Here is a 137,280-nt window from a genome sequence, read left to right on the forward strand (position 1 = left end):
CATTCATCTTTAAGATGGATATTTTACACTTTTTGGGCCGCATATGTCGGTCCAGCCCGCATGAAACAATTTTTCTTTAAAATTTTAGTGTTGTTTTTACTTAAATTTTCTTTTTACCATCATTTTGTTTTTCGTGGTTTTTTCCCCCTACAATGCTCAGGTGAGTCCAGCAGACACGACCACCATAGTTTGCTCATGCAGGGCCTGGATAGGGAGCTTGAGCCGAGTTCCTGAACTTCCACTTTTTCTTATAAAATTTATCTATTTTTTAATTGCAATCATTTTTTGGGGAAGGCCAATTCTATAATTTTGTAGGTACAAAATTAAATTTCACTAAACTATGCAACTCGGAGTCTCACACCATTGCACTCAAGGTCCACAGCGTATTAATGTCATTGTTTTTTGAAAGCCTTGGTTGAGTTGATGGGTATCATATATTAGGCATAGCTAGTAAATGACATTGGTTTTCTCGTCTTTCTTTTTGTCATGGGGGAAAATTTATTAAAATGCTTATAAGATATAAACTATTTATCATTTTACCTATTTGTAACTTTTTCAGCGCATGATCATGTATCTTTTGATGGTATTTTGAAGTAAAAATATATGACTAGGTTATTAAATACGTCTTCTCCTATGAGTATTTGAATAAATTTTTCTTCTCCTTTTTACTTTTAAAAAATATGACTATCTAGGATTAATTTGATAGAGGGTAGGGAAGGAGTGATGAGCTTGGGCATGGACTTAGGGTGGCCTTGTTTTGAATGAAATTATTTTTTAATACACTTCATCAACTATGTAAACATACACATTTTCATCTATTCGGACTCGTTGTCATATGTATTTTAGTGTATTTTTTTAAATAAATAAAAAAAAATAGGTAAAAATATTTATTAGTGGAAAACATTTATATAAGATTGCGCATTGTCCATTTTATTTGAATAATGTAGAATTAAAACCATTTCAAAGGACATATCATTTTTTAACATCGTCTTAAAAGAAGTATCCAATTAAAATAAACGGTGTAATGCATTACAACCTTATTTCTTCCTATAAAATTGCAGCCTTGCACAAACCACACCCAATATTAAATAACTCATCTCTTAGGTGCAAAAGCATTACAACCTTATGTCTTCCTATAAGATTGGAGCCTTGCACAAACCACACCCAATATTAAATAGCTCATCTCTTATGTGTAACCTTGAGGGTGTAGTTTGCATAAGATTGCAAACTGTTCGAGTTTTTGCATAAGGTTGTAACTTTAAACATTAAAAGGAAGGTGTACCCCCAAATTTTATCATAAGTCAATTTGGTGTAAAAAATTAATAGGACAACCTGAGAATCCATTTTCATCTCTAATTATGAAATTTTAGACTCCAAAAATAGTCCAAATCAAGTAGATCTACAAATACGGGAAAATCTTGAAAATGGACGGTCAAGATAATGTATTGCGAGATGCATTATTTTTTGGACTTGAACTTTTTTTTTTATATTCATATTCACACATCTCGACGTCAAGATGATCAATTGGAAGGATTTTCAACTTCAAAACAACCTTTTTACAATATATTTTTTAGATGCACCTTAATTCTACATTTTAAGATTGCATCCTTATATGCACTTTTTCCTTTAATAAATTTCTGTTATTTTTTACGGGCCTCTCTTTTGGTTGGATCCCAAACCCACTGTCATTTATATCCAACTAATTGGGAAATGGGGTTGCAGATGATTTGGTGAAGAAAGGGGTTACTCTGGACTCTTGTTAATTTCTTACGTTTTATTTCTCCATTTCGATGAATGAAATGTAAGTACTGTTCTCCAAACAAAAACAAAAACAAAAAAAAGAGACATTTATACTCTACTAATTGGGGATTACATTTTGGGACTAAAGAGTAAAGCCATGGCAATGATGCACTTTATGTGAATTGGAAGTTGGCAAAAAACGGATGAAACTGAATTTCCGATCACGAGGATGACTGTGAAAGCGGTATCCACTTGGGGGATTGGGACCATGCTATTGAAGTCCGTTATATCGGGCCATAAAAAGCACTGTCACGCTATCTTAAATGCTATTGTAACTTGAATAATTTGGCATTATCCTTTAAAAATAAGGATATAATATATATATATATTACCTTGTGACCTCAATTAAAAATGATTTTCAAAACGTTATGTTGTGTTACCCTGCCACCCTAAAAAGATATAACAAGCACCACAATGGCATCATATATCTCTAGTTAAATGATAATAAAAGTAGTGTTTGATTACTTTGGACGAGCTAACTTGGACTTGCCAGAGTAAACCGTACTTGCCACACTGGCAACCTTGAGTGTCTCTCTGAGTTAGGTATCTAACTCAGGGATCTTGAAACAAATTCAAAAGATTTATAAAAAGTAACAAAAAGATGAATTTATTTACAATATATTATTTTTATATTTTCTGTCATTTTGACAAAGATTGGAAAGTGTTTTTGGCCATGAATACTAATTAAAAAAATACACAAATAGACTATTTACTTTTATTATAAGGAGGTCCCAATCACTCTTGCCTTGTTAGATTTCAAATTAGATGGTTGAGTGTAATTGAATAGATTCAAAGTTCAAAAAACATTTCTCGAACTATGTACTACGTACCAACCCATCCAAATTGACATCTAATGGCTAGTAGCAAAGTGACCTCTTTGTGAAAAAACTAAAGGTCCCATACTTATTATTATATTTTCCCTTCTTTTTAGATTATCTACAAGTTGTGGTTTCAATAAGGTTGCAACCTTAAACAATCCAATTAAGGTACACCTCTAAAATTTATCTTAAATATAATTTTAATATAAAAATTTCTTAGGATGGTTTGAGAATCTATTTTTGTCCTTTAATTATAAAACTTTAAACTCTAAAAATAGTTAAATCAAGTAGATCTATAAACATATGAAAATCTTAAAAATGGATGGTCCAGATAATGTGTTACAAGATACACTATTTTTCGGACTCGAAATCTTTTTTTTTTTTTTCATATTTAAACATTTCGATGTCGAGATGATCAAAACAACCTTTTATGATAGATTTTCGAGGTGCACCTATAATTCTACATTTTAAGGTTGCAATTTTATATAAATTGTCGAGATGATCAATTAGAGGGTTTTCCAACATCAAAACAACCTTTTATGATGGTTTTTTGAGGTGCATCAATAATTCTTAAATTTAAGGTTGTAATTTTATATAATTCTACCTATAAGGTTACAACCTTAAACAATCCAATTTAGACGCACCTCTAAATTTTATTATAACATATAATTTTGTTGTAAAAAATTTCTAGGATTATCTTAAAACCTATTTCCATATCTAAGTAGAAAATTGTAAACTCCGAACATGGTTAAAATCAAGTAGAACTATAAACATATGAAAATCATGAATATGGACAGTCTAGATAATGTGATGCAAGTTGCACTACTTTTGGGACTAAAAATCTTTTTTTTTTAATATTCATACATCTCGATCTCGAGATGATCAATTAGAGGGTTTTTTAACATTAACACCACCTTTCCGATAGATTTATGAGGTGCATATGTGATTCTACATTTTAAGGTTGCAACCTTATATAAACTTTTCCCATTATAAAACTTTTAAACTCTAAAAATAGTTAAAATCAAGTAGATCTATAAACACATGAAAATCTTAAAAATGGATGGTCCGGATAATGTGTTGCAAGATACATTATTTCTCGGACTCGATTTTTTTTTAAAATTTTTTATTTTATTTTATATTCGAACATTTCGATGTCGAGATGATTAATTAGAGAGTTTTTCAACATCAAAACAACCTTTTACAATGGATTTTTAAGGTGCACTTATAATTCTACATTTTAAAGTTGCAATTTTATATAAACTGTTTCCATAGTCCTTATCACAAATTGATGTTCTCAAAATCCATATGTCACTTCTTTTTTAGTTTCATTTAGTTGTGCTTTGTTTAATTTTATTTCAATATATTATTTTTCAGTTTTTGTATTCTTTTAACACTTTTTGGCCAAAAGTTGACCCAACTTGGGCCAAGTACTCAGCTAGGGCCAGGGCCAAGCACTTAGCCCGAGTAATCGTTTCAACACCAAATAAAACTTTTAATTAAAAAGGACAAAACAAGGGTTTCTTTCTGAGAAAATAATACGAGTTTAGGGGTCATATAACTCCCACTTGGAAACTGATCAAGACGCCTCTGTATTTTCTCAATTTCTAAAATGTACGTTATTTAGGTAAAAAGGGTTTTTACTTCCTAACAATTAATGTTTCAACTCAACATGAAGGGGTCTTTCCATGATAGGGACTTAGGTGTTGAATTTATTGCTTTTTTTTAAAATAGTAATTGCTATTCCAATGTAATAAAACTCTCAACTTTAAAAATACACGAGAAACTCAACATAGAAAAAAAAAAAGTTAAGTGATAATGAGGCCCAAAGGCTTAAGCATCCCTTTCATTGCATTAGCCATTGCCTTTCTTTTCAAACTGTTCACAAACCACCTCCAAGGGAATAACTACCTAATTAGGAATAACTAATCTCCTCTGCTAACATAACTCCTAATTATAACTACCCATATACATTTAGAGAGAGAGTATATGGTTAATACTACTAACTCATAACTAACATGACTCCACTTTGAAAGAGATAGAGGGAGAGAGAACTACATGTGACCCACTTCTTTATTTTTTCCATCAATCTTCAACGCTCCCCATGATGCAAAATCTCTTTATTGTTGAATTTCCCATATAATATATTCAATAATATTGTTAAAATCTTGATTATCTTTCTTTAGTATTAGGATTGTGGCTTCATTGCTTTCATTGCGTTCATTCATTTGATAAGTATGTTCTTCACTTACAATCTTCGTACTTTTTTTCTTCAGCATATTCAATTTTAATTATCTCTTTCTTTTTGGTTGATTGTAATATGACAAAGTGGACTGCACTTTGTTTAGCTTCTCCTTTTGTATCCATAGAAAATACTGAAAATTCTTTTATTCTAATTTCTAACCCATAGACAATAATAGGATTACAATCAGGTCTCTCCTTGATAATTTTGTAAATAAATTGTTCAATCTTTTGCTTTTGGCGAAATTCATTTAGTTTGCTTTTAGAGTAGAATTTCTACAAAACTGTAACAATTAGTTGTTTTTTTTAAAAAAAAATATTTTTCTATGCCTTCATTTGGCTTCTCATGGCATGACACACTGGAACCACATTCCTTTTCTTTTTCAAAAATATTATTTTTATGCTTTCATTTGGCATTTTCACGGCTTTTCATGGCATGACATACTAAAATCATGATCCTTGTCTTTCTCAAAAAGTATTTTTTCTTTGCCCTCACCAGGCATGGATCACCCATTAGAACTACCCACGCCCTCACTTTATAAAACTTTCTTTTCATTTCTCTTTTTTTTTTGGAATTTCATTTTTGAAATCTTTTGCAAAACCAAATCAAGAATTCTCCCCTTTTACTTTCCTTTTTTTTTTTATATACTCTCCTTATTATTTTTGAAAAACAATGCATTCAAAACTGTTTTTTTCTTCCTTTTTCTCATTATTCCTTTCAAAAAATACCCATGACTTCCCAATTTTTTCTCCTTTTTTTTTAAAAATATTCCCAGGATAATTAAACCACCCGCTCTAGTACCAAATGTTGGTTTTTTTGAAAATACAAAGTTGTTATTTCAATATAATAAAACTTTCAACTTAAAATAAAAAAAAAAGAGGAACTCAATATAAAAAAAAATAAAGAGAAAAAAAATGAAAGTTAAGTGAGGATGCTCTGGCCCAAAGGCCTAAACGTTATTTTTCATTTTGCATAAGCTTGTGCTTATTTACAGGCTTTACAAACAGTTTACAAAGCACCCACTAGAGAATAACTACTCATTTAGAAATAACCACTCTTCATATAAAACTAACCATTAATAATAACTAGCTACCTACATTTAGAAAGAGAGAATTCTAAATAACTATTATCACTAGCCCTTAGCTAACATGATTTCACTTAGAGAGAGATAACTTCACATGATCCACTTCCTACTTTTTTACATCAATGTGAGAGAACACTAGATAACTATTACCACTACCCCTTAACTAACATGACTCGACTTAGAGAGAGATAACTTCACATGATCCACTTCCTAATTTTTTACATCAATCTTCAACAAAATTTAATAGCTATGGCCCTCCTAGAAAAGAGAGAAACGTCACTTGCACGGCACAAGTTACCGAATTTAATAGCAATGGCCGTCCTAGAAAGAGAGAGATGTTTCTTGTAGGGCACAAGTGAAGAGAGAGGGATTTGTTAATTGTATGGCTTAAGTTTTTTTTTATGAGAAAAAAGAAATGTTGTTTGTAAGGCATAAGTGTTTTGAGAGCAAAGAGATGGTACTTGTTTATTATTTATTAGAGTATGTTTATTTTTATTAATATACATCATTATGAATATATAATGAGCTATGTATCTGTATGGATGTATATCTTTTAGGTGTCTCTTGATTAGGATAAGATTAGTTAGTAGTTATCCATAATTGTTGGTATTTATCTTTAATGGTTACTGATCATATATTTATACGGGTCTTGCATATTCTTGATCAATCAATAAAGGGAGAGTTCTCTGCAGTATTATGAAATGCTTAAATATACAGAAATATAGTTTCTTAACAGTGCATATAGAGAGAAATGTATTTCTTACCAGTACATATAGAGAGAAATGTTTGAGCGAGAGAGAAAGAGAAAACCGAGAGATCTTTAGAAAAAGGTCATGTTGTTTCCGAAAGCATGGTTTTGAGACTTGTTGTCCTTTCATTGTTTTTCTTTTTAATTGAATAATAAATAATTTTTTCTTATTGGGAAATTGTGTTAATAAAAAAAGAAATATATATAATGAGATTATTTATTTTTGATAATTAGATTTTAAATTGAATGATTGAGAATGCGTCTTTATTTGAACACAAAATACAAAATAAAATCTCTCAAATGTTGTAACACACTTTTATCAATTAGATCGTACATCCAATACATCCAATAATTAAAACTTAATCTGACCTCCTTGTCTTATAGTACACAATCCCTAAAAAATTAACCTATACATAGAGAATGAAAGAGAAATCTTGCATGGAGCTAATCCTTCAAACTACACGTGGTTTATAGAGGAAGAAATAGATATTGAATTGGATTAAGGGTTACGTGACTAAAAGGTAAGACTTCTCTTCGGCATTCATGTCCTCTATGCTCAGGTGGCAACAACTCTTTAACTTTCCTAAGGTAGCGAAATTGTTTGTCTGGTAAGTAGTAACGGGCGCGAACAGTGTAACAACTGCTGTGATAGTAAATTCTCAGTGAAGATCGCGCAGGGTGATTCTATTAACATAATTCAATGGTTTAAGTGAATTTATGGACATTAATCACAGTGATTAGATGAGATTAAACTTGCTACGAGTGGTAAGAAAGTTGAATTTCATCATGTTTATAGAGAAGAATCGTAAGGCCTGTGCTTTAGCTAAGCTAATTCTCAGACAAGGTCACTTTGTGGTGAACTATTTTTTAGTGTTGGATAATTTATTAAATTAATAGAAATGCAATTTGACACTTTTCCCGTTTGATTTCTTTTCAAAATACCCACAAAAAAAAAATTAAATACTCACTTGGTCATATTTTTGAACCATAGCAAATGGGTAAAATGTCAAATACTCAAATCTCTAATGAGTATTTTTATAGTATAGTTTAACGAAACCAGTTGGCTTCTTTCCAGTATAAATCAAGTTTGCACCAGTAATGAAGGCCTTATGTGGACAAAAATATTACTTGAGAACAAAAAAACACTAAGCCTTTTTTCGGTCACAAAGAAAGCCGCACAAACAACATGTTTTCTCAGTTACCACATTTTCGCTCGTTTGGGAATGGGGAAAAGAGTGCAAATTCCGTATATCCACGCTTTTCTCTATTTTTGAAAAAAACTGCAGTGTATACCATAAGATATGTTGCTAATTTCTTAAGAAACAGCCCTCGTCCCTTTTTTATTTCTCTACCATCATGATCTCTCTGCCCTCCCAATCTTTCTTTGCCCTCCCTCTAGCTTTTTTCGGAACGCCTGTATGCTTAATCTATGCAAAGTAGGTGCTTTTTTCAACAATACAGGATGTCTTTCCGTAACCTTTTGAAGTATTTCCCATATAATTGATTCTTTTTCCCGAATTTTACTTTTAGCAATCTTTATGTTGGAAGCAACATGTTGTATGATTAGACCACGAATTACAAATGTCTGAAAGAGCTCTGTTGCTATTTCTCGAGGTAATCCACATCGATGTAATGAAAGCGAAGGGCCCACCACAATGACAGAATGACCCGAATAATTGACCGACCCGTTTACCAAGTATTACCACTCGGACCTTTATCTCAAGCTTCCAAATTTCTCAAAGATTCTCTAGGAAAACAGTTTCTCAGTTGCAAAAAAAACTAATTTTTTTTTAGAATTGGGAGGTGAGGGGTTTCCTTTCATGTGTAAAAAAAAAAAAATCCTAAATTTTTGGAGTTTATGGTGTCCCCCTTTTTGGAAACAACAAAAAGCCAAACTACGAGGGTTCATTTGGGGCCGCACATGCTATTTTGAAGGAATTTAAAAGGGGGTCGAGAAATTGGAAAAGACAGTTTGGTGATGATTTTTTTACGGTCCCTTCAGCTAGGTTCAACCTAGGGCAACCTATTGATTAAAGGACGATGGATCCTATATTGCGCTGTTTGCATGGCCCTATTCTCCGTGATAGTAATAACAATGCAGTAGAGTTGATGAGGAATTGTTGGTTTGCTTATTAGAGGTCAAGTTGGATAGATTGGGGTGAGTTACAAAGTTTCAAAATTATTTTTGAGAACTTTGTGTTTATTCAATGATGCTCTTGCAATCACCCATTTTAAAATTTAAGGGACAAGAATGATTGTGACCACCATGTATAAAAGGTAAATAGTCTCTTTGTAGACAATCACATCTTTTGTATATGGAGGTTACAATTATTCTTGTCTTTTACATTTTCAAAATGAGTGAATGTAAGAACGTCATTGAATAGACACAAAATGCCCAAAAACAATTCTAAGATTTTGTGACTCACTCCAAGCCATCCAACTTGCCATCCAATAAGTGAAATTGGTTGTGATCTCTATGTACAAAAAGTAAATGGCCTTTTTATAGACAATCCCATAAAAGATAAATAATCTATTTGTATATAATTATCATGTGAGCCTTATTCTAAAGGACACGGTTTCTATGCGGCCAGCCTGCATATTGTAGAAATACGAGCTTGGCAAAAAATATTTTTTTTAAGAATAATTTGATCTTGATTTGTAGAGAATATATAATCTTTAACATGGAGAACATGAATATGCACAAAATTTATTTTTTCAAAAATTAAAAATGATAATTATATTAAGGAACCATTCGAGCTGTTAGTTGCACTTGTTTTTAGATGGACCACCTATTTGCATTCATCTTTAAAATAAATGCTTTATACTTTTGGACTGCATATTGTACAAATGCGGTCAAGCCTGCATAAAACAATTTTCCTATTCTAAATATTTGGAGGTTTTAGTGGAGAATATATTTTCCTATTCTAGAGAATTACATAGTAGGAATGACGATGATCAGCCAATTGTGGTTCAAAATATCCTGCAATTTCCTGATTTTTCATGATTGTTTTTATCTCTTCTCATCAACACTTTTGTGCTCCAACTCAGGCTCGAGAATGAGGTTGGGTCATGGTGCTAGCACCACTTGTGCCCCAATTAAGATCTAGGCTTTCATTCTCACGCTCGTTATCCTCATTAAATTACCCAACAAAAAAAACTCAGGCTCTTGAAATTCCTACCCTACTTGGGTTCCACTTTTTTATGACTAGTGGTAAAAAAAAAAAAAAAAATTTATCAAAATACTCATAAGAGATGCATGATTTAGCTTTCAATATTTATCCAACTCATGATCATGAGCTTTTATGTGGGCACTTTGGCATTAAATCAGGTAATCTAAGGTAAACCTGCGGATGTTTACGTATATTCTGGAGTGGCTATTTACATAAGAAACCCTAATGGGGCTCCTTCGTAGCTATCAAGGCATCCAACATCCAAACGAGGCCCATATCATTGTGCAAGCTGGAAAAAGCATTTCTACTCTTCCCACAAACACTTAATTATGTTTGATCTTCCTTATTCGAGCGAGAGAGCATGGTTTCTTCTAGGCGGTGTTATCAAATCGCTTCATTTCGGCCGAAGAGGCCCAATTCTTCAGATTTGCGGCCTTTTCCAACGAAGCACATAATTATTTTTATTATTTTTTATTTTTCTAAATTTTTATTTTTTTAAAAAATTATTATTTTAATATATTTTATATAATATTACTTTATTTATTATGAAGTCTTCGTCCAAATTGTTTTATTTTTCTGACCAAATTGAAAAAGGCTCCGAACTTAACATAATGTTCTAGGCTTCGCTCCTACCATTGAAAACTTGACAAAAAAAAATTTGATGTTCTAAGCCAATGTATATAAGGTTTTAGAGTAAGGCGCAGATCTAAATAGTATCGAAAGATGATTTTCAGTAGTAAAAATATTTGTGATGGCCTTGAAACTTATTTGCTTCTCTAACTATAAAACTAAAGGAAAAACTTTATATAAGGTTGTATCGATCATCTCGACATTTAGATGTATGTATATGAAAAAAAAAGAAGTTTTTGAGTCCAAAAATAGTGCATCTAGCACAAAATTATCTAGACCGTCCATTTTCACGATTTTGCATGTTTATTGATCTACTTGATTTTAACCATTTTTAGACTTTAAAATTTTCTAATTAGATATGAAAATAGATTTGAAGATACTCCTAAGAACTTTTTACAACAAAATTACATGTTATAATAAAATTTGGAGGTGCACCTTAATTGGATTGTTTAAAGTTGCAAACTTATAGAAGCCACACCCAAAACTAAAAGCTTAAAAAATATTGTAGATTGAGCAGATCTATAAACACTTGAAAGTATTGAATTTTGACGGTCCAGATATGCATTACAAGATACAATATTTCCTAGACTTGAAATCCATATTTTTTCACGTTTATACATCTTGAGGTCGAGACAATCGATTTGAGGGTTTTTTTACAACAAAAACACCTCTATATATATATATATATATATAAACACATGGGTTTCATATGACCCAAGGATCTCAAAATTTAGCAATAGTTTATAGAATATATTACAAAGTCATGAACACTTTATGTCCCAATATTATGCAAATTGATCAAAAAGATCAAACTATTTTATTCCAAACAAACATAGAAAAATCAAATATGATTGTACCTAAAACCATAAAATAGTCAGATATTCGATTACCACAATCATGGGCATTACAAAATGCCAATCAACCTCAAGAGGTTCCTCAAAATCATATTCCCAATCAAATAATAGAACATCATGATGGTAATATTGAAATTAAATTTCAACAATTACAAATTCAAGATGATATAAATATAAACAGAAAAAGGAATATTAAAAATAAAATACCAAGCAGAAAATCTTATTCTGCTGACCCAAATGTTATAATACTACCACCTCCTACTCAGTCTTCTTCAATACCTAGTTCAGATCTACAATTTCAAGGAATAAGGAGAACAACCGATCATGTTATTATACCTACATACACTCCTGAATCTAATACTATAAATACTACTGAACCTAGTATAGAAGAATTACAAGACATTCAAATATTAACTTTACAAGTAGAAGAATACGACAATTCACATGATAAATACTCAGATGAATATATAGCAGCTTACTTAGCCACTAAATTAGAAAGAAAAGAGAAAAAAATTGATCACAATTATATTAAACAAGATTTTATGTCAAATGAAAATAGACATATCAGGCAATGGTATCTGACAAATGTACCATTACAGTTAAGAGAAAAATTACAAGCTAAATATAATCAATTCCTTAAAAAGGAAAGAGAAACAGAAGGATATTTTGTGTGGTTAATAAGTAATTATCAACATAAACTTCATATTCCTTCCTCATTTGATGAAATTCAAACAATAGAAGCAAAAACCTATATAAGCACTGATGGTACTACCACTGCTAGTACACATCCACCTGAAAAAAGTATTATACTTAAAACAAAAGTCCCTGTAAAGGATGAGCCTACTCAACCCCCATCCTTATATGATATAATAGCTACTCCTTATAAAATCTTACCTAAAGAACTTGGTAAGAAACAAGAATTAATACCTCATATTGTGAAACAAAATAATTATACCAATTTGTATATGCAATCTTTAGGAAAACAAGCAGAAAGGATAGAAAGACTTGTTTCCAAAGAACAACATTCTGCTACAACTATACCTAAATCAGTTTTGTTCAAACCACCTCCAGAATTGAATAAGAATAAATTTCATATTGGAGACAATAATAAATCCCTTATGGATCAATTGATATCAAAATTATCCCAACTAGATATCAAGGGAATTCCTTCTCCAACAATAACTATTCCTTCTTCACCTATTGTCAATATACCACCTGAATCCTCCGTTAAAGGTAAAACAAAAATACCTGAACATGAAACAATGATGCTTCAAGAGGAAGAACCAATCATAGAAGATACAATTCAAAATCAGGAAAAAGCATTTATGAATACTACTCCCATTATAGAAACCATAAATAGAATAGCCTATGGCAAATACTGGAAACCAGCAACAACCTTACCATATCATAAGAGACCTACACCTGTTGATATACAAATGGAAGAAGATGTCATACAACAGGTAGTTTCATACTCAGGCAGATCTATAGTCAATTGGCAAATAGATGGATTATCAGAATTAAAAATATTAGATGTCATGAGACATATGACTATGTATGCTTCTGCAAATAAAATGACAGGCAACCCAGATCAAGAAGTTGCAAGAGCAATAGTTAATGGATTTACTAGCTGGTTAAGAGGATGGTAGGATTTTTATGTAGATGATGAAACCAAACACCGAATCCTCAATAATACTAGGCAATGGACAGCCAGAAATGAACAAAACCAAAAAATATTATATACAGAAAGTGATGCTGTCAACACCCTAATATATACCATTACACTTCACTTTGTAGGCAGTACAGCTTTACTTGCAGCAAGATCGGAAGATCTGCTATCTAATTTACGATGTCCTACCTTATCACATTATAAATAGTATAAAGATGTATTTTTCTCAAGATTATTAATACGCGAAGATTGTCAGTTAGACCACTGGAAAGAACAGTTTATAGCTGGTCTACCATATTTATTCGCTGAAAAAGTCAAGGAAAGACTAAGGAAAAAACATAATGGAATAATTGTATATTCATCTTATACACTCGGAGAACTCTCTGCAGAAATATGTGCTGAAGGTTTAGCCTTATGCACAGATATGAAATTAAAAAGACAATTAGATAAACAAAAGATCACTAAGCGAAAAGAGCTTGGTGACTTCTGTGAACAATTCGGATATTACCTTGATAAAAACAATATGCCTGACAAGCTCTATAAGAAGAAGAAAAAATACAAAAAAGAAAAATATAAATCCAAAAATAAGGATAAAGACAAAAAGTACTATAAAAAATCTAAAAGAAAACTAATCAAAAAATTTTCTCCCAATACAAAGAAAAAGAGAAAATTACCAGTCTGTTATAAGTGTGGTAAAATAGGACATTACAAACATCAATGTAAATTTAAAAAGAAAATAGAATCATTAAATCTAGATGAATCAATAAAATCGAAATTATATAACATAATTGATTATGATTCTTCATCATCCACTTCTTCTGATTCTTATATTGATCAAATACAAGACGAGGATCTCATGTGGACAGATTCCTCTGATTCCACTGATGCTTCAGAAACACAATCATCCAGCTCAAAAGATGGTGATTGTAGTTGTCCAATACCAACACATAATGTTCACACACTTACCCAAGAAAATAATTTCATTTTAGATATTATTGATAAAATAGTTGATCCAGATGAAAAAAGATCTGTCATTACTCAATTCATTAATATTACAAAAAATAAAGCAAAATCAATTCCTCTGAATAAAACTCCTGATGAATATAACTTTGCTTCAATAATGAAAAGAGTAAGTGATCAACACACTTCTCAACAAAAAGAGCCAACCGTTTCAGATCTTAAACAAGAAATCAAAGAAATAAAAACTGAAATAGTTCAATTAAAAACTAGAATTAAATCATTAGAATTACAAAAAATGTCTCAACAAGAGTCAGACACAGATGAATAGATTTTGATGAATTAATAAAAGTTAATCCATCATCAAATATCCCTGAATCATCAGAAGCCAGAATAATACCTCTTCCTTCCGTAAATCTAATAGACAAAATAATAGTCCAAAAATGGTTTGTCTATGTTAAAATAATTGTTGCTCCAGATTGTAATTTTAAAACAACAGCTTTAATAGATTCCGGGGCTGATTTAAACTGTATTAATGAAGGACTAGTACCTTCAAAATATTTTGACAAAACTACTCAAATACTAAATACAGCCGATGGAAGTAGATAATTTATTAAATATAAATTATCAAATGCTTCTGTTTGTAACAATCACCAATGTATAGATACGCCATTCATAATGGTAAAAGAACTCAGCCAAGCAGTAATACTTGGAGTTCCATTTCTTACACTACTATATCCTTTAACTATAAATGAAACAGGAATATCTTCAGTTATCCAAAATATTCCAATACAATTTAATTTTATACATAAACCAAAATTGAAAGAACTTAATAGTGTCAAAAGTCAATTAAATGATAAAAAAAAATTTCTTTGTACCCTCAAACAGGAAATTAAATACAAAATTATTGAAGAACAACTACATATTACTTCAATACAACAAAAAATTCAATCATTACAACAACATATAGAAACTTCTATATGTAGTGAGCATCCTAATGCTTTTTGGGAAAGGAAAAAGCATAGTATAAGTTTACCTTATGAACCAGAATTTGATGAAAAACAAATCCCTACAAAAGCTAGACCAATACAAATGAACACCATTCTTATATATATATATATATATATATATATATATATATATATATATATATATATATATATATATATATATATATATATATATATATATATATAAGAAGATACTACAAAACGCCTATAAGCGAAAATAAACAGTGATTTCGCCTACCCTCATCATCATCCAAACTTCATCGTACAGTCACAGCTGTTCAGTAGTGTTTCTTTTTTCTTTTTTCTTTTACTAATCAAAATGATCTGAAATTTGGAACATAGATGCACCTAATAACAATATGAGAAAAATAATTCGTAAAATATAAACTAACCAAAATACCCCTATAAATTTTCGAAGGTATTTTGGTTAATTTGTAATTTACGAATTGTTTTTTTTCATATTTTTAGTAGGTGCGCCTTACTAAGATATATACACGCTTCAAATTTCAAGTAATTTGGATTTGTAGAAAAAAAAAAAATTTAAATACTACTTAGTAACTGTGATCATGCGATGAAGTTTGGATAGTGATGAGGGTAGACGAAATCACTGTTCATTTTCGCTTGTAGACGTTAAGAAGAGTTTTTCATATATATATATATATATATATATATATATATATATATATTCTTTCAAAATTCTTCAACTAAAGACAATGTATTATATTATGATTGATTATTGGGATGAAGAGAGTATGCGCAAAATTTAGAATCATACAAATGTCACAAACATAGTTTTCTAGAAGTGTGGTTCCATTACAGAAAAATTGCGGGCTGGAACACGTTTCTACAATATGCGGTCCAGAGGTATAAAGCGTCCATATTAAATATGGATGCAAATAGGTGGTCAATCTAAAAACAATTGTAACTAACTTAATATAATTACTATATTTTATTTTCAATTTTTTTTTTCATATTCATGACCTATTATATACTCTATAAAAATTAAGACGAAATCATATTTAAAAATATATTTATTACCAAACTCGCATTTCTATACGTGGGCCTAGCCGCATAAAAACCGGGTCCTTTAACCCATTCCATCTCAAAGGACGAGAAAATGAGACATTTTGGACCACATTTCTTAATTCTGATGGATTTTGACCAGCGCCTCTCACTCTCTCAAACATTCTCAAAGACAAACTTTATATGGACCTCTCTCACACACCTGCAAGATAATTTCAGTCATTTAAAAAACGCCAGGTCGGCGTGGAATCACTTGGTCCGATCTAGAAATTGGTCACCGCGTGCTGATTTTATCAATATAATAAAGAATAATCTTGGTCTTGAAAAGAACTGCCGATTTGCTAAAAAAAAAATGGCATTTTGCTATAGTAAAAATGCCGATTCACTGATCCAAACCCGTTTTTTACCAGTTCATTGTTTTTGCACAAGTTTTTTCAGCGGTTCACTATGTTTTCTGCACAACGAACCAAACTGCCAATTCACTGATCCGGACACTTTTCAAATTACTGATATCAATTGAAGTCTCTACTTTACCCAGAGAAATAGAAAAACTTTGCTACTGGATAGTTAAGGGGATATTAAAGGTGCTTTTGTCTCCTATGCGATTTTTCTGGTCTCCTTTAATTAAATAAAAGGAGAGGGAAAAGTTCGAGAAATCGTCAAAACTTGTTTTCCCCAAGAAATTAATTTATATTCAGAGTATACACAGAGGGAAACAATTAACACTGAATTTGCACAAAAATGGTTACATGAGAAACCCGAATTTAGGAAAATACAAATTGGTAGGGACTAGCATTGCTTCAAAAACCGGCAACAGGGACAGGTGCGCTTCCTCCAAAATAAGGTACACGACCCACTATATCAATTGGACTGTATTATGAACTGAACCTTGTCATCTCTCAAAATAACCCCGAATGGTTTATGTGACTAATTCACTACCATCAGCCTCGACCGGGATATTTCAGCAGTGACAGAATTAGGAGCATGCAGCAAAAGCTTCACCTGATAATCTCTCTCTCTCTCCAACTTGTCGTCTGTTAGTTTGGATTTCAGCCTTTCAGTGTCGAAAATGACTTCAAACTTGAAATACTATGTATGACCTTCAATAGCGCCAACTCTTCGGTAGAAAAGCACATATGCTGCTGATGACTTAATTTGGTCTTCAGTAATAGGTGTAACACGGCTGTCATCAAAGTCATACCATCCCTTTTCATCTGAATGCTGCAAAAATCCAACCACAATCACATTACAAGGGAAGCAAAACCACTTATTGACAAGTATATACTTTGAAAACAGAGTAATAAAAGAGGCTTTAAAGTTAGAAGTTTCTCTCTTCGCTGGGCATTCAGTACTCCGTTTTTCTAGCATAATGTTACAGGATAATCTGTAAACTTGATCTTCCATTGCTGAATGTAAATACTGATATGTAACTGAAATTCAATAAAGATAACTTACATGGACATATGCCGTATAGTGGCCTCCGCCCAAGCCTCCGTAGTGGTTACTAACTGCATATAACTCATAATGAGTGGATGACTGTAACTCTTTCCGAGCAATGTGGCTTGACAAGTCAAGGTCATGTATGGGGAAATCTACAAACATCTCCAGCTTGTTCTTGATGTAATGGCTATAAGAGAACCTCTTCAGATGCACAACTAGAATCTCGGGCAGCCTCCACAAGTCCAATTTCTTGCTCGCTTGTCTATGCTCCTTACAACCAGGGCAGTACCTTCAAAAGAAACAGTGTCAGAGCTTTCCTTTAATACTTATTTTAAGGATCATATAGGTGCCAAAGCACCTACTGAATGATCAAAATCATTCATGCCAAACTGCATGCCCAACCATGTGGGATCACAAGAACCCAAAGGAAGCTACTACAAGTAAGACGTTGAACGGTTAATTTTGAAAAATAAAGCAACAGAGATAATGTACTGACCACATATCTTCGGGCCCTAATGGCTCCTCCTTCAAGAAAGCTTCAAGGCATGCATTCAGAGAAATAGATTCTGCTTCAGGTCTCCTCATGAAGAATACAGGCTTGTACACCTCTCGCAATGTATTCAAAAGAGGGATATCATACAGTGCAGGTGCTTTCTCAGGCCAACACACAAGCACTCTCAGCCTTTGGCTGGAACTTGTGACCTGAACCGGTTTACTCTTGTCCAAAGCAACACGCTCTGGTCTACCCTCCTCATCTGTCAGATAAAATTCAAATTCAATATCACGATATGAATGATCATCCCATGTATTATCATTGCCAATCCCTTCATATGGTTTGGAGGAGCCATTAAAACTCTCTCTCAGAGTACTATTTTCTTCACATGCACCCTTCTCTGTGTCAGAACCTTGTGATGCCGAATCTCTTGATATAAGAAATGGGCTAAGTAATTTATGATATGCGTGGCAAATATGAGAAACATTGATGCCTTTAAGCCTAGCAACCAATGGAATACCAAACTTCCTCCCAGATGATATCCAGTGACTCCGGGAAAACCTGCATTCATGGTGACATTATTTCTCCTTTTTTTTCTTTTTTTTCTTTTTTTTTGGGAAATTGGGGGTGATATAATATATTTGCCACTTACCAAAGGCAACTAAATTTGCCTCTAGATTAGAGACATCAGACATGGAATGCATAAAAGCTACGAATAATAGAACAAAATTTTCAATGTACATAAAGAAATCATAAGAGAAGAAAAATGCAGTGCAACCAGTCTAATTCAATCTAAAGCAGATTTACTCTGATAGTGAAGCCATTTGTGTCCTGTTTCATGCAGTTCAATCGACTCTATATAAGTACCCCAGGTTAGCTAGGCTTCGCTTACAAACAGTATGGTTTCTATACTTTGTTCATTAAGGAAAATAAGGTTCATGAATATGTACTTATATCTTAAAACTGTAGTATATGTACTTAAAAACAGTAGTATATGTACTTGGCATTATTACAAACTTGAATAGAGTACGAGAATTGTGAGGCCCTGTAATTACATAATAACTAGCAAAAGCATGACATATGAAGGATGAACTGCATTGCTGATATTGACCCCAAGAAAAAAACGGGAGGTATAGCTAGCCAGTGAACAGCCAACCATCTCACTAGAAAAATCGGATAGGTTCTATCTATGGTTATTGGGACCTCCTAAAAGGATCTACTAAATTCATCAAGTCGTTCCAATGAATCGAAACGACCAGTTATTAATGAAATCCCTTGTCGGCTCTCTGTGAAATAGTTGTTCGGTCGAGGGCTTCCAAACACATCGTAAGCAAAGCCTCTCTAATGAATAACCAACCTGCAATGAATAGGGAAGGTCTAACAATGCTATGAATGACCCAGTATCAAATACTGATAATAATATCAGCCAAAGAACGTTCTCTTGTACTTCCAAACATGCTCAACTTCATATATTCTTGTACATTCAATAGGGATCGATTTCGTAAAAGATAGTGATCAGTAAGGGGCCGTTTGGGTACCTCTATTACATGAAAACAGATTACAAGAAAATATGAGATTTACATTGTTTGGGTACACTTTAATAATAAGGAAATGGAAATAGATTACCCGATATTTTCCAAAAAATCATGAAACCCATTATGCACAGGAAGGGCTAAAAAATCTATTACACGCCTGACAGGGAATCCATTGTGTGAACTTCCTCTAATACAAATAAAGCTCGCTTCCTCTTTCTCTCTCTACCCAACCCTAGTCTCTGTCTTCTCTCTCTATGCAACCCTTGTCTCCATCTTCTCTCTCTGCCCATGGCTCTCACGGCTCCCACCTTCTCCTCCTCGTTACCTGAAGGAGATGCAGAGCCGGAGCCCTCTCTCCTCGCCCTAGAAAAGCTCCTGGTCCATGGACCCACAAAGAGATGGTCCTTGATTCTCAACAACATGTTGCGGAGCTCTTTGCTCAGGCCTTGTATTCCATGAAGAAGTTTAGGAGGGATCCATCATCTGAGTCCTAGAGGGATCGTAAGGGTGAGCTCTTCTTTTGGGGAGTTTTGATGTAAGACCTTTTGGATATGGGTTTTGTTGGTTTAGGGTTTTTGATGGGGTTTAGAGACCTTTACTTGGGTTTTAATGAAGCTAAGTTTATGGGATTTAATGACGGATAGCTGCAGAGAAGCCATGGTCTTCTCCCTGAGACTGTTGCTTTAACGGATACTCCATACTCCAGCCTAGAAAACCCCCTCACCCTAGAAAACACCCTGGTCCATGGACCCACGAAGAAATCCTGATTATTCACAATTTGCAGGACAAATATTGTTGCTGGATTTGGTTAGTTGCAGTGCAAATATTGTTGCCATTGTCAAGCCATTTTTGGATGCTCGATCAAGTGTAGGTGATGCCAGTGCATAGGCTCAGAGGTGATTTCATTATGTCCAATGAAATTGGGCGATTGGTGAAGGTTGGGACTGTGATGCACAGGTTATTCTTCTTCGCCACTGTTCCAGAGAGAAGATTATGAAGATGGGTGCTGTAAAATTGAAATAGAGATAATGGGTTATGGTCAGAGAGGGGATTCTGATGATTGGCTCCTGGAAATTTTAGAGAGAGAAATTGGTTGGAAGAGAGAAAATTTGATGATGAGTGCCTATAAATTTGAGATTTTATGGTCCTGCGGAATTTAGACAGAGAAATTGGTTGGAAGAGAGAAATTGGTTGATGAGTGCCTGTAAATTTGAGAGTTTATGGTCGTGCAGATTTCAGAGAGAGAAATTAGTTGGAAGAGAGAAAATTTGATGATGAGTGCCTGTAAATTTGAGAGTTTATGGCCAGATAGAGAAGGAATAAACTTTTAAGATGTCAAAAAAACCACCTTACGCCGATAAAATTAAGACAGTATTTTTTTAGCCAAAATGGTGATAATGTATTTTCCAGATTTCTTCTAGACATAGCCAAACTGTAGCAATGTATTTCCCAAGTTGCATCTAGATACTGCCCAAATAGTGACAATCCATTTGCAAATAATATATTACGTTACTAATATATTACGCCAGTAATATATTTCCTAGACAATATATTTCTAGGTACCCAAACGACCCCTAAATGGAAAACTACTTATTTTTATCCTAGTAAGATCGTCAATATGGTACCGAGGGTGTATTTAGAGTACACCGAATCAGTATAGCTATCCCTCCTCTGACACAGCAATGCAGTTTCGATCAAAAAAGAAATGGTACATAATTCCTTTCTTACTTTTTTGAAAGATGTAAATATCTCGCTTTTGGATAGTTGACAATTATGATGCTTATTGGGTTAAAATACCCTGAGCTCGGATTTTGGTGATCTTAAGTTACCTCACAGGCCCCTTTAATCATAATCTTAGTAAATTAAAGCATGCTCAGAAGGAATTTTGGCCAAAATGCAATCAGCTGCAAACATATTGCAGCTACAAGGGAAGATGAGAAACAACTAGGGGATTTCATCATTCTCAAAAGAAAAGTACCCAAAAAATACAGGGTATGAATTACATGATGTGAAACTTTCGGTTAATTGGTTAACCCATGTTACAGCAACTTCCGAAACCAACTAATACCAATAGGTAAAGCTAGGCCACATGCATGCAACGTGAGGAATGGGGTATGCAGATGGCCTGGATCTGGTGAGCAGTGACCAATTACATTGTGCTATGAGAGAACAAGAGAAGAGCAATCGATCCCATTTGATGCGCAGGTTAGAACATTGAAAAAATGTTCACATGGTTACAGACAAAACACTGATTCTACTGCATGTTTAGCATTTGATTCCAATGACTATTTTCTATCACTAAGGTCACAGAATATCTGCTTCTATTTCTTGCGACTTGCGCTAAAGAATCTCACGTAACATCAAATTGGGAAACACTCATCTCGTTATTGTAACCTACGTATCCCTATGGGTGAGGAGTGTAGTTGGTATGTACAGAATTGCCACACCAGTTTCCTATCTTAGTTTCTCATGGAAAGTATTAAGACATCACAAAAAGGGTAGAACAAGAATGAAACCAGATTCCTTTTGCTCCCCAACTGAGTAAATGTTAAAATAACCCTTCACTTCAAAACTCCTAAATTTCTCATTCACTTTAAAATGGCTAAAGTTGTATTCTTCTCCATATTTTCCAACATCCTTTGATCTGAAAACTCTCTACAACTCAAGATTGTAACACTGGTTATGGTTAAGGAATCATTCAATGCACAGGGAGGACAATAAAATGCATTAACTTGTATGTTCATAATATCATTCCGAACTACTATACTACAGATTCTAAACTCCAAGCTAGACATGTAATTTGTCTCAAGTTTAGTGACTTTTCCTGGTGATAATAACATGTCTAGAAAAATATAACCTTAGAATATAATATAAGCATCATAAAATACAGTATGGCCATGATAATCTTACTCATCATCACGCTGATGCATGAACACCACCAATGGAAACTTTTCAAGATCTGTTGGTAGCCTGTAAGCAGCAAGCATGTCGGCATCTCTAATCAAGGAGATTGAATCAGAAGGATCCTCTAGAAAGCGAAGTATTTTATTCGAGAAAATCTGCAAGAACCCAAGGCTAATCAGGCATTCTAACAATAAAAGATGAAGTACTGATACAAAACATTCATGCTAAATGTAATTCCTGCAACATCAACTTTTAGTTCGACAATAACAAGACATCATATTATTAAACAGACTACAGCATACCTCAGCCACCAATAGGGTCTCGTCTCTCCTTAACGAACAAGCAATGCTCAAAGCCTGGATAAGATCCTTGCACTTTCCAAACTTAGGCACATTGATGGTATATTGCATTGGCAGAGTGCTGCCATCACAGCTAAACACTGTAATTGTCATTGCTCGCATTGTGGTAGAAGGTAGAGGTAGAGATAAGTACATAAATGGGTCAAAAGTGACTGAGACCTTGTTGCAATCAGGACATACCAATGTAGACTTGTATTGACCCTGCCATAAATTCCACAATCAACTATAAGTGAAACACAAATAAGATGAAGTAAGAAGCAAGGACTAAAAAAATGTCAACCCCAGTAAAAAAAGTCATAGATGTTGATTAATTCCCCATCCTCCACCCCATTGGATTGAATAATAAAATAGATCCTCCCACAGATCTTCTCACATTACAATTTGAAGAAGATTCAAAAGCCTACATAAAGCGCAAGATGCCATCCTTTTCTAGGATCTCCCCTCACATGAACACAAATGATCACTCAAAACTGCAAATCTAACAACTCCATCTGCTCAGTATAAAAGGCATTCCTCTCATCACCTTTTCTTGCACATAGCCCTAACTACCATAATCTATTTCCTCAACTCTGGACCCGACAGTAAGAATATCATACCCAAAAAATATGAACCCATTTCAAAGAAACTAGGATATCACACTAATCCTGTGACTTCTTGATTCACCAAAAATGTAATCAAAAGGAAATAAAAGAAGAAATGACTCAAATGAAAGAAAGCTAGAGACAGTACAAAAATGGAAATCAAAATCAGCCACGATCATATAAAAAAATGAAAATCAAAATCAGTCACGATCATATAAATATTGGGCCTTCTTGAATTGATTTACTGGGCAACAAGAGTTCCAGGATCCCTGTTACGTTGACATCCAAAGATTCCAAACTGTTTAATACAGTTGGAATAACTCTTGAGCTGGGTTTTGAAGCTTTGATCTGTATACCTTGCAAAGTATGATGAAGTTGCACCAAATTGCTATTCTCTCTGCACTTGATGATTCCTTAATTTCAACTTCTTACCAATAAGTTTTGATCAATGCTCTGTTCTTCCTGGATTCTGGAAAGGCTCTACAAACATCTTGCCAGAGAATCCTCTTAAAATGTTCATCTTCTTCAAATGAAGTTTATATTTTACAACCCTTTTATATGATTATTAGGATTGTTCAGAAAATATATGATTGATTTGGATGATGGAACATCTTTCACCATTCAAATCCCATACTCAATGATGCTAAGATCATACAAACGCCAATGATCGATGTTTATCCATTTGAATTCCAAAAGTTGAATTTCAAATTAAAAACCCCAGTCGCAAATTGGCCGTGTTCAAGCAGGCAAGATTTTGAAAACGAGCATTTTTCAAGTTGGATCACTCCGACATATAAGATTGGTCAACCCCAATACTTTTTGAATGATTGAGGCATCTCAAGAGCTTCAAGATCATGTACATAAACTAGAAGAAAAGTCGATCTTCATTTGCACTATCAAGCTCCTCAAAAAATTGGCCACATTCAGGTGGCATTCTAAAAATACAAGTGATTTTCGATCACAAATCATTGTCAAATATGAAGGTTTGGAGTCAAAATGCTTTGTCAAATAAATGGGGCATCCAATGTGCTTCAAATTAGTTCAAAAACCAGTGTTTATGAGTGCCTCAGATGTCTAGCATATTGATCTAAAATGTCAATACGAGTAGACATGATAAAATATTATTTTTTATGATGTGAAATATAGTTTCCCTTTTCCTAACCAACTGGATGGGTGGAGAAACAGTAGCTTGAAAGAGACAAGCTCAAACTGAGGTAAGATCGAGCACCCTCCCCCCCCCACCCCCAAAAGAAAAAAAATGAAAAAAAAAAATAATGTCCTCTTGCTTAGTTTTCTAATACTTGAATGTCTCCAATCCCCACATATATCAACGTGTGTAGACACGAGTCGTGGTAACACTGCTGAAAACCTCAGGGAAATCCCTGGGAATTGAGAAAAATGCCTCTCCCAAATTTGTTGGTCAGCATGCAACAATGTTCACATGTAGATTATTTATTTGAATCCTTGAGGGTTTGTTTTTGGTTTTTTGTTGGCAAATTAGTGACAATATATTAGCTAGTAGTAATTAAGTACAAAGGTCCTCAGGACAAGTGAGTGAAAGGCAGCCCACAAGCCGGGGTGCTCTTATACAAAAAATTCTACAGAATGAACAAAAAGTACTAAAAAAAATGAGTTGTTGGTCACACATCAGGTACTCAGCCACTCGTGCTAGAGACAGTATATGGAGAGGGAGACAGCGAAACAGCGAGAATAAGGCAGAAGAGCGATGCGATAAGGATGAAAGCAAGAGATATTAGGAGAGAGCAAGAGCGGGAGAGAAGTGAAAGCAAGAGGTATTCGGAGAGAATAAAAGGAAAGAAGTGATAGAGAGAGAGAAGGCAACCCCCATGCTTGGAGGTGCTTTGCACAAATTTACTATAAACCTATAATAAGATAAAGAGATGGGGCACCCGAATGATGGGTGTGTGTATTGAATCCTTGAGTTTATCAGTTTAAAATTGATTTAAAGAATGAAGAATCATCCTCTTGCCCTTCCATGGTTAACCCAAGTTCAAATACCAAGGACATCTTGGGCTTGTCCATCAGATGCTCCAAAACGATAAGCATGAATTTTCAAATATCATCAGGGTCAAGCATATCCGAGGCTTCTAATAGCTTGGATTTGTTCCCAAATAGTTAATATCTATCTAGAAAAGATTCTCCAACAATCTTGAATTTATCTAACCGGATTTGGTGCAAGATTCTCAGAGATCGAAAATTGGCTGTGGTCAAGAGTAGGCTGCAAAAAGCAGAGGTTTTCTTCTCGAAATCATTTAAAAAATGAGAATTTATTAGCCCAATCCTTTCCTAGGGCATTAAGGCACATTAAGAGCTTCCCATTCATGCAAGGATCCCAAAAAATAGCTCCAAAAATTGGGAGATATATTACCCTTAAAATTGGCCGTTGTCAGGCAGCACCTTCTAGCAGTAAAGAATGCACCATAACCCTTAAATAGAGTCCATATTGCATAAAATTTAGTTGGAACGGTCCTTAAAACAATCCTCTATCGACCTGCAAAATTTTGGCCCAAATCACGAGTCATAAGAAGGGTCAACAAAAGTTGGGCATGGTCAAAAATTAAGAGACTGCTTGTAGGTCTTCAGACATTTACCTACTAACCTGCAAAATTTCAACTCAAGATCAGACCATTAAGGTGGTTTGTTGACCACAACCTAGCATTCGATCTTTGTCAGAGTCAAGCTGCTTACTAAGACGAGGCAGATGTGGATATCATAAATTCGTCAAATGGTGTCTAAATTACATTAATTTTGGGGAGCAGTTTCTTGAGACATTCCACCACATCTCGACCAATTTCACACGAAAAGAATATCATAAATCCCAGCTTTTGGCCATTTCTAAAATTAATGGCAGTCAGGCGGCTCTTCCTGGCATTTGACTGGAGATCAATTTGACAGATGCCCTTAATGGTGTCCAAAGTTTCCGAGATGTTTCTCAGCATACTTAATAAATTTCAAGCTCAAACAGAGCTATAAAATGGCGATTTTGATTTTTCGCCACTGTCATGTGCTAGCCAACAATCAATATTCGTTCTCATAGCTGGGGAACTCTAAAATTTTGGTGCAATATGTTTTGGGACCTCCTCTAGCACAAGCACCAATTTTCAGATTGATCAGACTCAAGGAAGGTCACTTTCTAGAGTTGTTTATGTACGGGCTATAGTTTGGGCTATTTTGACCACAACTAATTGAATATCATACCAAATGATACTTCGAACAGTCTGAAATTTTGTAGACAGGCTATTGAAGTTTGGATATGTTCCTCTACCAAATTTGAGGGAAATGGAGACTATTAGGCTGCTCTTCTAAAATTGGCCATGGTCAGGCCTATAGTGGGCGTGTATTGACCGCAGCAAGACAAACCCAAGGTCCTCTATGACATTCACTCGAGTTGGACCTCGATTATATTAACCCTTAGACAGTATTTCCGTGACTCCTAGGCATAATGCACTAGAATGACAGAATTTTCAGAGATGACCACCCTGGTCTTCTATCCTGAAGATCTCTTTCATCTGGGTACATTGACCAATTCCAGGTCCTCAAACAGAAAACCAAGTGACATTCCTCTAACTACATCCACACTATCTCTCCTTCCACCACAGCCCACCATTTCCAGCAACAAATTGTAGCACCATGCATCTTAAAGCTCAAAACTTCAACCTTTCCTACTTAATAACCTGGAGCATGCATTTTCTCTTATTGTTTGCTCACACCCACCTTCCCATTCCCTCTATACACTTAACATATCGGGCAACAACCTGAACCAGAATTCCCATCATAGATATTGTCCAATTAAGAGACTATGCATATGGTGTACAATGGATGGCAAAGGCCATAGATTTTCTCTCAAAAGAAAGCAAGACCACATTGAAACAAATGAAAACCTGAAGCCCAAATCTTACTAACCAGGCAAAAAGTGAGAGTACAACATTTGTAACATTTTATTGGAGCCAAAATATCAAATTCTATTGCAATACATTATGCAAAGTTGAAGAGTGACGTGCACTTGTCATAGAACATATAAAAACATACCACCCAAGCACATTAGATAACTGATACAGGACTCACTTGGCATGCATCAACAATTATTGAGTCATTGCGGGCTAGGTGGTTATGCCAATACTCGTCAGCAACTTCCTCATCTGGTCGACCATCTGCATCCTTTGTTTCTATGTAAGGTTTGCTTTTCACACGATTTAGATCTTCATGGAGCCCATCCAACAGAAAAGCAAGGAGTTCCTAAAGAGGGAACACTCACAAATAAACAAATGCCTTACCAAAATAGCAAATAACAAAAATTCATAAGTTTACAAAGTAAGAAGAATTTTTTATTTTTGATGAAAGTAAGAAGAAATTTAAATTTTACTACAACTAATCCCAAAAATGAGCTTTTAACAAGGCTAATATCACTAACTTGCGAATCATGCTGGTTGTAGCCACTGAATTGCGGTGCAAAACGAGCAAGTTTTGACTTGAACTCTCGCGGTGCAACTGGAGTTCTCCCAGGAGCCCATAACTTCCTCACTAGCTGTCCAAATGCAAGAGCAAGCTCCCCCTGTTAAGAAAACAGGCAAAAGTGAGGAAACAGTAAAAATTAGAGATAGAACTTCAATACATTCCTACCAAGTAAAACAACAACTGCACCAGAACCAAAAAGTACGTGCAAAAGCATAATGCATCTTCATATCTACAAAAAGTGTTTCAATCAATGAAATGCTTTTTTTTTTTAGAATGGTCAATCAATGAAATGCTCCAAAATATAATGTCATAAATCCAAGACAACTTACGTCCATGCCCAATGGATTGTGCTGATTAATTTCATTGCTGTAATCTCCAAGGAAGTATTCAAAAAGCTTTGGTGTGTGCACCAAGCACTGAAGTGCACTGTTCATAAAGCAAGTGTTTCCCAGATTCTGCAGTCCTGTCAAACCCAAAGAACCCTCTCTTCCAGAGCTTCCACTGAATGTTAAATTCAAAGGGTTTGCAAGACCGAAATCCGTATCAATACTGGCTATGCTTCCATTGCCCATAAACATCCCACCTGTGAGAGAAAATCCCGATTTATACGGTTGAATTGCTAAATCATCTTTCTTTCCTTCACATTTACTTTTCACTAGCTCTGGAAGTCCATAAACCTGCAACTCCAGAAGCATCTGAATAGAAAGACCACAACAAGAACCATTAGAAGAACGGTTTCAGAAGCATATTGACAAAAGATCAGGAATCCTCAAAAACATAGTACTCCGTGCCTGCAGTTTAAATCTTTTAGTAGAGACAATAAGAAGATGCCAAAATTGTCACTCTAACAAATTTCAAAGAACAGTAAAGAAATCCAAGAACAAACTGGCAATAGGAACATGTGAACAAGCTTCAAGGGGCTGAAGAAACGGCTAAGGCACCTCCTATAAACTAAAAATACAAAAGAAAATCACTGGAAACTGGAAAATAAATTCAGATTCCAGCAGCTCCAAAGGGCACGTAATAGCAAGGATAAGCCACACTTAAAAGACATGGAAAGTACTCTAAGGGACTCAGGCAACCCACTAGGGAACCTCAGCTCTCTATAGGATTTTCTCAAGCCCATTCCTTTACAATTTTTGCAAATTGAACTTCTAAGCATGAGCCAAGTCGAACTCAAGCATGTCCAATGTCTGGGTCCTCAGTCTTCGCGGACTCTCAGAATTTGGTAGCTATCGAGAAATATGTAATTAATGTCAGACAGTGCGGAACGACCTCCTCCTATATTATGAGTTAGAAAGTGCTACTTATAGGCCACAGTCAAAATAATCAGCATTAGTTTAATTGATAGTTGATTACAGATAGACTAACATTGAATCTTTTGAACATCTTATTTTCATATGACTGGACCAATCACTAGCACGCCTTATTGAGGATAATGATGAGTGATATACCTAGGGTCATACTTTGTATGCCATGTTCAGTGATACAAGAAGGAAAGGTGGGAAATTAAACCCATTGTTTTTCCCCAACCTCAAAAAAGTAAAAACCAGCAATAATGGAGAAAAAACACGGCTGTAAAACACAAGAGAACTTTCTTCGTAAACTGAAATTCACTCAAATAAGATAAGCATCCCAAAATTTGACATCCAACTAAACCTATGAAACCCTAAAAGTAACTTGAGACCCAAGTAAACATTTAAGACTCTAAAATACCCCTAAAAAATTATAAAATTTCAAAAATACCCCTGCAAACCGTAACGCATGAATGCATAAACAGTACTTGTGACAATAAATAAAAAAACCCTAGAATCCCTAGAAAACTTAAAAACCCAAAAAATAAATCCTAAAACTGAAAATAAAATATACATATCTTGAAATTAAAGAAAAATTAAAAATTATACTAACTTTGTCTTGCATCATTCTCCCCTAGTTGGAGAATACTCATCCTCAAGTTTTAAAATGTGCTAAGATGAATTTAGCATCAAAATCGCCTTCTTCAACCTTCTTGGTCTGCTCAAATATTATTCGTAGTAAGAAGAAATCCCCAAGAAACGGATCCTAATAAGTATACTAAGGAATTGATATAAACGTACCAAATTTGACTATCCCTAAACGCATATTAAAAATTGTATAGGAAACTTCAAACTCAATTTTCCAGTCTTTGAGGCTTTCTTGACATCTATCTCATTAGGCTCTAAAACCATGGCCACAATTTGTTGTTTATTAGACCACACTTCTACAGTGCTATACTGATTCCAATACCCTAAATCTCTTTAATACTCCACCTCTTCAATATCCTTGAGATCATCATTTTTATCTTCGTCAAAGATTGGTTTAACCACGAAATCTTGATCATCATTGTAGTTTGGATCTCCTACAAGATCTTATTCTTCATCTACGTATGTATCGAAGATGGGTGGAAGATCCCAATCTACAACCTGCTGATTTTCGATACGAACTATGTCAAAATTAAGAATGCCCTACAAATTGAAAACCCTAGAGTGATGTTCCCCACGTCTAGGTCTTCTATCACTTTCTTCTTTCCTCAACTCTTTTCATGGAGTACGCTAATGAAAAGGGTGATACTTGACATTTTCTTGGGCGGAAAGATCATTGTCATGCCCATGAGTAATGCTCGCAAACTGTTGCGCTAGCTTCTAAACTTACTTTTTAATTTCATCAATTTCTTCATCTCGGAGATCACGAAGTGGGGCTATAAAATCCCCCTCCACAGTTCTTTCTCTCTACCCTGGGTTCGTCGAAATCACAAGTCCTAGATAGATAATCAATAAAAACTTGTTGAAAACAACAAGATCCATGTTGATTTGGTAAATTTTGGGCCAAAATCAGCAAACCTTAGACCTAACTGTAATTTCCCTGCTTCATTGTTAAAGAAAATTGTGCTCTGATACCAAATTGATACAGTAAGGAAAGTGGGAAATTAAATCCACCTTATTTCCCAAACCTTACAACTATAAACAAGGTGGAAAATTAAATCTACCTTGTTTCCCAAACCCCAAACAACTAAAAATTAGCAATAATAAAGAAAAAGCATGGCTGTAAAACAAGCCACAGAAGAACTTTCTTCTGTCATAAACTAAAATTCATTCCAATAACATAAGCATCCCAAAATTTGACATTCAACCTTTTTATAAACCTATGAAACCCTAAAATTAACTTGAGACCAACGTAAACATTTAAGACTCTAAAATAGTCCTAAACAATACTGAAATTCTTGAAATACCCCTGTTAATAGAAATATGTGAACAGTAGCCATGAATAATAACATGAACAGTACCTTGGAACATTAAATAAACTAAAACCTAAAACCCCTAGCCCGAAAAGCAAATCCTAAAACTAAAATCAGAATATACATCTTTTGAAATTAAGCAAAATTAACAATTATAACAATTTTGTCCTGCATCATTTTAGCTCCATAAAAAGATGATTATGCACGGAGCCTATTTTTATGACATATGAGTAAACATAGTTTTTAAACAATTGCCAAAACCATTCGATTCTACAACTCGGTCAAAGGTATTCAACCCCTTGCCGAGCAAAGTAACTTGGGCAAGTCTGGATTAACTTGTCGTAGTCCTGCTAGAGCTGGTAAAAAGGGACCAAGAAATGAAAAAACCAGCAAATGAGAAAACACAGGGAAAGAGCACAAAAAAAAAAATTCCAAAGAGACAAACAAAAAAGTATATAAAAAATGAAATAAAAAAAAAAAATGAAGTTATCAGATTGCCAAAATCAGAAAATATACAAAAAAAGGAAAAAAAGAACAAAAAAAATAAAAAAATGTAAAAGTATATAGGAAATGTTATAAATCAGTTATAATTGATTTCGTCAAAAATAAACCAATTCTATAATTTTCAATTAGAAAAGTAAAGACATAAACAAAATTTCAAGGCTGATCCCCAATATTCGAGCTGAATGCGAATTGAAGCCTCAAATACTTGTCAAAGCTTACTCACACAATCCCAATCGAACACGAGACTAGATCTGAATTACAGTCCTAATCTAGGAAAATTGAGCTCTTGAAAATCTTGATGAACAGTATATCCGAATTTGGAATCTCTTAAATCCTATTTTTTGTGTTGTTTTGTGAAAATTAAGCCAATGGTTGGATATGGAACACAACAATAGCCTTAGATATCAAATTTCATCAAAGAACAGCCATCCTAGGCAAAGAAAACGCAATTTTTTTGAAATCGGGAAAAAATATAGCAGAAATTTTTTATCACTCAAATCCGACAAATGTGATGGCTTTCTCTCAAATCTCTAACAGATAAATCAGGCAAAAACCTTGCTAAAGGCACAAAGTTGGCTCAAATCAGCTTTGTGCAGGCCCTCTAAAATGAGACATGTACAGGCCCTTGCAACTGCTGTGGACATAACTCAACTCTTCTACAAACATTTTCGTACTTCCCAAGAGCAAAATCTATATGGAATTAGGTTTCCGACAGGGTCTTCTTCAATATGGATGCACTTCGGCTGTCTCATGTCATCCTTTGCACCAAAACAGGAATTTCCCCTCCTCAATCAGGTTGACATCACACAGTGAAGTACCAATCTAACCAATGAACCCACAATGACTGTTTCATCGCCATGAGCTCAAAGAGAAGATCAGCCTCACCCAAAACACAAATTACTCCTTTTCACAGTAACAGAAAGAACCAGGTCTCCACTTTAGCACTCAAGCAAGTACTGCAGCAACTCACTCGAGTACTGCATAAACTCGAGCAAGTCGGCCCAAGTTTGCATGGTAGTAAGGCGCATATGTGTAATAGTTGCCCAATTACTATACAGGGTACATACATGTACTTGTTCCAGGCTTGGCAGGCTGCCAAGCCCAAGTACCTGACCTGAGTCCAAGTCAACTTGGGCAAGTTCTAAAAATCCATCTACCAATTACAACAGTGATTGAAGACTCAGGATCTGAACTTTCGACAAGCCTGAGTCCAGTTGAGTCAGGTTCGTCAAGTCAAGGGAAAGGTTTATATAAGGTTGCAACCTTATACTATAAAAGTAAGGTGCACCTCAAAAATCCAATAGAAAAGAGAGTTCCGAAGTTGGAAATCCTTTCAATTGATCATCTCGACCTGGGGATGTATGATACAAACAAAAAAAGAAAAATTCAAGTCCTAAAAATGGTTCATCTTGTAACAAGTTATCTGGAACGTCTATGTTGAAGATTTTGAAGTGTTCATAGATAATACTCATTTTACACTGCTTTAAGTATTTTAGATTTCATAAAAAGGGTTGAACATGGATTTTCAAACCATCATAAAGTTTCCGATAACTAAATCTTTCGGCAAGCTTTAATGCTGCGCCTTACCTGCATAGTAAAAGGTGGGCACTTTATACAAACCTCGCCCATAAGCTATGAAATATGGACGCATGTGTCCGAGGTCTGCCCACGAGTCAATACTTGGTGGACACAAACATGTGCGTCGAAATTTCTAGAAATGCATATGACACGTCTATGGAGTGTCTAATGGTGGGTCCCTTTTTCTTGACACGTTTCGGTTTTGGAATTTGGCATTTCTTTGTTTAGAAATGCCGTTTTTATATTGAGGTTGCTAGTGGTGCGATCATGTGATTTTGGATGAATACATTAGAACCCTATTCAATAGCTATGCAATAAAAAAAATTTATTAACTAATAGTTTTATTAGCTAATAGCTTTTCGTTTATTCTCACATTGTTATGACACCTTGCATTGGAGTGTTAAGAAATTTTTGACGAATAAAATTATGATTCACAAAGTAACATTTTTTGGACCATTAATTTAATTTAATTATTAGTTGATGCTTTACTATTGTTATGACATATGAATTATTGAATATGTAAATGAAACTGTGAACTACATATGAATTTCAATATATGTCTATGTAGACATGCACATATACATAGGCACCCAAATATTGTATAGACATATCGTGTCCAGATGTCTTTTTTTGGATTCACATTTTTGACACTTGCATCTATGTCACGAGTAAACACACGTCCCAATTTCTATGTAACATAGCCCATATATAAATAACCAAATTAAAATATGAAAAAATAAATCAATATAAAAAAAAGCTCTTCCCAAGTAATTCAATCTATTTTGTAACCAACGAACCTTTAACCTGAAAGCTCAATACTGAAGTTATGATTCAAATTCTTGTATAAAGTTTCATGCAACAACAACAACCAAATAAAAAAAAGGATGATGACAACGACGACAACCAAAATCTTTAATATTAAAATTGATATATTCAGAAAGAAAATAACAAACAAAAACAGCAGAACCAACAAAAGAAACAGCAATGTCAACAGAAGCAAATCAAAATGGTGCCATGTTTAGATTCTCAGTTCCATCAGAGGACCAAAAATGTGAAACATATTCCAGATAATAGAACATTGAGTACATAATGTTACAAATCATATATGCACAGCAATACTGCAAGTATGTAGTAATACAATCAGATGGGACTGTGAAAGGATGGCAGGAATGATGAGCCAGAAAATATAAGGTAGGCTCAAAGTCCCAAATGACTGCCACATCTCCAAGTTACCAGCTTGCAGTTTACTATGTTACTGTAGAAAACATCTATTACCAAAGAAAACATAAGGTCAGATTGGTGGTCACCTCTTGATCCATCTGTCGTGAAGAATGCTTAGGCACCTCATCTCCCTCACTATTGAAAAACATATCCGTCTGCCCAGAATAATCCCATATTCGCATCTGTTCCAGAACCAAGACATAGCATGAAACCAACGGCAAACTCTAAAGCACACAAGAAACAAGGAAGAAATTGAATTTAAGATGAAGAAACATACAGGTTCATCTTCAAAATTAAAAATCTTGGAGGCCGCCTTGTAATATACAGCATTATCCTGAGAGACATTTTTTTAAAGCATAGTTAAAAGAAATAAATCAGTTCGTTATTCAAAGAACCAACAGATAAGGATAGATTAGCCATATTACAAGCACGAAAAATATGAACGAGATCTCTATATCACATTTCAATTATAGAACTTTGATTCCTAATTTGTTCAATAAATATCACAAATGGATAAAATCAATATCATTAAACTAGGATAAACTCTCAATTCATACCAGGATATTTCTTTCCAAGAAGGAAAGAAGGTCCGCAAGAGTCTTAATTTGATAATTTATTCAAAAGTTACCCAGTAAAACAATTCCTTATATCAATACAGGTCAGAGTAACATCAGCCATGAGCCAAATCATCTTGATTTCCATTATTAAAACATATCAAAGAAGACCAAAACAAGCAGGATATAAGAAGGGCCAAAACATATGGACATCACATACTTCCAAGCCTTCGAAACCTTTATGTGTTTAGATATGAACCATTTAAAGTTCAGAGAAGCCAATAGGTGTATCACAAATGTTTGAATACTTCAAGAAGTGCAATTGAACCAATACAACTAAAGAATAAAATTATGCAATGTTCTATGTTGCCCTCGCCATGAGTATGTTGCACAATGACTGGAAATTGTGGCTGCCCACCTGTGTGCTGAAATTCATCCAAGTAAAGTTCAAATCTCTGCTGTGATGTTCCAATGGTTCCATCACATTAATAATTATAAATGCCAGTACCAATAACACAAATAACTGCTAAAAATCAAAGTTCTATGTTATGTAATCAGTGCTACCCCATGGTCCCACTTGTTAAAATTTTTATACCATAAACAAGGTAGGGTAAACTGGTTAATATTAAATATGATTTTATAGAATTTGGTTATGTATATTCTGAGAATTCTATGTATGAATAAAGTGTTACTTAAATTTTAAAAGTCTACACCATATCATAGTAGTAAACTTCGTATCATAGAAGATATTCTATAAGCCTGTTGGCTAAAACACATTGTTAGAGGGAATTTATTTTGGAGAAGTACATTAAGACCATTTATCTTTGGTACACAAGGAGGTCACAATTACCCTTGGCCATTAGAATTGAAATCGAGCAGGTACAGGTGTGCCATTGATCAAGCTCAAAGTTCAAAAGAAGTTTTCTTGAACTTTGTGACACACCACAAGTTATCAGATTTGACATGTGAGAGCTATGAGTTGTGACCTCCTTGTACCAAAGATATATGGCCTTATGGTATACAACTAATTTTATTTGGGCTGAAATCTTGCATATCATTGATTCAAAAATAAACAATTTTCAGAAAAATAAATAGAAAGGATCGAGTTCTTTAAGGCCAAGATCCATTGTCCATCAAATGGACGACCTGCATTCATTGAAAATGGCAGACTAGTTTTCTCCCATTCTTGTATGATTTCAATTTTCATGTTTATTTTAATTGCCTAAGTGAGATGATGTGTGCAAAATTTGGGATCCAACAAATAGACACACATGCAGATGCACACACACACACGAACATCATCATCATCATCGTCATGCAAGCCTTATCCCAATTATTTGGGATCGGCCACTTAAATCATGTTCCTCTTCGTGATTCATGATAAGAGGTGGTAAAGTTCTATGCTGGCTACCGACCTAACACAACCCAACTCCTTTATCCACCTTTCTTAGACCCCCCCCCCCAAAACACACAGACACTAATGATATAGATAAATAAATTTATGGCATAACTTCAAAAAAATTTAACAAAAGTAATACTACTATAATGTATTATTATGTTTTAATGGAAACATTATAATTATATTGCATTCATATTATCTATTTATGGTCACCATGCCAACAATTTTCTAGTTACTATATCAGACACTACAATACATGTAGGGCATCAATATTTGTGCCAGTGACCATGTTACACTGAACAGGACTCACGATAAAACGTTCCACATATAACTTACACACATGGGCAATTTTTTAGAGCTTGGCGAGAAACAGAAAAAGAGAGATTATCAGATTAATTATGATGATTACCTCTAGCTATGTGTCGAACAATAATGCAATGACATTGGAACATTCCACGCGAGATTGGGCACTTTTTATCTTTTTTTTATCGATGAAACAAGGTTTTATTAGATAGCCTCAATAACAAAAAAGAATCTGCCATGGTATTGCTAGTCCATCATATTCTCCAGTACTCTTTAAACTCGTGCATATTTGTCTATCATGCCATGCTGTCAAAATATATTTTGCGGGCTTTTGAGTGGAGAAATGATGTCCCCCAACCACCCATTGCTGACATTGGATGGTTGACGACGTGTTTGCATTTATACAGAATATAAACATATACAATACTATATAAAATACGGTTGCAACCTTAAACAATCCAATTAAAGCACACCTCCAAATTTTATCATGATGTGCAATTTTGGTGTAAAACATTCTTAGGATTATCTGAAAATCTATTTTTATATCTAATCATAAAATTTTAAAGTCAAAAAATGGTTAAAATCAAGTAGATCTATAAATATATGAAAATCTTGAAAATGGACGGTCTAGATAATGTGTTGCAAGGTGCATTATTTCTGGGACTCAAAATCTTTTTTTTTCATGTTCATACATCTCGATGTTAAGATGATCAATTAGAGGGTTTTTCAACATCAAAACAACCTTTTCCGATAGATTTTTGAGGTGCATCTGTAATTCTACATTTTAAGGTTGCAACCTTATATAAACTTTTTCCTTCGCCAATTCCCTTACATGATATCAGTGACAAATAAAGTATGATATAACACAACCATGGGTGGAATATAAACTGAATCAACATAATAGCAGAGACCAGCACAAGAAAAATTCAAAAAGCAAGAATAGTACGGCAGACCTTTTTGCTTATTCTAGCAGTCATTAGATTTGCTTCTCGGATAACAAACAGACGGAGTTGCAAGGGATAAACATCAAAGGTAGCATCATCTGCCATAGAGAGGAATCCTGCATCCCCTGCTGTTGCTTTTGATTCTTTATGCCTGCAAATAAAATACTAAAAAAGTTAGACAAATCGAATTAATAGAAATAGAAATTTATAATGCAACAACATCATAGCAATAGAAATTATACAGAAACTTCTTGGTCACAAACAGAATGCCCATGAAGATCCCTTCACATTTTGCAGGTGACATGACCAGATTTGCCTACCAAATTTTAACACACTTTTCTTTTTTTTTCTTCAAGAGAACATTTTGTCACAGTTGAATTCTAGGTTGAAACTTTATCCTTCTTCCAAATGTTCCAGTTAATCGTGGTCTCACTCTCATTTCACAACTTGTCCCCCTTTGATGCACTAGCTATCTAAATGGATAAGGTAAACCGATAGTGCAAAATTTCATAATTAACAAAAATAATTAATTTTATTATTAAATTCACATCTATTAAATTTTAAATAGACACAAACACACAGAGTCTATCTCATCAAAATCAAGTATAAAGTTCAATGAGATTGTCCGTCAGTATCTATAGTAGCTCAGAGGTAGTCCATACTAATACAAGCAAAACTACTTAACAGAATCATAAAGAAAGTATACGACACAAAACAGAAGTTGCCATCTCCCCAGAACAGATACTTTCAAAAATAGCTTATCAAAGCCACTAAACAAAAAGACAAATAGCAACTTTCATATTCATCGCAGCATATTAAATCCCCAAAAAAAAGAAAAAAATATGTTTAAAACTCTTTCATATAATTGCTCAAAGTTTACTAATTACACATGCTTCCAATAACATTCCAAGTACTCTAACTGCATGAGTGTAATGTTATAAACTACAGTCACCACTGCTGTGATTTACATTATTAGTATATCTTTGACGAGTATTGAGTATAACAGATTCAGTCGTCTTATAATCTCCCAAGAAGATGCATATTTCTTGTAATCATAGTCCCTTTATTATTAAGAACAACAATTACAAAGTACACCGGACAGAGAAATACATACAAATGAAAGTAAACCCAATTCAGTCTTTACCATTTCAATGCCTTCAACCACATGTTCTCAGATAGCAAGACACAGTCCCTGTCCAGGAAATCTTCTCCATTGGGCTCAGAGAACAAGATATTATCTTCCCTTTTCAGATCAAAAACTATGTCACTATTAAAGAAATTGAAGTACTTTGATGCACCTTCATACGAATGGGGGGATGCAGTATACAAAATGCCAAACTTTTCATCCTTGTCTTCATTGGGGCCAGACTCCTCCTCCACTTCTTTCCACCACCTTGAATTTACAATAATCATATGCAACACTTGGCGATTAGGAAGGAAAAAGATAAACGCTATCTGACTCCAGTATGATTGTTTAAGGAGTACAATTGCATAGATCCAGATAAGAAAATCAAGAAAAATAACAGAGAAAAGACTGTGATTTAAAATCAATGATAGTAGAAGATTAAATAAGAAAAATGCATGTGGCTTGTGTTAACAAAAACCCATTTAGAATCTTAAATTAGGTATGCATCACGCTGTGTTTGTAACTTTGTATGAAACTAAACCCTGAAAGCATAATGACCAATGGCCACCCATCACTCAAATTTGAAGTGAGGAAGCCTAGCCTGGAAGGCATGACTTACGATGCCACACCAGAACGCCACTCGACTTCATTGCCAAAAAAAGAAGGCCGTATAACAGAAACAAACCCAAGAAATATCCATTTCATACAAATCTCATAAGTACAAGAGGAGAAGCCATTTATACAGTCCAGGTTAAAAGATGGAAAACTTTTCTTGCTGTGATCCGTCAACCCTAAAATGAGTTTCTCAGATTTAGGATGTCATTTCATTGACGCAAACGTAGGTTCGCAATTCAACAGAGAAAATCATTCAGAAGATTATAGAATAAACAGGCAACAAACAATTCATAGATTGTGAATTAGAGGGGAAAGAAACGAATCAATACTTACTTGTAGGGCACAAAGTAAACTCTTGGGCCTTCTAAAGAATAAGAGGTATTAGAAGAAGAAGCTTCAGAGGGAGCATCACCAGTGCTGGAAGAGCCATAATAATTCATCATCATAGTTCGAAAACAAGAATTAGGATTCCAGGAATAAGCCACATTAATTGAATATAAGAGACCAAAGGCCTGCTTCTCTATCTGTGAAGATCCAGACGAGAAGGGCAGGAGTGGAATTAAGAGGTATTCCGAGGAGAAAATGCGATGACAGAACAAAACAACATAGAAACCAAGGTAAGGAAAGTATAGGAAAAGGAGCCGCTATGTGTTGTAGAGGTCGTCTACTAATAGAGGAGCAAATAAAATCCTCCCTCATCCCCTACCAAATTCTTATGTATTCACACGTGTATATTGATCCGTGGTATGTATGGGACGCCTCTTACATGAAATTTTAAGCGATCAAGTTTATTTAAGGTCTAGGCTTTATGAAAACCTAATAAAGCCTCACTTCAAATCGTTGTCTGAAAAGCACTTAACCGAAATTCCTACGATGGCTGCAAAATCAATTTACTATAAAATTTGAATCTCAAAAAAGCCTATAGATCTTATGAATCTTTTTGAACATTTAGTTTTAGGGTGAATAGATGGTCGAGACAATTTGTTAAAATATTCACTATTTTAAAACTTCAAATTCTAAATTTTTTCACAACCATAATGTTAAAACTAAAATGATCGAGGTAAAGGTTTTCCGATGCTTGAATTGCAATTTTCGATGAGTTACGAGGTGAGGCTTTACTTATTTTGATAGAGCCGCAACCCTATCAACTCACTTTCCTTTTGCAAGACTCTGGGTCCCTCCCTTTTTCTTCGAAATATGAAAAAACTTTGAAAAAATATATTCTTCATCAAGTGGATAAAGTTTCATTACGGGTGTTTCAAAATCCAGATCGGTGTAGTGGATCAAAAGGTATATACTTTTAGGATAGAGGATGAAGTAGATAAAGGTTCATTATGAGTGCTTCAAAATCCAAATCCGTGGAGTGGATCATTCATCTCACGTATTTGTAAAGGATCACTAGGTCGACAACCCCGAACAGTTTGGATCAATTTGAATTGGTGATCTATAAAATATTATAAATAAATAAAATCAAATCAAAATCAAAATAAGAGTTTTGGGATGCAGATTTAAGGGATCTAAAAAAATATTAGATAAGCTTAGAAAAATAAAACAATAAAAAAAAAGAGAGGTTTTAGGGAACCAAGCTACCATATCGATATTAGATCAGGTCTGATTGATTCGTCATTTGAATCAACGATTCAAATCTAGAATCCACAAGTTTTAAAATACCATTTCATCCTTTACGTCTTCATAACCTCAACTGATTGATTCGTCATTTGAATCAACGATTCAATTCTGGAATCCACGAGTTTTAAAACACTAGTTCATCCTATACGTCTTCGTAACCTCAACAAACTACATGACCTAAAAACATTTTTAAAACATGAAGACTTTTGTAGAGTTTTTTTAACCAGCTTGTCCTCATAGGTCAAAAAATAAGCCTTTTTTGAGCTCCTCTTCCCCGGCAAACAATAACAAACTTGAACTTGACCAGTGTTTTAAAACTTGAAATTGGATTTTGGAGCTAACCATTGTATTGATCATAAATTGGCCGAACCGGTAATAATAACAAATAAAATCAAGATAATTCGGATGAAGAAATCATCTATCCACTTTATCTAGTTTAGATAGATCGGCAATCTCAATCTAAATTGTTTGGTTTTAAAAAGAATATTCTCCAAAGAGACCATTTATCTTTTGTACATAGAGGTAACTTATCATTCCCACTAATTAGATGTCAAATTGGATGACTTGGGGTGAATCACGAAGTCTCGAAAAAAAATTTTAGAACTCTATGTCTATTCAATGACACTCATACAACTACCCCTTTTGAAATTTAAGAGACAATAATGATTGTGACCTTCGTGTACATAAAAATAAATGATCTATTTGTAGACAATCCCGTTTTAAAACACTAAACAGGAGAAAATGACTATCAGCAATTGCATGTTAATCGGGAGGTATGCATTGGCGAGGATAATTATGACAATAGAGGGGTTGGGAGTTGTTTCCCTTCTATTCCTTCTCTTAAGACATTATCCCCTTTATACATAAACCATCTCCCTGCATGGTGTAATAAGGACATCCTTCTCCTTTAGACCATTTAAAAAATAATAATAAAAACACCCATTTTTTCATTTCCATTTTTTTTTATTTTTAGCTGGAGAGGTGTCAGTAAAATTAGAAAGAGCAAGCTTTTCATATGTCCCAAATGCATAAGGTTTGTATGTGTATAAAGATATCTAAGATCTTGATCAAAGGGTTGGGAATGAGCTATTAACAATTTCATGCATCAAATTATGGCCTACAGACATTGTTAATGCCACTGTTCTTGGTTTATAAACAATCATCCAATAAATATTAGATGACCATAGCTCTCTAATATGTATAAATTTTGTGCACAAAGATGTACAAAAATGGTTTTTCTTTCCCAATATTATTATATAGTTACATGAAAACATTTCATTTGGTTTAGTTACATGAAAACATTTCATTTGGTTACGCTCCAGTGGACTATTTAATGAGGAACACCACCATCCTCCCCTGTCTCCCTCAAATTTTGGAGTAAAAAATGGAGCAATCAAATCTTCTCAACTATTCACATGAGAACTCCATGTAAGAATATACTGAAAAAGAAGTTTTGGGAAAAAGAAAACAAATTTGTTCTCCAACTCTAAATAAGTCTCTTCCTTCGTGGAGTTATTGGGCCATCCAAACTGGGCCTAATACCTGTTTTTACTACGTAACAAAATCTATTTTATTGTTTTTACTACGTAACAAAATTTATTTTCTTGGTGCGCTGTGGGTGCAACTTGGACTACGTGTGGAGAAACTTTGACGGTTTTATGGTTCAATTGTCTTTCTCCTTTCGGTAATAACTTACCCAAAAAAACTCTAGCAATCAGTCCATAAACTTTAAAGAAATTTATCGAATAACGTATAAGACAATTTAACACTTTACCCATATTATTTTTTTTTATCTAATTTCAAAATACCCAAAAAAAACACATGCTATTGAGTTGAAATAGTCTAAAAAGGTCAAATATGGAATAGTTAATCTTTTATAGGTATTTTGGCAAATTTCCCTAGAATTTACTATGTTAATTTGTTCTATTGTAAAATTACCATGTAAATAAATTTATCATTTAGATTGAAATCTCTTGTGTCGTGTGATATAAAAAACGACCTCTCACAACCCCCACGATGATGGAGCATTGTCAAGGAAAAGGTAGCACCTTTGAACAGAAGTCAGCCAGAGAAAACATGGGGGTGGATGGCTTCGGATTGTTTGTTACAATGAGAACAAGGGTTGTAGACTCTTCGAGGTTCGGAAGGGGATCAACAGTTGCCGGCAAGCATTTATGGACGATATCAGGTTCCAGAAGGGATCGAGTCAGGTTCTAGCACGATAAGTGGCTTGGCACGCAATCTTCAAGTGAAGAATAGTCCAAATTGTTCGACTTGCAGGGGAGCTCGACACCAAAGAATGTAACATGGACGACAAGCACCAAAGACTTGACGATCGAGGGATCCGGCAATTGCAATATTGCAGAGCCAAGCAGAAAACTTCTACTACTGGACACTAAAGATACCATATGCTGACTCCAATGAAGCAGAAAGATTATGTCATTGGGACCCAAACCGTAAAGTTGAACAAGTTATACAGTAATTTCAATTAAAAAATGTGTGCAGTTGGCATAGTGATGCATCCGTAGCTGTAGAGGTAAGGTGCACCTTCAAATTTTATCATGGTATATAATTTTGATGTAAAATATTCTTAGGATTACCTCAAAATCTATTTTTATGTCTAATTCTAAAATTTTAAATTTAAAAAATGGTTAAAATCAAGTAGATCTATAAACAAATGAAAATCTTGAAAATTGATGGTGTAGATAATATGTTGTAAAATGTACTATTTCTAAGACTTAAAATCTTTTTATTTTTCATGGTCATATATCTCGATGTCGAGATGATCAATCAAATGGTTTTCCAACATTAAAACTTCCTTATCCGATGGATTTTTGAAGTGCATCCGTAGTTCTACATTATAAGGTTGCATCCTTATATAAACTTATTCCTTAAAGAATATCTATCCATGGTGAAATATCCGATTTAGAGGTCGTTTGTATATATGTAGAGTGAAATATATTACTCGCGTAATACGTTACATGCAAATAGATTGTTATTGTTTGGGTAGTATTTAGATACAACCTGAGAAATACATTGCTAGCGCGCAATACATTATATACAAATAGATTGTTACTATTTGGGTAGTATTTAGATGCAACTTGGAAAATACATTGCTATTACTTAATAATATGCCTTGTCATGCTTCAGATAATAATAACTTAATAGTGTGAATTAATATTGGTCATAAACATTGAGTGAACTATTTTATTCACAACCTTTAAATATCGTTAATTTGTAGTTTAAATAGTAAATGGAGATGTATTCTAAAAAAAAATTATTATGAAATGATAAAATATTTTAAAAATTAAATTAAGATACTGGAGGAGGGCAATATGACAAAAAAAAATACACCTAATATATTGTAAGTAATTTATCTAGCTTCAGATAAAGGAGAGGGTAGAAATGGATATAGGTATAGGAGTTTAGAGAGAAAGTAGAAATAGATGCGTGCAGGTGAGGGAGAATGACAGGATAGTGGATGTGCACAGGAGGCCCTTAGCAAATATGGTGTTTTGTTTTTATGTGTCAATATTGCTAAATCATATCACAATGGCTTGATTTCATACTAACATATAAATGGGTGTTTGGTCATTATATTTTATCAAAAAAACTAATTGGTCGATTTCATACTAACATATAAATTGGAGTTTGGTCATTATATTTTATCGAAAAAATTGTTTTAATATTTTTTTAGGTGCACCCCAATCATAAAATGACACTTATCAAATTTTGTATTCATATAATTTGTATTAAAAAAATTTAAAATAAAATACTCTGATATGTCGGATCTAGATGATTGGCTCACTTGATCAAAATTGGAGGGCTACATGACAGCAGAAGCATGCATCTTATATGTTGTAGGGGAAGTATAGAAACTTTTCCTTTTAAGAAATGAGATTAAATTGAAATACTTATTGTAAAATGAGACTTAATAATAAAATATAAAATATATAAGTCCATTTTGAAATACGAAAATAAAATAAGATTATTCATAAATTTCCCTAAAAAAATAAACGAGCTTGAAAAAGTTTACATAAGGTTGCAACCTTAAAATGTAAAATTACGGATGTACCTCAAAAATGTATCGAAAAATATTGTTTTAATGTTGAAAACCCTCTAATTGATCATCTCGACCCAGAGATATATGAAATATGAAAAAAGAAAAGATTTTGAGTCCCATAAATAGTGCATCTTGCAACATATTATCTAGACCGTCCATTTTCAAGATTTTCATAGATCTATTTAATTTTAACTATTTTCGAAATTTGAAATTTTATAATTTGATATAAAAATAGATTTTTATATTATCGTAAGTGTAACCTTGTAAAAACCATATCCATATTTTATTTATTTATATTTATTTATATTAAGGTGGTAATAAAATAATATGTTATTCCACTGATTATTTTCTCCGTACTCCATATGGAAGTACGTATCTCCGTTGTATCAGCCGAAAAAACTGTAGTATGGGTGATATTTTCTAGAAAAGGTTTGAATATACAAGAAAACTATAAAACGGTGACATTTTCTAGAAAAGATTTCGATTAGACGGTGAATGGTAAGGGTGAAAAAAATGGCTCCATTACGGCTCCCTCCATCATTTTTTCTCATTCTGATTTGGTATCTTTCTTCAATCTTTATCCTTTACTCTCATCCCTTAATGCAGAACACAGTGCTGCTCCAATTTTTACTCGAAAAGCCTGCGTTTCCCTCATTCTGATTTAGCATCAGAAAAACCTGCCTTTGCCAAAATATGATTGAGTGAGAATTGAAAAAAAATAAAATTCTATTATCGTGCGTTTGCCAAAATATGCTACTCCAAATAATTGAGTGAGGATTGAAAAAAAATAAAATTCTATTATCCCTCATTCACAAGACCAATTATGTTTACGTTATTCTGAATTACGTTATTTACTTGGATGTTTTCCCCTCTCTCTTATGACTTTTTTCAAGATTTATTTTTATAGTGCAGTATCTTCTTCTTCTTTCTTGCAATATCCAATAAATTTTTCTACAATGTGAATGAAAATACCACTTGAGTCCTCATTGAAAGAAAAATGAATCGGTTAGAATTCTGAATTTCCTACACAATGCGACTTGAGTCCTCATTGGAATACAATGGCGTTCCCATTTTATTTTATTTTATTTTAAGATTAAAATTACTATTTAATTTTTGGGACCATTCTCCCAATCAGCTCAATTTGCCAGTTCGGATTACCGATGGGCTTATCCGTACGACTGTTTGAAAGTGAAACACGGGCTCGACTTTATCATGTTGGGTATTTGATTTGCACCATTATAAACTTATTTTTGTTATTTATGAAAACTTCTAAATTATTTTTTTTAGCAAGGTTAAAGAGAAATTTTTAAATTTTTCAAATCAAAATTGTTTCTTTGACAATATTCAAAAATCTCATTAAAACGGAATCACATTACACCGTCAGATTACAATCACATAGTCAATATTGTTGATTTTCTTTCTTAAAAGAATTTAGTAAATTTATTAACAGTCCACATTATTGCGTTATCAATTTTATAAGGGCATGGTTTGTATACAGTCGAGGCTCTAAACAATCAAAGTAGATCCTACCTTCAAATAGTGTCGAGAAATGTGGTTTCAATACCGGAAATATTTGTGATAGTTTTAAAATATATTTTCATATTTAATTATACATTTTAAAGCTTCAAAAATAATATAGATCGAGCAGATATATGAAAGCTTTAAATCTTGAAAATTGATAGTCAAAAAATGCATTACAAGATGCACTATTTCCAAAACTTAAAATCCATTTTTTGCTCATGTCTATGCATCTTGATGTCGAGATGATCAATTTGACCATAATTGGGCATCAAAATAACATCTAGTGAATTTTTGGAGGTGCACTATTGTTTAGAGCCTCGGCTCCATATAAACTTTTTACATTTTATAAGGGCTAATGAATTTATTGTTGGGCAAGATTGTATGAGTTTCTCGCATATATTTATATGGGTCCTCTTCAATATACATTTCACGGATAGATTTTGGATCTAAAATTTTAACAAAAATTCTTAATTTTTAAAAATAAAATTTTAAAATAAAAAAATAAGATTTTTCCATTACCATTTTAACACCCTTAATTTTAATTTCACGGAGCCACTATTAGTCAACATGCATCGACAAGATTGGATGCTTCGTGCGTCAACAGACGCTATTGTAGAAGTGTGTCCATGATGCCCAAGTTACTTTTCCTTAAAATGCTTTTGGTAAAGCCAGTTCCTTTAGCTCAGACTGGACACGTCATATTATCTGAGCTTTGGCATCCTTTGTTCTTAAGGAAAAATCACGTTATTAAAGGGTATTTAAAAAATCAAATTATTTTTTCTAAATTAACCATGCAAACATATGTTTATATATAATTTTTATATCTTTATGATAATATGTAAACTTTTTTTATTATATTCTCTATTTTTATATTTTTCAATTTTTGTTTAATTGTTTCATGTGCCTCACTTCATAACTCATCAAAAATTGTTGTTTAAGTCTATGGGAAACCTTTACATCAATCATCTTGGCTTGAACATTATGGTTATAAAAAAAAAATTTAAGATTTCAGATTTTAAAAATAATGTATATTGTAACAAATTTTCTCGACCGTCCATTTCACCTTAAACATAAACGTTCGCAGATGTGCAAGATCTCTACATTTTTTGAGTTTCAAAATTTATTGTTAGTGGCGGAATTTGGTTTTAGAGCCATCATGAAGATTTATGTTGTCGAAAGTACTCTTTAAACTAGGATTCGAGGTACGGCTTTATTATTTTTTCATAAAACCTAAGCTTTATAGAAACTTCATCCAAAGACAAATGGTCTCTTTATATACAATCCTCTCTCTCTACAGAGAGAGAGTTAACATTTCTATTACTTGGGAACTATTATGAATAGTAATTTAGGTGGAATCCCAGCGGTCGGATCTTTATCGAGTGATTCGAAATATATATTACTATTTAATTTTAATTTTTTTTGTTATAAATCTAAATAAGATAAAATTTTGGGTGTATATACCTAACACAATTTTGCACCATATAAAAATATAAAAAAATTATTTTCAATGATGTAAAATGACCAAATTACCCCCACACTTTTCATCATCATTTTATATTTTGAAAAATATTTTTTATAAATTTTAATACACACGTCTAAAATTTCATTATGATCCGATTTCTTAAAAAATATTAAAATTCATAGAATAATATATATTCTAAACCACATGATGAAAATATGACGGCTGAGACTCCACTTATATTACTATTCATTATAAGTACCCATGTTTGTTAGCTTTTTCCATATTCTGGGATTCCATCTATATTACTATTCAATATAGCTGCCGGTGTTTGTTAGCTTTTTTCATATTAAGTATATTATATTAATTACAATACTATTCATATAATATTATATAATTAAGAGCAATGATTTCATGCAACTGTTGTATAGTAATATGATGCAACAGTCTTAAAAAACCATCTTATGGCCAATTGCTTGATCCAAATTTTGAAATATACACTATTTTTATTATAATGAACAATTACAAAAAAGAAAAAATTGAAAACACAACTTAGAAAGTATTTGTTTTGCCCAATTAACATAGGCCATTCATTTTTGTGAGATACTTGGATCTAGGCCTTAGAAGGATTTTTTCATTTCTAATTTTTTTGGATGGCTTTATTTCATTAGATGAACAATGTTAAAAATAAAATAAAATTGATTTTGAGTTTATAAATGCTAAGATCTTGAAATTCACAAAATGAATAGTCTAGATTCGTTTTTGGATGGGACTCATTTTAACCACATCTAGGATTCAAATTGAACTTTTTTTTTTTAAGAATTGATTATTGAGATGAAGAGAGTGTGTGTGTAAAATTTGGGATCATACAAATACCACAAACATGGTTTTTTAGAGGTATCGTTGCATACTATCATACAACCGTTGCATGAGATCATTGCTCTATAATTAATTATAATTCCATCTATACTACTATTCATTTAAAATTAATTATATTCAATTAATTATACTGAAAACATTATTGAAATAAATATTATAATAATTACAAAACTATATTTTTCCAACTTTTCTCTAGTTTTAACATTAGGGTACGAAGAAAGAAAAAAAAAAATCACTTAAGATTAACATACCTATTTGGTCTCCTCCAATATCCTAACATATTTATCCAGTTTTTTTTCTAGTTCTAACATTTAGCTTCACAAATCAGCTAGAAGTTAGGTAGAGTGATGCTTTTATAGCACAAAAAATGGAAAAATAAAAAATTGTCATGATAGATGTATGTTATTCTAAAATCATCTCATATTAAAAGCATGCCATTCCTAATCAAAAGTGGTAAATTCCTACATCTAGCATGATAATAAAATAATAATAATAAATATAACTTTTTTCTAGTTTTAGCATTTAGCTTCACAAATTAGCTACAAGTTATGTAGAGAGATGCTTTTATAGCACAAAAAATGGAAAAATAAACAATTGTCACAATAGAGGTTTGTTATTCTAAAGTCTTCTAATACTAAAAACATGTCATTCCTAATCGAAGGTAGAAAATGAGTGGTAAGTTCATACACGCTATATACATGATAATAATTTAAAATAATAATAAATATATATAAAACTAGTCGAATTACATTAGTTGCACGTAAAATTGATCGGTAAAAAAGTGACAAAATATTCAATGACCAAAAAGATAGGCCATAGTTGATGTTAGGGACCTATTAGACAATAGCTCGATGTTAGATAGTAAAAAGTACAAAAATTACTTTTCTTTATTATTATTTGTTATGAACTTTAAAACCAACCATCAAACTTTTTTTTCTTCTTTTTTTTTTGTGTGTTAAAAAATACTTTAAAATGATACTGATGTTTGTTTTGTTTATCAAAAAAAAATGTGGCTTATATGGGTTGTATGAAAACTTTACAAATTTAGAGCTGTAAGATAAAAATAGTAGAAACCCTACTCTTATAGGGCAAAAGAACTTCTCCTAGAATATATTATTTTCTATCCTTAAGAAATATGTCCATGAAAATTTGAAATCATTTAAAATCTAGTTCCATCATTGTTGTAATTTACTGGGGCTCTGTATGAAATGTGAAAATGTTAGCCAAATTTTTACTGAATGATTGGGATTGCTTTTCTTTATTTTCTGTAGACATTTGTGTGAAGCACGAATTTGGGTTTTGGTCCTAGAGTAAAATCCTTCGGTGTCTGAAAATTTAGACCTTGCTTCTCATCCATGATAATGGGTAGGTGAAATTTTGGGTAGTAAAGAGATTTCTCTTTGTAAATCTTTGTGTGAATTTTTCATGAGAGGGAATAGCATCTGATGTAAAAGTCTCTCTCTCTCACGCACACACACACCCTATTGTTTCCCAACAAGATTCATTAGGGAACCACATGTTTTGCCCCTTTTAGTTTCTTACATAGCAATAATTCTGAAATTTGAGTCATAGTCATCTTATAAGGAAAAAGTTTATATAAGGTTGCAACATTAAAACGTAGAATTAAAAATGCACCTCAACAATCCATTGAAAAAGGTTGTTTTACTGTTGAAAAACCCTATAATTGATCAACTTAACATCGAGATGCATGAATATGAAAAAAAGAAGAGATTTTGAGTCCCAGAAATAGTGCATCTTGCAATACATTATCTAGACCGTCCGTTTTAAAGATTTTCATATGTTTATAGATCTACTTAATATTAACCATATTTAGAGTTTAAAATTTTATAATTACATTTGAAAATAGATTTTCAGATAATCCTAATAATTTTTTACAACAAAATTACATATTATGATAAAATTTGGAGGTGCGCCTTAATTAGATTGTTTAAGGTTGCAACACCCATCTTATAAAAATACATCTTATTTTTTTAATGCTATGCATTAATGTCTGCGATGTTGTGATATAATATTTGATTTAGTTTTTTTTCACAGCTGTTTATATGATACTAGATTATAGTGGGAACTCATTGGGTGGCTTGTCAAATTAATCTTGGAAGAAGTTTATCCTTTGTACCATTTTCTAGTTATTTTTTATGGGTCTTATGCTATTTGATCCTATAAATTAATGGTCTAAACTGCACATTGAAATGACCTATCAAAAATTTATCTTCTCCTTTCTTACTTATTAATTTTGAGGAATATGCATACTTTTCGTAATTTGATAACCACAACAATTTAAAAAATTAAGTTTCATTGAGTAACCGGTGTTTTTCCCGTGATGGAAAAACTTTTAGTGGGGTATTTTACAATTTTGTGACCACTCAAAAACAAACTTTTCTGGATAAGGACGACTTTGGAGAAAGGTGATACAATGTTTTTGAACTGCAGATTGATGAGTCCGGATCGCAAGAGCGGATTGAGAGAAAAATTCAAAATGCTCCTCCAGGCACAGGAATGATGAGGATGCTTACTCGAGAAGAGTGGGCCGAGATCTAAGAGATTGGAATCTAAGCTTGCTCGATCAAATGCATGCATAAGGACTGGAGAGCCAGTGCCTATGGTGAACTTTTGGATACTGTTTGCCATTTCTTCATGCATTTCCTTTGTCTTAGGAAAACAATGACTACGAACTGGCAATGCATCTATTGTCCACTTAAAAAAAAAAAAGAAGGAAAAACATAGAGATCAATGTATGTACAGACATGATGAACAATTCTGAGGTTCATGATATCATTTTTTTTTTGATTGGATGGCATTTGCATAATAAGCTCCCCTTACTATAACCGAACATCCTTTTCATGAAAGAAAATAACGGTAGATCCATTATGAGTATACTGGTGTAATAATGTGTAGTTAGGTGTTTTTTCCTAAAATCTTGAAGTTATGCTGCAAATTGATGAAAACTTACTAGGTTAATTTAGAAACTTCATGTTCATCCTACAAACTTGCAACAATGATTGGGTAGGTAATAGATTGCCTCCCTTGTGTGTCCTTCACATGACAAAAAAGTGGGAATTGGAATACTTGTTGCCAAATTTATCCGTAAAAATTATATATTGTGTAGAGCCGTGATCTAGCCACTTTTTCCTCAAAAATAAGCTTATATGCTAAAGTACATTTCATTTTATGACAGTGTCCTTTATCAAGTGAATCTCTGACTAAATACGAACCTTTCCTGATAACTAGGTGCTGTCCCAACAATAAAATTGCAGATTGAATATGCGGATGTATGCTACATAGGTCCCAACAATAAAATTGCAGATTGAATATGCAGATGTATGCTACATAGGTCATTGGGAGTATAAAAGCATCATTTTAGTGCATGCAATTCGCTTTTCTATTGTGGCATGGCATCAAACAAGGGGTAGATTGTTTTTTCTTCATAAACTGTGAAGGGGTTTATTTTTGTCTGTTATAAAATTAGAAAGAAATTGGTTACCTGTTTATTATCGGGGATTCTGTTTGAGTGCCGCTGGTGTCTCAAAGTTGGCTTGGAAGATGCTTCGACAAATTCACTTTGACACCATTGATTTTGAGAAAACGTTCAAAGGATTTGAGTATATTCAATTGGTGACTAGATTTATCATTCGCTCAAATATGCTTGATCTTAAAGAGCTGGTCTTCTCTCACTGCTATTGAAGTGGGGGGAAATGGCAATGGCTACATGCTTACCACACACAATGCTAGGGAGAGACACTGCTTTTGAAGTGGGGGGAAATGGCAAAGGCAACATGCTTACCACACACAATGCTAGGGAGAGACACTGCTTTTGAAGTGGGGGAAAATGGGAATGCCCAAACATTCAACACACACAAAATTAGAGAGATCTTTGAGTGGCCAACGTACACCATACTGCTTTTTCACAGGAGTAAGTGCAGGTGATGACATTTAAGAGAACTTGCAATCTCTAATTTCAAGTTCTTGATGTTCAAGAGTATTTGTTACATAAAATAGATTGGGTTGTTTGTATATATAATAAAATGCAATTGGCTTGTTTTTGCAGGAAGATGTCAAGGATTAGACTGTTGATGTGATTACAGAAGCACTTACAAGAATTGAAGAAAGTGTCCGGCACTAAACATGTAGGTGACTGGTTTTGGGATTGAGATGTATCGTTGTCCAATTTTGTAAATGGTTTTAGTTTACTGCATAACATTATTATTCTTTATTGTAGCAAAACATTATTATCCTTTATTGTAGCAAAACATTATTATCCTTTATCGTAGCAAAATATTATTAAAGGAAAAAGATAATAATGTTTTTCTGACTTTTAAATTCACAATGTATTTGAGGCAATTAAGCTATGGGCTGTGGAAGGGGCCTTATGTTTTATGCCTGCATGGTTTATCCATCATCTTGAAATGAGATCCTTCAAATGACCAGAATGTCCTAGTCATTTTCAAAAACAGACATTGCACCGACCTTTTGTACTTGTAGAAGCGGTTATTAACTTCTAATTACATAATACTGCATCAACATGATTTTACATATTATGGAGGGTGGTTTCACAAGTTGATCAAAGTTATAAACTTTTTGACATCAAAATTATATCTTATATTGTTTAAGGTCGCAACCATATACAAACCACACTCATATTTTAATAAGCTCTTTCGGACACTCCCCCTTTAACAGGATTCAAACCCATTGTAAATAGGGAAAGTATATAATAAAATCACGTATCTTTCATACAAGGTAAATCACATTTGGTCATCAGATCTGAAATCAAACGGCTGGGAATGTGCCATATTAACCGCACATAAAGTCCAACAAGCTTTTTTTAAAATTTGTATGGAAAAGAAAGGCACCCGTAATTGCCAAATTTCAGGGCCAGCATCAAGAGGTAATTGTGATCTTTTTGTTCTAAAAGTAAATCGTCGTGTAATAAAATAGCTTTTTTAACATGCACTCTCTAGAACCAAATTTAACTGATTTTTCAAGACACTAATTACTCTCTCAAACAGCCCTAAGATGACTTGTGGAACCACGCCCTATAGTTTGTGACAAAATTAATGATTTTGATCAAATAATGACTTTTGAGGCAAACTACTTCTACAACATTATTTTGCATACTAGGGGGGTTGCAACGTTAAACAATCCAAATAAGGTGTACTTCCAAATTTTATCATAAATATAATTTTGATGTAAAAAATTTTTAGGATGGTCTTATAATCCATTTTCAGCTCTAATTATCAAATTTTTAAACTTCAAAAAAAGTTAAATTAAGTAGATCTATAAATACATGAAAATCTGGAAAATGGATCGTTGGAAAATGTGTTGCAAAATGAACTATTTTTGGGATTCGAAATGTTTATATTTACATATATTCATGTCTCAATGTCGAGATGCTCACTTAGTGGGTTTTTCAGCATCAAAAAAACCTTTTTCAATGGATTTTTGTGGTGCACCTTAATTCTACATTTTAAGGTTGCGACATATAAACATTTTATTTAAAAAGAAAATATCCCCATACCTCCTATTTTTAGTTTTCATTTCACAATGTACATATGGCTTTAAAAGATATCTTGGGGGCATAAAAATTGTAGATTTTATTTCTTCTAACCCCATGAACTAATTTAAACTTTTTTTTTATACCAAACAAATCTAAAAAGACAAGCTTTTTCTAAAAGTCATCTTCCCAAACTTCTAGAGAGAGAGAGGATAGCTTCATGGAGGTGAAAGGTTACCTAGAGGAGAGAGAGGTATTTGGAGAAATACGGGAGGAAAGATAGTGAGAGATACGCAGGAAAAGAGAGAAGTTTGAGGTATATAAGTGAAGAGAGAAATGATTGGATTTAGAAAGAGCATATCTTTTTCATATTTATTTAGGTTAAAAAATAAGTTTAAAGTGGATATCTTTTGAAACTTTGAGTTCATCAAAAAAAACTAAAAATAGGGGATATGGAGATACTTTCCCTTCTTTAAAATATAATCATATATTTTTTCTATTTTTTGTGAAGTATGCCTTATTTAACTTCATTGAAAACGTATTGTATGAATTATGCTTTATCTAAATATATAGAAGATGTCCTTCCTTAATTAGTTGGCGTTTTTATTTGATTTAATAGCATCAAGCTACTTTTGTTATTTTAAAAAAAGTGCATAAACTTTCAGTCCTAATGTGAGCGATTTTTGTACAAAAGTAACTAGAAAGTTTTTTATGTAAGGTTTGGGATGAATATGTTAATTCTTGAAAGAAGATGTTACATGGCGAAAATCTTTTCAAAGAGTATCCTAATCTAGGAAACAAAACGATTTATGTGACCTGCTTGGGATCATGTAAGGATCATAGTATTCAAATATTAATTTATAAAAAGTTGTTTCAAAATTTTTTGTAAGATAAATATATGTAATAAAATATTATACAATTAATTTAAGTTTCTTTTGTTTTTTTTTTCTTTTTTATTGGGGGGTGGGGGAGAAGGGGGTTTTGACCCATTTTTTTTAAAAAAAATCTACTTGACCAGTTAGTCCAGTTAACCGCCCAGATTAGTTCGGTTCCGGTTCAAACCACTCCCAGTCCCATGTCCAGTTAACCGTTCCGATTCGATTTTGTGAACACTAGAACCGACGAAAAAACACGTGTAAAAATAGTGAGCCGGTCAAAAATCGATCTAGATCAGTGAATCAGCGTTTTTATTTTAACAAAACATCAATTTTACTGAAGCAAAATACCATCTTACTGTAGCACATCATCGGTTCTCTTCTAGACCCAGACGATTTTCTATATATTGATAGAATCGGCACGGGGTGATCAATTTTAAAGTCGGACAAAACAATTCCTTGCCGATCCCGCATTTTTTAAATCACTCGATGTGACAAATGAAGACCTAAGGATGTGAAAAATAAGGCCTTACTCCTCCAATCAAGACAATTCAAATGAAGACCTAAGGATGTGAAAAATAAGGCCTTATTCCTCCAATCAAGACAATTGAGCACTGCTATTTTCCTATCTCTTAATTATTTTCCCCGCGTATTACAAAGTGGACGATCGCCGAGTTTATTTTGTTATTTTCCAAACCAAATGGAAACTTGTCGTCGTTAAAGCGACCGACGAGTGTAGTGTCTGAGGTAGGGGAGAGAACACGCATTATAAGCTTAAGACGAACGCGCTATAGAAAATGGCTCATGATCAAATCTGGACCGTCCATATCATAGAAGTTGACGCAGATCAAAAAATGGCTCACGGTCAAATCTGGACCGTCCATATGATAGAAGACGACTCGCAAGAGCCTGGCAATCGTGGTCAACGTGAAATCATGCGATGGCAGTGACAATGGATGGTGCAGATTGAGTGACGCGTGTCTTTTTCAGGTGTCAATCGTAGCACTACCCTTTGCGTGAAAAGGGCGAGTGCAAGTTGTGCGGCATGATGGCTCCAACTACAAAAGAGTGGATGGTAGTTTGTGGGTGGTCCATCAAAAGGCCCGGCCGGCCCCTCACTCACTCTTGCTTTTCACTTTGTGCACAATTTTGTGGCCAAGGTTTGCCTCTCTCAATAAGATTTTTTCATTAGAAATTCAAATAAAACCATTTTGAGAGGTTGGTTTTCTTCCTATTAAAAAACATTTTTTTAACAAATATTGGAACAATGGTTTGTGTGATATAAGCATTTGAAATCATAATAAAACAAAAGCAATAGCTGCCCAATTTTCTACCTCTACATGGACAACCGTGTGGACACAAAAGTCGATACTACCGCATTTAACATGTTGCTGGAGAAGAAAATTAGTAAGTACCTTATCCTTTGAATTTTCTTTTTTTTTTCCTTTTTTAATGAAGGTTATGTTACTAACCTGTTTACCTAATATATTTGGGTTCCATTGTGCTAAGTATATTTTTTTATTTACATTAGTAGGGCCCATAACTATTGGTTTTGAACTGCCCATTGTAAGGAAATTATCAATATTTAATAATTTTGTACGACTTGTTGTGAATAAATATAGCAATATGGAACTAATAATTTTGGACCGCTTCGATTTCTTACAAAACTGGAAGGATAGATCGTGTTAGCTGAACCACTCACTAGAATTCAGTGAGGCTTTGTGTTGGATATGGTGATATCCAAAATCACCAACATAACAAAATTCCATATTATATTGAATTGAGATTGATTTTGATAAGTTTCCTAATGAAAATAGAATTTCAATAGATTAGGACTTTGGGATATATTCTTTGGTTTTGAGATATATGTAATATCTATAAAAAGTTTCATATTTAGTATAGAGTTCTAACTTTATATATATAAGATGAAAAAAAGATCATGTGTGTCCTATTTAGGTCACCATTTAGGAAATGTGCCTTCCTCCTATGCATGATATGTAAGGCTTCCCCTTAAAGAAAATATAGCTTCCTATAGAATAAATATCATAGATGTGTCTTCTATAGATTGAGATGCTGATTTCTTGTAGAGAAGTGGTTCTCATGAAGATTTTGGGTGGTTTCCCTTTTAATGAGTCTCGGTTGCTCTCAAGGGTCTCTTCCTAGACAGCGGTTTTGCTGTGAGATAGAGATGAGTTTCTTCTTGGATAGTGAGTTAACTATAGAATAGATATGAGATATTGGTTAGTAGTGCTGGTTGGGAGAGCAGGTCTAAAAGAGTTTACTCGACTGTATTTTGTCAAGGGTTAGATAAGTAACTCTATGTCCCAAAATCTATGATGTAACTATTATTGGTATAGTGAATTTCAATTGTCGTGCCTGTGGTTGTAACCCTCTTGGGGTGAACCATGTAAATCTTTGTGCTCTTGTGGAGTGTGTTTCTATTTTGTTTATAGCTGGATAAGTAAGCGATATTGGTAGAATCCAACTTTTGAAATTCCTGTTTTCGTATCTAAAAAGGTTCTTAAATCCTAACACTTTGAATTAATAGTTTCGAGATGGAGGCATTTTGGGTAAAAATACATAAAAAATACACACAAACATAAAAATATAAAATATGGGAAATATTTTTCTAGATATTGCTTCTTATAAGGGATACTAGTGCAAATTTTCTATAATAGCTCGTGCGTTTAGATAAAATTATATGGGAAAATATATAATGATACCATTTACTTTTGATACAAAGTGGTCACATTAATCTTGACCATTGGATGTGAAATTGAGTGGCTGCCATTATTCTATTGACTAAGCTCAAACTTCAAAATAAATTTTCTCTAACTTTGTGACACAACCAAGCTATCAAATTTTGCATGAAATGATTGTAAGGAATTGTGACCACTTTGTATAAAAGATAAATAGTCTCATTATATACAATCCCAAATTATATATTTTATTTCCACAAAAAGCAAGGGATTCATTTATGGCCACGCCCAATTGTTGACAAGTGTGGCGTTGCTTACAATCGTGGGCTTCATCCCATGTTTCATTATACTTATCCATTCATAACAGTGTAATAATTTTTTATTTTATAATGCCCTTTTCCAACATTCATATGTACAACAGTGTAATAAGTTTTTATTTTATAATGCCCTTTTCCAACATGCATATGTATATGTATGAGTTGGATGAGTATCCTTGAGGTAAAGGAAGACCTTTTTTGATGCATTCACCGTGGTTTTCACCATGGGATTTTGAGACCCAAAAGGCATCCTAAATCACTGCATATTCCTTTATGTTTCACTTCTATGAATATTGACCTCAAAAAAAATTTTTATATGCAATGATTTTTTGACGAAATTAAATGAACATACGTAATGGATTATTGGGACAATGTTGACATTTTGTTTCCAGATTCATGATACTGCAGTAATCGGGATGATTGACTTTATGAATTTTTGGATCCCCAATCTATCCTTCCACAAGGTAAATTTTGGAAGGTGAACATAATAGAGTAAGTCGATAAGACTTATTCATCCCCCATGGCTAGTTGCAAGCCTGAAAAATGAAGAGGGATGTGTTAGGGTGGCAGTCAGTATAAAATTTTCGCAACGTTTATTTCATCAATATTGATAGACGATCCGATAAGACATGCATGACAATGATGATGATGATAAACACCTTAGAGTCAATCCAAGACAGGCCTGAACATTGGCCCTAGACCCTACCCTTTTTAAGAATAAGAGATATGGACATGGCTATTTGTGAGTTTTAAAGAGAAATGAATGAATGAATGAAAGGATTGATATAAGGTTTTAGGCATTTTCCAAGAATGTCTCTCACATGGTGCCACCATAAAAGCGCGTGTTTTCGTCCCACTAGGTTCCGGGCGGTTTTGTCCACAAAGCCATTGGTTTTGTATATCTTTGGACCTCTACTACCATCTACGCCCTCTGTTTTTTTTATCCTCCACTCTTTACATCCGTTGTGTTTTTCTCGAACTTCGGGCTTTTCTTTTAGGGGTAGTTTGTATAAGGTTGAGGTCCTAAACAATCAAAATAAAGTACACTTTCAAAATAGTATTAAAAGGTACTGTTTCAATACTATAAATCTTTGTCATGGCCTTAAATTTATGGTCACCTCTAATTATAAATTTAAAGCTTAAAAGATCATGTAGATCAAGCTGATCTATGAACATTTGAAATTCTTTAAAATTGTCGGTCTATAAAAAGCATTACAATATGCATTATTTTCAAGACTTGAAATCCATTCTTTTTCCTTATATCCATGTATTTTAAGACCGATTTTAAGATATTTGAAAAATACTCGGACCTTCAAACGACCTCTTCTAAATGTTTGAGGTGTGCTTTAATTTGATTGTTTAAGGCCTCAGCTTTATATAACTTTTTTTTTTTTTTTTTGAACAAAAACCGGCCCTTCAAAAAGAGTTAACGATCCTTTCAAACCTATTATTTTATTAAATTTTTGTTATTTAATATATTTATATTTTAGAAGTAAAAGTCATGTCTTTATATCCTGGGCAGTTGGTCGAGGCCACTTTCAATCCCGCCCTTTTCATCACAAATGAATAAAAAACTATTTATCCATTCTTGGATTGACGCGTACAAGGAATTTGCCGAAAGTTAAAAAACCGGACAATAATTAATTAATAGGACAATAATATAAATTAATAGTTTACTCTATCGGTTCATAAGGATCCAAAGTATCCATATCCCCCAAAGACAAGATAATGAAAATTCTTATGAATTTGAATGTAATTTAAAAATTTTTCTTTTGTTGGGCAATGAGCAATTTTTTGGTGTGAAGGCACGCACTTGGTCAGTTCGGAAATTGGAGGGGGAGCTGAGCCTTTAATTTGGCAGATGACCAAGTGGTCTAATTCCTTCGCCCTCTTAGTCTTACTTATTAAATGGGACCTCTTGCTCCTATTAAATGGGTGATGGAGTGAGAAATTATATGGTTTTTAATTTCCATGGGTTTCAGCTACCGTTCATTTTTCGTTCAATGTCAAAGAAATAATATCACTCCTTTTTGGAAAAATATCTAGTTTGGGCACCCATGGTAAAAAAATAAAATAAAAAACCACAAGCTTTCTATACCCTCTTTGCTGCATAAATTTTATATACTTCCTCCTATCCAATCATTCATTCGGAAGAGATATCACATTTATAAACTTTCAAAAAATTTATCCTTGGGGTGTGTCATTTTCTTATGCTATTTTAAGTTCATTTTTCCATTATACTTCGAGAGCATATTATTTAATATAAAGAATTACAAAACATTTTGTCGAGCTAAGTTCAGGTGGTTAAAGTGGTATGCCCTCCCTCATTTGGTGGCCTCCGGGCCATTTCATTTGTTTAGGTCCACACACTCTCGAGCTCATTGAATAAAATCATGAGTAAACTTATGAAAAACCAACAAAAGTGGTCCATGAGGAGATAAAAAAAAATGTAGTAAATAGGAGCCGTTTAGTTTCATCATCATCATTTATCAGTTATCTCAATTATTTGAGGTCGTCAGCTACATGAATCATTTTATGCCATTCCACTCTATCAAAAGCTTCAAATTGAGTTTGACCATAATAAAATAAGAAATTATATTGGATGGAACTTTGCCATTACAATGTTTTATAGATTTGTTAATTCAGGTATTTTTCTTTAATGAATTGCAAAAAAAAAAAAAAAAAACAATGACCGGAGATTACATGGATATTCTTCCCAAGGATTGGGAAAGTTGTACGGGCTCTAGCTGGCTTTCCGGTAAAATGCACTAAAATAAAAATAGATAGCAACATGGTTTTGATGAAAAATATATAAGGTCAAATGATTTGCTTGGTCTTAAAAATATCGAAACTGTTTCCTGTTACGAGGAACCCCTAAAATGAATACTTGTTACCTTATGACAAATATGCCCCCTTTGACTTAAAGCAACCTAGTTAAATGAATGCATAACGTATAAATGGAAAGCTCATATTTACATTAAAGCCCCTGCTCGATAGACAGTATTTCCATACGCATTTTACCCCATCTTTTGCCTTTGGACTGACAGGAAGAGTGTCTTTTACCTTTTGGCAAAAGAATTACTCATTCCGTTAAGAATAGTGCTAGACAAATCGGCCAGGTCCAACGTGAACCGTCTATTGGCCGAGCGGGTTTAGGTAGTCTGGCTGGTTATTTTAAGAAACTTGAAAAAATATCTATGGAAATTTTTTTTTAAAAAAAATAAGGGATTTGTTTATAATTTGTTTTTCATGTTTTATATCATCTTGATAAAGATTGAAATGTATTTTGGCGATGAATACTTATTTTTACTCTTTTTTTTTAGATTATTTTTAAAGTACTCTTAGACACAAATCAATCTTTTAAAAAAAAAATTTATATAAGGATGCAACCTTATAATGTAGAACTACGGATGCACCTCAAAAATCCATCGAAAAAAAGGTAGTTTTAATGTTGAAAAACCCTTTGACTGATCATCTTGACATTGAGATGCATGACCATTAAAAATAAAAAGATTTTAAGTCTAAAAAATAGTGCATTTTACAACATATTATCTACGCCGTCCATTTTCAAGATTTTTATATATTTATAGATCTATTTGATTTTAACCATTTTTTAAATTTAAAATTTTATAATTAGATATAAAAATAGATTTTGAAATAATCCTAAAAAACATTTTATATCAAAATTATATACCATGATAAAATTTGAAGGTGCACCTTATCTCTACAGTTACGTATGCTTCTGTATGCCAATTGCACCCATTCTGTAACTACTTTTTAACTTCACTTATTTGCATTTTGCTGATTTATACTTTAAGTATATGTTTCTCCTTCTTTTTCTGTGTGCATTTTTTGACGCTTTTTTACCTTGGGACCTACTCACTCAGGGCGAGTGAACCCAACCGGTCGATGGGCCTTTTCAAGCTCTTTTTGATAAAATTTTTATAGAAGTAACTCAATATGCTAGGCGAAAAGGCAAATAAAGAACAAATTGAGGTAAAATATAACTTACAAAATTAAATCACAGCAATATTACTATGACTAATTAACGTCAAAATACAAATTAAAATGAGAGGATACAGTTATCGGCTGTATGTTAGTGTATAGCACCAAATGACATCAACCGCTCATTCACACTTATGGGCGAGCACATGCTTATATCATTGGGTACGGCCGCAGTGATGTAACAAGTTAACGGATACTTCCATTTCTAAGAATAATAGGAGGCTATTTTAGTAAATTATTCAACAAACTCGGCTCAAAATCAAATTTATTTATTTTTATTTTTATTGTGGGGGGGGGGGGGTGAAATTAACATGTGGGCATGACCTGGCTGGGCGTCACGCGTGTCTGTTATTCACATGAGCGAGGGTGCCTCTTCTCCGGGATTTCTTACTGGCCTTTCCAAATATGATATATAGATATCTCTACAAGCGTATGTATGAGCTGGACGCAGCATATTCGGCCTTCTCTACGGATTCATTGTTAGGGCTAAAATTCTTTCTCTCTCTCTGGACGGCAATTTTTTCATACCGGTTTTTCGCGGATTCTAGGGTTTGATTTTTTCTTCTCTCTTTTTAACGATAGGGTGGGAGGGCTTCCTTTATCGTGAGAATATCTTATCTGAATATATTTAGGACTTGATTTTTTTTTTTTTTTGCCTGTGATATCTCTCTTCTTGAGTTTTGCTGCATATTTAGTGGTTGCTTTTGTTTCATCACCGGGTTTCTTAGGTTTTTCTTTTAAAAAACTTTTGTCGAGGAATTTTCTGTCTTCCTGGTTTTCTTTGGCTGGGATTTGGGGTGGAATCGGTCTATTCGGGAGCAGTAATGGTGGTGAAGATGATCAAGTGGCGGCCATGGCCGCCTCTGGTTAAGAAATATCAGGTGAAGCTGGTTTTGCACAGGATTGAGGGGTTTAGGGAGATCGAGAAGGCGGATGGCCTGGATTCGTCCAGAGTGACGGTTGAGATTAAGTGGAAGGGGCCCAGGGCCGTTATAACATCTCTCAGGCGCAAGGTCAAGAGGAATTTCACGGCTGAGAGGGATTATTTGCACGATGAAGGTTTTGTTGAATTCGATGAGGAGTTTGGAAATGTCTGTGGGCTCTCTGTTCACAAGGAGAACTTCTTTTATCCATGGGAGATTGCTTTCACTATTTTGAATGTGAGTAAAATTTCTTCTTTCTTTTTTTTCATTGCTTTTATTTTTGTCATTGTCAATATGTTCGGTTTCTGGTTAGATTATGAAGAGAAAACCATTGTTTTGTTTGCCTCTTAGGCATATAAAAAGAAACCGTTATTCTTACATGTTTATTCTGAGGTTTGAGTTGAGATTCAGTTTATTTTGTTTTTATCTTTTTCTGAAACTCCCCATCAATTCGTTGAAATTCAGTTTCTTCCCCATCCCCTCCTTCTCTCCCCTTAGGATCAGGATTTATTTGTTCTATACTGGGGTTTTAGGGTTCCTGGGCCTTTAGAATCAAGCTTTAATGTTGCCTTGTTGTAGCATTCTATTTATTTATTTGACATGGTTGCCTGCTGGAGGTGACTTGCCGGCTACAAGTTGAGGATTATCTGGAAAGTATTAGTTTTCTGAATATTTGAATAAAGGATCAATTATAAAAGTGATTGTCCGAAAAAGGGATCACTTAAATTCTTTGGGATTATACGAGAATAACATTTTATCTGATGGAGGTTTCCTTGTGTAGTCTTTTTAGCTTATTTCGGTTCAAATAATTACCAGGAAAGGATGAAAATTTAGGATCTGTTAAAAAATTTAAAGAATATAATAGTTTCTTCCTTCTTCTTCTTAGATTATGTATTATTTAATTAATTTCGGAATTCTAGAGAGGTTTGAATCATCTGAAAATTCAGGAATGCATGAAGATCTTTTTTTTTTTTTTCTTTTTTTTTTTTGAGTAGTCTAGAATTAACCATTTTAATATATAAACATTCTAGTATGTCCTCTGCAATAATTTGCTGTAGAAATGACCTCCGTCCCTCTCGTTTTGTTTTGAGAGTTTTTAAAAATATGAATTTTATTTTCTTTGACTGTGTGTGCTTTGATACATCAAAAACTTATTTTGTTAACATACTCTTAGCCTTAGTTCAATTTAAGCAGGTTTGGTAGATTTTACTTTCTAAATTTGAAACATCAACACTTGAAAGTATTTTAATGTTTTCCCATTAAATTATTCTGTTTCTTGTTTGTTTAGGGTTTTGTAATCATGATTAGCAGAGTTTAGGTTGTTTAGTCAAATCAAAGGATAAAAAATACACTTGGAATCGACTCACTGATTTGTTGTTTGTAGCTGATGTTTAATTATGTGAACCTGAATTCCTATTGAAGTCGCTTCTTGAGTAATGTCAACCTTACATAGGCTAGTTGGGCATTTTGGCATGTGGAGCCTTTGGCATGCCAGATTTTAAAATTCTTATATGCTTTATGTTTATTCATTTTGGAATTTCATTGTAGGTGTTGAAATGCATTTTATAGACTTTTTTAACAGAATAGGGTTCTAGGCAATGTATGACATACCATTTAGATTATAAACAGCCTCTAATATCCTATATATAAAAAACATGACTGTGTACCCTAACATTGTTGTTTATGATATAGGGTCTCAATCAAGGGCCAAAAACTAAGACCTCTGTTATTGGGACAGCTTCAATGAACCTTGCAGATTATGCATCACCAGTTGAAGGATCCGAGATCGAAATAAAGCTTCCGTTCTCATCGCCTGGTGTCTCCATCGAATCTTCTCCTTTCCTTTTTGTAAGTGCTTTTGCTTCTTTCTCCTACATGCAGTGTTCTCTCTCGCAATCTCGTATATATCTCTCTGTCGCAAACTCGCATCATTTATATTTCTGGTTATTATTTCTTGTTGAAATTAGGAATTTCATAATTTCCTTTTGGTTTCTTATTTGAAATGAATTCTCTCCACTGTGCAGTGTACTCTGAGCTTACTCGAACTGAGAGCTGCTCAAGAGTCATCAGATACAGTCCAGAGATCAATAGCACCTCTATCCCCTGTACCTGGTGAGGCCCCAATTGCTGGAAAAGACGAGCTCTCCGCTCTCAAAGCAGGGCTTAGCAAAGTGAAATTGCTCGCTGACATTGTCTCTGCTCGAAAAGCAAAGAAGGCGTGTCGTGAGGATGAGGGCAGCGACCCTAGCAGGTATTCTATAGGGAGCAACGATGCGTACCCACTTGATTCTGACTCTCTCGATGAATTTGAGGAAGGAGAAGTGGAGGATGGGAAAGAGGATTCGAGCATTAGGAAGTCATTCAGTTATGGGACATTGGCATCGGCTAATTTTGTTGGTGGGTCTTATTACTCGGGAGCGAGGATTGATGGAGAGGATGAAGATTGGGTTTATTACAGTAACCGCAAGTCGGATGTGGGCACTGTTCACTCGGAGGACCAACCATCAGCGAGCGAGCAATCAATATTGCAGTCTTCGAAGAGGAGCATTCTCTCATGGAGGAAGAGGAAGCTGAGTTTCAGATCACCAAGAACAAAAGGGGAGCCACTATTGAAGAAAGCCTATGGGGAAGAGGGTGGTGATGATATCGATTATGATCGCCGGCAACTTAGTTCCTCCTCAGATGAGTCTCTCAGCCTAGGGGTATGCATGAATTTCTTATCTACTATTCTATACTGTGTCTCTACTTTATATCAAGGTCACTGAAGTTGACATGGAGGGCCCTTGTCTTCTTATCTATTGACTAGCAATTTTAATGTTGAAATCGAGAATCTCAGGGGCCATATTAAATGCACATCCCACCGTTATTTATATGCACATCACCCTAGGTATATGCATAGAAAACATGTGGGTTTAAAATCGAGAATGTCAGGGGCCAGATTAAATGCACATCCCACCATTTATATGCACATCACCCTAGGCATATGCATAGCAAACATGTGGGTTTCCTGTTATCCATATGGGATACTCTGCAGTTCCTCCTCTCTCTTTCCTACAGGCCCTTAATTAATACCCTGTGATTTCTGAGGAATGTTACTGTCTGGTATCTAGTAATCTATCAACAGTAAAAATTAGTTGCTGATGGCATTTAAATGCTTCTGGATTGTGAGCATCTGGTATTTTAGAATGGTGTTATGTTCTACAAATGTGGTGTCACACAAGACCTGAACATTTGTAGCCTTAACTAATACCCTGTGATTTCTGAGGAATGTTACTGTCTGGTATCTAGTCATCTAGCAACAGTAAAAATTAGTTGCTGATGGCATTTAAATGCTTCAGGATTGTGGGCATCTGGTATTTTAGAATGGTGTTATGTTCTACAAATGTGGTGTCACACAAGACCTGAACATTTGTGGCTTTTCAACTCATTTTACAAATAGTATTTTACACTCTTTTAAGTTTTCAATGATTCTTGCCTTCTCTCAAATTCTATTAATGGCAAATATCTGGTGTAGGTCATTTCAACCACAACCGATTTTAGTGTATCTGCAGTCATTCGTCACATTTTTAGTTCAAAGGTAAGTTGTATTTTAATCAGGGTATGCTCTTTCATGCCTGCAGATGGCCAAGGCAGAAGATGAAGCTGCTGTGAACCGGTTGTCAGTGTCCGAGTTTGGAGATGACAATTTTGCAGTTGGGAGGTGGGAGGCGAAGGAGCTCATAAGCCGGGATGGACACATGAAGCTCAACGCCCACGTCTTCTTCGCGTCCATCGACCAGAGGAGCGAGCGCGCTGCAGGGGAGAGCGCATGCACCGCTCTCGTGGCTGTGATTGCCGACTGGTTGCAAGCCAACCCCAACTCAATGCCCATCAAATCTCAATTCGACAGCCTCATTAGAGAGGGCTCTCGAGAGTGGCGAAGCCTCTGCGAAAATGAGGCCTACCGAGAACGCTTCCCTGACAAACATTTTGACCTAGAAACAGTACTTCAGGCCAAAATAAGACCCCTCTCTGTCTTGCCTGAAAAATCCTTTGTTGGGTTCTTCCACCCTGACGGTTCAATTGAGGGTCTAGACTTTTTGCAGGGTGCAATGTCCTTCGATAATATATGGGACGAGATCAGTGCTGCTGCTTCATATTGTAAGGAGGGTGATTTTCAGGTGTATGTAGTGAGTTGGAATGACCACTTTTTCGTGCTCAAAGTTGAGCCCGAGGCCTACTACATTATGGACACACTCGGTGAGAGGCTTTTTGAGGGGTGCAACCAGGCCTATGTATTGAGGTTTGATAGCGACACGGTGATGTATGAGTTGCCTGAAGAGGAGGAGAAACCAATGGGTGAGGATACCACCATAAGGAGGTATGAACAGCAAGAGGAAGGTGAGGAGGCGAAACAGAAAGAGGAGGAGTTAGTATGCAAGGGGAAGGAGACGTGCAAGGAATATATAAAGAAGTTCTTAGCTGCCATTCCTTTGAGGGAGCTGCAGGCGGATGTGAAGAAAGGGCGCATGGCAGCAGGGACACTGCTTCACCACCGCCTGCAAATTGAGTTCCATTACACGGCGCTTTCGCAAACCGAATTGGCTGTTGTGTAAAGAGAGAAATCGGTTTGGTTGAAGTATGAGCATGTACATCTATGTTCGTGTATTTTTCTTTTCTTTGGGTCTTGTGCATCTTTTTTTTTCTATTAGTTTGTTTATCCTCTTTAGAGCTTAACTTTGTTATGATGGGTCAGAAAATGGCAGCCCATACACAGAGAGAGAGAGAGGTTTTGATGGTTCCATGTTTTAGCAGGAAAATGGCTCTCTTCTAACCCTTTGATTCGAGTGAGAGTGTGTTAATCCATTCCCTTGTAATATGACTCTTTATTCCAAGCTTTAATTGATGGTTTGACGTGCTTTGCATCTCCTTCAAAATTTCGTAGTAACTGCTCAAGTTAACCACTTGGTAATTGCCGAAATCTCGTGTCTAGAACAAAAGCTTTTGAAGCAAAAGCTTTTTATTTGAGTGGGGATGCATGCGCTGTCACCCACTCCCACTCTTTCCTCATTTTAATCATTCTCGCTCAATGCGGAAAGTCGCAACCGTTTTGAGTTTCCTCCATTTTAATTCTCATCCACCTTAATTTACGACCCGATTCCCTTCTCAAAAAAAGTTTATAAAAGGCTGCATGCAACCTTATATTTTGAGTTTCCTCCATTCTAATTCTCATCAACCTTAATTTACGACCCAATTTCCTTCCCAAAAAAAGTTTATAAAAGGCAGCAACCTTATATTGTAGAAGTAAAGTGCACATTAAAAATCTCTTAGAAAATAGCGAGTCAAAGTTGGAAGTTGCGTAGGAAGTCAATTTTTTTTTTAATTTATTTATTTATTTCTTATTTTTTTACCCATATTTCAATTTTTCTTTGTACCCTTTTTGGGTGAACATCTGACCCAAATTGTTTTTATTTCTTTGTAGTGTAGGACCCAAATGTTTTCGTTTCTTTCTCAATTGGCGTCAAAGTGACCCACAGTTCCATTGTATTCTATGTATTATAACTAAACATAGAAGGGGTTGATTATGACCATTCTTTTGTTTGTTTATTGCTTGACCCATGTGTTGAAGTCTCGCAACTGCTCCTCTTGGTGTTTATATGTGCGAGGTGTAATTTAATGACATGAACGAAAAGCATCCTTTTCATGTATTATATTTATCAAAAAAAATTCAGACGATTGAAATGAAGTTTATGGCCTGAGTATTCACTTAAAAATTAGAAAAATTGAAAGTGAGGAAAGTTAATTGTTGAAGGAAGAAAGATAGGAAAAGTAATAGTTCTCAAAACTATAAACATATGAACCAACTTCTTAACTTCCACCCCAATTGAGAAAGCAAGACATCACTGATTCTGATTCTTCAAGCGAAGAAGAAGGGGCGGGCTCTCCTACGAGCGATATGAAAAAGAACCTCTCTTGAAAGCAGCAGATCCTCTCAATACTGATGTCTTCTCAACGAATTCATCCTTCAAAGGCTCCGATTCTTTTCTATCCATCTTTTCTCAACAGCCAAGTCTAGAGCCTTGAATCAGACAACCCCGACAAAGACTTACTCACTGCTTGAAAATTAGTTGGGTGAAAACGGGAAAAAAAGATATACATTAAAAAAAAAAATTGTTTCATGTACGCTAGACCGTATTTCTACATATGAGTGAAAGGATAGTGCGATCTAGCTGGAGTGTATAATAATTTATTTTTCTTTTTTTTTTCAATTATTTTCTTTTCTTCACAGTCTAGATCACTCACAATAAGTCTTTTTACAATATAAAACCTTCAAATAAAGTAAAAAATAATAATATAATAGGATATCAAGAACTTGAGGCCATTCAAAACATTTCTTTCAATAACAAACAAAAGACAACCTATACTTGGGAATAAAAGATACAATAAATAAATATGGAAAAAACAAAAGACGGAGCCAGAGATTACCTCAACTAGGCTTCGTACACCTCACGCTGAGTCTCCTTTTTCCGATGATAGTCAGGATATTTGATCAGTCTCTTGATTTTTTCTTCTTATGGCAAAACCCAAACAATACACATGGATCTCATTCTAGAACCACCCACCTAAATCCTCAATACTCTTGGCTTGATCCTTATGAGAAATAGAAATCAAGAAAGGAGTGAGAAAACTATTAGTTAGGGATGATCCCTTTGCTACTCACAAAATCACATGAGAAAACTACTAGTTAGGGATGATCCATTTGATGCCCACAAAATCACATAACGAAAACCTAGCTTTATTTAGAACCCATAAAAGAGATTCAAGCTTAACCTAGCCTAGTTTGGGCGTGCCCCCTTACGATAGTTTGTGTGTGAGAGAGAGATTCTATTTTAGAGAGAAAAGAGAGAGTATATAAGAGGTGTAGAGACAATAGAGGAGAATGATCCATTTTATAGATTTTTCATGCATTAGAGTTTGCCATAAAATAGTAGAAGCAAATCTTGACCGTCAATTTAAGGAGACTTGTGGGGTGAGATATGTGAGTCATCCATTCCCTAGATCGACCATCAAGATGTATTAGGACCTTATCATCCTCTTCTTAAACCTATTCTCATCAAATAAGTAAAATAAGAAAAATATTTTTTTACTTTATCTAATAGTAAATATTCATTCCTTATTTCTCAATCAGATCTTATTGATTCTCAAGATTTTCTAAAACCAAATATTTCATTTCTTTATTGCAAGTAGGCTTCTCTCCACAAAAAGAAAACCAACTAGCATGGGATGTCTCTCACCATATTTAGTAAGAAAAGACAATCCCTTATGAGTGGGGCATTGGTGGCCACTCATGGGCTCCACCCAATTGCCCCATGTGATTTTAAATGAGCTTCCAATAATTATGAAGGGCCCCACATATTTTAGAAATAATAAATATTTTTAAACTTTTCAAACACCTTAGTTTATTTAAAACTTTAAAAATGAATTTCTCTTGATTTATAAATCTAAATGACAAAATTAAAATATCAAAAGATTCATAAAACTTCAAATAAAAATTCTAAAAAACTCAAATAACATTAAATTAATTAAATTAAATTAATTTTGATGGGAATTTAATCAATGCATAAGAGCACTCTACCATTAACTGTGGACCACGATCCACATTAGCTTTCTCAAACTAACTCAGCAGTTCCCATGACCTACAATCCACTGCATGGGCTCATGATTTGACTGCAAAAGTCAATCAATAGGCTAGGGGACGTAATCCCAGTCGGTGGATTTTAGGTTCTCCTCTAATGACAAACCATGATCTACTAAACCATAATGCAACTGTAACTCTATAGTGCATAGAGGTAATATATCGTACATGTACACACTTCACCATCAATGGTGGATTACTATCTCAGTATGGCTATCTATATATATGTCGTGTGATGATACAGGTTTTAGTTATGTCTATATATATTATTCGTCACACACAAGGGTCACACATTCATTCAGTTCTCTTCTGAGCATACTCGGATTGCATCAAGGACTAACCCACTAAACTCTCATCAGTTATATCTCTATGCTCAGGTCAACTCGGCTGGCCTAACACGTCAAGCCTAGTCCGAGTATCGACAAATTGTATTTGTCTAGTGTGGCCCACAAGAGGACAATACCCCCACTGAGTTTATGATTCATTATGTACTATACTTATACAAACTCTCATAAGACCTTTAAAGATCACATAAACCTAACAACGAGGTCAAGAAAGTGTAAAACATCCATATTCAAGATGGATGCAAGTAGGTGTTCCATCTAAAAACAATGCAAACCAACAATTCAAATGTTTTCTTACTAGAATTATTATTTTTAGTTTTGAATTTTTTTTTTTTTTTTTCATATTCATGATCTTCATGTTAGAGATTATATGTCCTTAAAAATTAAGTCATAAAATCCATCTCAAAAATAGATTTATTAAGTGGCCCGAATTTCTACATATGCAGGCTTGGCTGCATCAACCGGGTCCTAAAAGAACTGAAGTTTGAATCCTTCTTGTTTTCAAGCATGCAGAAGCGCTATTTCAAGACAATATTTGCCCCTTTCGATACTATAATAGATTGTGCATAAGAATGACAACTCATCTTTGGAATACAGAAAAATATAAAGGTCTCTTTTGATGTTCTAAAGCTCTATGCAGTTGAGCTTGAAACCCACCGTAGACACCAGTCTTGTATTGTTTAATGAGAGAAAGAGAGAAAAATGAGTAGAGAGAAAGAGATGAGTGATCTGTTATGCTATGTAAAATTTCATAGAGAATGGTGTGAAAAAAGTGTGTTAGAAGAGCAGAGATGAGTGATCTGTTATGCTCACTAAAATTTCATAGAGAATGGTGTGAAAAAGTGTGTTAGAAGAGCATTGGAAGAGTGTATTTCGTAAGCCTCACAATTTCTTCAGCCTTGAGCCCGAACTGTACATAGGTGCTCAGGCCGGCGAGAGGTGACGATGCGTAATACGAAGTGCGCCACATCAAGTGCCCGGACCTGTACACGTGGTGCCGATACCCGTAATACGAAGTGTGCTACATCAAGTGCCCGGACCTGTACACGTACTCGGGTGAGGGGCGGGCGCCAATACGAAGTGCAAACCCACCCTTCCTCCCACGCGCTTAGTGCGGTGCTCCACAAGCACCTCATTTTACTTACTGATCTCAAAACCCGTGACTCTTCCAGGACACGGAAATTCGAAGCCCTAGAGTTTTCATATGAGCAAAAGCTCAAGGCCCCAGAGTTTTCAAAAAGCACGTAGGATTTTTTTGTTGAACAAAACATGGAGGCCCTGGAGTTTTCTAGTGACTGAAACTCACCATCGGTGCCTAAAAAATTACAGTGCACATACTTTATTTCCATGGATGAGATAGAAACACCTAATTGTGAAAGGGTTTACCATTAAATGGAAGAGTAAGAAAGTAAATAAGCGTGCAGAGATATTAGAGACGAGGATTTCAAAGAGTCTGAAATGGTGTGCGAGCAATAAGAGAGAAAAAGGGAGAGGGGATTTCAAAGACACTGAAATTGTGTGCGAGCAATGAGAGAGAAAGGGGGAGAGGGGATTTCAAAGAGAAACTGAAGAATATCATAATTATATGGGTGCTGTTTGTATAGATCCTAGGGTCTAAACAATCCAATTAGAGCCTACCTGCAAATAGTGTCGAGAAATGTGATTTCAATACTAGAAATCTTTGTGATAGCCTTAAAATATATTTTTATCTTTATTTATAAAATTTAAAGCTTAAAAAATAGTATAAATCGACGTATCTATGAAAATCTTGAAAATTGACGATCCAAAAATTCATTACAAAATACACTATTTCCAAAACTTGATATCCATTTTTTTCTCATATCCATGCATCTTGATGTCGAGATGATCAATTTGAGGATATTTGAGCATCAAAACAATCTCTTCTACTGGAATTTTTGAAGTAGGCTTAGAACCTCGGCTCTATATAAACTTTTCCCTAATTATATTGCCTAAGAAATACACAAAGAAACGCCCCGACACATAGGAACATCGGCAGGTGATCTTTACATTTTCAAATTGGAAGCTATAAAAAAAATAATAATAATAAAAATTAATAAAAAAAAGCCAATGGTCCTGAGGGTCATCAACGCCCATTGAAAAAAGCTGCACGTGATAGAGAAGATGGAAATCACCATTGGTGTGGGTCAGGTCTTGTCCTAGTGTGTGCCTCTCTCTCTTCTGTGTAGTCCAAGAAGTCAATGGATGTCCTAGTGTGTCCCTCTCTCTCTTCTGTGTAGTCCAAGAACTCAATGGATGGTGATGGCCACCGGTTTCCCCAAGATCCTCAGGATCATATCATACTAATAATCACAGATGGTGACGGCACCAATAACGGACCGGTTTCCCATTGTCCCCACCCCTTTTAATCACCTTCACTGTGATTTCTCATAGACATTGGCACTTCCCCTCAACAGTCTATTACTCTCTCTTTCTCTCTCTCTCTGAACCCCAAGCCAATAGCTCAGGGCTTGCAGAAAAAAGCATTTAAAATAATTTTTCTTTAACGAGAAAAATATATTATATTCCTCATTTTTATACCTTCTACCAATGTTTCCATTCTTGCGTTTTACCAGTTGTTTCGATTGCAAAAGCCATTATTTCATATAATTCTCAAAAAATGAAAAACTCCCTGGCCTCATTTATCTTGCTTACTATTCTTTTACTATTTTACCATTCTCTCTCTTTTTTTTCTTTTACTATTTTACCATTCTCTCTCTCTTTTTTCTTTGACCTTTTTCATACTCTCCTGTTGTTATGCTGCAATGACTCACATTCCATTCGACTAACGAACCCAGCAATCAGCATTGTCGAGGCGGTTTTCAAACCTTGGCCACAAAGAAATGCTTCGGCAGGGCTTGGTCCCAAAACTGTTTAGAAGGTAATTTCGGGTAGAAGCCTAAACCCTAATAAAGGATAATTTGGTGTAAAATATTTTCATAGTGAGTAGAAGAAGCTGATGTCCTGCCTCCAATCAATCTCCAAGGTATGTTTTATCACTAAAATCCCACAAAGCCCTTTTATCTCTCCTTTCAGGGTATCTTATGTTCAAATTCAACAATAATATGCCCAACAAAATCATGCTTCTGTGAAATCCCTCACATTCTCAAACCACCATTTAGGTTTCATGCTACGAAGAATCTTAGCGGCAAGATCACTTTAAAAATTATCATACCATTGACCATCCAACAATAATTAACAATACCTAAAAAATTAAGTAAATTGTTATATGCATTCCAAGAATATCGATCATACTGATAACCAACCAACAAATTGACAATGCCATCCAATAAATGATCTTTCATCACAGGCCTCAACCAAAGCTCCCAAAGCATCAGAGCATCATCAGTTGCTTCAATGAATAATCACCAACCAAATGTGCATCATCAGCAACAAACAATTATACAGCCCCCCTAGAATGATGAAATTCACTTCTACTCAATGGAATAAAGAGCCTAAAGAAAAAAGAGCAAAACTTCAATCTTGTAAATATCAGGTGTTAACAGATGAGAAATCAGCATCTTCACATAATCACTTCAACATCAATATCCAAAACATCAATAATATATAAATGGTTGTCCCAATTCTTAGCCTTGAAATGATCTAACATTTGCATCTCTGTACAAATCTAGAGATGCAAAACACCAAATCCAAGCAAGAAGAGATGAGAAAACACAAACTCAACGGGAAATTAAAAAAGAGACCTAAAAAAAGTCTGTTGCAACAAAGATTTGGTCAAGCATTTTGTCCCAAACTATCATTGAGGATCAGTAGGAAGCCTATTTGGGGGAATTAGTACTTAATTACAACTATCCAATTCAGGGAAGAACATGAAGCCTCACATCAAATGTTCTTAAATAGGAAAAACCGGCGCACTAAGTAAATGTACAATTTGCCAACGTTACATGCTTTATTTAGTTGTTAGGATGGGACTCACCTTTACTCTAAGTCGTCAACTTTTTAAAACATGACGTATTGGAGGTAAGAATGCATTCAAACCCTAACCCTAATTTTGCTTTCAGCTCAAATGGGGTTAGATTAATGGGTATGGCATAAGTTGAAAGAATGCTCAAAAGCAATAAATAAAACCTCATTTTTGAGATAGAACAACTTGCCGAGTCAACTCAAACCGTCCAATAGGCAAGTTTTATAAAACCATATATCTATATCTATGTATGAAACACTTAGGTGTCAACCATAGAAAAAACCATATATCGATATCTATCCATCTATCCATATATCCATCTATCTATCCATATATCCATCTATCTATATATATATGGAAAAACATTTTGTCAGCCCAAGGGCTAATGCAATAGTTACACCCAATGGCCCAGATTCAATCTATGCCGATGGGATGGTCATGGTTGTATTTCGTATTTGAATTTTCATTTTGTTATACAAATCCAAATTATTTAAATTTTGAGCATCTATTCTTGAAAAATAGGTGCACCTAATAAAATATTAAAAAATAATTTACAAAAAAGTAAATCAATCAAAATACCTTAAGTAGTTCTAGAGGTATTTTAGTCAACTTATTTTTTGTAAATTATTTTATTTTTATTTTTATTTGGGTGCACCTTGATAACAAGGGTGGATCTCCAAATTTGAAGCGATTTGGATATGTACGAAAAAAATTAAACTCAAATATTATATACAATCATGACCATCAAATCAACCCAAATTCAATCTAGGCCACATGTCATATACTATTGCACTAGGCCTTGGGATATAAAAGTTACTCCAATATATATATATATATATATATATATGGAAAAGTCTTCCCAACGCTTATAGGCGTAAATGAACAGTGATTTCGCCTACCCTCATCACCGTCCAAAGTTCATCGTACGGTCACGATTGTCCAGTAGTGTTTCATTTTTTATTTTCTTTGTAAAAATCGGAATGATTTGAAATTTGGAGTGTGTGTACATCTTAGTGAGGCGCACCTAATAAAAATATAAAAAAAATAATTCGCAAAAAAAATTGACCAAAATACGCTTGAAACTTTTTTGGGGTATTTTGGTCAATTTATTTTATGTAAGATATTTTTTTGATATTTTTCATAGATTCGCCTATTTTTGATGAACACGCGCTCCAAATTTCAAATCATTCCAATTTGTATAAAAAAAATAAAAAATGAAACACTACCGGACAATCGTGACCGTACGATGAACTTTGAACGGTGATGAAGGTAAGCGAAATCACTGTTCATTTTCACCTATAAGCATTTTGTAGTATCTTCCATATATATATATATATATATATATATATATATATATATATATATATATATATATATATATATTTATGTTTGTGTTTGTGTGTATGAGAAAACGCTTACAAACACTAAAGACTTTCTACAAATCCAATTCATCTGAAATTTTGGGTTTATACATCTAACCAACTCACACCTAACTAAAATATTCATCATTACCATCATCGAAGCCTTATCCCAATCTTGTTCTACCATTCTGCTCTATCAAGGGCCATACCGATGGTATGACTATAAGTCACCATATTTTTTCTCACTGCTTCCATGCATATCCTTTTGGGCCTTCCCTTGTCCTTTTTATAGCCTTCCACTTGAACCAAATCGAACCTCCTAACCGATGTTGTATTGGTTCTGTGTTACATATGGCCAACCCACCAAAGTCTACTTTCCCTCATCTTGTCGCCTATTAGAGCCACTCCTAAGTTCCCTTGAATATATTCATTCCAAATTCTATCATTTCTTGTCTTGCCACTCATCCATCTCACCATTCTCATCTTTGCTACACTCATCCTGTTGGTATGTTGTTTCTTGACTGCCTAACATTCTGTCCCATAAAAAAAAACCCAGTCATAGCTTCCCCTTCAGCTTCATTGGTATGCAAGGATTACATAAAACTCTGATTGCACATAAAAAATAAAATGATGAAAACACCCTTGAAATATTCATAAGGTAATTTGGTCATTTTTATTATTTGGATTATTTTTTATATTTATTTAGGTGCGCCTCACTAAGGCGCACACATCCACAAAAATTTCAAGTTAATCTGAATTATAGAAAAATTAATAAAATGCAAACACTATCCGATAATTGTGACCATCTGATAGACTTTGGAAGGTGATGAGCCATTAGCGAAATGCTGTAGAAATTTGCTCAAGAGTGTTTCTAAGTGTTATCCATAATATATATATATATATATATATATAGGCAACAAAGGGTCTCATGCTTGGTTTTCAAGGTGTCATCGATTCCCATAATTGACACATTGTTTTTTTTATTTTTAATATTTCCCACACAAATTTGAAAAAATCAATGCAAGCTTTTCTGAGTTTACTTTTTGATTCAGCTAGTCAACTCGGTTTTGGCAGCAATTGAGTTGACTATAGAGTTGAGTTTGCAAATACTGCTCACAAGGGACCATCTTCAACAACATTTGCATCCAATTCCCGAATGGTGATTTTGTTACAAAAATATTGAGAGGAGTAGACCATCTCTGCAAGACATTCTGAAAATGCAAGGACCAGGGCTTTTGTTACTTGGCTTAATTGCCATTGCATTGGAAGATGTCAACAAGACAACCACAATAATGGCTCTTTTAAGTGGATGCACTCTTGCCCTTTCCTTGAAAGCATAACAACCTTTTGTGAAAGATATGCCATCTGACTTTATATTGAGTGTTTCTAGCGTGAGGTGAATGGGGGAATACTTGATTCAGAGAACATGTTGTAGCATCGTATGGGATGACTTGAAGGGACATAGCATATCATGAACAATTGAAGCCCAGACCAAATGCCCAAGGTCCAGACCAGTCATGGGGGCAGTGAAGCTTAACTTTGCTGCGAGGTCACTCATGAACTGTGATGCATCCAAACCGGAGGTCCAATCAAAAAGAGAAAAGGCGTGGTTCTTATGGCTGATGCAGGTCCACTGGGTGAGGCACAAGTGAGTACATTCCTGACTAAAGGGATTCCAATGAGGTTAATTAGAGAGGGTGGATTTGGACAGGAGTAAACAGTTGAAACTACCACCACTCCCTCACTCCGAATTTATAGCCGTTATGCACAGAGTAAACGCAGAAGTTCCAATCCAATGGGACAACTCCATTAAAGACCAATTTTCAAAGTTAATACCTGAGAACACTATACAGGCAATTTTATTAAACAAAATATAACAACATTTTGAAAATTAATTATCATCTCTTAGCTTGAGAGTAATGTCATGCCTTCAAACTTCTTGTCTCTTGTCATCAATGGTTTAAGGTGCAAACATTCATTATCCATTAGGGAGTTGACCAAACCCATACTTAAGAAGGAAGGGTAATATGCATTAGATAACTCCAATTTCTCGTGTCATCTCTTTCCTACTAAAAGCTTATTTTGATTCTTAAAAAAAGGAGGCATTCATATATACAAAGTAGAGGAAAATTTATGCAAATACATGTTTACCTCTAAAATGAAGATCATTTGCCACAAGCTCAAAGCCGGGAAACAAGCTCAACCACTCCCCACATGGGTGCATCATTCTGAAACATACAAAGTCCAAAAAACGTACTTGTCTGAATTACAAACACAAAATGGGAATTTTCATATTATTCCAATGTTTGAAGACATGGCTAACTCGACTTGCCCAAGTCACTTGGAATTGGCAACCTTCCAGTTCCAGGCAACCCCAACTCAGATGATCCAAGTCTTGACCAAATCTGTCCAGGTCTTTAAAGAAATCTCATAAGTCGGGTCCGAGTTTCGACCCTCTAGACCGAGGACTCTGCAAGCCGACTCGCATACCCCATGCCCAGTTAAGTATCCAGTCCAGTGTTTTTAAATGCTGGATATTCCATTATGTTCTCTTTTCAAATATATGTTGTGAGAAGTGCAATGAAAGAAATTACTCAAGAGAGAAAGAGAGAGTCAACCAATATACTGCCATGCTATCAGTTAATCTAGATGACAATAAAGTGATTATTAGCAATTTACCCACCAGAAAAACCACGTCAAATGCTTTCCTATAATCATCAAACGAGCTCTCAATATTATCATTCCTGCAACAGCAGTTGTTTTGAGTGTTCAGAAAGGAAAATATACACTTTCAAAGAATTTCTTGAGCAATCTTAAAGTCAAATTCCCACTGTATCTGGATAGACTATAGTTACCAACAGGAAAAAAAACAATCATGTAAGCCCACTTTATTTCAATGGTAGGGAAGCTGTTGGTTAATTTACTAAGCACCTATAATTTCACTATTGGGTAAAGGGGCATTGCTCTAAAGGATGCTTGTTTGGCCATGAATTCCATAAAGAAAAATATCTTTGAAGAACAGAAGAGAATATTTCATTACTGATATCAGATTCACTCTAACTCCGCTATTGCCGGTCCCAAGTCCTAAGCTCAGATGAGAAAGGAGGAGGGTTGTGTTAGATTGGCAGCTAGCGCAAAGCTTTTGCTACATCTCTATGGCCAACCCCAAATAGTTGAGAAAAGCCTTAGATGATGATGATGATGATGGTTCACTCTTTTTATTCAAGGAGAAAATAACTTTCTTCTTTTTTTTTTGACATGGTTACAAGGAATGGAACTTGAGACATAATGCTATGAAAACCCAGCTGCTACCGCCTTGACCCTAGCCCAATGCCTCTTTTTTGTATAAGCATATTAAGGGTCACCCTTGTTTGTGATATTGCCACACGAAAAAGGTATCAATCCATTGTAGAGGTTATCCCCTATAAAAACAAAGTAAAAATAGACTTATTATGGGCAGTAATGCATGTTCTGTTTGGCAATTAAAACAGTGGGTGGCTATTTCTAAGGCATTCACAAATCAATCCTTCAGAGAAAGGGTGCTTCCCTGGTACCAGTCCAATCAACTAAGTCCCATAGTCTAATATCAGAAAGGGAAAAAGGAACAAAAATCATAGAGTGCTAGAAAACCATGCTACTATTAGTACTTACAAGAATCCAACAGTGATTCGGTTCTCATAGTCCAAACCATCAGACATGCCCAGATCTCCAATGTGATCCCCAAGAAGTAAAACATTGGTTCTGTTTTTAACTGAAGATGTATCATTATTGAGACCGTGAGCATCTCCTAGATGGTCATGAACAGGGGCAGCCATATCAAGAGCATGTTCATTTTTGTTTAAAACATGAATTGTCTTTCCTGTAAACAAATACCAAACAACAAGCAAGACAAGTGCTCAGATATCTAACCTACCATATTCATTAGCAAATAAAAGATAGATAGTAAATGGAAGTCCAGTAAAGTAGAGCAACACAGGAAATCACATTGAATAAGAAAGGGCAAGCATTCCAGATGCATGCCTCTGTTTGAGAGTTTACATTTTGAAAATAATTAAGATAAAAAGTTACCTCATCATACAAATCTTTTGATTTCAAGGAATCAGAAGTAACTTTTTTTTTTTTTTTGCTGATTTCATTAACATGAATTTTTGCCAATCCACAGCCATCTAGTTGCCACAGTAGATATTGGGTTTAACCAAATTTCAAGTACCATGTCCATGTACTAATCAGCTCTAATCTATTGCAGAAAAGACCATGATTGTGAATCCCTGTGTACTCAAAAGGAAAAAAGAATAACTGAAATCAGTGAATGGATACCTTTAAAGGCCACAAGCTTTCCATTCTCATCAAATACCATTCGGTTTGAGACAACCTTGACATTCTTGAAAGATCTGTGAAGTTTCTGTCTCAGAACCTAGACAACAATAAACAATATTAGCAGAAAAAAGGCAATAAATGATGTAATAATAAGGTGCAATCCTTGTTGTAAAACCAAAAGTTCAAAGTGATGAAACAACCCATGTAACAAAACCAATAAATTAGGTCTCAGACTTTGCTTGAGACTTGAAAAGGTTTCATGCCGAGTGTCCAAGTCTCACGCCGAGACTGGGAGGTTTCCAGCCAAATGGACTTGGGAGGATCCCTAATTGACTTGGCAAGCTTTAAAACATTGAACAAAGCCAAAAGTTCATGATAATGGGGCTGCAATCCTCCAATCAAACAAGCCCTAAAAGAACAGACTTTTATATAATGAATAGTTTCAAAGACCTTTCATTATACTTGCCTCTTCAATAATGTCTGCAAGTCCAGCAGAAAATACAAGAACAGGAACATCTTTTTTCTGTCAAGGAAACAGAGGAATAGTTTAGCACAATAACCATCATCAAATGAGTAACATCAAATTTGAAAATAGTGGTCAAAGTTAATTTGATCCAGAATTCAGTACTGAAAGAGATGTTACTTGTAATATAAAACAGGAAACAGAAAACAAAAAGTTCATCTTGACATGAAAATTATAATAGTCTTCAGTTGCTCTTGCAAATCGTGTTTTAGGAAGAGAAGGTCCAATTCCAAAGAACTTAACAGGAACAGCCTACTAGCGGATCACTTTACTGGCAATCAGCAGCTCCACTGCTCACTTTTGCCCAATCAGTTTGATGGTACTGATGTAGAATTTGTTATTCTCTTTCAGGATAAACCCTGCAATTGGTAAAGTATCTACCTCCAGTAGTTCAAATAACTCAATGACACCTTCTCTAAATGCAACTGCAGAGTTAGCAACAGACGAAGTTATGTCATCATAAGTAAGACCGCCCTCAACAAGAAGAGCATGGGTTCTCTCCCACCTGAAATTGAGATGAAAAGAAGAAGCAATTCTTCAGTTCATAGATATTTTGATTGGAACCAGGAACAGAAATCCCAATAACATTAGAAGATAATAATATGGGGCTGGAAAAAGATAATACTATGGGGCAGAAATCCCATTGACCCTCTGGGGTCTTTTTTGTATTTCTCTCCTTCAATACAATGTTAACATTATCAAAAAAAAAAAAAGACGCGCAAGGTATGCCAATGCTAATTGAACATGTGCACTGGCATAAGCAATGAAATTTGATGCTGAGTGGATGCTGGTCTCGAGGGAGATTAACAAAACAAATGACCGAAGGCCAACCATACATTGCTTCCTAACTTTACAGCCTGAAAAAGAAACTCCTGAACAGCTACATGTTAAACTAAGAAGACGGATTATGGAATAAAAGCATACCATTCCTCCATTAGCTTTGCCTTCTCCTCAATAGGAATAGTTGGAGAGAATTCCAATGGATGATAGTGATCATATAGTTTCTGCCTCTTCAAGTTGTATTCAGGATTTCCCTGCTGCAACAGATTGTGACTGCCTACAATGACATTAGCAAATCAGAACACAGCCCACCAGTACACATGCACAAGCACATGTAATTATGCAACTCACTGTGTCCTCGACTTCCATTGACCCAGTATTTTGTAAGTGTGGCATCAAAATCAGCAATCACCTACAAAACAGAATCAGAACACTAGACCAAAATCCAGCTAACAAAAATAGAGGAAGCAGGTCACCAGCATCAAGCTGATAATGCACAGCCAAACACATTAATATACATCCCTTGAAGTATTAATCCACAAAAAGTTCAGTTAGTACAATATGCCCTAGGGATCAAGTGCAGCACCAGCACCAGCACCAAACAAGATATGCTAACAGTGACCTCAATACATGACAAAATCAAACTAAAAGACATCACAAACACTTTAATACTGCATGCATTAGAGGCATCTAACCATTATGACAACATATATTTCCTTATTGATAGCAGAGCTGCTTGCAGGGACTTAGACTCGCACCAGATGACGACCATCAATTCGGACCTGATAATGACCATTGGGGCATATTAGAAAAAAAATATCAGCAATCAGACAACTAAACCTTCCGGATGCCAGATTCAATTGTGGGAGGACACCAAAATAACTGGGTCCACAGTTGCTTACCTGAGGTACATTTCGATGTACCTTGTAGCCGTAGGTTCTTTCTTAAAAGACCATTATGCAGTTATCAATATAAACTTACAAATATGCACCAAATAACATGCATGTTATGCATGTTAAAATTGTAATAATGGGAAAAGCTTGATACCCCTCCACCCGTAGGAGTCAGACAAAGGATCTCACTGAAAACTGACCAATATAATCCCATAACGAAACTAGGTGATACGTTCTCAATGAAGGAATATAGACAAATTTAAGACTCAGCAAAAGGGGCAATAGATCTAACAAGTTGTTCTCCCTTGGGCTATATCTAAAATGGGGAACCATAACCACTCTACCCCCTCTGGCATCAGTTAATCCTCGACAACAACACCATGTTGAAAGCAAACCAAAAGAGACCCAGGTAACAAACTTGAAGGGCATCTTGCTATATCCATCCAAAAATAGCTGAATTAAATTCTATTTTGACACCCTTGATTAACATGTAAACAGGCAAACTATGGATATAATTGAATCACTTGAAACTAGTTTAAATGGTATAAATCAATTCATCTAAGACAGTGTGTATAAAACTAAAGTCCTAAGCTTTTATTCCTTGCTAATTTCTCAATATGATTAAAATAATTTTTACTATCAGTTCTATCGACCCGTGATTCTCTCGAAAGCTACCAGTGATCTTCTAATTCATATTCTTCCCTCATTTCTAAAAGTAATTCTAAAATCCATGATTACATTTTTGGTACACAAGCTTTTCCTTTCCTCTTCCAAGTGATGATGTTAAGGGGGAAAAGAGTCATAAACCCTTGAGAAGTCCAGCAAAGAGGATAAAAGAAATGGTTTTAATAGAATTATAGAAATGCAACTAAAACAGTCATGGACTTTCTCGACATGTTGTTAGTGAAGGAGTTCTTTCCTTAGGCCAGGCTTCCATTTTTTTATGCAGTGGGGACGGATTTGAAGAGTGGGAAGCGCAGCGGCCAAAGTCATGAGTGGGAGGGTCTTATATGATTCATGTTTTGAGTATTGGAAATGTGGCTTCCAATGGTAACAGAGGATGCAGTGTGGTGGGAGAAAAGGTTTTCCAACCTCCCAACAGCTATGCTACCTAGACACAGACTCGGGTGTTAGAAACCAATATCTAAGTGTCTGGTGCTTCATTCTAAAACCAATACAGCAAGACACATCCATAAAATTGTTATTTTATGGTAAAACAATATACTTTCAATCTATATATATATACATCCACTTTTACACTAGGATAGACCACGTGAACCTGGCACATGACATCTTGGGTACAAACTCCACCCTTGTTCTCTCTACACATTCTTCTGATATCCCCATGTCAAGTATTGTCAACATGTGACACTTCTTCAATATTTAAGTGTCTGGGTAACACACGCCAGCAGTGGAGGGCAGGCCCATTTGAGTGAGTCATAGGAGGAAAGAACAGTGTATAACATCACTGGAAATGCTAAAATCTAGCATTGTTTTATCTCTATGTCTTGCTTAAAGAAAAGTAGTGGATTAATTTAGATCATCTGATGCAACATTAATAATAAGTGAGACATCCGATTACAAAAACTAAAACCAGGTGGCGCTCTCCATTTCTACCTTCCACATAAAGCCTGAAAAACCTTAATAAGTATATGTTATTTCTTCTTCTTCTTCTTCTTCTTCTTCTTCTTCTTCTTGAGATTATGTTCTTTCTTCTTCTTCTTTTTTTATTTTTTATTTTTTATTTTTTAATAATGCCCCGAGGGTGTAAGTAAATCAATTTCTAATTACACCATGAAATTTAGGATCTCTGACATTAACAGTCTCTCTAAATTCATATATTTCCAAATGTATATATGAACGTTTTTTGGCAATTCCAGTCTGGAAAAGGAAATTACGACAAAGGTCCTCCATTTGGATAGACAATTTGGGAATTTATTAGCTTTCAATTATTTAAAAAAAATCAATGCATTATAAAACTTCTAACTGGATTTTGATTACAAATATAACCCATGCTAACACTCATGGGGGCAAAGGCAAAAAGTAACTACAATTGAGATTTAACTTTTTGTGATTCTAGCATGGGATGGGATTCCTGGAGTTTATCAACAACTCTTTACATGAGATTCGCTTGAGAAAATTTGGGTAGAGACTCCATAAATGTTGAGATTCGACCGTCACCAGAGAGGCAATCCAAGATTGTCGATTCAAGTTTATCATCAAGTCTAACACCCTGAGCTGCCATTCCATGGAGTAGCCTCATAAATTCTTCCACGTCACCCTTTGCCCAAAACCCTTTCAACAGGGAATCATATATGCAAGCATCTGGAGAAAGCCCCTTTGCAATCATCTTTTCAAGTAATCCTTTGGCATCATCCATATCTCCCACTTTCGAGAGCCCATTTATTATTATAGAGTATGTTACAATGTCAGGGATAAAACCCCTCTGAATCATCTCATTAAGCATTTCCTTTGCATCATTCAAATTTCCTGCTCTGCACATCCCATCAATAAGGATATTGAAGGTGATGACATCTGGTTCGCAACCACCTTCATTCATCACCAGAAACAAACTCATTGCATGCTCAAGATCTCCCACTTTGCATAATGCATCTAGCAATGTATTATAGTCGCGTTGGTTAGGAACAAGGCCATGAGACTGCATGTCATAGAGAAGCTTTTTGGCAGTTTCAATCTTGCCATTTTTGCAAAGCCCGTCTATCAAGATGCTATATGTAAAGGAAGTCAGCTCAAATCCCTTATCACCCATTTGCTGTAGGAGCATTAAAGCTTCATTCAGTTGATGAACCTTGCAAAACCCATCAATCAACATGTTATAAGTCACCAGATTACAAGCAACCCCTCTCTCTGCCATCTTTTGACAAAGCTGAACGGCTTCATCAACACGACACTCTTTGCAAAGCCCATGTACGAGTGTATTATACGTCATTATGTCTGGCTCAACACAGCAATTTCTATGCTTCTTATCTATGAAAACCACACTGCCAGGTGCATAGGAAATGAAACCCCCATCAAGCATGTGTTGGAGAAGTTTCACAGACTCTTCCACCTTACCAATTCTGCAAAATCCCACCATTAATGTATTGAAAGTGACCACATCGGGCATGTTTCCTCTTTCAATCATCTTGCCCATATAATTCATGGCATCACCCATCTGACCTTCTTTGCAGAGCCCATTAATCAAAACATTATATGTCACTGTGTCTGGCTCTTCCCCTTTCTCCATCATTGTATTCAGCAATTGCATAGCTTGTGGCACCCTTCCATCTTTACACAAGCCATCAACCAATCCTGTGTATGTGATGGCATCAGGTTGAAGCCCTGATTCAAGCATACCATTGAACATTTCAGTGGCATCCTGCCACTGCCCGTTCTTGCAAAGACCATGAATCAAAGAACTGTAGGTGACCACATTAGGGGAAATTCTCTTCTCTGACATCTCATGGAACAATTCAATAGCTTTATCAAATAAGCCTTTGTTGCAAAGACCATTCACAATAGCACTATAAGTAACCACATCAGGGTTAAGGCCTTTTCGATGCATCTCCCCTAACAAATTCATTGCCTGCTCTGTTCTCCCATCCTTGCTAAGACCATCAATGAGCGTGGTGTACGTGACAATGTTGGGGTAACACTCTCTCTTCCTCATTTCTTTGCATAATGTCAAGGCTTCTTCGAAAAGCATGGATTTACAGAGCCCATTTATAAGAGTATTATACGTAACAACATCTGGTAGAAGCTTCTGCTTTTCCATAACCTGGAAGAGCTCTATGGCCCTAGCAACCTCGCGCTCCTTGCACAAACCTCTCATCACAATGTTCAATTGAATAACCGAGAAACGATAACCCAGTTTCTGAATTAAACCCAAAACCCCAAAAGCAGAATGGGTCATTCGCGTGTGGCAAAAACAGTTGAGCAAAGTGTGAAGAATATTAATATCGGGTAAAATTTCTGCTGTAGCAATGCTTTTATAGACAGAGAGAGCTTTGTCATGCTCTCCTGCTCTAGAAAGGGAGTCGAGGAGAGAGAAACAAGTGAAAGAGGATGGTTTCGAATTCGATTGGAGCATAGAGTTAAGGATAGTTACTGCTTCCTTCAATTTAACATGGCTTTTACAGAGAGAGACAATACGCCTCTCTAGCTCGCTGGGTTCAGCAGAATTGGGTTGAACCCATGCAAAAGTGGAGTAAGAAATGTTGAAAAGTTTGTGAGGAGTCAGAAAACAGCGAAATGATGAAGAAGAAGAGTGACAACTTCTGGGGCACCATGAGCGCAGACATGGTGACATGACTTTGATGGACATGTTACAATGTTCAGTGTTTGGGGGTAAAAGAGAGAGAAACAAAACATGGATACTGTATGATGTTTAGAGAGAGAAAATGGAAGTAACCTGGAGTTTGGATGGACCTGCAAATTTAATGGCGGCCTTCTTCTTCTCCAGCGTGTCAGGGTTCCCCACTACGACGGTGCCATCCTTCGTTGGGCTGGTCATTGTTTTCGTGGTCCCGCGACGGTGATTATTGGCGCAGAGCCTGCTGCATTCATAGAGAAAGGGAAACCGTAGCATGGTAGGTAAAATAAATATGTACTTAATTGGATAGAGAGAGCAGGGACGAAGGAAGCATCGAAACTTGCCTGCCTTTCAACAAATTCCGCTCCCAAAAGCTCCTTTGCTGAAGAATTTGCATTGAACCTCTGCTGGACCTCTCACTCCATATGAGTCTTTTGAGTTTCTTGTTTGTTTGGATCAATCGCATGCTTTTTCTACCCTCATATATATATATATATATATATTTATTTATTTATTTATTTATTTATTTTTATTTTTTTTGATATATGTATGTGGGAAAGTCTATCATAATTAATCTTGGGCATTGGATTTGAAATTGGGTCGCTCTATTTATTTCATTAGTCAAATAAAAAGTTCAAAATAAATTTATATAGACTTTTTTTAATGAGTTCATCTCACAAAATGAAAAGAAAAAGGATACACCTCCTGTAAAGCATACGCTGTAGGATAACAAAACAAAAGCCTCATAAATTTTAGCGTTGGCTTTAAAATCAATTTCTAACTCCCGATTACAAAAATTGAAGTTAAAAAAATACACATATCTAACAAATATGTGAATGTTTTTTTAGGATGAAATTGACAGTCTAGAGAATATATTACAATATACATTATTTTTAAGCATTGAAATCCTAATTTTTTTACAACTCATACTTGTCAAAGCCTAGATGATCGATTTCAAGGTTTTTTATGCTAAAAATGTAATTTTTTGGAGTTTTAATGTGAGTTTGAGGTTTTACTTATTTTGATAGTATTGCACCCCTATCAAAACATTTTTTCTTTAAAAAGGGGTTAGTGACCTATTCATTTCTAATTTTTCCCTTTCCTAATAATTAATTGAATAAATCAATTCTTTATTTTCATTTATAGATTTATTGATGTTTTATCTCTATAAATGTTGCATTTAAATTTATCTTTATAGAGGTGTTATATTTATTTTCATTCGTATTTAATTTATCTATTGCTCTTTGCTTGAAAATGTGAGTATCGCCTGCTTTAAGAGAGTGGAATCTGGCGAAGGTTGGACCATTCCAATTAAGAGAGTGGCATGTATTAAAAATAATTCAAAAAATATATAATACGATAAAAATATATTAAATTAATCAATTTGAAAACATAAAAACTGCAATATAAGAAGTGGGAACCATGTTCGGTTTCCTAACAAAACCAATCGGGTATGTTAAATAACCTGTATGTTCTTTCTAAAACCGCACGGCTGCTGATATATATATAGAACCAGCACGGTCCTACCGATTTCAATCTTGGATCGGCATTTTCTAAATCATTGTAACAAGGTATGAAAGTTAATGCTCGGAACATTTACCAATATTCAAGAAAAAACAAAATATTTTCCTTACCATGGCCAATGTAATATATATGTGTGATTTATATAAGATTGCTACCTTATTTGTAAAAATAAAGTTACTTTCTACACCATCTATTTTAGTTTAATGGTGTAAATTTAACATGTATTTTAAAATAGTATCAAAAAAGTGGTACGCATTTTAAAATAGTATAAAAAATGGTATTATCAAAATAAAATGAACAATATAAATTATTGCAACCTTACCTCTTTAAATAAATTTGAAATCTTATATAAACTTTTTCTGTAATATATTTTTATAAACATGTCCATGGTCCATACTCGATGACAATAAACATAGATGAGCCCTTCCTCTCCAGATTTTTAGAGAGGTCATCTCCGTCATTTGGCATTAGAGACGGATTAGTCCTGATATCATATGACAATTTCTATGAGTTAATGTAGAAATGAGTCACCTCTTAAAAATCTATTTTTGAGATAGATTTTTGGACATAATTTTTAAGGACATGTAATTTTTAACATGGAGATCATGAATATAAACAAATAAATAAAATTGTAAAGTTAAAAATAATAATTCTATTAAGAAAACAGTTGGACAGATTGTTTCAATTGTTTTTAGATGGACCACTTATTTGCGTGCATCTTTAAGATTAATGCTTTATACCTTGAGACCACATATTATAGAAATGCGGTCCAGTCTGCATGAAACAATTTTCCTAATTTAATTTATGCCATTGGCTTACGATACACTTCGCTTTTGTGAGGAGGATATCCTTGTATCCCCATGTCCATTTTAGTTCAGGGTATGGGTTGCATGAGGTTGCAACCTTAAACAATCACAGTAAAGTGCGCCTCCAAAAATTATCACAAGATGTAATTTTGGTGTAAAACATTATTAGGATGACTTAAGTATCTATTTTTCATCTCCAATTGTTAAATTTTAAATTCCATAAATGGTTCAAATCTAGTAGATCTATAAACACTTGTAAAATATTGAAAATGAACGATATAGATAATATGTTGTAAGATGCACAATTCTTGGAACTCGAAATATTGAAAATGAACAGTATAGATAATATGTTGTAAGATGCACAATTCTTGGGACTCGAAATATTTTTATTTATTTTTTCATATCCATACATGTAGATGTTGAGATGACCAAAGAGGGTTTTCCAATACCAAAACAACTTGTTATGATCGATTTTGGAGGTGCACCTTAATTCAACAACTTAAGATTGCAACCTTTAGTTTATGCCATTGATGTATCATACCCTTTATTTTCATTATTTCAGCATTTCACGATTCAAAAGTTTTATTTTCCCTTGTTTGTACTGTATGCAAACACCGGTCATTGCTCAAGTTACACATAGTATTTGGATTCACAAGGGCGACACCCCATAAAATTTTGTCCGTACGAAAATTTGTCACTCTACTACTTTTGGGAAAATTACAAAAAATTATAAAAAACCTCGGTACCATTCTTTTTATGTAATTTACCCCAATTTAATTTTTTATCTCATTTTTTTCCGCAAAATAAACTTTCTATGCAAATACCCTTCAAAGGAAAAATGTCATTTTTTAAGATAGAAATGCCCTTCTCGTACATACAAATCATTTTGGACAGTTTTGACGACTTTTGGATCCCAATAGCGACCCCAATTGCATATTGTAAGAGCGCACATCACATTGCCGGAATGCATAATTGTTGCACTGCGATTTGCAAAGGCCGGACCGCCCTTCTCAATTGTCGGACTGCTCTTTAGACAGGGTCGGTGCCCTACTGCCGTGTCACACTTTACATAGTATCGGAGCCTTACTGCCGGACCAAACTTTACACAGTGCGGAGTGCTAGTGTCGGATCGCATCCTGGAGCCCTCTGTTTTGATGAGATAGAGGAGAGAGAAACCTGAGTAAGGTAAAAATAAAAGAGAGTAGATTAAATATTTTTTTATTTTTTATTTGGTTAGTGTTTTTTTGTATAGAAAATATATTTTGAAAAAAAAAGTAAAAAAATAAAATAAAATAGGTTGGGGTAAGTTGCACCGAAGTTTTAGAGTTTTTTTTATTTTTCCCACTACTTTTTGTTGCGTTTGCCGTTGCTTTGATTTTGTTCGTTGTTATTATTTCTTGCGTTTTAACATTTTCATCGATCCTATTTGCATAGGTGCTGCACAATAATTATACCATTCGAGAGACAATAACGGAGATAATATATATTTATAATAGCATCCCAAAATGATGTAAAATACGAATTTCCGATTGTTCAGTGAGAAAGGACAAATGCAGCGAAATATTTATCATTATGTAGGAGAATCAATCCCCGCTTACTTATAGTAATGATCGGTTCCAACCTTGGCCTGGCCTTCGAACCGGTGCTCGTTTTTAAGGCCGTGGCCACTGCCACCTTTGTTTTTATGAAGTTGAAATCCCATACTCCTGATTCTAAGTATGTAAGAAAGAGGCCACTTATTTATAGTAGAAAGATGTCATGATCATGATTGGCCGTTGGATATCAAATTGGGGGTTAGTAGTCTATCGATTAGGCTCAATGTCTAAAATAAAATTTTTGAGACCCAAATAACAAGGTTACTTGTAATTTCTTTATCTTATAGATATATGGTTTACAATTCTAATTTGACATGGACGAGTAAAACCCCATCTCAAATCCTCATCCAAAAGCACTTTGAGCATGCATAATCTTCATGATTGCTCTAAAACCAATTTCTATTACTTGTACAATGTAGCAGATACAATTGAAACTTATTTTTAAGGTGAAATAGACAATCTAGATAATTTGATACAATATAAACTAATTTTAAGGCTTGAAATCTTAATTATTATTAGTTATTTGCCCAAATTGAAAATTTCCAATACCATCCATAATCCCAGTTTCGGGTGAGTTTGAGGCGGGGCTCTATTTACTTTGAAACTGCAGCGCTATTAAATCATTTTACATTCCACGGTGTACGTGCACAGTGTGATGTCGCGGACGTACGCTGCAGCTCTATACACGCTCGCTCAATCTCTCTCCTTGAGTATCTCGCTCCGCACTTAAAGTACACGTGACAAGGGGTGGGTTACGCAACGGACACAAAACTGAATTCCATTGCAGTTTGTAGCGGATTTCAAACCGGACTTTATCTCGATTTTGTTTTTTTTCGCTTTCAACTTCATACATTTTCGACACGCACGGTTCCCCGTTTAGAGCGAGACGAAAATAGGGTGCGAGGGAAGAGAGAGTGAGAGAGAGGATAATCGTCATTTGTTTTCAGTTTTACTTTTGGGTACCACACTTTGGAGGGAGCGGGAACTCTGAATTCTGAAACCCACACTCGAAAATGGCAACTCTTGTGGAGAGAGATGAAGGCATGGTTCAAGAAACTCACGACAACAATGATAAGGGCGAGGTCGTCTCCGTGGAGCTTCCAGCTCCACAAGGCTGGAAGAAAAAGGTTCCATTTTTTTTTCGGCTTCAAATCTCGTGAACTCTATTTCTCTTTCTCGCTCTAGGCTTTTATTTGTTTGTTGCCATAATTCGAAAGCAATAAGCACTGCAATCGTTTGCTGGAGTTGCTAAATTAAGTTTGCGGTAGTTGTTTGTTGTTTGCTTATGGTTGAGGTTCTTAAATTTAACTACTTAGGGTTGCTGAGCTAATCAGGATTTTTTTCTCTTACGGTGAAATATTATGTTTTTTCTTGCAATTGCTATAATTTTTTGTGGGGAGCTGTAACGTAGAGTGACTTTACCTGTTGAGAGCTTCGTTTTTATTCTCAAATGTTCTCTAATTAAAAGAAAAAGGAAATTGTAGTTCTCGAGTTTTAGTATGTTTGGTGAGTCAGTACGTCTGGGAAATTTTGTGTTATTTAGATTCTTTCATTTTTGGTCAACTTATGGGCTTAGATTTTTTAGCTGTATTCGGAATACTATGTGAATTTGTTAGCTTTTTTGGAAAAAAAAAAAAAAAATAGGCATTAGGGTTCCACCCACGACTTCATCTTACCTTCCATAGGACGCTATCCTGTATTATCATTATTGTTATTATTATTGTCATCATCATCATCATCTCGAAATTCCTATGTATATATATGGTTCAAGACTTTTGTTACGTTTTTAGATGTTGTGAATTTCTACAATATCTGTTTACCTGAATAATTTTGCTTGCGAATTTCCGTGTATTCTGTATCTAATTGCTTTTTTTTATGTATCTTTTTTTTCTTGCGTAATTATAGCCGGGAAATTTAATATACTGGGTGAGTATATTTGTACTGTTTTGTTTCATCGGTGAGTATATTTGTTGCTTAAATGTATGGATATGTATTTGAATTGTGTTAAGCAAGCTACTCAGGCATTATGCTAAAAACCAGCAGGCTGAATTTGTTATAGTGCAGTCTATGGGGCATTATGTGCAACTTAGCATGTCATATGATAATCGATTTTTTCTATTTGCCCATATGACTGCTTGTCCCAGCTGTTGAGTCAAGCGTTTGATGCTGCTCAAGTGGCATTTTTTTTTGACATTTTTGTTACATGAGCAGTTTCTCATTAGTGTGGAATTCTGTGGAGGCGTGTATGGTTAAATTAATACATGAATCTCATGGCATTTATTGATGAACTTTTCCTCTCATTAACCTCTTACAACTTGCAGACCTGGCCGTGGTGGCTAGAATCCTCTGGGAATTGAAATTCCTCATGATTTAAGGAGATTCATTTTCAAAATGAGTAGCCCCTGTCAAATTGGCGTGGAGGTCACCTCCTCAAGAGTTTGTGGACTTATTATCTTTCGTGAGAAAGTGCCAAAACTCGCTGAGTTTGAGACGAGAGTTTTGTCTACATTTTTAGCAATTTGCAAGGAGAATTTTGGGGGTTGTACTTGGAGACCACGCTACATATGCGTAAATGTATGTATGTATGCGCACGCGTGTATGTACACATGAGTAGCATGTGTGCACACATGCACACTCACGCACACAACACACTAGGGAATTAGATGTAGGGTAAGATATCTAGAAGATCCTATTTTTTAGGCAAATGGTCAGTACGAAAACATTTTAGAGATTTTCAGGTACAAATTCAGGGGAAAGTTTCTAATGAGGAGATTAGAACAAACTTTAAGCATTTTGAATATCTCTTCCTGTGTTCTTGGCGGGGGGTTTTTAGAATTTGGAGATATTTACATATTTCTGGGAAACACATTGTGGGGTTTTAGCTTCGAACAATAATGCCCCTAAACAGGTTTTTTTATTTGTGAACTTTATTATGCATCAAACATTTGTTATTGTTGTAAATACAGTCCATTTTTTTCATTATTTATGAGTTTGATAATTTACATATGTGTTTTTAGAAAAATGCAGATTTATTAAGCTATTTTGGCATGGTATCCCTTCTCGATTGATTTTATGTAAAATATTTGTGCTGTGGTAGTGGTTGGTTAGCTGACTTTCATGTGCTCATGACACTTAATATAGCAAACTAAGAATATGGCAAGTTGGAAACTTGCTGTACAATTTAGTTATCTTGTAATTTCATGTTTGAAGTTTTGTGATTAGGTAATCAAAGAGTTATGAATTGGTATGACCATTTTTTTTTTCAATTTGTATATATGTAAATATATATATACATGTATATAACAAAGTTCAATTTGTATATATGTGGTATAAATTAGTCATGAATTGACTGGGAATCTCTGTGAATTGCTGTTGAATTGCGAGGAGTGGTGATTAGCCAATTATTGACTTACTGAGTACATGCCAATACATTTCTGAGTTAACGAGGAGCTCGCAATGAGTAGCCAAGAAAATGATGGTTGCTATGCACTATATTCGGCTTTTGAGACGCATAATCTGTGCTAAGATGTCTGTTATGGATGGTCCAAAGCTCAATTTAAATATCCCTTTGAGATATTTGAATATTATTTCTGCGGTTTTTTCTGAATTTCCATCTCTAGCTCTAAATATGGTTAGAAGAACAGTTGGGAATTTAGATACGAATTTTTTGTCTAATTGGGTTTGGAATTTTTCAGCCAAAAATATAGTTCAAGTCTTATGGGTTCAGTTTTATTGCTTTAGTTGGACTGTTGAGTTCTGGTTTCCTTATTTTAAGATTCACTGATTATTTGGGTTTCCTGATATTGTTTGGAGTAACATGGCTAGATTTGATTCTCTTAGGTTGAAGAGTTTGGAGCCTTTGTCTTTGGACTCCAAACAGAAGCAAAATAAATAATCAATGAAAATCTAGCTAATTTAGAAGTATTGTGGTTTTAATATCTGAGAAATCTTGATGCATTTGAAGTATTGTGATACTTTTTAGGTTCTCCAAGATGATGGCTGAACAATCATCACGTAAGATCATATTTGGAATAATAATAATAAAAAAGGAAACCTGCGTGTCAGTGATATTGAAATTATTTTTCTTGAGCTTGAATTTGGAAATAAGGTAAGTATTCCATGCAAAAGAGAAATTAATAGAAAGTGCTTTCAATGTGTGTGCAAGTTACTTGAAAAGATGATTGCTATTAAAGCGAAGTCATCATGGGAAAGTTGTGCAAATAAGGAAATCCAAATTTGATATCTATTAATCTATCTTGATTTTAAAATTTTAAATATGTGTGTATGTATCTTGAAAACGGAGTATAGATTCATAAAAATAACTCGGGGAAAAGAATCATTAAAATGGTCAAAAAATCAATGAGGTAGGTTAAATCTATAATTTGACTCATATAGTGGCTACTTTTGGAGAATCCTATCATTTAGGCACCTCCTTGAGACATTTGTTAAAAATGTCCAAATTGCTCTTGTTCTGGGTTTTTAATTCTGAACAAGTGTGGGTATTTTAGTAATTTGACCTACTCAAGTCACTTGAATCAAAAGACTTAAATACCCCTGCTTGTTTTGCGTTCCAAATCTATTATATGTTTTTTCACAATAAATAATCGTAGTTTTGGAAACTGGAACAAGTGGGGCCACTTTGGTGATTTGGCTCCGCTCAAGTCAATGGAGCCAAAAGATATAAGTACCCTTGCTTCTTTTGGGTTTCAAATTTTGGAACTACAATTTTCAATGAAAAAACATGTTTTGGGTTTGGAACCTCGAGCAAGTAGGGGTGTTTAGATCATTTGGCTCAAGTGACTAAAGTAGGTCAGATTGCTTAAATGCCCTTAGTGTTTTAGGGTTACACGCTGGTAACAAGGGTGATTTGGACATATTTTTAGCAAAATTCTTGAGGAGGTACCTAAATGAAATAACTTTTTAAAAGAAGCTACTTTGTGGGTACAATTGTCGATTAGCTACCAATTGATTTTGGGGGCAGTCTAATCATTTTAATGATACCTTTCAATAATTATTGCCATCACAATCAATTTTTTTAAAATTAATTTTAAATTTAGATTACAAGTATTAAATTATTATATTTTGTTTATTTTTGTTAATTAAGAAATACGCAAAAGCTTCTCCTAAATCAAAAGAAGAGCTGAGGTGCTTCTTTTCCCCGACTAAATGGAAGCTGCCTTTGAAGCAAATTTATCAAACTGGGTTTGAGTGCTGGTCATGTTTCGGATTTGCTTGGAGTCCTATTTAAGATTGGGCTAGGAGTCGCGGGAGATGATAAATATCTGTGAGGGACAACCGAGTGTACCATTCTTCGACTAATGAAATTGCATCCGTGCAAACTGTGGTGGTGTTGATGCCATCTTTGTGGTGCTGATTACACAGCTCTATTCGGGTTGTTGACTCTACTAATCTTAAGACTTATATGGTGGCGATCCTGTAGCAAGCCTAGAGACACCGCCAAGTCTACAACTCACTTTTTTTCTCAAAAAATGTCTCATTTATTTCTCCAAACTTGTCATTGGCCAGCCTCCTACCTTATGCTGGAACTGGATTGCCAAATGAACTATCATGAAATCTCAGTTTGTGTACCCTGTTTAGGACAACTCATGTCACCTAACTCGCCTTGACTTTATACGAGATGCTTCACTGTCTGCAATGTTTGCTTATCATATGATTGTTGACCCTCTGTGCTTTAAATGCAGTGGCACATGGACACTAATAACGGTGTTGTGTCTAATGTGTTTCAAATATCTTGTACTGCGGCCTAAAAAGTGGAGTGATTAACACATCTGTACAAGTAATTTGTTATAATTTTTTAAATGTGTGTGTGTTTGTGTATAAAGATTCAGGAAATTTAAAAAGATAAAAATACTTTATGTGATCAAACGTTAAACTTTAAATTTTCTGGATCTTATCCTTAGATGCTATTTTGTTGTATACTCTTAACAAACAAATTGAGATAATATAAACAATAATCTATTTTTCATCTTATTCCATGATTTCGTCAAAAAAGAAATTTAGTAATTAATATTACAGCTAAATGGAGTGTTTATTATTTAGTTTCTGTTTTCTCGTTTTAGTTTTTACTCCGTGGTTTATGGTTAGAGGCTGACATCGCCTTAACAGGAGGTGATAAAATATAAACAATGCTAAATGTAAATATATAAGTTCTTCTATGTTCTTCCTTTCTTTTTTTTTTTTTTTTTTTCAAATTTATCATTAATTACTAGCTTAATTTGGAAAATTATTGCATATACATATGATGGAATTATCATTTTTAACATAAATTTTGTTTAAGAATGAATTAAGTAAAATGTTGCTTATTTTTAAGAATAAATAATTAAAATGCTGCTTTTTGTGTGTGTATGTGTGTTAAGTTTTGCTTAATTTTATAGTTTACTCTTTTGCTCCCCCCCAAAAAAAAGCCTTCTTTTTTGTCTTCCTTATATAATAAACATGTCGACACCTAATTCTAGAAGATTAAATGGAGCAATTGTTGACGTCACACTTTTAAATCTAAAGGTCTAAGGATCAAATAGTGGTAGAGGCCTTTTGGTTCCCAAGACAAAACACCAATGTCAAAAAATAACTCTTTACGCCAGTTGATAACTGTAGAGCATAATTATTAGAATCGTACTGTCCACCGAGCCAGTGAGGGGTGTGGTCCAATCAAAACCAATTCGTCCACCAATTGAACTAGTTGGACTAGCTGTTTAAGAAATAAAAAAAAATTAGGATAATAGTTTAAAAGTATAAAGTATATTAGAAAAAAAGTTTCAAAAATTTGTTTTACTAGTCGAGTTGGTTAGAGCCGGACGGTCGGATATGCCAAAACATGTCAAACATTGATTTTGACCGAACTAGGCTTTTTTCTTTAGAATGGACTGGCCAAGGCACTAGTGAGCAGTCCAACCGTTTGGACCACCTAGTCCGGTTTGGCCTTGATAACTATGCTTTAGACACTCCTCTTGTTTGCCTATATGTATGGACAAAGTGCGCAGCCTGTGTTGAGGTGTTTTGACATGCGAAAACAAGCCAAAGGCAGGGTGTCTAGGTAACACTATTGCTAGATGCTTCCCAGATTTAGCTCCGAGATATTAAACATATCTTAGAGGAATTTGGTGTTGATAAAGACCTAGATCTCTTCGATCCATAAGTTCTAAAATTTCCTCCTTTATATTGATGGACAAATGGCCAATGAATGACAACCTCCATAAGATTCAACCTCTTCTGAAAAGTTTCATTAGTTCACATTTATGAAGTGCGGCAGGTTTCTTGGTTAGATTTTTAAGTGGACACAGATTGCAACCTGTCTGATGTATGGGTAAGTACTGTGAGAGATTAAAACAAATAAATTCTTAATTTACTTCTTAAAATTTTATTGTTATGAAATAAATATGATATGTTTAGGGAGTTCCAATGAAAAGTGTTGTAATTGATATTTGTTGTTAATGGAAGCTACTCTTCTATAGTTTGTGCAGGAAAGTGTCCTTATTTTCCTAAAATCGGATTTAAGAAATAAAGAAGATTGGGGCATTTATGGAAACTACTATAAAACTGTGCAAGGAAAGTGTCCTATTTTCATAGGATCGGATCACAGAAAGAGAGGACTGGATTGGTGGGATTTAATTGAAAAAGTTAGTATTATGGTGAGATTAGAATTAAGATTTTATAAACCCTTCATGTATTGTACTCCCTTTGAAAGAATGGCTCTATGATACCGCTATTTAACTGTGGTGTGTATGTGCGTTAGAACATACATACACAAACTATTAGCAATTCAGCATAGATTATTACAGCAAATAATATACTCTAGGGACCTCCTAGAGTCATGACAATGACCATGGATGTTTACTATTGAATTTTATTTAGAAGTAATATGCAAAAGATAGGATTGTTAATTTAATATTATGTTTCTGTTTTTAAGATAATGTGAAATCGAAAAACAGGCTTTGTTTTGTGTAGAGTAAGTTTGGAAGTTTTCAATAGGGTTAAAACTTAAAACTATGAGAAATAGTGTTTATATAAAAGTATCATTTTAAGAGGGGTATTTTGGGAAACAAATCTGTCACATTCCTCCAAACTTGCTCTTAGTAATATGTAATACAATTATCTATGGATGTGGCGCAGACACGGGCAGTGGAGGGCATGATTGGGTACATATATAGCACCAAAGTCCATGACATGGGTACATGTATAGATCTTGTTGAAGCCATACAATGCAATACGATAGGACACGACTAAACATCAATATAAGAAACAAAAAATATATAACAATCTGTTATAAAAGAGGACCGATTATTACCTTGCGATCAAAGGTTAAAACCTCCCATGAAAATAGTATGGGTCAAGTGGGATTCTCAATATTCTAACTTAAATAATATTTTTTAAAACTACAAAGAAAAGAACTAATACATAGAAAGTTAAACAGAGGAACAAATGGAGTAATGATCCTAGGAGTCCATGACACATGCAGTATCAAGAGACACCATCTATGACACATTATATCTGTAGCCTGTCTTGGGAGCTGGTTTAGTTGCTGGGTATAAAGGGCAATTTATAAATCTGAAACTTGAACCTTGTTTCTCTGTCTTCACCTTATTGATTCTCTTCCTGTCTCACTTCCTTTGCCCTGCCATTTCCTCATAAGCCTCTCTCTCTCTCTCTCTCTCTCTCTCTCTCTCTCTCTCTCTTTCTCTCTCTCTCTCTCTCTTTCTCTCTTTCTCTCTCTCTCTGATTTTTGAACCTCTGAATACACACGAGACTCCCCTACTCTCTAATGGATTGGTGATATTTGGACACCTTTCTTTGAACATCTTTCTTAATATGAAGAACGGTATGAGGTGATGAGGCCGACTCATAGTTAAAGCCCATTGGCTTGCCAAAATATTGGCCTGAATCCTCAAAAACATGGGTTTGGTTCGGGTAGTCACTGGAAAACTTGAGTTTTTGGCGAGGTCCACAGCCTAGATACTGGAATTTTTTGGAGAGAGAAAGATAAGTTTCTGGAATTATATTATCTTCTTTGAGAGAGAGAGAGAGAGAGAAAAGTTTCTGTTGTTGGTTTTGGAGAAGGAGAATGTGTTGGGCGAGACAATGCAGGCAAACACCTTGTACAGTGATGGAAGGGTTTATCAGGTGGTAGTGGTTGTAGTTTTCTTTTTTTTTTTGTTTGGGGTGGGGGGGGGGGGGGGGGGGGGGGAGAGAGAGAGAGAGAGAGGTGGGTTGTTGCTGTTAGTTTTGTAGGAGGAGAAAGGTGTTGGCGAGACAATGGGGCAAATGCCTCGTAGAGAGATGTATAGGTTTATTAGGTCATGGTGGTTGCAACATTTTAGAGCTATGTCATGATTCTCTTTCACTATCTCCATATATATTTTTATCTATATAAGGTCTTATCCTTTAATGTCCCTTTCAGTCGTTCCTTCTCAAACTCTCAGTTCACTTTTGGTCACTCTTATCTTTCTGCATCCACAGTTTCTCTCTTTGCTTGCCAAGTATCTTCCTCGGGCTTTGGTGTTTCTATAACCCCCAAAGGCCCTCAAACCCTCCATTCTTTCAATTCCCATGAATTTCTTTCTCTTGTGTTTTAAATAAGCCCAAAGACTCGAATCAACTTTTAATATTACGAAAATTGTTCCTCCACTCTTCTCCTAAGGGGCCGTTTGGATACCTGGAAATATATTGTCTGTGAAATATATTATTGGCGTAATACATTACCTGCAAATGGATTGTCACTGTTTGGGTAGTATTTAGATGCAACTTGGGAAATACATTTCTAGTGTTTGGCTATGTCTCAAAGAAATATGGGAAATGCATTACCAACCAAATATGAAAAATATGGCTATGTTTGGTTAACATGATTAGACTTTGCTTTCAACATGATAAGTCATTGGAATAATATGATTGGAATAACATGATTTTATTGTGATAAGCTTTATTTATTTATTTTTTTATAGAAGTCTTTCAAATGTCTCTTTATATATAATTACAAATAAGCAATAAATTTATGATACCAAAATCAAAATATTTATGTATAAGTTAAAAAATGGGAAGAAGTTTGATTAGTAAACTAGAAGGTTTGGTAATTGCAGTAGAAAATAAAATGGGAAGAAGTTTGATTAGTAAACTAGAAGGTTTGGTAATTGCAGTAGAAAATAAAATGGGAAGAAGTTTGATTAGTAAACTAGAAGGTTTGGTAATTGCAGTAGAAAATTTTGAAGCATTGGAGGAGACCAAAGATGTATCTTATCTCAATTGAGCTTTTGGAAATAGCACAGCTTGTAATGTATTTTTGGACTGTCAATTTTCAAGATTTTCAAGTTTTCTTAGATCTGCTCGATCTACACTATTTTTGAAGCTTTAAATTTATAATTAAAGATGAAATTATATTTTAAGGCTATCACAAAGATTTTCAGTATTTAAACCACATTTCTCGATACTATTTGAAGGTGGGCTTTACTTTGATTGTTTAGAGCCACGGCTTTATAGAAACCGCACCCTTTTTTTCAAGGTAAATTATAGATACCCCTCAATTTGTATTTCAAATTCATCCCCACCAAAACAAAAAGCTTCGATTTACAGCTTGAAACGATTCAGAAAAAACCAAAAAGAAGGAAAAAAAAAGAGCATATTGTAAAAAAATTGCAAATCGTCATAAAACACATAGAAATTATATGGAAATATATATATGCATCATTTATTACTGTTTAGTAACAAAAATTATATGGAAAGAATATAATATTTTTAAACCCGAGTTTCTACAATAGCCTCGCCTTGGAGCACTACAAGGCTGAGTTACTCAGCGGAGTCATGGAACACTGGCTCCAATATGATCTTCAAGATTTATATCGAGAGCCCTCTAATCTTATTGTTACCAAGTTTTCTATATCTGGTTTTGGACCTTCAGATGACCTAAAAATTCAGATTTTTTTAATGTTGGATGGAGTATTTCATGCTTGCTTGCATGCCATGAGCTTATTTACTGCAGATAAGTTACTTTGGAGTTGTTTGGATGGTTCTATTTCACGCTTTCCCTGTTTAATCCTGATTATCTTGGAAGATTTAATCCTGATTATTCTGGAAGGCTTTCGAATTTAGTCTGTCATGAAACAACCTATTAGTGTTGGTTGACTAATGCTATTGAACCATCAACTGTTGACAGTCTCATGTTTGTGAATTTTGAACTTCTGCAAAAAGAAGTTGGGTTGGTTACTTTCATTGTGTTCCTGTGTAAAAGTTTATAATTTACATATAGGATAAGAAGTAGAAACTAAAATGGCAGATGATCATGGCAGATTACTGTTATAAATTGAAGATGATCTGGAAAGTAATAGCCTTTTATCTCTCAATCTGTGTGTGGTTATGGATTGGGATAAGCAACTTCTGATTTTCAGGAAAAAGAAAGGACCATATTGAACTTACTTGATGGTATTAACTCTAGCTTTAAAATTTTGAAGTACAGATTCTTTGCAGTGGTGATCCTTTGCATTTTTTGCTACTTGTCACTTGGCTCTTAAATTAGTGTTATGTTCTGTTTTGAACTTTCAATGTTATGTCAACAAAAAGTACCTTTTGTTGGAGGCATTGGGGAATGTAAAGGGAAACTGCCTAGCTTTTCTTGAACCAATCCAAAAAAAGAAGAAGAAAAGAAATAAAACTGCTCGTATTTTCCAGCTGGTTATACCATGCATATCTTGTGTGATCTATTTGAATCTTGTGGTCAATAGCCTAGGGAGCTAGGTGTCTTGTTTATCACTGAACTTCTTGCAGCATGGCTATGATCTGCATGGTGGTCCCTTCTTATTTTCTTGGGTAGGTTAGTGGTGAGATTTTGCATGATACGTGTATTCTTTTGGATTAACTGCACCCATCACTTTTATTGTTAAATGGATGTTTATTGATTCATTTGGTGTTGCTGAGCATTGATTATGTGATTTGTTAATGGATATTGTATGGTTGTTTTCCTTTGTTCTAGAAGTCTTCGAATAAAACTCATATCAATACTTGTATGTTTATTATAATCACTACAATATTGAGTGTTAACTTCTTTCATTAAACAAAATTTACTTTACAAGTATGTGTGTCATATGCAAAATAGAGTCTATACAAGAGCGAGTTATGTACCAACTTCCTCCTGGCTGAATGCCAAAACTTATCATCCTAAAATTTTGGAATTTTTTTTTTTTTTTTTGAGAAATTCAAGAAATTGTTACTACTGATGAAGGAAAACTTAGATGTGCGTTTTGCCAGTGAGTCTACCAGCTGGTTGGATGGCTCCTGTATGGGTTCAAAAGTAACACATGCACAGTTTGTTCTGCTCCAAGCTGGTCCACTTGGCAGGAAAGTAGTCTGGTTGGATTCGAAGGAGAGTAGTCTGGTTGGAATCAGAGGAGAGTAGTCTGGTTGGAAGTCATGCTGTCAAGCAGAGTTGCCTTCAATTAATTATTTCCTTTCAGCTGGGGTCTAAATTCCTCAGCCCAGTTAGCAGATGCCAGAGCCCATTCCTCGGCCTCGTTTGCATTGCACTCATGTAGTGGGCCTGACTAGCATAAAACAATCTTTCTTTGGTCATTTCTCAGAGCCCCTACCTGCTTTTCCAGGATTGATGATAGGGCTTCCATGACTGTTCATCTTCATTACTACTGAATTTCCCTAGAATTCATTCCCTTGACTTGGCCCCTGAAATCTTGATTTGTTCTTTCCTCCTCTCCTCTCCTCATTTTTGGTTCTTAAAAAAAAAACGAGTATTTCTCTCCTTCCAAATTGGTCATCATCATCATCATAACCTTTTCCCAATTAATTGGGGTCGGCTACACGGATCCTGGTCTGTCATTTTGCTCTATTAAAGGCCATACCCTCATGGAGGTCATAAAGTCTCCATAGCTTTTTAGATCACTTCCAACCACATCCTTTTGGGCCTATCCCTTACCCTTTTCTGTCCTTGAACTTGAACTTACTCGCACCTCCCAACAGGTGCTGTACTTGGTCGGCGCCACACATGGCCAGCCCACCTAAGTTTACTATCTCTTATTGCCTATTGGGGCTACACCTAAATTCTCTTGAATGGATTCATTTCGAATTCTATCCCTTCTTGTCTTGCCACTCATCCATCTTCACTATACTCATTTTATGGGTATATTATTTTTTGTCCGCCCAACATTCCGCTTCATGGAGCAAAGCTGGTCAAAGGTGGGCTTTACCATTGGTGCAACCTTGAGGGAGGGTTAAACCAATTGAGCCCAAAAAGATGAAGTTCCAAAGCCCAAATGTAACTTGCTTCCTTACAATGGAGAAGTGTGGTCTACTTACTCTGTGGCCTGCTTACACATCAGGAACATGTTCCGGATAAATAATAGTCGGCTACTAAGGTGGTCCAATGATCAAGACAGCTTGGCTGCCCAATATCTGGGTATTGGGGTTATTTCAACTGCATCTTGCCTGGAATTTTGTGCTTGGATATGATACATGGAGTTAACCGAAAAAGTCCCTTTAGAATCAAGATCTGGATGATTTTGCATCCCTTTAGTGGCCTATAATAATGCGTTTGCAGCTGTGCTAACGACCTTGTTAGCATGTCCACTTCTTCTACCTTTAATGAGCACACCTAAGATGGGGAGTCCATGTGGCATTTTGATGTAGGAGAACTTGAAGAAACCCAAAAAAATCAGCAAGAAGCACTCAATTTTGAAGAAACCCTATGGTTTTCTCCTACCTAGGACTCAAGCCTTAGGCTTCTTTTACAAGACAAAGTCTTTTTTGTCTTAAAAAAGAATACATGAATGACTCTCTAGCCCATCCATGCCTTTATTGAAAAATTATTGTTTTGGACAATATTTGTTCATACAATTTAACTTTTGACTAAAAGGTCATAACTTAAGTATAACTTGAATCGAAATTCTCTAATTTTAATTAAAATATCTAAAAAGTCCCTAGAATTCCTAGAAACTAAAAAACCTAGAACTAAACCTTAAAACTAAAATAAAAATATACATCTTTTAAAATTGAATAGAAATTAAAAATAAGTATAATTTTTCCATCCATCACATTTGTTCAACTACATTGTGTAACATATTGAATTTTGCCTATGGGGTTTATAGCAATTGCGAGTAAGCTAGGAAACTCATCCTTGATGGTTTGAGGCCCAAGCCATGGATGAAGCCGAAATCTTGGTCTCCACCCATTATCCCCTACTTGCGTCTTTTTATTTTTTAATGTAGATTTCTTGGCATCTATCAATTGCACACAAGGTTCCAGATTGTTTTGTTTCTATTTTTCACATCCTTGACCAGCCACCGTTTTCATCCATTCCATATTTGTGTTGCAGTACTTCCACATGTGGTCTCCTAGATTTCTTAGTCCTCCACCACCACTTAGATCGTAATGCCAAGTTTGGTGCCTTGATCTTTCTGATCCCCAATTTCCTTTAGTGTCATATAGACACTCCTTGTCCCATTTCACCAGGTGGACCATTCGTTGATTTCTTACTCTCCACCACCATTTAGATAGCAAGGCCAAGTTTGTTTCCTTGATCTTTCTGATCACTAGGTGGATCATACCTTGTTTTGGTGACAATTCCATAAAAAATCTTATATGTGCTTTTTGATCCTGTTCACCAAGGACATTGGCATGCTGAATAAGTACATGCAGTAAATAGGATAATTTACTAGCATAGATTTGATGATGGTTAATCTCCTTAAGTAAGTACTTGGTTCCATATTGCCAATTTTTTTTTTACTTTTTCCCCCAAAACCTCACTGCTACACCCCCCACATTTCTTTAGCAGGCTTCCAATGGCATAAGGTAAAGGTCATGGTTTTTTGATTTTTTTTTTTTGTTGGAGAAGTAGGTAAGGGCCAGGTATTTCACGTATTTATTCGGTAATTTATCAGTCCAACACCTGACATATCGTAAAAAAATCGCTAACTGGGTTTCTTTCAAGGCATTTCCAAAAGTTTTTGTTTTTGTGTTATATTTACTCGTATCCTTGATGTGACTTTGAACCACCTCAAGCATGGCTCCGGATTATTCTTCATTTCTATAAGTGCTATGTCACTAAAAAGCAAAGTCATCTGCATACTGCAAATGTGACACTATCGGGCCATTTAAGGATGATAATTTGCCAAAAGCATATGGCCCATCTAAAACACCACTCAGTCCTCTGTAGCTCAAGAAGTTGCATTTAGGGGAATTGATTAGCATTGAGAAATAATCCTTGGATAAGCACCTTCCCGTCCAGTTTCTCCAAGTAGGTAAAAAATTCCAAATCCAATGATTAGCTTCAATGAATAGCTGTCTCCTTGAGATAATTCTAGTCAACCCTAACATTTGCCTTTTCAAGGTCAACTTTGCAAATCACCTCCTGCTTCCTTGTTTTTTGTCTAGGATGCATACATGCGCACCTCTGAGGCCCCATCCATGATATATCTATTTATCACAAAGGCTGCCTGTGGTAGTGAAATTTTTTGGGGGGTGTCCTCTTTTAGCCAGCTTGCGACCTTTGATATATAATCTTGTATGTACTGTTCCGCAGAATAATAGATTATAGATCTTTGTTATCTTCCACCCCTCAGTGTGTTATTTATCCTTCGCCTTTCTTAAAACTCATTAAACATATAAAGGATTTTATTTTTGAGTAATGGACTTGCTAAGTTCATTATTAAATGGGCATGTAGTAATGGATTTATGGTCCATTAGTATACATACAACTATACAAGAAAGATGCATCTAGGTGGTGCTCTTCCATAGGCCAATACTTTTAGATATATCTTTTTCAATCAAAGCTAAACTGTTAACTTTTGAGTTGTTTTATGAAATTACTTACTATTTTTAGCTCTACCAGTCGATAATAGACGGGAACTAATTGAAACAGAAAAGGAGAAGAGAGGTGACATGTTATTTTCTGGAATAGTCTGTTTTTTGTGAAAACCGGCATTTTGTTTAATTTCTTTTCTAGTTTTTGCAAGTGAGCCGAGTCTTGTCATCAGTATTCTTAATCTCTTTCTATTCACTATGAGCACAAAATTGATCCTCTTTCATTTTAAAATCACTATTCAGTGAAGTGATGATGTTTGTTTAACATTCGGTTAAATGGCTGGTAGTGTAATGGATCCCATCAAACTCCAATATGAATGCGTTCATCAAAATAATACCGTGATGGCTACCTCCTGGGAAGCCCATGTAACATACCTGTATTTAACAAATAGAGCGATCATATTTGTCTTTTAGTTGATATTTGCCTTTTTTAACATCTCTTTCCAGAATCACCCAAAAAAAAAAATCTCTTTCCAGATGTCCCTCAAACTAAAATATTTAGACTATACATCTAGGAGCTTGGAGGGTAGAGGATGTACTGAAAGGGGAAGAATACACATCCTCAGAACATGCACACACATGCACATTGTATGTGTTTGGGTATGTGTATTATATATACTCGTTCATAGTCATCAGATATATGCACATTCAATGAACCATCCTTACTTCTATGTAAATCTTATTTACGTTGAGATAGTTCTTTGTGCGAGTGCACCCGTTCTTTGCATGGGCTGGGAATTAGTTATTGTGTATGCACGTAGTGCGGGTCTGGAGCTTGATCCGATAACTGCTTGATTGTGTGCATATTTATCCAAAAGAATGTAAAATATCTGGTGCATAATTCATTTCTTATGCTCTCATGTCAATAGTTTATCCCAAAGAAAGGAGGAACGCCCAAGCGCAATGAGATTGTATTTGTTGCACCTACTGGTGAGGAAATTCGTAACAAGAAGCAACTTGACCAGTATCTCAAAGCCCACCCTGGTGGTCCTGCTGTATCAGAGTTTGACTGGGGCACTGGTAATATCCTCTCTCTCTAACACAGTCATGTATATTTAATACTGTGTGTGTGTATGACACAGACACGTCATGCACATGCAATATCTTTTTATGTTTTTGGTACATTGTGATTTGCACAGGGGACACACCTAGGAGATCTGCACGAATAAGCGAAAAGGCAAAGGCCCTAGACTTCCCAGAAAGCGAGCCCAAAAGTAAGCGTGCGAGGAAGTCATCAAGCTCCAAGAAGGGGCCAAAGGCGAAGAAAGCCAATGATGAAGAGAATGAAGCTCTTGAGGAGGAAGCTGACAAAGAAAAAAGTGACGTGGCTGATGCCGCTGGTGTTGGAAAGGAGCATGATGCTAGTAAAGAGGTTGAAATGCAAGATGCTGAGGATGGCAGGGGAAAAGTGGACAATAAAGTCATCGCTGGTGAAGAAAGTGCAAAGCATGAGGTTGACACTGTCCCTAAGCCAGCAGAAGATGGGAGCATAAAGGTGGAGGACAAAGTCACAACTGTTGAAGAAAATGCAGGGAACGAGGGTGATAGTGGGACTAAGCTGGTAGGTGATGCAGGGAAGTCTGTAGTAGAAAAAGTGGGTGGCTCTTGTGATACCAATTACATGGAAAGCATGAAGGATAAGGGGGTAACAACTACCGAAGATGTGGGGCCCGGTGACTCCAAAGCAAATGAAGAAGTGAAGGAGAATGTGCTGCCTGACGATCACAATAAAGAGGAGAAGAATGCGACTGCAGATTGTGAAGTGGGTTCAGTCAACACCGATGATGCGAAGGCGTTCGAGGCTACTAAAGAATCAGCAGCAACAGAGGAGAAGAGTGAAGAGGAAAAAGGCCTTCCAGAAAATGGAGCTACAACACGCGAGGGTGGAAAGGAGGGATCGACGACAAAGGATATGCATTCCTTAAACTGTGCAGATGGCCAGCGACCGGAGCCTTCGCCTGTTAGTTGTTGAAGCTTCGTTTCTTCCTGCACGCACGTGGGAATTGTTTGTACGTCTAGTGCTAATTTGTCTCATTTTAGTTAGTGGAAACTTAGTCTATAGATGAACCTTTTCCTTTTGTTCTTTTATATTTCCCATTTTCCTTTTTCTTTTTTGCGTTGTATGTTGTGAACAGTATTCCTTGTGACATCAATCTTTCAAAGTCTCTAACCTTATGTAAACATATTATATTTGACGTGTATGAGTATTATGTTAGGCTTTCATTGAGGAAGCGCAAGGTTTGGCTTTCAGGGTGATACTTGGCGGTTCTTGTGATCTATGTTTAATATGTTTAATTGCCAAGTCGTCTTCGTTTTTGCAGGATATGCATTTTTAGGGGATTGGCAAAACTTTGATTATGGGAAGCCTTGCCAGGGCTGGATCTGCTTCCTAAGATGACCCGTTTGGAGCAAGACATGTGTGCTTAACCCTGAATATCGGAAAGACTAATTTGGTATACAGAGAGATGAGCGAAAGCAGGCAACCACACTGGTGGAACCTTTATAAGTTAGGGTCCAGAATTTGTTGAGGTTGAGTTCCTTAATACAGTGTGAACTTGTGCTTTCATTGGCACCCATTTTTGTAGAGGTTCATTTCCAGCCAGGCTGTGGGTTGCCACAATTTTTTGTATCCGTTGTGAGCACCCACACTGTGGGTTGCCACAATTTGTTTGCAATCAGTTACTTATAGAATACAATGTCAACATTTCAAAAAGAACGAGAGAATCAAAATTTGGGTGAGAGAATGAGTCAAATTTTGGGGTCTGTAAACAGAAAATATGCCACTCAAAATTGAAAAAAAAGGAATAAAAAGGTGATGCCAGTTCTCAATGCGTCATCCCTTATTCTCGAAATGGTATAATGACAAACATAAATTGGAAAACTCATACAAACTCCATCACGCCCAAAAAGGCAAAGCTGCTTTTAGATTGTTATATAACACCCACTAATAATTTGTTTTTTGTTTTTTTATGAGTGGATCCCCCAGCTTTCCAAAATGTTCACATGCCTTCTCCCCCGAGTGGTTGGGTGGTGCTCCGGTGCCTAGCTGCACCTCCTCCTTGCTCTTTACAGCACTTTCCACTTCTTTTTCATGAAACCTCGGGTGGATAATCAATGAAACAATGACTTTGCAATTGGATACAAAACTCTCATCACAAAACAGCAGGCTCTTCTCCGGGAAAGAAAGCCCTAATTATTCTTCCATACCCCATCCAGTCAAGATAGCAACCCCAAACTCGATACCTCATTGAAAATCCCCCATAAGATGCCAATGGAGAAGCAGATCTTCTTGAAAAGGAGGGTGAAGCAATCTTAGTTTAACAGCAAATGGGGCAAAGAATAAGGCCATTCTCGTTGCAATGAGGACAGCACACAATAGCATCAACAACCACTCCCTCCTCCTCTTGCGGCCGCTGCTCCTCCTCATGACTCAATGATGATGATTTTAAAAGCTTGTGGCTCCCTCTGCACTCCAAGCACAGCACAAACCGCACTCCGCCACAGCCCTCACATGGCCCCTCTGACGACAACCGGCCCTTTGGCATCCCTTCTAGGAGCCCTAGCAGCCTCCCCCCCTCGTGCAGCGCCAGGAACTCCTCCGCTCCCCCCAAATACCGCCCCCTCGCAAACACCCTTGGCGGCACAACAACCACTCCATCTCCAACTGTCCCGACCAACAATGCCCTCATCTGTTCCCTGAACTCCAAGTGCATCGAGATGTCCCTCTCGTCGAATGCCACCTTCAAGGTGCTGAGAACGTGCCTCACCCGTCTACAGTCCTCAAATGTCTTCCTGATGCCCCTTATGCTCGTTGTATAGAGCACCACTGAATCCCGGCCACCTGGAGGGCACTTCTCCTCAAACTCCGATAGCGGGTCATAAGGAACCTTCTCAGTTTCAAGGGGGAGGTTGGCATTGTAAGTGCAAATGTGGTCCATCACAGCCTTTTCAAAGGCAGCCAAGAGGTCGGGATCAAAGAGGTTGTTTCCGGCAAATGGGTTGGGTGGCCGAGCCCATGACTCGACATCTATCTCTGACAAAGGCCCATGGGTCAGCCTCTTTGTGTGCTGGTGCTCTGTTCTGTTTTTGCGAGGTTTCTTCTCAGGTGGGGTTGGTGGAAGATTTGGCGTGGGCCGGATGTTCTCCTTGTCAATGTAGGGGGGAGAGATCATTTCTTCTTCTTCTTCGAGGTCACGCACAAGCTCAGAGATATCTACAGTTTCGAAATCTGTTGAAGATGGGTTTTTGGGTGTCTTGGATAGTTCTTCTTCACACAATGGGTGGGGATTGCAAGGTGGTGGGTCTTTGGATTTCTTGAACACTTCTTGTTCACACATTGGGAGAGCATTGCAAGATGAGGGGGTTTTGAGGAAGGGATCATCAGGAAGGGCCCCTCCATCTGAGGCGTTCAACTGCAGCACCCGCCCCTCTAACGATGTCTTTAGGGTTGTAACCACCAGTGATGGCCTCAAAGATTTCAGTTTCTTGTTGATGAACCTCAACCCCTTCATTCCCTTCATATCAACCAGTGGCTGTAATTCTGAAAATTGTGCCTGGAATCTGATGATTTCGGGCTCTCTCTCTGTGCGACAAAGGACGATGCAACAATACAAGGAAAGGGCAAGAATCTCTCTCTCTCTCTCAGCAACAACGGAAGAGGGAGGCAAGAAGAAAGGATATGGGTGTCCTCCACTGCTGCCTTTCTGTGTAACGGCTATATACATGGAATCAGAGGAGGAGGAGGGTTTTTGTTTGAATTTTTTTTTTGAAAAAGAGGCTCACCGGTTTTTAATAATGGACAGAGACACACGTGGGGCCGCACAAGGTAGAAAAACGGTCACAATGTGACCTTTCTGCTCTCCGTTTGCATTTGCCATTTATAAATCCTTAAGCCAAATTCTCTGTCTGTCTCTCTCTATTATTACACTTTCACTTTCCCATCCATTTCTCCTCTCTTTTCCTTTCACCCCCTCTCATTGCCTCTCTTTTTCATTCGCCTTTATTTTTCAAATTTTTTCGCCTCTTATGCTTACTCTTCTTGTGTTGTGTACCTTAAAATCCCCTCCTCCTCTATAGCGTGGAAAGGTACAAAAATACAGAGAAGAAAGCTTGTGTGATTTTGTATTAGCATCAACACACGCTGTGGACCCTTGAAGGATGCACAAATACCCAACCTATCCTTACCAGACAGTTTTCTATGAGGTTAGAATCAATATGGCCAAATATCAGTGACTTGAGGCTTACATTGGCCGTTATGTATTAGCCTTACACACCTATATATTTCCTCAATATTTGAAAAAACCAGGCATCATTAAACACATCCACATCTGCGCTTCAAAAATAATCTCCCGTCGGTATTCATTAAAATAAAAATAAAGGTATCGTCCATTATAATATTTGTTACATAATATTATTTTTAAATAATACTCACTGAACCATTAGTTCTTAATAAAAGCAGAAACATTATATAATATCATTTTTAAACAATACCCATTGAACCATTAGTTCTTGATAAAAGCAAATATTACTTGGTTTCTTTTCCCATTTTGAACTCAAAAAGTATTGAACGGGAACGTACGTTATATATTGGTTTAAGACCAAGCCAATCGAGACAATAATCAGCATAAAGAAGGCCAAAGTTTTCATCAGTAAAGTAAAATTATTTTTGAGAAAATTACAAAAAAACCTCAAGACCACACTTTATATGCAACTTATCTCCAACTTAACCTTTTCTCTCACTCTTTTCAAAAGAAACTTTCTATGCAAATACCCCCAAGGAAAAAAATTCATTTCTTTAGACGGAAATACTCTTCCCGTACACAAAAATCATTTTGGATAAATTTCATATTGACTTTTGGACCAGTAGTACATTGTCGGAGCTCACCCAATAGCACATTGCGGGAGCTCACTATCACATTGCCGGAGCTCACCCAGTAGCACATTGCGGGAGCTCACTATCACATTGCCGAAGCTCACCCAGTAGCACATTGCGGGAGCTCACTATCACATTACCAGAGCCTAGTAGCACATTGCCAGAGCTCACCATCACATTTCAATAGCACATTACTTTTGGACCCAGTAGCATATTGCCCCAGTAGAATATTGGGGGAGCACACTATTACCCCAATAGCATATTGTCGGAGCTCACTATCACAGGGCCAGAGCCTAGTAGCACATTGCCAGAGGCCACCATCACATTCCAGTAGCACATTGCCGGAGCGTACCATCACATTGCCAGAGCCAAATAGCACATTGCCACAACGCACCTCAAATTTCCAGAGCGCATAAGTGACAGACCGTCCTTTGCAATTGCCTGACCACCCTTTGCAATTGTCATACTATCCTTTGCAATTGCCAGACCACCCTTTGCAATTACCGTACTAGAGCGGAGCGTGCTGAACCGCCCTTTGCAACTGTCGGATCGGAGCGCAACACAATTGCCAGACCACCCTTTGCAATTGCCAGACTGGAGCGGAGCGCAAGTGCTGGACCGCTCTTTGCAACTGTCGGATCGGAGCGCAGCACAATTGCCAAACCACCCTTTGCAACTGTTGGGCTGGAGCAGAGCACAAGTGTTGGACCGCCCTTTGCAACTGTCGGATCGAAGTGCAGCACAAGTGCCGGACCGCCCTTTGCAACTGTCAGATCGAAGCGCAACACAAGTGCCGGACTCCCCTTTGCACCTGCAGTACGGACTGGAGCATTAGGCCCTTTGCAACTGCGGGACAAACCGAAGCAAGTGCCGGACCGCCCTTTGCCCCTGCTGAACCACCCCGCCCTTTGCAACTGTGGGATTGAAGCGCATCACAATTGTAGAACCACCCTTTACAACTGCGGGGCGGACTGGAGCACGATCACAATTGCAGAACCACCCTTTGCAACTGCGGGGCGGATTGGAGCACCAAGCGCTTTGCAATTGCGGGACAGATCAGAGCACACAAGTGCCGGACCGCCCTTTGCAACAGTTGAACCGCCTTAAACCGCTCTTTTCAATTGCTTTACACAGTGCCAAAGCCTTACTGCAGGACCGAACTTTACAGTGCCGAAGCCTTACTGCCGGACAGAAACTTTACAATGCCAAAGCCTTACTGCCGAACCGAACTTTACAATGCCAGAACGCTATTGTCGAACCACACTCATTTACATGGTGCCGGAGCCTACAGGGCGTGGGTAAGGTTAAAATAAGAGAGATAGTTTAGGCATTTTTCTATTTTTATTTTGGTTGAAGGGCTTTGCATAGAAAGTATATTATTTTGGGAAAAAAGTGAGAAAAAAAGTGAGGTTAGAGGTGAGTTGCAGTGTAGTTTTGGAGGTTTTTTTGGTAATTTTTCCATTATTTTTTCCTTTCTCATGCGCAAAGTGCTGCAAGTTGATGAGCCAAGTCTGCTCGTCCTAAGAACGAATTGAGAGAGAGGGGGAGAGAGAGAGGGAGAGATCTACGTTGTTACAAGCCAAAAGAGAACAAGAAACAATTAACAATGAGAACATTACAAAGCAGGAGCTCCTTTTCCACCAGCAAATGTCCTACTTTAATATTATGTAATAAGTGCTTTGATTGATATGTAATGATTGTATCTCACACATGAGGAACGAGAATGACCAGAAGTAGCTACCACCGATTGTATTTTACAAGTAAATAAGCAGTGCCATGAACAAGGAGATGCCCGTTGAATAGCCACCTTTCACAAAGTCATTGAAGCCTCCGATACTAGAGAGAGAGAGAGAGGTAAGGTAATTGTTGCTTTGAGCAGGCACAGCATTAAATATCAGCAATAGATTCCCCAAATCCTATGCTGAAGCCAAAGTTGATGCAGGTTAGTTGCTTCCCGTCGCTGCCCAACATCTTCATTTTAAGTGTGTAAGAGCCCTGCATCCAACACAAATAGTAATAATTCTTTCATCCACATAATATTCAAGATCCAAGTATATCCAATCCCAATAAGTCACTAAGTATTTATTACCAGGATAGCATAATTCATTCAAGTGGTCCAACAGAAGAATAGTAAACAATTCGCTAATGGTGCATACGTAGCACCAAATGTAAATATAACTCTTTTTAAGTTCTTGGGTCTTTGAGGGTTATGGACGATGGAGTAAGCAAGTCACTCCCTGAATGATTACTGTTCCAGATTTCTCAAGTACGGGCAGAAACATTCCAAGCATTCAGTGTCTTTTCCATAATATATGATATAAAAAAAATTGAATTGCAGTGACTTAGTTAACTTCGAAAGGAATCCAATCAACTGAAGCAGAACATGCCTATCTTTCTTTTATACTATCAAGAAAAACTATTGATAGCAAAAATTTAACTATGTTTTTTTACTTCTTTCCATCAATATTTTCTTCTTCCAAGAAACAGACTCCTATATTGATAGTAAAAATTTAGCTATGTTTTTTTACTTCTTTCCATCAATATTTTATTCTTCCAAGAAACAGACTCCTACTAGATCTCACTAGCAAAACTAACATAAATGAGTGCAAAAAAGCAAAAAGCTCCCATGAATCAAGAAAATCGCAATCAATGTGCCGGAACACCAAAGCAAGTTATAATTAACCTACTCACAGATGCCAAGCCAATCCAAGCTGTTATTAAGTACATAAACAGCAAAGACAAGGCACATGACAAGTAACAAGAAAATAGAAAATCACAAAAGAGGGGGCAACTTACTGGAGGCGTGTAAGTTGGCAGCACTTGGGCATGTTTAAGCACAAAGTTCCCTGATGCTATTGGGCAAGATGTCTCACTACAAAGATCATGTGTTTCAGAGTGGACATGTATCCCGAAAATGAACACCTCAATAATCAATTTCCCCTCGGATAATGGCGCCTCTGTGCATTTACAATATAACAAATGGAATGGTCTCAACAAACCCAGACAAAATTAAGCCGAGGCAAGCAAAACTGTGCAAAAAGGAGAATTCTACATGCTCAATTTGATTATATGATGCAGCATCATGCAAATATGCCAGCATGCACCACAACTGAGTTATACATTATAATATTTCGCTACAGCAAAAAAAATTAAAGGAAAAAAAAAACATGCAGCACAAAGAAGAAACTGTGATGTGATCATGTATGCATATGTGTTTGTGAATTTGTATTGTGATATGCTTTATACTGTGCAACCTCAGGGAAAAAAAAATCAAATCATCATCACCATCATCATAGCCTTGTCCCAAATCAAATATGAACACAAATCCAACAAGCCTTAAGCATGCTTGAACCATAAATAGTAAAAGATATATGAAAGACATCAGTGTTCTGCTGCAGATGGTGCATGGACCACCAAAGCACCAAGAGAGGCTCTAAATCAAACATGAGTCATCACCTGCTGCCAATGCCATTGAGAAGACCACTGTCCCCCAGTTTCAGAAGGGAAGGGTTGCATAGTTTGTTTTAGGGATGATCTTAAAGGTTCGATTCCATGATCTCTGCTGTACAAACCGAGATCTCACTGTGCCACCACTAAATCAAAGCTCAAGGTTCTAATTAAGAACCCAATTATGCATGTGATGTGACCGAACTGGACTTCTTAATGAGGCACTGGGCTTTTCAGTTGAGTCATGAATATCTTTAGCTGGAACAGTTTGATTGAAAAAAATATAAATATAAATATATATATATATATATATATATATATATATATATATATATATATATATATATATATATATATATATATATATATATTATGGTAATTATTTTGGCCGTCAAATGGTTCCCAAAAGAATCAAATCACCATGGTAACATGAATATGGTCAGGGGCATTTCTATTTTCACTTTCCAAGGCTCCAAATGCTAACCACCAAGTATACGAGGGCATCCTGATACTTGACCTGGTTTTGTTTGGGGGGGGGCAGGGGGGTGGTTTTGCGGGAACTCGGACCTAACACATCCGCACACAGACGACATACACACACATGTGCAATACAAAGACACCCACACACCCACACCCACACCCACACATCCACAACACAGACACAAACACACACACACACAAATAGTCGGAGAATCATAGCTAGGAGCCACTTTTCTGCCAATTGGAGTAGCAAAATGCTAATGACCATGACAAGATGCCCTTTCCCAATCTCCCCCAGTCCTAGATAAATGCAGCTTATTGAAGGGGCACCAAATAGGTTGACATCGCACCACCTAAATTTCAGCAGAATTACAAGATTCAACCCCTCACTGATTTACCCCAAAAAAAAAAAGATTCAGCCAAGTAAACCTCATTTTCAATGACTCATCCCTGCTCTACAGTAAATATGTCAGAGCTCTAAGAATCGGCTCCAATCAACAGATATGCATGTAAACCTGATTTTAATTCAGCAAGCATGCACATCATAAGAAAACAAGCTGAGTGGTCTTTCCATTCTCCATAGCAACAAGGTTTCATAGTGGGCCTGCAAGAACAGCAAAAATTGTTCTTACAAGTGTCTGAGTTACACAGAGAGAGAGAGAGAGAGAGAAAGAGAGAGAGAGAGAGAGAGAGAGAGAGAGAGAGAGAGGTGGGATAACAGTCAACACACACGCCCATTTCCCCCATTCAACACTACAATGTAGGCCGCCGGATGATATCTATCAATCTGGATTACCCTCATCATGGAGAGTGGCAGGGGCATTTTCATCCTCTTTTTAGTGTATATTTTTAAACTATTTTTTTCATGTGCGAATGCTTTCCTCTCCACAAAATTTCAGGTCAAACCAATTTATAAAAAATATTAAAAATGAAACAGCAATGATACATGCTGATGATGCAGGCCGTTGGATGTGATCCAATTGGATGTGTGTGTGTGTGCGTGTGTGTGTGTGTATTGTGCACGTGTTTGTGGGTGTGCACGAATGTGTCTTACCTGGCTACAATGCAAATACATTGGATGGTAAGGAAGCAGCAATATGCATAACTTGCTCATACCAAGTTAAGAGAACTTAAATATGATTATTAGAATTAAGAAATACTATGGCAAAGAAAATCCACACATGCATATGCATAGAAAAATATATAAATAAGAACACTCTGTAAATGAGGACACATGCATACACCTAGAAAGAAAAGACTCCACTTACCCACAAAAAATAAAAATATAAAAAGGATAAGATAACCTTAGTCATTGGAAGATAGATAATACCCCATGTTGGCAGCCTTTCATTTAGAAACTAATTGATTGCTATACTCTCTCTCTCTCTTTTCTTTTTTGAAAATTCATTGCTCGACTCCCTCTTAAAGCTGATTATGGATAATCATCACTATCTTTACCTTACAAATCCCAATCAACCTTCCAACCAACCCTCATCATTTATACTAGTCAGTTTAACAACATCTTATTCAAAATCAATTTAGAGATCAGAAAATAATATGGAAAGCTAACGATATTAATTTCTGCCATACGCAAAAGTACAAGTCAGCTTCTGCTTTGAAACAAATTGCTAGAATAACAGCATGGGTTGCATCAATCTGTAGAACTCCTAATTAGCCTCATCAAACATCCTAAAAAAATACAAGAACGTATTGGGCACCATATAATACAATCTCTTCCGTTTCATAAACAGAGTTTCTTACTACCAATAAAATAAAAGAAAAATCATCTTAATAAAATTTTCTAGAACTATGCCCCTTAATAAACATCATGAACATTGAATGGCAATGCAGTCCAGAGCAATTTGGTTCTTTGGGAAATAGCACAAGGTGCTGCAATAATTAACTCTAAGAGATGTGATGGTCATTTTCAAGCCAGTGGAAAATTTTATGATAACTTAATCTGTTGGTTAACATGGGTATCGCCTTTCAGCTGTGCAAAGTCAACCCCAAAAATTCAACATATTTAATATTGCAAATAATATAGCAGTAGAAACTGTAGCTCCCAATTTCCAACAATCTCAAACCTAGACATAACTAATAGTGCATGATATCATAACACATAGGATCCTTTCCTCTACTTGGCAAGAAAGACTTCAATTTCATAAATTTGTCTATTGGACTGGGATTTCTCGGAACAACATTCCTCAAACTTAAAAACCCAAATACATGCCTTATGATCATCATCTTGGATAAAAGCAGATACAAAAGGCACCATTTAATTTTCCAGGCTAAACTGCAATATGGGCCCTATTTGAAAATTTATCATCTGTAATTTCACCTAAAGGGTGTCCAATTTTCAAGTTTGAAATGATTAACAATCAATTGCAACTGAGCTCCCAGATTAAACTTTTCTTAAGACCACTACAAGCTGTTTTCCAAAAGATTCACATTGGCTCTCTTTCTCTACCTGTCACCATACCATCATCGCCATTGCACCACCACCACTCCACCACACGCTCTACATACACACATCCTAGCCACTACAATTACCCCATCTTACTACATGATGACAACAGAGACTACCACCACCAACAACAACAATCCACTACTATGACCACCAACACCAATACCCTCATACCACTACCACCACAACCACCGTCATCACACCGCTACCACCACATACAGTAACACCTTTTTCACCAGCTCAACCACAACCACCACCACCACCATCATCACACCACACAATAAAATATTATAATAAAAAATGGAACAATCAAGCATTGCTAGATAGAAGGAAAGGGGCTGGGTAGTGGTAGTACAACCACCATCACACCGCACAATAAAATATTATAATAAAAATTGGAACAATCAAGCATTGCTAGAGAGAAGGAAAGGGGATGGGTAGTGGTGGTACCACCCCCATACCTAGTTGCCACGTTGTGGTTTCGAATCTTGCGGACACCACCCACTGACACCTTCAAAAAAATTAACTCCCTAATCTACGTGGAGACAACAGGTAGGGCCTGTCTTCCCCATTGAATAACCCAAAAAAAAAAAAAGCATTGCTAGAGAGCATATGATAATTGACCAATTTTTCATTTAGTCCATTACAAATTGCAAAAAAAAAAAAAAAACACTGACGAAAAATTGAAATCAAACAGTGCCTAAGTTGGCTAGGCAAGAGCACTAAGCAATAAAAATGTGCATAAACATAGAATAACAAAGAATAAAATACAAAAACTGAGAGGTAATTAACTTGATTGGAAAGAAGTAAATAACTCTAGCTAGCTAATTCTCCAAGTCAACTTGCTGAGTCCATTAATTAATTCTAAACTTGGGAGTTTTCGTATGAAGACTTGTAATGAGAAGCAAATCCAGTTTGGAATCTATAAAGCCATATTGCCGGGAGAGACCATGTAATCGTAAGATCAACATAAGATCTACATATAAGCAAAAGCTAGGGCAGATCCCGAGTTTTTTATTTATAAAACTTGCCCACTTGACAGGACAAGTTCCCTTGGGTTAGTTTTTCTTATTTGCTGATGAGAATGTTAACTACTCCTATTTGGAAATTAGAAAGTTCCAGATGTTAATCTTCTTACTTGGAGATTCAAATAATATATTTTCATAGAAAAAATCGTTGCATCCAAACCCCCATGAAGAATTGAGATGGAAATGTGTTTACCAGTTGATGCAGAAATCGAAAATGTCGCCTGCTTGCCCCTTTCCACTGGATCTGGGTCCACCTCCATTCCACTCACCTTAACCAAATAATTTCCCTTCTTATCTGCAAATTAACATCCAAAATAACAAAAAGATAAACTAGGTCAAACAGAATTTAACACACTGACAATAAAGAATATTGAACTTTGTTGCATTTTAACCACAGAAGTTAACCCCAATCATCAAAAAATTCCATATCAATATGATCGGAGCAGACTCACAATTAGTTGATCCAAAAGTGAGTAAAAGAAATAGAATAGTTCCATACATCAAACTTTCAAAAAAATAAAAGTTCAATACATTAAGTGTCAAATTCCCAGCCTGCACCTAATTCTTCAGTAACAAAACCCTAGAGAGAGATTGTAACCAGGGATGTATAATTCACCACAGTATTCGACTTCTTTTGCTTGGACAATAGGAAGGATGAAAAGTGCCATCAGAGGAAGGACAAATCTAAGCGAAGCTTTCGCCATGAAACCTGAAACAATAATAATAGCGATAATATTATTACATAGGAGCAAAAACACAGACAGAAATCACAAAACAATGAATATCGTTGTAAGTATCACTGAGCTCCAAATCCGAAGAAGCGTATAATGAAAGAATAGGACTTCATACCTGGAGGAGGGCTATCCTTTGCTGCAACGCAGAGAGCGAGAGAGAGAGAGAGAGAGAGAGAGAGAGAGAGAGAGGAGTCAAGAAGGAGAGGATGTGCCTGAATGGTAGGAATATGCCCTTCCTTGGTGTTTAAGAAAATTAAAGGATTCGAGAGATATATGTATAGAAAAGTTTAGATAAGGTTGAAACCTCAAAATGAAGAATTTAGGATGCGCCTAAAAATATATATGAAAATGTTGTTTTAACGTCGGAAAACCTTTATACCTCGAGATGTATGAAATGTATGAATATGAAACAAAATAGATTTTGGTACTTAAAACTAATTTATCTTACATAATATTATCTAGATCATTTATTTTCAAGATTTTCATATGTTTATAGATCTATTTGATTTTAGCTATTTTTTTAGTTTAAAATTATATAATTATATATAAAAATAGATTTTAAGATAATTCAAAAAAAAAAATCACAAAAATTACATGTTAAAATAAAATTTAGAGGTGCGACTTAATCGAATCGTTTAAAATTACGAACTTTTATATATATATATATATATATATATATATATATATATATATATATATATATATATATAGAGGAAAGAACAATAGAAAAGAGTGTTCGGCTGGGATGGAGTCTCAGGCCTCTCTTTAAGTGTTGATCTGCCTTATTAATAATTTTTTAGGATATAAGTAAGAACACGATTTCTGCTTCCATATAGAAATGAGTCATCTCTTGAAAATTTATTTTTGAGATAGATTTGTGGACTTAATTTTGAAGGAGATGTAATCTATAACATGAAGATCATGAATATAAAAAAATAACGATAATTCTATTAATTAAACATTTGAATGGTTAGTGTTAATTGTTTTTAGATAGGCACGTATTTGTGTCCATCTTTAAGATGAATGCTTTATATCTCGGGGACTACAAATGTAGAAATGTGGTCTCTGTTGTGTGCAACAATTTTCTTATAAATAAATATAATAATATTTTTTTGGCAAATTATCACAAATATACCTTAATTTTCTTCTATTTAGAAAAAAACCCACAGTAAAAACTAACCTATGTTATACGCCACGGTACTTCAAATGTCGTAAACCTTTTTCTCCTTATATTTATATTTATGTCTTTCATCTCTAATTGTTTTTATGTTTATATGTTATTTCTCTCTCTAATTCTTTTTAATATTTATCTCTTATTTCTCTCTCGAAAGATATTTGTATAATATGTGAGTACCTTATATCCCCTATAAAAACTCCCTTGAATCCCATCTCCTATGAAAATTAGACGGACTCAGATTTGTATTGGGTTGGAATCACGTTTGTTGAGTTGATGAAGTAGAGAGAGAGAAAAGATTTAGAGAGAGAAAGTAGAAATAAATATTAAAAAGAATTAGAGAGAAAGTAGAGATAAATATTAAAAAGAATTAGAAAAAAAATAGAGATAAATATTAAAAAGAATTAAAGAGAAAAAAGAGATAAATGTAAAAAGAATTAGAAAAAAAAAAAGATAAATATACAAAAAAAATTTAGAAAGATGAAAGAGATAAATATAAATAGAAGGCTTACGGGATTTGTAGTGCCCCATAGCATAGGTTAGTTTTTACCATACTTAAAATACCATATAACATGGGTTAGTTTTTACGGTACTTTAGTTTTTAGTTTTTACAGTACCGTAATTGTGCTTCACGGTAATACGATTACCTTGTTTTTTTCTAAATAGATGAAAATTAAGATATATTTGTGATAATTTTTCTATTGGATATTTGTTGACCCATGACTATAAGGGTTTGTTTGGATGGACCTCCAAACTGGTTTAGTGTTGTTATCTTATTTGGCCAGTCCAGGTTTATTGATATGTGGGTAGGGGTGGGAATGACACCGACCCTACACGACCCGACTAGTTATAAGTTGGACTGTTCATTTTCAATATTTTCATGCTTATTACATATTATCTTTGACTATTCATATCACTTTGATTTGAACTATTTTTGGAGCTTAAAATTTTATAATTAAAGATGAAAATAGACTCTCGTATCATCCTAAGAATTTTCGACACCAAAATTGCATATGACAAAGTTTGACTGTTTAGAATTTGTTCCGGACATGAGCACATCCCCTACCACTTGATTTCACATATAACTAACAATGACAATTGTGATCGTACCAAACATAAATAATCTTATTATATACAGTTCCCCTATTTGTTTCTCAACTCATTTGAAGAGAATAGTTGTGATCGTACCAAACATAAATAATCTTATTATATACATTTCCCCTATTTGTTTCTCAACTCATTTGAAGAGAATAATTGTGATCGTACTAATCTTATTATATACATTTCCACTATTTGTTTCTCTACTCATTCGAAGAGAATGTGGTAATTTGAATGGTGGAAGGAAAAGATAGTAAATATGTCCTCTTCTTATAATATATCTTCTCAAGGATTGGGAATAATCAAATAATTGCACGACTTCAACCCCACACCCACCAGGAGTACACATTCCCTGTCCTGCATACAATTGAGTTGTATTATTTGAGACTTGAGAGCATAATCCAAAACAGAGCACAATTATTGGATTCGGTGTGCTTGTTTAGACTCCGTTAGGACGTCTCAGTAGCCATATCAGTGTTATTTTCACCTCTTCCTATTGGCAGCCATGAAAACATAATTTCCGCAACACGAAGAAACACCTCAAAAATATGCAAGTTTTCCGGTGGTGACACTAAACATTCTCGTCCTTTGCTTATAGGAAAAAGTTTATATTAGGCTGAGGCCCTAAACAATAAAAAAAGTTTATATTAGGCTGAGGCCCTAAACAATCAAATTAAAGTACACTTCCAAAAAATCAATAGAAGAATTTATTTCGATGTGGAAAAACCCTCAAATCTGATCATAATGACCTTGAGATATTAACATAAAAAAAATGGAATTCAAGTTTCGAAAATAATGTATCTTGTAGTGTATTATCGAGACCATCAATTTTCAATATTTTCAAGGGTTCATAGTTCTGCTTGATATATACTATTTTTGAAGCCAGAAATTTCATAACTAGAGATTAAAACAGATTTTCAATCCATCATAAAGACTTTCGGTGCTGAAAGGACATCTTCTAACACTATATGAAAGTGCGCCTTACTTTGATTGTTTAGAGCCCCGGCCTTATAGAAACTAGCCATGTCCAAAACTCAACTCTCAGCTGCCAATGGGAATGGGACTGGATTCGGAGCCTTAGCCTTAGCCTTATAAAAACCACACCCTTATATATATTTTTAAATAGCTATGTCCAAAACTCAACTCTCAGCTGCTAATGGGAGTGGGCTTGGAGAATCAATGGTCGGGGTGGATGCCTCGACGTAACGTCCTACCGTTAACTATATTAAAAAAAAAAAAAAAAAAAAAAAGGTAAAAAAAACAAGAGTTTGCCAATCTGATGGGCAACTAGTTTGGTCCGAGTAAGAGAATCTTATCCTACCAGCAAAAAGTGTGACGAGGTTAAGAGGATGGGAGACTATGAACAACAACCCAATAGAAAATAGGAACCGGGTTTGGGCTTGTGTGGTTTCCAGCTGATATGCAGCAACGCTATATCTTAAGTTCGATTCCAGCAGTTGAACTGTCAAAACAAAAAACAAAAAACCAATAGAAAACAGTTATGTATTCGGGTGTAAAAGGTGTGAGACCAACTTAGGCTCGTCATCTAATGTGCATAAGATCCACTTCTCTGGCCTTCAATGAAAGAGTAAAGAGCGCATGTATTGTGCTCCTGTGGGAGCATACTGCACGTCTACTCCTTGGCTGGAACACATAGGTTGATTTTTTAGTCTAAGATTTTGGGAACCACATAAAAAATTATTAGATAATTATTTTTAAAAGAAAAAATTTGAATTCTGAGTTTTTGTGATACTTATATCTGGCCCTTAAAAAGTTGGTCAGTCTTTATTTAATCTTGATGTATTAATTGTTTCTAATATATGAATAGTTTGTTTTGTTTTTTGTTGTTCTTGTGATTATTCTATGGGGTGTAGAGATTACAACCTCAAAATTTGAGACCTAAAAGGTATCCCTAACATGTATTTTGCTGAGGGAGTGAATGGATAGTATACTCCGGCGACAACAGGAAATCTTTGGCAAGAAAAAAACCATGGTACGATACTTCATACCTTTCATTGCCATTGTTCTAATATACTCATGTTTTATAGGGATTGTATACAATAAGACTATTTACCTTTGATACAAAGACGACTCAATTACTTACTACCATATGATGCGAGATCCCATATCATGGGAGTGTCGCAAAATTTGAGAAAATTTCTTTTGAATTTTAAGCTCAACAAATGAAATAAATGCAGCCATGTAATTTCACATCCAATGGTTAAGACTTGGGGTAAATACATGTACTCATCCTTCGACACGTTTCCCATTGCCCAAGACTTATAGTTAGAAATGAGTCCCCTCTTAAAAATCCATTTTTGCAATGAATTTTGGATCTTACTCTTAAAGAATTAATAATCTCTAACATGGAGCTAATGAATATGTCAGAAAGATAAATTTTAAAAACTAAAAAACTGAAAATGATAATTTTATGAAAAAATATTTAGTCAATTTGCGTGATGAACGACGTCCAATGCCTCAGGGACGTATAAGTAGAAATATGTCTCCCGACGCATACAGCAATTTTCCCTCACCCCACTTGAATACACCAATATGGTCCTAACTACATTTGGCGTCTATTTGTTTTGATGCTTTGTCATGTGAATCTGTTTATAGCATAGCTCCTGGTTGGAATGGAAAACTTATTTGCCCAATAAAATTGCTATTCTCCCTCATCAATTTGATCTTGTGATCATTAAATAAAGGGTGACGTTTATAAAGCTGCACTTTAAAATCCCAGAAGAAAACCACCCATATTCGGTTCTCGTAAACAGCACAATGGCTGGAGAACCTATTTTGGAATTTGGAGCAGAATAGATCCCGCGCGACTTAATGTGGAGAGTCTCGAGAAAATCTTGACAAAGAGACCAACTTTAAGGCTCGAAAAATATTTTTATTTTGCTTTTTTAGATTCATGTTCATTGAGGTGGGGACGATAGAGTAGCAAATTTTTTATTGATGAGACTAATTTATCTGAAGTATCTTCATAGTTACTGTCCCTTTGATGAATATTGAGTAGGGTGGATTTGATAACCATGTGTTACTACTACTAATACGACTAACACTGCTCCATTACTGTAAACATGGAGATGTTGCAGTGGTAGAGAGTGATTTGAAAGAGGGAACAGGCAGTGAAAATGCCCAAGGTTAGAGAAGAGGTGCCCGTTTTTCTCAAGAGCCTCAAGGCCTGTGTGAAAAAAGTTTGGAACAAAGAAGTTGCGATTAGATGATTGCTCCAAAATAGACTCCTATAATCATTTTTCATTCGCCGAATATGTGCTTAAAGATTTTAAACCTAAGGTTTTGGACTGTTGAAAGATGGTTTCCCATAGCTGTTTGTCATCCATAAAACTAGATTATCATTGGGTATGCATTAAAGTAGTTTCTCGCATGGATTAAGGAGGTGTTTAAGAAAAGGACACGGTTAGCATGCGGCCAAGCCCCTACATGAATAAATATACGTTTTAAATATAATTTGATTCTAATTTTTAGAGTATAATATTTAACATGGAGATCATGAATGTGAAAAAATAAATAAATTTCAATATTAAAAATAATAATTATATTAAGAAAATATTTGGACCGTTAGCTACAATTGTTTTTAGATGGACCACCTATTTGCATCGATCTTTAAGATGGATGCTTTATACCTCTAGACCGTGTATTGTACAAATGGGGTCCAGCCCGCATGAAACAATTGTTCTTAGGAAAATATATTTTAGAAAAGGGTGCGGTTTGCATAGAGCCGAGGCTCTAAACAATCGAAGTAGAGTCCGCCTTTAAATAGTGTCGAGAATTATGTTTTCAAGATTGAAAATATTTGTGATAACCTTAAAATAGATTTTCATATCTAATTATAAAATTTAAAGCTTCAAAAATAGTGTAGATCATGCAATTTTGTGAAAACTTGAAAATTTTGAAAATTGACGGTCCAAAAATGCATTACAAGATGCATTATTTTCAAAACTTGAAATCTATTTTTTTTTCATATCCGTGCACCTTGAGGTCGAGATGATTGATTTGAGGATATTTGGACATCAAAACAACCTCTTTTAGCGAAACTTTTGAGGTAAGCTCGAATCTGATTATTTTGATCCTCGGCTCTAGATAAACTTTTTCCCTTTAAAAAGTTGACTTTTTAGTACTCCAATTACTATAAACCAGAGAAACAATGAAGCATAACTCAAATTGAGGTTGAAATTTGCAGATAAAAGAAAGGGTCCATGAACTAGCTCCATGCCGTATATATGTGATTTTCAATCGTCGGTATTTTGGTGAGAGAAAATCCCCCGATTGACGCTCCAAAATACAAAAATAACTTTCTCTGCCTAACTCTCCAAGGCTCTCAAGAAAGAGGCTAATCATTCAAAGCCCACTTAACAGATCAATAGCCCAAGAGTCTCTCCAAGACTCCCTAGAGTCTAGATTTTAAAGGGCAAGCTTGTTACATGATTCGAGTGAAGCTAGCAAAGTCTTGCCCTTGAAACTTGGGTTCACCTCTAACTGTTGGTTTCAACCTTTATTTTTGCTAAATTGCTATCATGTTAGGCCATATTTGTCCATGAATTGATAAGGAATTAAATAGAGAATTATATGACTCAAATTTCATCCAAAAACTCATCTTATCCATAGATATTTGGATCAATCATTGCTCCAAGGTCGATCTGCAATAGTCCATGTTAGCTCTATGTCATCTGATAGCCTAAAACCCTCGACTTTTGGTGGATATACTTCTCTTAGAATATCTTGAAGTTTCCCACAAGTTTCATCCCAATTCGAAACTGTTTTAAGAGTCTATGGTAGGTGTTTGCATAAGACTGGCAGTTCGGCTTGTATCTGATATCAACTGCCTATTTGGTTGGTGATCTGGCTTTTTTTGCAAGTAATGGACCATCATCAATACTTGATGTCGCACGTGTTCTCTACATTTTAAAGGTTGTTGGGGAATATAAGTGTTCTGATGTCTATCCCTAGATGTTGTGCCCCTGCATTGGGATGACATAGCCACTTTGATCTATCCCCTGGCTTCTGGTATGTTCGATGCGAGTTTAGGATGTTTTGGTTCAAAATATGCCCAAAAATTGGGCTCAATCAAACCCATCAAAAAGTCGACACATTTCAGCCACGGGCAAAAGAGATGTCAGTCATCCGGTGACAATGTATCAGCAGTGAAAGTTCGGGCTTATTGCACTGTTTATGCTTGAACTAGTTTAACTGCAGCCAAAACCCGAAAAGCAAAGTTATCCATGGTCAACTTGTTTCGGCTTAAAATTTGTTTAAAGATATTTTGAAATCAAGAACCAAGCACTAGCATGTGGATTTCTCTAGGTAAGTTCTACTAGCTGATTTGGCCCATGGAGTACCACTTCATCTTAGTAGGGAAGTGCCCCATTTGCGTATCCTTGAAATTTATGGATTAATATTGACCTATCCTCCTCTTTAACATGCAGTTAGTCTTCACTGGTTACATGAACACTTCGAGATTTAGTTGCATGCTTTAAGACAACATAACCATGAACATGAATCTTCTTCTTGAATCCACTTGATGTTTTTATGTTTTCCTTTGAATGTTCACTTGACTGTTATGTTTTAGCTTCATTTTTTGCGCTACTATTGTGATGATATTTGCCTCTTTGTGGTTGCATTTGCCTATTTCATATCTAGCCGGCTACATACACGATCTTGAGTGGGATCCTCGCCTTTGACATTCCTAGGTCTAGAATTGAGGAGTTCCTAGAAATCTCACACATGACAAGGATTTCTTTTACTTGGTCGTGCCGCAGGCACCAACTCTTTTTTGTTCTTAATTCCTCTTTAATCTAAGTATTAACAATTAGCAATAAAACATATTAAATCTTTGTATTTTGTCTTACTAATTGAAAATGCTCTGCATTCCAAAGAATGAAAGAGCCCGTGAGCTTGTTAATGTTAGCTGTTATAGTAGTCATAACAATATCAAGCTCGCCAAAACGAGAAAACTGGAAAGCTTTTTTTTTTTTTAAGTGTAATTATCGGGTGACTGTAAGAGTGTCATTGATTTGACTCAAAGTTTAAAAAAAAAAAAAAATCTCGAAACCCAAGCCATCTAATTTGACATCTAATGTTAAGAGTTCTCATAGCCTCCTTATAACAAAGATAAATAGTCTCATAGTATGCAATGATCATAGTGTTTATTTTATGGCTATTAAAGTTTCTTTCCTCGTAAATATAATCATTTTGTAAGAGCAGTGCATGGTCCCACATAGGTACAACAGTTTTGGAGGGAATACAAACTACAATTAATAATTAAAGAGAAAAACATTGTGTACCACGGAATGGGGTTGCGGCATCGGTGGTTAGAGGCAAGGTTGTCAGATTCGTTTAGGATTTTTCCTCACTTTGGTGAGAAAAATGAAGCAATTCTATGCTTCCGTCGATTCGGGTATAAATATATATTTCTACAAATCTAAATCACTTGAAATTTTAGATGAATATTCTTCTCATCAAGCCGCACCTAATAAAAATATAAAAAAAATAATCCGTAAAATTAAAAATGCCAAAATTCCCCTGAAAATTTATAGGGTTATTTTGGTCATTTTTTCATGTAAAATATTTTTTTAATATTCACCTATTTTCTATAAACACATCTCAAATTTCAAGTAATTTGGATTTGTAGAAAAAAAAATTTAAAATTCTAACACTATCGGACATCCGTGATCGTTAGATCAGTCCAGATTCAATCTGGACCATTGGGCTCATTTTTTCTCTTGAGCCCATTGGCTCACAGAAGCCTTTTCCTATGTATATATATATATATATATATATATATATATATATATATATATATATATTTTTTGGCCGAAATGGCTTGAAGCAGACCCAAATTTGACCGAAGCAGCAGCACCATATGCCTATTTGCTTCAGCTTATACCTAAAATCCGAAGGCTTCAACCTCTTCAGCCGAAGCGATTTTGATAACATTGATTAGAGGGGCATCCTACCCTCCATTTCCCATTGTTAACACATAAAATAAAAAAATACATATTGAGAGTCACTCAGACCCAACCCGGGACCCGACAAATATAACTGACCTGAGTTTGAATATGGATCCAAGAATTGGACTCGCGGGTTGGGTCCAAGTCCAAATATTGGACCCGAATACTATTTAGGTTCAGGTTCGGGTCCATGTAGATCCGACCTGAATAGTGTTCGAATATAAATAATACTTAATATATAATATTTTAATTATTTTTAATTAATATTTAAATATAACCATATAGAAATTTGGTTATAATATCCAAACAATAAATGTATATATTTAACATAATATTAAATAATTTTTTTAATTTTTGGGTTGGATCCAATCAAGTCCAGATCCGCATATATCTTCGGATCCGGGTCCAGATCTGAATCTAATATCTTCAGGTCCGGTCGGGTCCGGGTATAGGTCCGGCTGGACAGGACCCATTGACACCCGTAGACTCACCAGCAAATTCTTTATCAACGTAACTTAAATACGAGGAAACATATAAAAAGGGAAAAATATGAGGAAACATAAAAGGGAAAGCACAAATGAAGGAGAGAAGAGTCTAGATGGGGAAGAAATATTATGTTTGACGAACAAAAAGAGGTTGATACCTAAACAATATCTTCTCGTCAACCACTTCAATACTTCGAAGTTCAGGCGTTGATTTTTGAAGCCCGAACACAAGTTTCTTTCACATTCAAAGGAAATTTTTTTCAAAAGTTCATGGCAAGCTTTCGAACAAGCTCCGGTTATTAGGTTTGGTTAGGTGCTCATGGGCTCCACTCTAAGTTTAAAAAGTGGACTTTGCCATGCCACTTTAAACTGTTTCTCGAAAGTAGATTAGAAAATGTGAACTTTTAACGTGACAGCAGCAAGTCTTTTGATCTTGAGTTTTAAAAAGGATTAGAAAATATGAAGTCAGAGCAACTGTTTTGATCTTGAATTTAAAAAAGTGGTGAGGTTTGTGTAGGCCGTCCTCTTTATATTGTAGAAGTAATAAGCGACAATTCTAAATTTTGCTTGGAGATGTAGTTTTCATGTTTGAAACTTTACGATGGCTTGAAAAGATATTTTCATTTCTGGTTATGAAATTTGAAATTTAAAAAATTATACAAACCACGTAGATCTACAAATACTTAAAAATCTTGTGAATAGACTGTCCAGCTAATTTGTTACAAGATGACTGCTTTTAAGAGTTGAAGTTTCTTTTTTATTTGTATCTTGCTGTTGAAATGATGAATTGGAGGGTTTTTTCAAGGTCGGAGTACTCTAGTTCGATAATTCCCATTAGGTTAACAGTGATGGTAGTCATCACATAAGAAATATAGGCCCGGTGGAAGAAGCGAGTCGCGCTTGTACCTATTACAAGATGGATTGCCTTGCTCATAGGACATGGCACTAATGAATTGGTTATGATATATTATTTTATCTGAAATAAATTATCTTATCTAAAATTAATAAATTTTGGATAATATTGTTTTTGCTAGTTGTTTGATATGTATCCAGTTTTATGTGTAATATTATTTAATTATTCAACTTGTATGGCTATTTCTAGCTATTTTTGGCTGAAAACATGTGATTTTCAGTAAATTGCTTTTAATGAAGTAAAACATCTATCTAATATCATCTTATGATGAAGCATGCCAAAATTATAGATGATTCTTTATTAGGAATAATTTAATTAAAATAGTGAATTATCAGTTATAATAAGTATATCCAAACATACCCTAACATTTTACGTGGGGGCTTCCTATTTGCAACAGATTTGGCACACTCCTTGGTTGCATACTGTTACTGTGCTCTACATCTGATCGAAGTCACATTTCAAGGAGTATCTTTTTTGCAACTTGTGACTCATTTGGCATGAATGACACATTCAGACTGGATGGAGTTGGCCTCGTTCCTTAGAAAACTGAATTGAATTTTGATGAAAGCTCTAAGAAAAACCTTAGTTGCGCAGGCTCCTTAGGCACCAAATGGGATGAATTATGGGATGCTACTTTGGTCATCTTGGAGTATAGCTTTGGTGAGGTTGAGCAATGTTACCGGTGCAAAGCCCGAGATTGATATGGGGAAGACATATTCAAGTCATCATTGAAAGTGATTCCTAAAATGTGATCCAAATGGCCTGCACAGTATCAGAAGAAAATCCGAAATGATTTTAGAATATGGACTTCAAAGTGACCTATCATGTAAGGAAACGAATATGGAGACATATGCATTTGCAAAAAACAAAAAAAACCGGCTTTGCATTGCCATTTTTTTATATGATTATAGGGAAATGCTAGTGTAGGCCAATTGGTCTACAACTATATATGAGCCCAACGGTCTAGATTGAATTTGGGCCGATCCAATGATTACGATTGCATTTCATATTGGAATTTTAATTTTTTTATATAAATCCAAATCATTTGAAATTTTGGGCGTGTGTTCCTAAAGATAAGACAAGCCAATAAAAATATCAAAAAACTATTTTGTAAGAAATAAGTTGATCAAAATATCCCCAAAAAATTTTAGGGGTAACTTGGTCAATTATATATTACATATTATTTTTTAAATATTTTTATTAGGTTTGCCTTGATGAGAACAATAGATGCCTAAAATTTTACTTGATTTAAATTTGTGAAAAAAAATTAAAATTAAAATATAAAATAAAGTCGTGTTTGTCAGATCGATCCAGATAGAACCTAGACCGTTGGGCCCAAATGTAGCTATAGACCCATTGACCTACTCTAGCATTTCCTATAATTAAAATGACCATGCCGTTTCGTACAAGGTTACAATTATTCCTACCCATTAGATATGAAATCCAGCATAGTGAAATGTGTAACAATTTGTGAGAAATTTTATTTGGGATATTGTGTGCAATCAGTGCATATCATCCACTACCCACCCTATTTAACTTGCAATGGTAAATAATATTTGTGATCTTCTTGCATCAAAAATAAATGTAAATGATATTATAATATATATTTCCATTTTATGGAGTTTCATGTATAGACTTAAATTTTCTAAATGTAATAAACTCACTCATAAATGTACATCAGTTCTATACATTAATTTTTCGATTAAAGGAAAAACAATTGACAGCGAAAATGAATGTTCCTTGGTTAGAAGTGCACTTCTCATGGTTCTCTTAGTTTGTCTGTCTGTTTTTTTTTTTTCTTTATCAAAGTTCTCTTAGTTTGTCTGTTTGTTTTTTTCTTTATCGCCGAAGGGATTTAATGTAAATATGAAGCTTCAATAAAATCAGAAAAACAAGAAACGCAACAACGTAGATGGTAAGATCTGGTTTGCATTGTTCTCGATTTTTTTTTTGAGAGAATGGTGTTTGCATTGTCCTTTCAAAAAAGGGAACACATTGGCTGAAATTTAGGTAGAAACTATCTTGGAATTGTCAAAATACTTTTTATTTTTCCATTAAATTGAGAAATTTCGTGCCCATTCAATCAAATTGACTTGGAATTGAGGAGTCTATATGAATATATTTGAATAATAAAAGTGATAATTAATAACACCATAAATGAACGAATATGAAAAGGGAAAGGCGGAGGCGAGGGACGGGGAAGGCGTTACTCGGCGTGTCTTTTACAAAGGGATGGGAGGAAGAGGGGGGATTTGTTTGACCAAGAAAACAACGTTTCCGTAGAAAAGAAAGAGAGAGAGAGAGAGAGAGAGTTAGTTTTGGAGTCGACGAACGTCCTCCGACTTTGGGCGGTGCAGGAAGGAAGGAGTAAGTATTTAGGACCTAATCTTCTTTGCGCGTCGACCGACCCCTAAAATACCTACCTACCCACCACACCCTCCCTTTAAATTCTTTTTTATTGTTCGAGGCTGGGTCAAATGGGAATAGTAGACTCTAGAACTGCCCTTAACATCCCTAGGCATGCCAATTTCTTTTCTCTATTTTAAAAGTTTAATGAAGGAAATCTACCTTAAGTCGAGCTCACTCATCACTATGCTACGAGCTGTTTTTTTTTTTTTTTAAACGTGAATTTGGATTGGGATCAGCTGATCTAGATCAGAAATCGATGGCAACAGTTCAGTTCTGACCTTATATTAAGGACCAGCCCCACATTTTTTTAAAAAATGAATTTATTCCTTTTTTATTTGCAGATTCACTGAGATAAATCCTCGATCTGCCAACCCAGATTGGTTTTTGAGGGGGTCGATCCTTCCAACGGATCCATCTTTTCAAACACTTGCCACAAAAGATGTGTCAATAATATACATAAGATTCATTGGATTTGTTGCAAAACTAACAGTATTAAATACGAAACTGTCACAAACCGACCATATACCCTGTTCAGTAAATAGAACGCATTTGCTGCACGCTCTTCAGTTCCTAGTTCTCTTGTAGCTGCATACTCCAAAACCACAAGTATCTTTAGAATGAGATTCCAACTCGTTACCTTTTGATTGATTTTGGGCTGAGTTGCTCTTTGGAAATCACATCACGCTGAAAGTGTTTGGGGAGCGATTGTTGTAGGTAGAATCAATCAGGGAAGCTTGCAAGGTGGTGGTTTACATGGTACAACTGCATTAACATTTTTTAATAAATAAAAAGATAAATATGAGATACACAGTTCATCCATCCCTCATTGATGGATGGTGGACTCTGTTGATAGAAATTGTCGATAATCGATACAAGATGGTTCAGTTTTTACTTTTCATTATAAGGAATGAAAACTGTTAAGAGAATACGATTGTATACAATAACAACATTTACTTTTTAATACAAAGATGTCACAAATATTTATTGCCATCAGATGTAAAATTTATAAAGAAGGAAAACCGATGGGAGAATGGGATTGTATACAATAAAAACATTTACTTTTAATACAAAGATGTCACAATTACTTATATAAATTTTAATAGCATGGGTGAGTCGTAAAGTTGAATAAAGTTTAATTTGAGTTTGGTTAAGAATAAATACAACCACTCAATTTCACATCTAATAGTACGTTTGAGCTAGCCGTTGGGGGAGACAAATGGAGAATTTTGCAAAGATCCAACGGTTCAACTTATAACAATTGGATTGTGGGGGTCAACCTAAGTTCAATTCATTGAGTACCGTACCGTTCCCATTAAAAAGGTGAATTTCCACTTTTAATTATTAGCTGTTCTCTCTCTCTCTTCACAGTAAAAAAAAAACACAAAAACAGATATTCATGGCTGGGAACATTATCGATTGCTCGGGTCTTTACATCCGCAACAAACTTCAAAATAATTAGTTAAAATAGATAAATTGAATCAATGGAAACATGTAAAGATCAGTAAAAATCGACTCAATGCGATATAGGTACAATCATTTTCTCTTAAACAAAATTCAATATTATTTATATCTATAGACATGTCACAAAAATAAAAAAAGACCGTTCTCTAGAGTGTATAGATATGACTTCTAAATAATAAGAAAACCTAGCATGCCTAATCCCTATTTTTAAGGGAGAGAAACGTGAGAGGAAGAGGGGGAGAGAGACTTGCGTGGAAATTAAGGGGAAAAATAACTTTTCATATATAGGGGAGAGAGATGATTACCTGAGAGAATGAGATGAAACGAAAATAAAAAAGAGGGAGAATTTAATATTTATCTTGCTAAGTTGCTTCAAATTTAGATGAAGATGTCATGTTTCCTTTTAAGAGAACATATTCCAAATGAATAAATATTATAAGAGATATCATTTACTAGATATCTGCAAATCTGATGAGCTACAAGCAGTCCCCTAAAGTTTGTTCATTCCTGAATTACCCAAAACAACATTTGTGCATTCCAAATTTAGTATTGCTTCCTAAAATTTGTGTATGCTAATTTTGTATAGAGCAATAATTTTCTGCGCTATGTTAGGTTAGTGTATACCTTTATAAGTCTTCAACATTTTTAGACACTTGGATACTTTTATCCTATAGTATAGTAACTTTTTGTCTAGAGGTATTTTAAGTAATTAGTTAAAAGTAAAATACAAATTTTTAATAAAAACAAAAATATTTTATTAACAATAATGGACAATGACATCATCGATATGGCATTAATTGTTTTTTAACTACTAATAAAATGCCACTAGCTTCTTATAAAAATATCCATTTGCCTTTCTAAATAACAATAAATGCTTTTACTTGAAAAATTGTGTATTACAAATCAAAAGTATCTAAAACTGTTGAGGACTTTTAATGGTATACACCACAAGTGGTGTAGCCTAATAAAATCGTAATTTTTATTTATAATTTGAAATAGTTAAAATTATTTTATATAAATTATAAATAAATATTTTACTACAATTAACTTTGTAATAATATTAAAATACAAATAATATATATATAGTATTTCAAATATTTCTGCTAATTCAATTGTAACCCTATATAATATAGATTCATTATATCATGTATTCTTATTTATTTAATAGTTGTGTAATATTATAGAATATTTGTATATTCAGTTACTTTGTTTTCTATTGAATCCTTAAATATATAAGAAATATGTTCTATTAGGAATTTTGTGATATTATTTACATGGTATGTTTGGTAACTTAAAAGCAAAAGTCTATCTTATAGAAAAGATGTAGCATTATTTACTAGGAAAAGTTTATATAAGGTTGTAACTTTAAAATATAGAATATGCATCTCAAAAATCTATCGGAAATGTTGTTTAAATGTTGAATAGACCTTCTAATCGATCGTCACGACATTGAGATGTATGAATATAAAAAAAAAAAGTTTGTGAGTCTCAAAAATAGTGCGTCTTGCAACCCATTATCTAGACCGTCCATATTTAAGATTTTCATATATTTGTAGATCTACTTGGTTTTAACCATTTTTGAAATTTAAAAGTTTCTAATTAGGTATGAAAATAGATTTTAAGACAATACTAAAAAAAATTTATAACAAAATTGATAAAATTTGAAGGTGCGCATTGCATTCCCTTATTTAATTT

General features: G+C 35.0%; 6 protein-coding genes and 2 long non-coding RNA genes across 16 annotated transcripts; 3 read left to right on the plus strand and 5 right to left on the minus strand.

Moving 5' to 3' along the window:
* Nucleotides 1-16,668: 16,668 nt before the first annotated feature.
* On the minus strand, nt 16,669-40,077 carry UBP8 (ubiquitin-specific protease 8). Its single transcript, XM_006826367.4, has 13 exons — nt 39,618-40,077; nt 38,688-38,936; nt 37,553-37,694; nt 34,621-34,677; nt 34,430-34,525; nt 28,117-28,482; nt 27,744-27,884; nt 27,398-27,568; nt 22,674-22,931; nt 22,378-22,526; nt 17,936-18,493; nt 17,455-17,728; nt 16,669-17,220 (listed from the first exon to the last, which is right to left on the minus strand). The coding sequence occupies exons 1-13, from the start codon at nt 39,728-39,730 to the stop codon at nt 17,089-17,091; spliced, it is 2,706 nt and encodes a 901-aa protein (XP_006826430.1). The 5' UTR covers nt 39,731-40,077; the 3' UTR covers nt 16,669-17,088.
* A 3,818-nt stretch (nt 40,078-43,895) lies between these two features.
* LOC148783018 (uncharacterized) lies at nt 43,896-49,161 on the minus strand. Its single transcript, XR_016052209.1, has 2 exons — nt 49,087-49,161; nt 43,896-45,653 (listed from the first exon to the last, which is right to left on the minus strand). It is a non-coding gene; the product is annotated as an uncharacterized LOC148783018 (long non-coding RNA).
* Nucleotides 49,162-52,084: 2,923 nt separating this feature from the next.
* On the plus strand, nt 52,085-53,109 carry LOC105421886 (uncharacterized). The gene is made up of 2 exons (XR_016052127.1): nt 52,085-52,776; nt 52,902-53,109. It is a non-coding gene; the product is annotated as an uncharacterized LOC105421886 (long non-coding RNA).
* A 9,920-nt stretch (nt 53,110-63,029) lies between these two features.
* On the plus strand, nt 63,030-68,079 carry LOC18421620 (structural maintenance of chromosomes flexible hinge domain protein). 2 transcript variants are annotated; one of them, XM_088862102.1, is made up of 4 exons: nt 63,030-63,400; nt 64,856-65,011; nt 65,188-65,865; nt 66,678-68,079. In XM_088862102.1, exons 1-4 carry the CDS (start codon nt 63,065-63,067, stop codon nt 66,801-66,803), a joined length of 1,296 nt encoding a protein of 431 aa, XP_088718228.1. In that variant the 5' UTR covers nt 63,030-63,064; the 3' UTR covers nt 66,804-68,079. The 2 variants fall into 2 exon arrangements, with proteins under 2 accessions (XP_088718228.1, XP_006826432.1); XM_006826369.4 differs by having other exon boundaries at nt 66,784-68,079.
* Nucleotides 68,080-74,342: 6,263 nt separating this feature from the next.
* LOC18421622 (uncharacterized) lies at nt 74,343-87,769 on the minus strand. Of its 8 annotated transcripts, none has more exons than XM_088862100.1 (11): nt 87,656-87,769; nt 87,411-87,552; nt 82,458-82,518; nt 82,251-82,383; nt 81,708-81,831; nt 81,270-81,326; nt 80,804-80,900; nt 80,138-80,345; nt 79,170-79,230; nt 78,638-78,714; nt 74,343-74,552 (listed from the first exon to the last, which is right to left on the minus strand). In XM_088862100.1, exons 1-10 carry the CDS (start codon nt 87,706-87,708, stop codon nt 78,667-78,669), a joined length of 984 nt encoding a protein of 327 aa, XP_088718226.1. In that variant the 5' UTR covers nt 87,709-87,769; the 3' UTR covers nt 74,343-74,552; nt 78,638-78,666. The 8 variants fall into 8 exon arrangements, with proteins under 8 accessions (XP_088718226.1, XP_088718227.1, XP_088718225.1 ...); XM_088862101.1 differs by having other exon boundaries at nt 74,343-74,613; XM_088862099.1 differs by having other exon boundaries at nt 74,343-74,655.
* A 4,345-nt stretch (nt 87,770-92,114) lies between these two features.
* On the plus strand, nt 92,115-109,283 carry MBD11 (methyl-CPG-binding domain 11). Its single transcript, XM_006826373.4, has 3 exons — nt 92,115-92,363; nt 107,916-108,066; nt 108,186-109,283. Exons 1-3 carry the CDS (start codon nt 92,250-92,252, stop codon nt 109,016-109,018), a joined length of 1,098 nt encoding a protein of 365 aa, XP_006826436.1. The 5' UTR covers nt 92,115-92,249; the 3' UTR covers nt 109,019-109,283.
* A 516-nt stretch (nt 109,284-109,799) lies between these two features.
* On the minus strand, nt 109,800-111,689 carry LOC18421625 (Glutaredoxin family protein). The gene has a single exon (XM_006826374.4). The coding sequence runs from the start codon at nt 111,564-111,566 to the stop codon at nt 110,364-110,366; it is 1,203 nt and encodes a 400-aa protein (XP_006826437.4). The 5' UTR covers nt 111,567-111,689; the 3' UTR covers nt 109,800-110,363.
* Nucleotides 111,690-114,551: 2,862 nt separating this feature from the next.
* LOC18421626 (uncharacterized) lies at nt 114,552-121,310 on the minus strand. The gene is made up of 5 exons (XM_006826375.4): nt 121,187-121,310; nt 120,954-121,046; nt 120,531-120,632; nt 115,715-115,875; nt 114,552-114,913 (listed from the first exon to the last, which is right to left on the minus strand). Exons 2-5 carry the CDS (start codon nt 121,039-121,041, stop codon nt 114,806-114,808), a joined length of 459 nt encoding a protein of 152 aa, XP_006826438.1. The 5' UTR covers nt 121,042-121,046; nt 121,187-121,310; the 3' UTR covers nt 114,552-114,805.
* Between the last annotated feature and the right edge of the window lie 15,970 nt (nt 121,311-137,280).

The sequence above is a fragment of the Amborella trichopoda genome, chromosome 3 (assembly GCF_054954075.1).
Source record: "Amborella trichopoda isolate Santa Cruz 75 chromosome 3, AtrichopodaSantaCruz75HAP2 v2.0, whole genome shotgun sequence".
In the NCBI taxonomy this organism is placed as follows: domain Eukaryota; kingdom Viridiplantae; phylum Streptophyta; class Magnoliopsida; order Amborellales; family Amborellaceae; genus Amborella; species Amborella trichopoda.

Coding starts and splice junctions, on each gene's coding strand:
- UBP8 (XM_006826367.4), bottom strand. CDS start 39,730: ATGATGATGAATTATTATGGCTCTTCCAGCACTGGTGATGCTCCCTCT. Junction 22,527..22,673: donor AGACCCTATTGGTGGCTGAG/GTATGCTGTAGT, acceptor GGGTTCTTGCAG/ATTTTCTCGAATAAAATACT. Junction 17,729..17,935: donor TTAGGGCCCGAAGATATGTG/GTCAGTACATTA, acceptor TTTCTTTTGAAG/GTACTGCCCTGGTTGTAAGG.
- LOC18421620 (XM_006826369.4), top strand. CDS start 63,065: ATGGTGGTGAAGATGATCAAGTGGCGGCCATGGCCGCCTCTGGTTAAG. Junction 63,401..64,855: donor TTGCTTTCACTATTTTGAAT/GTGAGTAAAATT, acceptor TTTATGATATAG/GGTCTCAATCAAGGGCCAAA. Junction 65,012..65,187: donor AATCTTCTCCTTTCCTTTTT/GTAAGTGCTTTT, acceptor TCCACTGTGCAG/TGTACTCTGAGCTTACTCGA.
- LOC18421622 (XM_088862097.1), bottom strand. CDS start 87,708: ATGCAAATTCTTCAGCAAAGGAGCTTTTGGGAGCGGAATTTGTTGAAA. Junction 87,556..87,655: donor CGGAATTTGTTGAAAGGCAG/GCAAGTTTCGAT, acceptor CTATGAATGCAG/CAGGCTCTGCGCCAATAATC. Junction 86,874..87,410: donor CAGGTCCATCCAAACTCCAG/GTTACTTCCATT, acceptor GGTTTAATTCAG/AAACTGGGTTATCGTTTCTC.
- MBD11 (XM_006826373.4), top strand. CDS start 92,250: ATGGCAACTCTTGTGGAGAGAGATGAAGGCATGGTTCAAGAAACTCAC. Junction 92,364..107,915: donor CACAAGGCTGGAAGAAAAAG/GTTCCATTTTTT, acceptor TCATGTCAATAG/TTTATCCCAAAGAAAGGAGG. Junction 108,067..108,185: donor AGAGTTTGACTGGGGCACTG/GTAATATCCTCT, acceptor TGATTTGCACAG/GGGACACACCTAGGAGATCT.
- LOC18421625 (XM_006826374.4), bottom strand. CDS start 111,566: ATGAAGGGAATGAAGGGGTTGAGGTTCATCAACAAGAAACTGAAATCT.
- LOC18421626 (XM_006826375.4), bottom strand. CDS start 121,041: ATGGCGAAAGCTTCGCTTAGATTTGTCCTTCCTCTGATGGCACTTTTC. Junction 120,633..120,953: donor AAAAGAAGTCGAATACTGTG/GTGAATTATACA, acceptor GTTAATTTGCAG/ATAAGAAGGGAAATTATTTG. Junction 114,914..115,714: donor TGCCAACTTACACGCCTCCA/GTAAGTTGCCCC, acceptor TGTTGGATGCAG/GGCTCTTACACACTTAAAAT.